We start from the raw sequence: 121,896 nt of genomic DNA on the forward strand, positions 1-121,896 counted from the left end.
CGGTGACAAAAATACAAAATCGGTTAAAACCGGAAAACACCGGTGGTTGGATATTTTCGCCCCGGTTAAAACCGAAAAACACCGGTCGTTGCACGTTTCCGACCTAGCGAAACCCTTTCCCCGTAGAGGTTCGTCAAACGTGTTATCTCGTGGATCCTGCATTCTTCCAGTGTCTATACATGGCTTGCACGTGGCGTCAGTCCGCCCTCCTTTCTGGGGGTAAATGAAAAGCGTCTAGTTAACGCAGTGAAAGCTAAGCTCTCACACGCCTTTCCCCCATTGTGTCGCCCATGGCCCCTTTTTGTGGAAAAATTAAAGCAGCGGAGGGTATGCTCTCACGTGCCTTTTCCCCATTGTGTCTGGCCAAGAAATGTCGGTGCAAGCCATGTATTCAGAGGTTGCTGTGGTTCCTGGAAGACACTACCAACATCCGTGTCGTACAGGGCTACTGAGCTTTCAGAACTGAGATGCGTTCCTTGTTATCTGTTTAGTTTCCATGAACTTTTGGGGAAACGGAAAGAGGGTTTTGTTGGCGGGGGAGTTTTTCGCTGTGTGTAAAAGAACCGTTCTCTAAAAAAAATTGCAGACGTGTTTGAGAAGGCGCGTCCGTCCCGCGTCTGCGGGTTTTCTCAACCTGAGACTTGCTTCCCTTCGCCGTCACGCGGAGTAGAAGGTCACCAGGATGGGAAGTAAGCGGAAAGCCCAGGATGACTACGCTACAGATTTCATGGATGAATCGTCGTTCTGGTTCCGCGTGCCAATTGTTAATCCGTGCATAAACGTGGAGCTGCCAGAGGGATTTGTGCCTCATGAAAGTATCTATCGTCTGGTCCTCCGAGACGAGAGCTAGCTGAGTGACCTAGAATCAGAGAAAATCAGAGTTTCTTTGTTACCGCGAGTATGCTGTGACTAGCACCGTTGATCCAGTGTTATTTTGGAAACTTCCTTTACCTGACTGGCCAGTACTGTCCCAAGCCTGGCTGGACATTTTGGGATTTCCTGTGTCCAGCGCAAATGTGGAGCGTGTGTTTTCAAAATTGCGGGTTGTGAACCGCAAGGAACGTGCTGCCATGACGGATGCAAGCTTCTCGAAGTATGCTTGCATCCACTATAATAACCAAGTGTGAGAAATATATGCTTCCCCGAGAAGTGTACGAAATATGTGAATAAAATTAGAACTCTCTATCTGTGATCAATCGCATTTTTTCCACCGATAATCACCGATTTTAGCCTCGTCGTGAGACGTTCCACCGAAATACACCGGTATTTCGAAAATAAATAAACACCGAAAAACATCCGCCGATTTTTCTCACAAATAAACACCGGAAAGTACACACCCTACATATGTAGTATATCGCCATGGTGTTCGTCGCTGTGTGTCAATGTCAATCACGGTACCGTGCAAGCGTAGCCGTGTATTCCTCGCCGGTACCACGGCACATGCGCCGGCGAACACAAAGCTGAATAACAAAATGCTTGTGCCAGCTGCGAAGTTGTGGGGGTAGAACCCAGGCCCCTGTGCTTCTGAAGCAGTAATTCACTCGGCCACGAGTCTTTTCTTTTTAATACATGGAAATAAAGCCTGCGACTGCAGAATATCACGTCAAACGCTCATTAACAAGACAACTAAGGATCATGGCCCTGGGAGGGGGGGCTCTGCCCCCCCCCCCCCGATTTTATTAGGGGGGGGGGAAGGCACGAGCCCCGATGCCCCCCCCCCCCCCCCCCCCCCCGTAGTCTACCCAATATATGGTGCACGGATTGGGACACGATCGGTGAGCCACCGCTTCGAGTCGGACTTGGTCTATGCTCCTTTTATTCCTAAACTGATAGCGCGATGGAAGCTGAGTCCTCACTGATTAGTCATACGTCTACCACCCCGAGATCATGTTCCCATCCTTACGCGCACACAGCGGAGTCAGGTGATGTAAGCGGGGCGACTACTCACAGGGAAACATGAAACTGCTTTCCGCTGTAATATTGAAATCAGCGTATTAATTTACGCGGCAATTAATTCATTTACTAAGGCAATTTGTCACTGTAGAATTCTAATTTAAAATAAGCCACTTTACTACTACAGCGTGAATACAACGGATCTAACCCGCAGTTGCCAAACTTTTTGTGTATTTCTGAGTTTTTACTGTGTGGCATAAAAAAAGAAAAGAAGTGCGTGTGCACAAGTTTAATTTGTGCTCTTGGTGCACGAGAGCGAGCGCTTCCCTAACAAGTGAAGAGTGCGCCTGCACCTTTGGTCGGCGCTCAATTAAAGTGCACAAGCCTGCGGGCACCCATAGACTTGGGTGCATTGCCTCAGAAAGCTGTCTCAGAAAGTCATCCCGAAACAGCTATTTCGACAGTAGAGTTGCCTTAGTAAATGCATCGTAACAGCAATAAAAAGGAAAAGAAGACGTGAGCATATAAAACAAAAATTAGACCGCGTCCGGCGCAATGAATTAAAAAAGCCATGTTTTGGGCGGACATCCTTTATCGAGTGTTGGTAAAAGAGGTGCCAGAGACACTGGTATACCTCCGCCCGAAACTTTAGTTTGATTTCCGTCGCCGTTTCTTTCGACGTGGCATGTGTACTTCAGAACGGGACTTAACAGCCCTTCGTGCATGAAGCACCTCACGTTCATGTGTAATGCCACGTTTACCGTAGAATACAGTAAACATATAAAGGTCCATAGGCTATGGCGATTACACTTGTGGTCACCATACCAAATTGCTTAAAATGCGATTTGTTCTCCGCCTGGCATCGAACCCTACGCTCCCCCCATTGCACCACCGGAGCTGCTTTGCTCAGTGTTGTGGCAGACGCTATTGGTACTCGTGTTGCCACAAACATGTACGCAAGCTCGATCACGCTCACAAAGTCCGGGGAGAACAAAATGTGTGAACGCAATCCATACGATTCAAATGAGGCCGATATGAGTGGGGCAGGCCTAGCGCAAACTACATGTTTTGCACTCAACACATCCCGTGCTGCCCGCTCTCTGTCAGCATCATCAAGCTCGTGTAAATTCTTTCCCATTTGTACACCCATTTATAGACACAAATACACTAAAACAACGCCGTTTTTGTTATTTTTTTTTACGTCTGATATATATATATATATTTTTTTTTATTACGTGCCGCATTTTGCAGCAGTTTTATTTGCCTGCGCACCACTGTCCCATGCGTGTACTGTTCGGCTGGTAGAAATAATGTTAGCCAAAAGCCCTGGGTGATGACTGGGACAATTTCAAAGGTTAATATGTTACTTCTGAGTATAGTGTTTTATATGCCCGTATGCTCAGACAAAATGCCCCCCCTCTCCTCTTTGCGAATTGTTACATACATTGAAGCCATGGCTCGTGCAACCCAAAACGCGTGCACAGAAAGCGGTAATCAAAAGCGCGTTGCTGTTTCCACTTGCAGGGATACGGAACGTACAGGATCAATGCCTACTACCGACGTCTCTACATCGAGGAGGGGAAAATTACAACGGTAGATATTGCAGCTTTACCTACCATTTTCAGTGTGTCTAGTACGTAGACACTGTGACCCTTGCCACCACATTTCAAGCAGTAGTGCAGGCTACTTCTCGATGTGGTCATTTTTACATGCCTTATCTGAATCCGGGAAGACAACTCAAAGTGCCGCACTACACACACCTGCGTATCTTGCAATATAACTTTTTAGGCTTTAAATATGTTTTAAAAAAGGCCGAGAAAACAACAGTATTGCTGTTTGTGCAGGTGTTGCATGGACAGGGGTACATTGGGGGGGGGGGGGGGCTATCTTTGGCGATATCACAGTAAAACTTTATAAAAAATTACCCACGTAGCACGAGAACGTTCTGAAAACATTTTGGGAATGTTAATTCAAAAGAACATAGACAACATTCTTGGAACATTCTATCAACGTTGTCAGAATGTGATGCAGGCACTTATCGCTACATTCGGGGAATGTTTTCTCATAAACATTCTTAGAAAGTCCTGAAAATGACATAAAACAATGCCAGGGCATTCAGTCAACATTCAAATATTCTAACAAGGTTCTAAGAGCGTTCTCAGAATATCCAAATAACTTCTGTAACTTTCATGAAATGTTGCAAATTTATGCAGGGGCATTTTTCAATCTCCTCAAAACGTGGCGTGAGTATATCGCTACATTCAGGGAACATTCCCTGAGGTCTATTTACAAAGATTCCACGATCACGGCTTGCTTAGGCTACAGCCCCAATGAGGCGCACTAGATATATGGATGTGATAAAGCTCCCCACAGGGCGATATTAATCGAAACAGATTTTTAGAAGGTAGCCGCTTTCCCAGCGCAACAGCCTGAGCACGTACTAATGAAAGTTCACTCCTACCTGTCACTTGACTTCTTTCATTCAAAATGTGCTGTATACATAACGGATTACTCATTCCGAGCTTAAACACAGATACACATGGCAATCCACATTCAACTGGGAAACCCCTTTTACAAACTTTCGGACCCCAGATACAAAAAAAAAAAAAATAATAAATATCTGGTCCATTCAAAACTGCCCCTCTACATACGTAGTGAGCGCCAAGTTCTCCTACACAATATATCACATTCCTCGGTAGATTCATATAAGATAAAACTGATCCCTTATATGCTAAGTTTACAGAAACTCAATTTGCATATTTTTGGCACAAAGTGGCATATAATGGATGGTGTTTCGAACCACAGGTTCCGTGAGACCTCCGTAAGGTTGGCTTCACCTGCGAAAATTTTAAGAATGTTCGCTAACGAACATTCCAAGAATGTTGCGCATATGAATGTTCGGAGCGGAACGTTCTGAGGATATTGCGCATATACGAATGTTCGCCAACGAACGTTCCTAGAATGTTGAGCAGCTTACCTTGTAGGGAATGTAGCATACGAACGTTCCTAGAACGTTCCGAATGGGGTTTTAACGGCCCAGAACATACAGGGAATGTTCGCACGACATTGGGCGCTACCTGGGTAGTGAGTGATAAACACCGGGCACACATACAAACCACGTGACGCGAGAAATGACTCCAGATCGCGGACACCGCAAATTCGCGTTTCACGATGCGATAAACACACGGGAATTCGCTACGAGCTCCCGTGTCACGGGAAAGGATTCCGCAAGTCGCGGACGCAGCCGACCGTTAGTTTTCGTAGACCGCGCTGCCCCCTCCGCTAAGCGTTCCGCAACGAAGAAGTTGCTACTGCGCCTGCGCGCCGATAGCCTTGACTGTGGAGTTCCCACTATCGTAGCGGAGGGCCTTGCGGGACGGCGAAAACGATCTACGAAAACCCTGCGGAGACCCGCCGAGAACTCGGATTTTACTGGAACGAATACCGAAAGTCGCGGACGCAGCAGAATCAAGTTCTACGGTGCAATAAAGACGCGGGAACCAACTACATACTTGACTGTGACGGGAACCGATATCCCGCGCGCAGGTCGCGGACATAAACGCAGGAATCCGCTACAAACTCTCGTGTCACGGGAACGGATGCCGCAGATCGCGGACGCAGCAGATTCGCATTAGACGATGCATAAACACGCGGGAACTCTTGTTACGGGAGCCGATATCGCGCGCGCAGATCGCGGACAAAAACGCGGGAACCAGCTATGAACTCGCTTATCAGACGTACCGGTACAGCAGATCGCGCGGCGGATACGATTCCCGTCGGACTCGGACATCGCGTGACCATGTTTGTTCAATATTCAGCCAGAAAAGCAGGATGGGCGATCTCTCGTAACTTTACGGTACTCATTTCCTGTTCCCCACCAGCATCGCAAGAAGGCTCACAAGGTGATTATTTTGACCACTGATTCCGAAATAAAGACTTTTGTTTTGAGCTAGCACGAAGGCACTCGAGTTCTAGCTCAAAAAGTGTCTTGAGGCATACTTATTGCAATATTTATTAATTGTTTCCTCGGTGTGAGTGCATCTAAAATCACTGGGCCCTGGGGAATAGCACCAAGGTCTCCGTATGATTGCCATTTCGGTCCATGGGATGAGCAGTTGGTGAGCCAATCCAAATTCGTGGCGATTGCTTGTGTACAGAGATTTTGTTAATCAACACACCGGCCAAAGAAATGCACATTCGCACCACTTCCACATGCAGCGTCGACGCTTCACGGCACTAGATAGTAATTTTTCTGCCATGAAATACACGCAAAGAACATCAATGTAAGGAATGTCTGGAGATAAGCAATATTTGCAAGTTGACTACATATGGAGTGCCAAAGAAACTTATATTGGTGAGGAACGTTTATGGTACCATCCCAGCTAAAAATTCCCATTGAATCCAATTGGAATACCAATTGGTTTTAGTGGGTTCCAACTGGAAGCACACTGGCCAATGGATCTCATCAATTGGAATTATTTTCCCAGTTGGAACCTGAATGGATTCCAAATGGTTCCCATTGGCAGTGACCAATTGGTTGTCCAAAAACCCTATTGGTACCAATAAGAAAATTCCAATTGGAACTTAAAGGGCAACTCCGCTTAATTTCAAAAATTTTGAGGTAGTGGCCGATTTTGCTTTTTGAACCACTCAAAAACAATCCCCAATCCTTTGTTTCGCGAAAAATAAAATATTTTTCGTGTAATTTTACTCTAGCCATGATCACAAACCGAAACCGAAACGGTGGCAAAGCAGGACAACATTGTATATTCGGCATTACTAATAGCGAGTTCGTTTCACACGCACTGGCACCGTTCGAGTTCTCTCCCAGAATGCATCGCACTCACAGTGTGTTGCACGGAAAACTGGACTCAAACGAACTCGCCAAATGCACCGAGTGCAGAAGACTGTTGCTGCCGCCATCTATGTTGTAGAAAAGGTACCGACTTCAAACCGAAGCTAGCGCCTTTCTGATCGGAGTGATGCGTGGGAATGCGAGAATGCAGTCGCTACCAACGTTTATCTACAAACGTTGGTCGCTGCAACCTGTAGTTTATATTTGCGATGACTTCAAGCAGCTCGGCTGCCGTAGAAATAGTTACAGACGGCGTAAATTTCCGCAACCAGCTGTCTACAAAGCAGCTGGTTGCGATCTTTCAATTCTTATAACCGTTTACACTGAAGAAAACTGTGATGCTGTCCGAGCAGAAACATGATCTGTTTGAGCATGGTATTATGCGTGAACCACTGAAAGGGTGCGGCTTAAAACTAGCCTGTTGGAATATCCAGCAAAACTGGGACTTTCGATTTGGATCGTCATTATAGGTGGATCAGATATTAGAATTGGTGAGGGCGTCAAGAACGAGAGCATTCTCGAACAAAATACGACGGGGCAAGTTAGCTGACGTAGGTAAATGTTAAACATGATGATGTTGCCCAATCCTCGGATAAAGTTACCATCTTTAGCTTTCTCTGGTGCTTATTGGGCAGTCAGAGGTTTCTGCTGGGGGAATTTTGTCGACAAATGTTAAATTTTTCACCCGCACAGGGATGGTGATAGATATCTCGGGGGCAGCTGTTACGTTTGTTCTGAGCATTCCTTTACACACTGGTATATTTCAGCGTTTGTACGGCAACAGAGCGATTTCAAACCTGCAAATAAATCACGGGTTGTCAATTGCTTCCTTGGGGAAATAGCAGACGCTCACAATTTAAGCTCGCGTTTGATTTCGTTGCATGCGAAACGCGATTTCTATCAGAAAATCCTTTTTTTTTTCTTCTTTTTTTTCCTTTCCGTTCCGCGACACATCGTAGCAGACGAACCCTCGTCGTCTGCTCCCGCTCCTCACCGGCCCCGCCGGAGCGAGGCATGACGGGATTGCATTTTGGCGCACTCCCGATTTTCTCGGTGCAGCGAGTGCATGCACGCGTGGGGTGACAGCGCTGAAACGAACTCGGAGAGTGCAACCGCCGTGGAGTGCCGGCCGAAACGAACCCGTTCCACGCTGCGAGTGGGTACGCGTGGGCACGAGTGCCGTGAAACGAACTCGCCATAAGCATGTACACCCACGTGATATACAAGGGGAAGAAGGAGCTCCCCTCTTATCAGGATCCTCCTTTGTGCCTCCCGGATAAGCACAGACGTCGCTGTTCTCCTCCCAGAAGATTATAGGAGATTAACCTGTCACTCAAAATTCTTACAAAACAGCTTCCCTCTCCTCTTTTTACTTGGTGTTCAAAAGTATGCGATGTAACACAAGCCGCGCTCAACGAGGCGATCGGCTTATCAGTAGTATCAGTAGTCGAGCGCCGGGCCGGCCGAGCGCGTCACTCACGTCTTTCACGGCGCTGGCGCCACCCGTGCTCTCCCCAAAAAAAAAAAAAAAATTAAAAAAAAAAAAAAAAAAGAAGCTGTACATGCTTGATGACGTCGCGGACGTGCCGGGAGAAGGAATTTGGAGGAAGCGGAAATGCAGCCGGGCAGTGTTGTCTGGCCCGCACGTCTCGTCCAAAACCAGCGGATTCGTGCTTGTCAAACTTTGACAGCGATTTTAATGAACTTCTAGGCGGAATTCCGTCGTAATATTTGCCATGGGGGTTTTGTAGATGATGATAAAGAGAACTGTATAGTTTTGCACTACTGGAAAAGAAGCGGAGTTGCCCTTTAATGGGAATTTTCAACTCGGATGACGCTCAATCGCAATCTTGGCGCAGCTGGTATAGAACGCCTCCTTCGAAACTTCGAAGATTTGAAAGGATCAAATTGGCGATTGCCATGGCAGCAGATACTGTTGAGCCAATTGCTTCCTGAGGTTTTTGTCATCTGTACTGTTTGTCTCCTGCTAGCAGGCAGGGAAGGAAGTGACACGACTTCCTCAGAATTTAGTGACACTATCCAAGCATTTGAAAAGAGGTCTTTTGGGAGTTTGGCTTGACTCGTATATTCAAGCTAACAAAGGACCATAAATGAAGTGCTTGTTGTACCTCAACATGTTTATAAACACGCAATTGCACTTTTACTGCCATAGCTGCGTCTCGCAAGAAACTGAAGCGTTGAATACGGCCAAACGTCTTTATAATGAACTCTGCGGGACTGGCAAAAGCTTTTCTCGTACAAGTTCCTGTGGTGCGAGGGTCGAGCGCGAAAGATCACAACACGTGAGGTTGACTCCGAACCGCCAAGTAGCTCCGCTCCTGCGTGACCTAGGGGCCGTTTTTGTGTGGTACCTTTCCTCTCGCTTAGCTCGCGGCATCCCGGGAGGGAAGCTGTCAGCTCAGCCAAAACACGCCCATCATACTGCCGACTGCGCATCTAGACCCACATGGAAGCGGGCAGATAAAGCAAGACACGGATAGTACCTCTGTTTGATCCTGGGAAAGATATGTGCCTTTGTCAAACAGTTGCCCAGACAGCAAAGAGCGGTTCTATAGTCAGTCTAGCCGCAACCGACGAGCCAATCAGTGTGTCAAAGGGATACTACACGTGACTCTGTCCGACTAGTTCCCAAAGAGTGCTGCCGAAGCCATGGGAGGAAGAGGAAAGGCACTTACGGGCGAATTTCGAGTGTAACTAGGGTAACAAAGCGAGGTCTGGGACCCACAAAAGAGGGGATTTTCGTCATTCGTGTCCAGCTCGTTTGCACCGTTGCATTTAATTGCATTATAATAGGAGTTCTTTTCCCTTTTCTCCAGCTGCTCGCTCTAGCCCCTGTAACTTTGGCCGACTAGATCCAAGGGGTGTTTGCTCTTTGCAAAGTTACAGCGTAGATCTGGTTAGAGCAAACATTTGGTTATAACACTGATTTGTGAAGCTTGGTTGGTCTTCCTATCTATGCCATTGGACCGGCACATTTGGCATGCCTTGGAAAATTCGAATTCCAAACGTACATACCTGAAACTGGTCATGTGAATGTCGTCCAATTTTTCGAAGCTCAACTAGGAGGTGGTGAAATATTAAAAATAAAACAAAACCAGCGGCCGCGTATTTTCAATGTCCTACACCAGCTTGCTCGTCGCCTGCTCACTGGTTTGCAAGCTTGCTGCCGGATTGGTTCCTGGACGCAAACGCTGACAATGCCTAGCAAAGACTGGCAAACAGGATAATTGCGATCAGTAATATATTTTATTGAAATATGAACGATGGCCACCTGGGAGCAAGCTTGCAAACCAGTGTGCAATATGTTACATATTGGAACAGGTAGTTCAAATATGCACATAGGCAAACAATGGCTGCTGGAGCCAGGGGCGGATCCAGACCTCCATTTTAGGGGGGGCGGTTCCTCGGTGTAAAACGGCGGGGGGGGGGGGGGGGGGGGGGAGGAGAGAGAGGGGGAGTGTTTATACTTTTTGTGGAGTTATAGTTTTTACTAAACTCTGATAACATAATATAGATCTTGAGAGCTTTTGTATCGGTTTACCTGTCGGGGATAAACTCTTTGAATTAAAACCTTTCGGGTGACCACGCTAGAGGTAAGTATCTCGAAAATTGTGGTGACACTATCCTTTCTGAAACTTGGGTCTCAGACCGACACTACGTGAGCAGTCGATTTAGGGCAGCATAAAGACATTGCCTTGGCAGACATTCTGGTTGGAGCTAGTGCTCAACTGCGGCGGCAACGGGAAGAGCGGCTTAAATCAGCGGAGCGAGTATGTTGCAAACAAGCGACAAAAATGGCCCGGCGGCTTCGACGCTGCTCGCGGCGTCAAACACTGTTGACGCAGCGAGCGAAACGAACGCTGCCAGGCAAGTTCGTTGGTTGTTCGCCGTATATTTGGAATGTCCAGAGCGCAGCACATGCGGCATTGCCAATACGAACTCGTGTTTTTACGTGTTCTGGATGTAACTCGAGAGAACGAAAGCAAATAATTGTTGAATATTTTTGAAAGCATGTTGCAGTTCGGCAACTATAACTTTTAAACTTAGACAAGACCTTAAACCACCAATGGATCCTTCCAAATTATATTCAATTGCACTTTGTCTGGATAATTTCTGTGTGAAAGGAACACTTACTTGTTTCTGGGTATTTAGCTCATTCGGCACGGTCGAGAGGACAGGTGCAGAGATATGATAGGGCAGAGCAGTTGTATGATCGGCGAATCTCAACTGGGCAAAAGGCCGATCACGACTGCAGCATGGATGTTTGGGAGTCGGTGTTCACTGGAACGGGCACAGGCACTGTCTATTTAATTTATGTATAGCTGCATCTTTGAAAGGGCTCGTTTTCCCCAAGTCCGTTCTGCACACACATATTCGCTCCTGCAAAGCCGCGCGAAAGCTCTGCCGTCAATCCACAGAAGCCGCGTTTAACTGGAAAAGACAGCGCCAAGGGGAGACAAGGGGTAGCGGGCGCCTTTCCTAAGATATGTCCCGCCACCCTAAGTTGAAACGGCATTGTATACAAATAAATGCCTACGGCGTCGGCTTGAGGACCCCGTGTAAGCAGCCTCCAGCCTTTAAAGTGCTCGTACCGTTTATCTTTCTTTTATTAGCTTCCCGCCACGAGAAGTCGTACCGCAGGCTGTATGAAGCACATTAGAGGAAACATCTCCCCCTTCTGGCGCTCGTCGGCTTCTTTCTGTATTCCGCGCTGCGGCGCTGATCCTCAGTGAGGGATGGAGGCGAGGACGCGGGCTTATGTTTAAGCCAAGGTCGTGGGGAAGTCCGGAGCGTCTTCAGGAGAAGCTCAGACCCAGACTACACTGTACCCAAAGTATTTGCTTCCTCACTCAGTTGAGAAGAAAAGCAATTTGACACTTGGTTGTACAAGCTGCATCCCCCCCCTGGAACGTCTCCTCCCGGTACGTCCCCTCCGCACTTCCCTCGGCAATGAGCACACCGTGCCAATAAGATACCTTTAGTGAGCCCGTGGGTGACAGCATCTCAAAGCAAGCCAAAAAAGACATGCCAAAAGACAAGCCCAGAACCACGAAGAAACCATCAAACGAAAAGTGATGAAAAGGCGGCCGCTAGAGAGGAAGGATAATCCGCTACCCTTGAGGAAGGCTGCTTGTCGTCTGCGTTTGAGAGCTTTCAGGGCACAAATTTTTCGCTGACAACCTCCAAAGAGAGAGAGGGAGACAGAGAGAGAGGGAGAAAGGGGACTAGATATGTTGAAGGTATTTTCCCCTCGTGCTCGACGTGCTGGCCTTGTTTGGAAGTGTGCCTGCAGTCGAGGACCATGATATTTGGTGCGCCTCCCCACTGTCTCTCCACTTCGAAACTCCTGGCGCCGTTCCTGTCGGGAAGACGTACCGTGACCTTGACGGAGATAAACCCCACTTTGGAAGCGCCCAGCAGGCGCGTCCACCCACCGCTGTTTTAATCTTTTGTTTCTCGCGTCGATTGCTTACGTTTTTTCTTCGAGCTGACAAAGAACCCCGGGGGGGGGGGGGGGGGGGGTTGCCTGGCGAGGCGTTTGAGGGGGGCGATCGCCCCCACCGCCCCCCCCTTGGATCCGCCACTGGCTGGAGCGCGAGGTAGAGTCTAAGCTCATTACAACAGACCTGGTTACAGCAGGACATTTGGATATAACATACCGATTTGTGAAGTTCAAACGACTCTCCCCTATGTACCATTGACTCAACTTCATATCTGCACACAACATACTCCTTTTACAACAGACCGAAATCTTGGTCAAAATCAAGGTTTCTTATAACGAGCTTAGACTGTATACTCGACACTGCTGCCAGAAAAGCGTGCAAAGTTTGCACGCTCTCGGCTGAGCGAACAAAATTCTTCTAGACGCGTCACCGCGACTACTCGAGAACGCAACTTTGCAATGGTCCAGCCGGCAAAGAAAGCCTTGCCACAGAAACAGCACGAAGACGAATCCTAAGGACTAGAACACTGTGCACACGACAAACATCCGGTGTAGGACATAGAAAATGTGTGGCCGTTGTTTTTGCACTATATTTCGCAAACTCCTAGTTGAGCCCTAAAAAAAATTGAGTGCCCTTCTACCCCGACAAGATAAAAGTCCAGCGAAGCTGGCGCTCTGGTGGGATTTGGTGTGTCGGGCTGAGAGCAGCGGCGGTTTCACATTGGCGGCGTGCCAATTCTGGCTTCTGGGCGCGCCCACGCTCCCCGTACTCCCGCTGCTCCTCTTCGGAACGTACAACACGGGTGCGACTCTTGTGAAGTCTGAAGTCCAACTGATAAGGACAATGGTGCGATCTTTGGCAGGTGGCCGTCGAAGAGCGCGCGGCATTGCCTAATGTTAAGGGGGAGAGAAACGCCGCGGGTGGGGAAGGTACGCGCATGCAGCACCGCCGTCTGCAGCATTAACTGTACAAAACTGTTGATCTACGTTCAGTCTGACCAAGGAGACGATCAGCCAAAACCTAGCCATAGACAGCTTCGCTGTAAAGAACAGACCTAAAGCTTTTTGTGAAACGGTGTTTCCGTGTTCCAGGTATGTAGTACTAGAATATAAAAGTTCCAAGGTGCGCAAATGTGCCGGTCCTTACCATCTCCCCCATACACGTGAATATAATGGACTACAGTAGGGCGAGTTTGTAAGTATACCTAGTTTACCATTCCATTATAGTGGACACTTCGACAGTCATTATTTCGGACATTATGTGGCTTTGGTTCAGTAGCGGCGACATCCACTTTGCAAAGCCTCCCATGACCCAAAGAACACAGCGATGACGATCGTCGATATAGCTTAATAAAAAAATTACTAACTTTCAATGTTTTCAAGTTTCAATAAACCTGTCCTTTTCTAATATCCATTCAAATCTCAACAGCCTTACTGGTTAAAACAGACTCGTCATAACCCATGTCAGTCTGTAGTAAAAGTATTTGCGTTCTGCATACTCCTTTTACAACAGACCAAAATCTTCATCACTATCAAGGTCTGTGACGAGTTTACACCATATAAAGCTGCTAGCAAAAACAAAATATTGTAAAACAAAACGACTAGTTTTACATGAGTCTAGGTACTCCAAGACCACTTGCGTGAACGAAATAACATGCGCAGCGGTTTCTTCTCGCTACATCTCTTTGCTCCCACAGTGCACAATCAGGCTTATGTTTACTCAGATCCTACTTTTTCTTGTTTCTTCACAATTTGTCACAAAATTGTAGTAACTGGGTTCTAGTAAGACTGCTTTCAGCAGGATGCACAAACCACAGGAGGCCACAGTCCTTCGGAGGAAGGACTCAAGATCAGCAAACTCTTTAGCCACGTTTCTTATAAAAAGTTTAATATAATAGGGCTGGTTTCACAACTCCCCTGTAAAGACAAACAACTTCATTTGACACGTTGTCTGGGCACACACGTTTGTTAATCACACTTTTTGTTTGCCTTTCAGATTCTAACAACAGAGACAAAGTCGCTTAAATAAACATTTATTTCGCGTCATCGTCCAAAGGGGCTGGTCTCACTCTTTCGCAAGCTGGGGAATGCACCAGAAGGATATCAATGCTCCGCATACGCAACTGAGGCGTGCACACAAGGTCTGTCAGGGCGAACAAAGTGACTAGGGCCAATCTTGGGAGCACCACAGCCCCGCCCCACGTCTGCGTTTTCAGGCACATTTCAGCAGCAAGGTCCGAGGCCTCCTGCCGTCAAACCTTGCCACGATCGGGTACGCGTGCGAGGGTTATGCAGACACGAGACACCTTATTGCAACCGCACGCAGTGCGTTTTGATTCTAGGCGAACGGCAACGTGTGCAAAAGCCCAATGTCAAATTGAGTACAGTTTAAGCAACTAAGCCTAGCTTATTGACGAGCACAATATGTATATTTCCTCTTCAGATTGCAAAGATTGACCTAGCCAAACAATAGACTATATTCGTATTTACACATATCGCCAGAGAAGCAGGCAGAAGCCACTCGGCATATATTAGAAGGATCTGCCATGGATAAAAACATTGTCACTCGAGCACACAGCTGGACCTCAATCCAACATGTCGTCGTAACACGCGCTTCGCAATACTGGAAAGCGGGTGTCCGTGCAACGAACTTGCAGTGGCACGCAAACGGTGCATTTAAAATGAGGTGTTGTAATATCCATTTCCAGCTCGCTTTTCGTACAGAGCACGCCAAAACAGAAAAGTATGACTTATGCAAAGATCATTACTCCAAAGTCCGCCACCATTCCATTTCTCTAAAACATACATCGGGGCTACGGACGAGTGGCTATCGCAAGGTAACACGCTCGTTAAGAAACATTCTCTCTTGCGAAACGGCGACAAGCCTCCGCTTCCCCTCATTATCGCAACAATGTTCACATCGCAAAACAACAAGATGGATATCTACAATAGCTCAAGTGTCCACGAGTCATCCGTACAAAAAGATTCGTCACAGACCGTGCCCAGAGGTCACGGGCACACGACGACAGTTTCCGCCTGGACGTAGCTACGTTTTGTAAGGTGTAATTGACCTCGATCACCGGCAGTCGAAATATCCGTAATTGTCGGACACTTTGCTCCGAACTGGACTGGCGAAAACCGTCGCTCGATCTTAACTCTAATGTCGACCAGGGTCCATACACGTTGATTTCTAGCAGCTCCAGGCGACAACTCGCCCGTCGTCACTGTTGCGAGGCTTCCGCGGCCCTTTTCAACGTTAATGAAAGCTGCAACAAGCAGGCGTCTTCTGCAGTTTTGAGGCCGTCGGCGAGCATACAGCCTTTGTTAGCCTCGCCTTCGTTGTACCCTTTCGTCTCATATGAGAGACGACGACAGGCAACAACGGAGTCCGGGGCAGTGGCTCGGTTTGGATGAGCAGTCCGGCAAGCCGACTGGCTCGCTGTACGTGGCACGCGAGGAGTCAAACGCCAAAAGGCCGGCCCGACGCCGGAACCCGTCCCTTGACGTGCCGGAACCCGTCCCTTGACTCGCCGGAACCCGTCCTGCGGCAGGACAGCACGTTCCAAGCGTCCTAGGAGAGCACGCTGTGGAGGCCAGGGTCGTAGGAGGAGCTCGGCCGGGCGGGCCTCACGGCCACCTCCTCCTCGACGCTGCTGCCGCCGCTCTCCGTGTCGCGGTTCAGCGAGTGGGCCGTGCTCACGTGCGTCGGTAATGAGTGGCTCGCCCCGTCCTCGCAGTGGAAGGTGGCGGTCGCCACCGTTATCTGGCCGGTGGGCGGGGGGGCCTGCCGCGGGAGCTCCCGGGGCGGGGGGCTGTCGAAGGTGCCCCCGCCACCGCCCCCGCCCCCTCCGGACAGCAGCGGGGTGCGTTCGGAGTGGGGGGCGTCGGCCTCCGACTCGGAGTCAGAGTCTGGGTCCATCCCGGGCAGGACCACCTTGCGCTTGCAGATGGGGCACGTCCGCCGGTTCTCCAGCAGCCACGGCTCTATGCACTTGCAGTGGTAAGCTGCGGAAAGCAGAGAGCAGAGAGGTGCATCAGGGGACTGCCGTGGAAGCACGAAAACCGAAATTCAAAGGAGGGGTCGTAGGAGGAGCTTGCTTCGTTTTACCGTATAATAGAGTACGATGGATGCTACGAGTCAGCGGAGCCGATCTAAATCAAATTTGGCGGTTCTACGTGCCAAACCAACGAAGGGCATCTGCATACCTCTCAGGTTCAGAGAAACCAAATCCGGGAGAATTTCTAAGCACGGGGGAACTAATTTGCAGGAAGACAACTTCATTACATTTATACTGCACTGTTCATGCTAGCTACATATAGCCGGGCCTCGCTATCAATGAAAGGCGTCTTTTGCGACGCCGAAAACTCCTCGTTTAAGTGTGGGAGGGAGTAAAGGGGGGGGGGTGTAATTAGCATTTTCTGGAAGATTTTTCAGTCGATTGTACAACTGTACTAACTGATCGAAATTCGGGAGTCTCCCGCGTAATACGGGACACTTGGCAGGTATGCATCTGGCACACCCCGGCGGATGACTGAGGATTAATTTGGACCACCTGGGGATCTTTTGACATGCAATCAAAATCTCAGTTACTCCCTTCTCCGCAATGAAGGCTTGTTCACACAGACCAGTTTTCTTACGTTATGTTACGAAAAGCCACCGGGAAATCTATGCTTCGCATTAAGCGTGGCTACCAATTCAAGACACAAATGTTTTGGTGCCTTAGACATAACCCAAGAAAATGATGCTGTGTGAAAAGTTGAACCGAGCTCAACTCCTTGAGCTATCTTACGATCAGCCTTGTGCCCTTGGTTGCCACGCTAACTCACCATCCTAGCTCGTCGTCACCAACACATTCGTGTCTCGAATGTCGTGTGCCAGGCTATCTTTTTGAATTGGTAGCCACGCTTAATGTGAAGCACAGATTTCCTGGCGACTTTTCGCAACGTAACGTAAGAAAACGGGTCTGTGTGAATGAGCCTTAGGCCACCCTCAGATTGCGCGTATCTCGGCCGGAATTCGAACCCGCCACCCGGGGCCGGGATTCGAACCCACCGCCTGGTGCCGGGATTTGGACCCACCACCTGGGGCCGGGAATCGAACCCGCCACCTGGGGCCGGGATTCGGACCCAACACCTGGGGATTCGTAGGCCGGCGCTTTGCCCAGGAGCCACGGAGGCGGTTGGCATAGCCTATCCGATGCCGCGCAAATGTAACGCAACCTTCAGTAGGGGCGCGGCAATGTACGGGGAGCGTGGTCATGCCCTACTTTCACGGCACTGGATTGGCAGAAATGGCTCGTAGCAACTCCTGCGGTCACTCGTAGGGTGATACAGAGGGCAGTTTGATAGTTCATATCCATTCTACGGAAAAAAAAATGCAGGGCCCGGGATGGCCAAAAAAAACTTTTCGTGTAAGGCTTGTCAGATTACGAGGCGCTGGGCATAGCCAGCCTTCTGAGTTACGCCCTCATTTTTGTTCGCGTTCCACCCATCGAAAAGCGTGCGGGAAGCGCCTCAGCATGCACCTCGTATCGCTGCACTGCGGTGTTCTTCCACAACGAAAAGACCGTCTGCTTTCATCGCCGTCACCATGGCAATGAACGCTGAATTACCTTTTTGGACGGCGCATTCCCCGCCAGCGTTCACGCTGGTTTGCGGCGACAGTCTGCGGCTGCTCATTACAGAACTATTAAACTCCGACTAGCAGACGGCGTTCAGAAAATTTGTGTTCGTTGCCGACAGCTATGAAAGCAGACGGCCTTTATGCTGCGGAAGAACACTGCGGCACAGCGATACGAGGTGTGTGCTGAGGCCCTTCTTACATGCTTTTCAATGGGCGGAAGGCAAATAAAAAGAGTGAAATAAGAACTTAACGCAAAAGGCTGGTTTTCTCCAGTGCCTCATAATTGGAGAAGCCTTACATGAAAAGCATGTTTTTAGACCAGAGTTTGATGTTTTTGTTTTACAACATGGGTCTTAAAGGGGCAATGCAACAATATTAACCTCAAAAGAATTTGCAGTTTTAAATTTTTACATTGTTTCTCTTGCCAAAAGCAATGGAGAAACAACCTCATTCTTTTGAAATATTGTGATTCCGTTGCGTAATAGCAAATAATAGAACGGGAGCTTTCGGCGTGCACGGTTTGGCTTATATAGCTTTGTAAAACAGCTACCGTAAAATCCCGAGATGCCCCGCTCCCGAAAGATGGCCCACCCCTACGTTTTGTTTGATTTTATATATTTTTTTAAACACCGAAAGATAGCCCACTTCTAGTAATAGCAGTGCTGGGATCCATAATGGCCTCGGCGTGTAAATGCGGCTAGTTAGCTGCGGCGGGATATACCCGATCATTGATGACTGGGAAGCAGTCATCTTTACTTCGTTGCCCCTCGCCACGATAACAAGCTTAAAAGGGAAGCATGACCTAAAAATATAATGGTTTCAACTTTTCTTGATTGTACATTGAAAGTTAGCCCACCACATATTTTCTCCCGATTTTTTCTTGATTTTAGGTGGGCTATCCTCGGGATTTTACAGCAGTATAAATAAAAAAAAAAAAGAAAAAAAAAAAGCCGTTTACAATTCCTCGTAATGCCGGATTAGAGCACAGCTCTGGAGGAGGAGGATAGAAGCTGAATAGAAACTGAGGGATAGGTGACTCCTAGAGGTCACGTGATCTCGGGGGTCGTGTGACCTCAGGGGGGGGTCTATACCTCAGGGGGGTTACGGGGGTTACGTGACCTTGGGGGGGTCACGTGACCTCAGGGGGGACACGTGACCTCAGGGGGGCCTCGTGACTTCAGAGGGGTCACATGACCTGGGGGGAGGGGGGGTCATGTGACCTCGTGGTTATGCCGACGGCGACGCCGCCCACGCCGGGAACGGGCCCCTAAGAGCTGCGCTCTAAAAGGTCAATCGGCTTGCACGGTTTCGTCTACCGTATTTACTGGCATAATGAATGCACCCACCACAACGGGTACCAATATTTGGATTTTTTTTCCCCCTTGTGTAATGGACACACCACCAATATTTGACTCCACGAGTCTCGAATTGCGTTCAATTTAGCTAGTCACCAAGCCAATTTTCTTTTGCCGCCAAACGGTCAAGCCAAGCCACTCTCGTAATGGCTGCAAGTGCGTAGTTGCGGAAGTGATCAACCGTGAAACCGAGCGGTGCACACACTTGACGAAGCTTGGGTTGAGGAATTGCCCAGCCCCGGACATACTTCGCCTATCGGATGCATTGATGTCAACAAACACGCCGTTGTCTGTGGTCCGCTTCCAGAGAGTTAAATCGTGGAAGTGGTTAGGACTATGAACGGTTGCGGGGCTCTATGCGCCGAGCTAGCGTCATGGGGCAACTTTTCTTTAGCAAAAGGCATGCCGAAAGAGCCTTAAAAAGGTTTGCAATTTATAAAGCATGGATACTGTGGCGAGCCCATGACCAGCCGTGGGGGCACACCCGCCAGTGGAGATGTGCCACAGTATCGAGCCGTGTCACATTGGAAGCCAAAATGACATTTGAGCAAGGTGTGCAAGTGCAAAAATTTTACCCCACGTAATGAACGCACTCCCCAAATACAGTCGCCGACCGATTATTCGGACTTCACTGGGACCGGAAAAACGTCCGAATAATAGAGCAGTCCGAAAAATCAGCAGATTGAAAAACTTGCCTTTATTACTTCCAAGTGGGCTTAAAAAAGCCGTAAATAGTGCCTTGGTTCAGGTTACGCCTGGCGTGCCTTGTTTTAGGTTACGCCTCCGTTTCCGCTCGGCAACTTTCTGTTAGCTTGAGAATCGCTGCCTTCTTTTCTAGCATTAAGGTCGAGTACTTTCTGCGCTTCTTAACTACAGATCGCGGCGGCAGAACAACATATGGGGCCATGACGTCCAAGCCAGCGTTTTTCGAACGAGATCAGAGGCGCAAATCCACGAGCGCAAAACGGCGACTGGCGACGCGAAGGAACGAAAAACAAGGAAAACAAAGCAAAATGATGATGATGATGACGTGCAGCTAAATGGGAAAAAAAGGGCTAGCATAGCGTCACCTAGCGGCAAGACTGAGGAGTGCTCAAGTAGCGCTGCCAAACCAAGCCAATCCATTTGCAGCCAACATAAAATTCAAAATGGCCGCTTCTCTATGGTGTTTTCCGCTGATCGCTTGCGACGGTTTTGTCCGAATAATCGAACTTTCGGACTTAAGCTGTCCGAAACATTGGTCGTGAATATACACCATTTCTATGGGGTAAGTCACGGTTCCGCCTTTAGGTCCGAAATATCAAACAAGTCCGAAATATCGGAGTCCGAAAAAACGGTCGGCGACTGTGTCTGATAATTTTTCGGGGAAAAAAGTGCTCTCATTATCCCAGTAAATATGGTAGCTTAGGTTCTGAGAAAAAGAAACAAAATTCTGGCACAACGTTCAAGGAAAATTGTCACATTTCAGCAAAATCTAGCAGAAAGCAGCGGGACGAGCCCCTTGGCACTAATGGCACAACAATTGCATCATGTAGATTAAAATGCGGATGTCAAGATCGTCGTCCACATTTTCGCACTGCTCGCCTTGTGCCTGCAGTACAAGCGGTAACTTTAGCGCATCAACTCCGCTTCCCACATGCTTCAAGAATGTTCCCCTAGCCTTATCACTCAGCCGCAGAGACCGCATCGTGTAGCTTGCGCAGACTTTCAGAAAACAACCTGTAGACTTAAAAAACGTAGCCAAGATGGTCGAGCGTGTTTAACGAACCTGCCGCTTTTCTCGGAGAAAACGGCTGATAAAACACATTCTGCGTTAAAACTCAATTCATGATTGGCCGCCGCCATAGGGTTAGTACAATAATTTAGAGGGAAAGGTTTAGTGCCTTTCGGCCGCTTCCGAATGGCGGGGCATAACGCGACGGCATTCCCGACGGGACCATATGGCCGGTGTGCTTCGATATACACAAAGCGGGAAAACAAAGCTTCTAAGCTCCCTACCTAGCGTTTTCCTAGCCTTACCTCGCCCTAAAACGCCGGTGCCATACATGGTACGGCAATAAATAAATTTGACGAGCACTCGAACGAATTCAACTCGTAGCGGCAAAAGGACCTCGCCTAACCTTTTGTCCACTTTCCTTTCCTGCACTTCCATCACCCTCGTCCTATCGAGATCGCCGACGTCGGCGCCCGCAGTTTACCGCACTCTGCTCCCGATTTTACCCCCCCTCCGGCCGCTGTGCGTGCGAGCCCCCGCTCACCGTGCGAGCAGGGCAGCGTGCGCAGCTTGTCCCCCTCCACAAAGTCCTCGATGCAGATGGCGCACGTCTCGTAGGGGGCGCCCTTCTTGAACTTGGTCACGGGCAGCTTCCTCAGGTGCCTGCGGGAGAGGCGGGAGCGCCTCTTCCTGCGCCAGTCCCGGAAGTAGCGCCACATCTGCAACAAGAAGAGCTACCTGGGTTTGGCGGCTGACCCGCGGCACACCTTGCCCAAAGTCACCACGCACGGCGGCTCTGGCCACTGGAGTAAAGACGCTTCGGTGCTGTCGCCCACTACGACTGGTCGGAAAGGATTGTGCGCGAGACGACCGACTGCGCCGAGGATTCCCAAACGCATTCGGACCTGCCTCCTCCGTGCACTTCTGATGCATGAAGTGTGCGGCAGACTTTGTGCCCTTTCGAAGCATAAACTCCACGGTGGACTTTGTGAATTCCCTTACTTAAAGTTTGCGGTGGGCTCCCGCCTTTCCAACGCATTAAGGGGAGACTTGGGTCTTTGGAGCAAAAAAATTTATAAAACAAATGGTGGTCTCGAAATCTACAGCTGTTTCTCTCTTGATCTGCCAAGTTTCTTATTTTGAAGATTAATATTTGAGCCATAATATCGCTTTATAATATCTATATAGGCTGAAATTGCATTGAAGCTGATGCTAATATAACGCTTCCTCAAAACATATATTCTGAACTCCTAACAAATTTTCAGGAGGGATATCTCAGAATTTAGGGCAGACAGAAGATAACTTTTTTAGCACCATGTAGCTACATGTGCAAAGCATGCAATGTTGGAAGAAGAATTTTCATATAGATGTAGGAAAATTTTTAACCGAAATAATGTTGTATTGCTTGGTAGCCACACACAAAGCACTGAACTTCAATGCGTTGTAAGGTAACTAATAATGGTTCAATCTAACAAGTGCTTCCAACATTGCATTCTGCATAATTTGTGGTATCTCAAAACATGTTAAAACATTATTTAAAAAAAAGTTATTTTTCTCTATTGTTCTTGGAAACAAAGTCTGGTTAATTATAATTAGCCTAAGAAGTAACCTATTAATTAAAAGGCTCGACATACACCTAAGCACATCTTACGAGTTGTGAATCCGAAAGTATTAATGTCTTCCTTTGCGCCGCGGCCGCCTATGATGCTCTCCGCACTGAGGCCACTTGTGATCCTCTTCGCGCCACGGCCGCTTCGGATTCTCTAGGCGCTGCATGCCCGCGCCGGAGCAGAAACAGCTGAGGCGCTGAGGGGATCAATGGGTGCCTCGGGCGTTTCTGCTCTGGCGCAGGCACATACCGCCATGGGGTAGCGCTGATTGAAACTGTTGTGCAGCGGCTTTGTATCACTGCCATTTTGGGTGGCTTTCTGCGTGGTTTCAAAGCTGGGATGCCTCAGATCGGGGCTTCGAGAATTTATCTGCCGTTTGGCGCGGCTGAAGACATCGGCTCGCTCCATGGGACAGTTAATGCTTTTGCATTAAAAATAACATATATTTGAAATCAGCTCAAAACTCTGAAGAAGCTTGTGCTGCTTCCCTGGGCTTGGCCAAAAAAATAAGAAACAAATGCCCCAAGACCAGCGTTCCCTGTTAATGCAACAGTTGGCCACCCGCGGCCTGTGGAGATGCTTCAAAAGGCTCGCCGCAGCCTACGAGTGACGTGACTGATGGTAGAGACCTGTTGGTTGCTAATGACTGCGACTGGGATAGGTTTAAAATGGAAGCTTGGGCACGTGGGTAAGGAACGATTAAAACAAACTGCGCGCAAAAGACGGGACAGAAGAAAGAGGATACACAATCGCTGACCTTACCACTGAAGTTTAGTCGTCAAGGCTAAACGACCTTATGCAGCCCTATGCGGTACATCTGCCTTGAAGCCTTATGCGGTACACACTATGCCAGTGAGCATTTGCATTGGTAGGCACTCTTACAGCTAAATGTTCATTCGAGCATGCCCGATGCCCACTTCCTTCTTCACACCTACTAAGAATTTCTCAAAGAGATACTAGACAACTTTATCATCTCGAGGACGCTACAGCAGTACTTCTAAGGGGGGATTGGTGGTCGAGCGTGGCAAAGCGCCGCAGTATGGAGGAGCAAAAAGTCGCGCTGCAGAACCTGGGGATCCTGGGCGCAATCCCCACCCCTGCCTTCTTCGATCTGGACGAGCGTCGTACCGGCGTGAGGTCGTGTATCACCACTTCGTGGTGCACGTTCAAGACGCTACGCTAGCGGTCGTACTGCATGAGCAAAATTTCTCACCTAAGGCAGAGAGACGAGAGCGCCATTGGAGCTGACTATCTTCCTGCTGCCTAAATAAGGACTGACCTCACTAACTGTTTTACGTGTGCGTGACAGCAACAGCCAACAAGACAGCTTCTGCACAATTGTCACCTGCCTACATAGCCCTGCAGCAGGGTTGTCGTGCGTGCAGAAAAACTACAGTTCCCATGATTCGTGGCAGCAGCGGCGGAGTAACACAAATGAGGCGATGGAAGCGGCATTTGACTTATTGTAGCGAGCAAAATGTTGGTTTAAAGCAGCCATTGACCCTTTTGGAGCAGATCTCGACACGTGCTAGCGCATCGCTCGAAAATTTAATGAAGATTGCATTGCTAAATAAGTAAATCATTGATAATAACTGAAGGTTCGTCTTCGGTATTGAAGTGCATTACTTGTTACCTTTGGTAATAATACTACGCAGAAATAATAAAAAAGAACATGACGCACAACTGTTGTTTTTTAAAGATGGCTTGGGTCAGAGTAGGTTTTGTTTATGATGGCGATTAAGAAAAAGATATTGTTGAAAACTGAATCGCAGCAAGATACCTCAGTTGAGACAGTCTCTCTCCCACTCCCTCTTTCACGCTCATACTGAATGCAGCCCGTAAATATCATTTATGTAAAATTCTGGAAAACTAACATATCCGCTAAAATGTTGATCAATAAAAATATGTTCCACCAATATTGATAAACTCAAATATCTAATATTATAAACCCCCCCCCCCCCCCCCCACAAATGATATACAAAATTAGAGTAGGGCACTAAAAGTGCCACTACAAATTCTGCAAGAGTTAGCAGCATTGGCACCAGAGTCCAGTGAGAATTCATGGTCCTTTCGCTCAACTGTTGCGAAGGAACTAACTCGACTAGTTGTGACGTGGGGACGCCAGCACTGGTTGCTATGGGTATTGCAGCGCGGTATCCATTTTCATTGCTTTTGTGCCCCCGGCTTAACAAACCGATAAAAAGCAGTGAAACTCGAAGCACGCGCGACAGTGCGAGGCTGTGAAGATTAGGGAGTTCCTAGGAGGTCGTTCTCGCTTTATGCTCCGTTCCCAGCCTGCCAAACTGCGCACACGCAACCGACGCTCAAACTCGGAGCGCCCGCTCATGTGCTGTGGCAACAGACTACTTCCATAAATCCCTGCATGCAACACTGTGCGCGTTGCACTCTGGGAGTTGGTTGGCCAGAGAGGAGAGTGGCGTGGTTTCGGTTGGCACGTCGGCAAAAGATCACACACAGATCATGGACTATTTAACAGCCGTTATCTCATGCTTTCTGGTCCCGAGAGAGTCATTTTTGGTTTCTAAACTAACCTAAAGGGCCAGACCTCGAAGCGTTAGCACAAGCCCGCAGCACACTTGTTGCATTTTTGTACTCGAGCCTTTCTGTTAGCGTTTCTAGGTATGTGAACGAGCCAGTGCTGGGAATCTCGACCCTGCGAAGCTCGGGGATCTTGCTTGTGTACGAGTTAACACGCTGTAACAACCAATAGGTGCACTTACATCGAGCTGGCACCTTTACACTAGTGTTGTTGATCAGCTTGCATTCCATGAATTCAATATCGCGTATGTGCATAAAGTGATCCTGCAATCATATAGGCACATTTGAACATACAAACTTGTGCGACGAATGTCGCACCGTTCGACGGACGTGCGCCGGACAGGCGTGAACCCTTATGCGGTGCGCTAAACGAATGAGATTATTCAAGGCGCATTTGACGCTTGCTAATGGTGATAATATTTGTTATGCGTTTGCTTTCTTCCTTACTGAGTATGCCGAGACAATTTCAGACACACCGTTCAGCCAGATATCTTGGGCGTCAGTAAAAGCTCGTCCAAAAAGGCTTAGCGAGGAGTAAAGGACGCTTGTTAGGGCCTCCGTCGTAGCTAGCCGATTTCGGCGTTTCAGAAAACTTAATCTTCTAACAGCATAAAATTTGAGAGGGATATATACGACACAAGGAAGATATCATAGTAATTTTTGTGCAGCAATGAGGTCGAATTTATTGCGTTTCCTTAAAAGTTCATGCGTCAACGCTGGGCAAAACTTTGATACACCTGTGAGGATGCGGCTTGCTTGTCGCCCAATGAAGTAAAAAGAAGCGGACGCTTGGCAAACAAAATACGTGTAATGCTCAAGGTGACCAAATTTCTGTTGTAGTTCACTGGTACTAGACGGGATTATCGAAATTGAGCTCAAAGATGCACTCGTGGGGTGATGTGACTAAGCCACGTCTTACAACGTTTGCATACGCACGCATAATATCCGGAGTTTCGGGAAGCAAGGAAAGTGAACCGGTTTTAGTTTTATATCGCCTGAGAATGAGTGTATTGTACATTTGTGAAAAGACAGATAATCGAAAACGCAAGACGCATTCGGTCACGGCGTGATGGCATGAAATGAAGCTGCCCAATCGAAACTGAAACTGAGTGGCCAACTGGTTCCCAGAGTGCACTGCGTGGTATTTTGCCGCGATGGGGCGCTTCGGTTTTGGAAGAAGTCCATTCCTCCGCTCCGTACAGCGGAGCGGGCTCACGAAAGCAGTCTACCAAAACTCGTTATTGATGTTAGCGGCAATAGTGCCACGCCACGGAGGTATGCAGCTGAGATGAAAAGCAAGCGATCTCATTGGGAGTACGGGACCAAGGTTCTGTCTTGTCGCAGCAATCACCATACCAATATTTTTTTAATTTTTTATAAATTTTTTTTCTCGTGACTTCTAGCTCCGTGACGTCGCCGACATTGTGGCCAGTGTGGCAGACACATGTTTAGCTACGGCAAGTAGAGACACTCCGAAATACGTGTTCTTACCACTTTACTTCGCTTCTACTTCTTTCAATATTAGTGTCGAACAATAGTAAATAATTGTTTTGCTTCGTTTAACCTCATCCTGGCACAGGTGTTGCACAATTTTGAGCAAATATGGTATTTTGGTGTCGCTGCAAGTGGAGGGCAAGATTGGTCTACAGTGCAACCCACTTATAACGATACTGAGAAAACCTGAGATTTCAATCGTTACAACCGATTATCATTGTCCTTGGGCTAGAAACTGATCATTTCCAGTGTAGAAACTCTAACAACTGATCGTTATAAGCGGTACATCGTTATATGTGGTATCGTTATAAGTGGGTTGCACCGTGTTACTTTTTTTACTTCTTAAAGTAGTCCCTGCACGCCCCACCATCACCTTTTGGCAAGCTGCCAGCATGCCTTTAGCAGTCCCGTTCACTAACAATCAAGTTTATTTACCTCCAAGTAAGAGCACAAGAGGCCTGGGTCTCGTACAATTAAATATTAGATATGGCAATGCACATTATAGTCTGTAACGTAAGACGACAGTTGTTACATGAATCACATGGAACTAAATTGAGGTGGGAAGAAGTTGGGACAAGGCAGGACAGGCTAGGTCAGGTAAAGGCTACAAGTCAGGCTGCATTACTCTGAGTGTTAGGCTATGTTAATCTTGAGCCAGGTGTATCCGAAGGCTCGCGGCACGACAGCAACAAGACCATTCGGAAGATACGCAGCGCCACCCATCACCTTTTCGACGCACTACAGCGATTCGACGTACAGCACGTGCCACGTCTGTTTAGCATTTGGCGATTTCAGAATGCAAAGGAAACAGGACGACAACTGTGTTCTTTGCGTATCGCCGGCTATAGGCACTGTTGCCAACGACGCCCTCAGGTGAGATGCTGCCAATGGTGTGCGCCCTACCATGAAGCAGAGCAAGCAGCCGATGCAGAGTCCAATGACCACCAGGAACGGCACCAGGTAGTTGAAGAGGCTCTGGTACGTCTCGGGGTACAGCTTCACCTCGTAGCTGGCGGTGCAGGGAAGAGGGGAGGAAAATGGAAGGAACTTCGATTGGCACGCAGTTGCGTAGCACGATTGGAAAACTGGCAACGTAACCCGTCTTTAAATCTGGCGGCTGCCACCTAATTACAAACGATTGTCTCACCTCCCTAACTAGATTATTGTCTATGCTCATGGAACACATACTTTAGTCCGGTATAATTAATTACTTAAAAGATACCGTATTTACACGAATGTAGGTCGACACCCATTTTTTAATTTTTGAAAATCTGAAGTGGGGGGGTTGACTTATAATCGAATCGAAGCACACCACCGCCAACAAAAATGAAGCAATCGCGATATCAAAAACACCTCCGCTTGTTGCGAGTTCAGCCAGCTGTGCCTGCAGCATTGTGCTATTCTAAGAGCTCAATTTACAATTTTTTTTTTTTTTAATTTGCGCGAAGGAGTATTATTGATAGCGATTCGTAAATTAACCCGAATTTATGGCGGTGAACAGCGTACCGCGTGCCCGTCTTCCGGGGGTGGCGGCATTTCTTGTAAGAGCCACTTTGGATGCTGCTGAAACAGCCTCACGGCTCACTCCCCGCGGTGTCTTTTAGCAGTTTTTCGCGCGATTCACGGTCGCACGTTGTCGATCGAGTGTCGAGATCATGCTGAAATGCTAAATACGTTTTTTTTTTTTTTTTATTGACACGTGTGATCTGGTCAGTTTAGGTTTTTGGTGATAGTTTATGGCCATTCTTCACCCAGAAAAAACCAACTGCGCTGTTGGACACAAGTTCGACCAATCGGAGCGGGTGATGCTCCGGTGAAGTCTGCAATGGCGCGGGATCTTAAAGTGTGACGGCAAATGAAGAGGCTTCCGTGGGCCAAAGGCTTGCAACGTACGCTGCAAAAGTGCGCAATCAGTCCCTACCCGTGACGTGCAACGCGATCGCCGAGCAAGCACGGAAGATGCAGTCATTGGCAAAGTGGGAGATTTCTTAGAACGACGCCGACGACGTGCTTCGAGAATGTAGCAGTGATGACGACGGGACTGACATCACCAGAGCGGATGAGTCGCAGTCTAGTCGCAGATGGAGTGAGAACAGGGAGCAGCTTCGGTTTTCCCGCCTCCAGCGTGAAATTCCTAGTTTCGATGACGCCTGGCCATCTCATGCACCTCTCGCGTGCATGCACAGCCAAAGCACACCAGAAGGCATCGATCACGTGTTGGAGGCTGGACTTTCGAAACAGATACCTTGCCATTCTCACGTGTTCGCACTAAAATGCGCATCTAAATATTTTTTTTTTTTTGCTGATGTGCAACATGGGGGGGTTAACTTATAATTGAGTAGACTTACAATTGTGTAAATACGGTAACAACCTCCTTTTTAATCTCCAACGTGGATTACGGAAACCATACTCTCGTGAAACCCAACTAATGGCATTTCTTTGCGACATTCACACCCACCTTACCACAAACGTTCAGACAGACGCCATTTTTCTCAACTTTTCCAAAGCATTTGATAGGGTCCCTTATCAATGTCTTATATTAAAACATAAAGGGGCGATGCAACAATTTTTGTACTTTGCGCAAATACCGCTCAGAACGGATCCCTGACGTTAATGACCTATGAAACATGCGTTCGTTTTTCACCCCACGCAATAGAAGTCCCAGAAAAAAATGAAAGAAAAAACGAGAAGCGTTCACCCCCTCAACTCGCAGCCAGAACGAGCGGCCACGTGATCTGGAGCCGATTATATGCCGCCAATGTTGATCACAGCCAAGCGCTGGGGTTGGCAAAGCACAGGACACGCGCTGAGTTCCAGACATTGTTATGGCTCGGCTATTTTTATCGTTGCAGCGATTGGACACGGTCCACTACTTGAATGCTTTTCGAACTAGTAATTATCACGAGCCCAAATCGAGTGCCCATGCAATGCTCAGGTCCAATCTATAACTACATTCAAATATCATCATTGGGGTCTACTGCGATCCCCGCGTTACGTCATCAAATTTTGCAAACGAGAGATTGAATGAAAATGATCGCTTTTGTCCTTGAAATTACACCGCAACAAAAGAGTTTCTTGGCCAGTGGTGTTTCGTGCGAGTATCCTTGAGTCCCTCTAGTGCCAGTAAGCTTGTGTAAAGTGAAATACATTCCAATTGAATATTGTTGCACCGCTCCTTTACTGACATTCACGAGCACATCGTGACCAGATAGTTTACGGGCCCATTCTCTCGCCCGACAATCAGCATACCTTGCAAACAGATACTAAACAAATTAATCAATGGTGCAGTAATTGGCAGATGGCCCTAAATTTCGACGATTCCAAATTCCTTTCGTTTTCTCATTGTGCTCTTCTTCAACTTTTTTTTTTGCCATCTCGATGCTTCCCCTGTCACCGTTTGCATTCATTTAGATATTTCGATATTCATTTAACATCCGACCTTTCATGGACATCTCACATCAATAATATGGTAGCTCACGCAAACCACTTCCTAGGCCTTTTTCGCCGAAACCCGAAACCCGCAACGCCACAGATATGACTACTAGCGTACTTAACTTTATTTCGGTCCAAATTTGAATTCGCTTCTTTTGTACAGTGCCCTGTACAATTTTACCTAGTTATAAAACTTTAATCCATCCAAGAGAAAGCTGCAAGCACTCTTTTTTCTGATGAATTCACAAGCATATCTGGATTACGCAAAACTGCTAACCTCCACACACTTTCATTAAGGCGCCTTCACTATGTCTTTCACCATGACATGCCCCTTCGTGAAACGGCGCTTTTACCCCCTTGGCAGATTTTCCCCCCACTTTCACCACTCTTGTAAGTTGGGGCTTATTTTTTCATCAACTATTCCATACAGCAGGTCAACTTTACCTTTGGCCATCACCGATTGGGACATACAACCAAACAACATTGTTACCATAACTGACACACATAAACTTGCTGCCTCTGTAACCACTTTCATTTCTGCTTTATCCGACCAATTCCTTCTTTTACTAAGGTGAGACTGCATGCAAAATTGTTCGGTTGAAAAAAAAAATGTACCGCTCCCTTGCATAATGCTTGTCAGGGCCTTCTAGGATAATAGATGACAATGATGATTAAGGATTAGGGACACAAAAAACGTTGGCAGTATAGAGCGGAGGTCCTCAAACTATCTCGAGGAACCCCTAGCTGGCTAGAGTGGCAGAAGAGGAACCCAGCATCCTGAACTCAGCATCGATGCGGTAAAGCGGGGACGTAGACTGGAGACCTTGCAAACTAGGAAGCTTTTGCCTTACAGTTACGCATCAATGGGTCCCTCCGATCCGCAAAATGATGCTAAAACTGGAAAAACCAACCGCTTAGGGGAGGGATGGTCAAGGAATTTCGGGAGGTTGGGGAACGCCTGAGTTCCTGGGAATCCGGTTCGAGAAGTATAGAGTAACAAATAAATAAATGAACTCCGTACGTCGTGAAACTCGGGGGGGGCGAGGCATTGCAGCGTTTGAGCGCAGTTCGGAGGGGCTTACTCGTCCTTGTAGGTGTACCGCTTGAGCCGTATGCCGCTCTCCTCGCTCACGATGACTGCGTAGATGTTGAGGTCGTTCTCGTCCCTGCCTGCAACCCCAACGGCGACTCGTTTCGAACTGCTCTTGCTCCTCGCTTCACCCGAATTGTGGAAGAAGGCAAAACAAAAAGAATGTGATGGAAAAAACGCAAAAGAGCTTTGGGCTGGTTTGCCGATCGCTGCAGCAAACGGTCCGGCAGGTAGAACAGCCGCAAGAGAGATTTTTAGCTCCAGGCCGGTATAACAGCTGCAAGAGGAATTTTTATCTCTGGGCCAGTTTGCCGATCGCTGCAGCAAACCAGCCCGGTGAGTATAACGGCCGCGAGAGACTTTCATTTCCGGGCCAGTTTGCCGATCACTGTGGCAAACTAGGCCCAGCGGGTACAACAGCTGTCAGAGGAATTTTTATTTCCCGGCGGGTTCGCCTATCGCTGCGGCAAACGGTCCCGGTGGGTAGAACAGCCGCAAGAAAAATTCTCAGATTGCCTCTTTAGCTTTATGCTATATGGGGTGAAAGTACAGCCTTCACCAATACGGAAAACCTAGTGGATGAGGCAATTTCGAGGAGGTGTGCAGGACTCGTCCCAGCTAGACCTCCCCCTTGCCCGGGGTGAGATGAACAAACCTTCGTTCTGTTCTCTATCTAAAGATAAAGTGCCTGTGGCCATTGTGAGCTTGACATCGCTATACAAACTGCCTCACCAAATGGGTCTTTAATATTGTGGAAGACAGTACTTGGCATTCTGTCAGTTCCACTCTGCAGAACTTGCCTGTCATTTTCTTTAATGCTCCCTTAAAGGGATACTGACCTTTCTCAAAATTTGCTTTCATTTTTTTGCTAGGCGATTCATTATGGTGTCGAAAGACTACCCAACCAATATTTTGCTACATCGTCACATATATTTTTAATAAAGTAAAAAAACGCAACTGCTGGAAACTAAAACTGGACTGGGGAGGAAGAAACATAGAGGAGGAGAAAGTTACCGAAAGTCACATGGCTGCGATACTTATTTTTTTTCTTCCAATCAACGTATTTGCAGCTTTTTAGAAGCCACAAAAAATGGGTACCATATTTCTTTTCTATTTTTAATATTGTGCACATTCCTTCCATGACCCGTTACTGATAATTTTTGGAGGTTCTGTTTAAACCTTAGAAAACTGCACATGACCACGGAGAAGAGAGTGAGTGCTACTCAAACCGGCCAGTTCTCGATCGTCAGTTTTCGGGCGGAAAGAAAACGAATTTCAAGTTGCGAATGGTTTTCTGGGTGGTTGGGCTCTCGTACGTCAAGTACAAATAAAATCCTTGGCGAGCATAAATACCCTCTCAGTGTCCCCTTTACGACACCTTCCCCAGATACAGCTTTACATGCTGTTCCTAAAGTCCACGAATGCAGTTCCTTTTCCTTAGATTTAGAGACCTTTCACCTCTCTTTTTTTCACACGGAACTGGACTTAAACAATTGAAGCGAGAACAAAATGGAATGAATGCTGGGCACACTCAGTAAACCGTCCCTGGCTAGCCACTAAGCATCCAGCCTGTAAAGGCTGATAACCCGCAGTCGGCTACGGCTCACAAACACTCGGCCCTCTCTACTCTCCAATTACGCTCGAGTCCCACTAGAGCGACAAACAGAGATGACCGACACCAACAAGAATCAAACACCTTTCGGCAAGCCTGCCGGAGGTGTACCTTCGCGTGCATGCTGCACAAGCTTGAGGCTTGTTGGTTGTTTTTGCTTGTCGCTATAGTGGGACTTGAAACTTCCAAACAAACCATTTCTTTTTTGGTTAACCAGGACAGGACAAAAATTAAAACTTTTCCCTCAAACAAGACTAAATAAAAAATAAATTAGTGCGATATTTACACTGTGGGACTTCCTTTGAGCTAGGAGCAATTGTGAGACATGATTCTATTTCGAGACGTCGACCCCGAAATAGAAGCGCCTTTCATAATCGTTCAAATGAATCCGTGACAAAAATATTGCGCTAATATTGTTCTTCCCAGGGAACGCTCGTTTAGTTACACGTGCCCTGTCCGGGCACTTAAAAAACAAAAATACTTTAAAAACTAAAAAAAAAACTTTTAAAAACATTTCTTTTGGGGAGCTCAGCGTGTTCTTGGATTTTTTAGAGTTTCTTTACGAGCACTAAAGCTAGGCTAATAAAATAAAAGAAATAAAAAAGAGCATGAAGTCCTAATTTCTGCATAACTTAAGAGACTTTTAATGCCACTGGTTTGAACGAGCTTCTCGGATCGCATACTGCTCCAACATGAAACTCGATGTCACACACCCAAAGGCAGGCCTTTGGGGCCTGTTTTCTTAATGTGGCGTTATCTTTAACCGTGGGTTAGGGGTCGACGGCGGCACATGGTAGCTAAAATCACCTGGCTTGCTACAACGAACGAAAGGATACACGGGACCCCCAGGCTTTACTATTGGTAACCTGCGCCACCTAGCACCGACATAGAAACATCATATTTATATGCAGAATTACACACCAGATCTTTTTAATTTATCTGTTTCGAGTTTGGAAAAGATTTAACGCATTCAGAAAAGGGTAAGCAGTTGTAAAGACATCATTGTGAATTGTAAAACCGAAGTGGTTATGAAAATTAGAAAATATTTTATTATATAATAGACAGGACCACTAATATTTGAGGCCACACTTAAATATTGCATCTTATTAGGGAGTCGCAAAACGTCAGAAAGCAAAAGAAATAGGGAGGGGTTTTATTTGAAATATTTTGCCCAGAGATCGTACTTCGGTACTACGAAAAAGAAGCACAGACGACACAATAAGAAAATGAAAATGCAAAAAAAAAACAATATTATACATACCTTTGGCAGGGTAATACTTGGGTTCTGGAGTGATGTGAGTCTCAAAGGGACCATTGTTGTGAGCCTTGCGGTCATAGATCACAGCTACATCGTAGCCAGCATCCTGCGCAAAACGTGCCTGCCGCACCAACGAGACCCCTAAGAAACCTGATCGCAGGACCGAAGCCGGCAATACAACACCTAAACTTTTCTCCTGAAGCCCCATTTGTAAAAATGATAAAAAATTACTTCACACGGTTGGCTCGTGAGACCTCGCGAACCGCCCGAAAGACGCACCCGTGCGTTGTTTATGAAATTTCTCCGGTCATCTCGAGCAACATCGAGCGACATTAAAGAACTCGGGTTAAGGGGCGACACCTTTTTAACCGTTCCCTCAAATTGATTGAAACTTTCAGGGGGATTTCAACCCCATCAGGAATGATGACATCTAAAGTGTCAGTGACTGAAAAGTGACTGAAAATTGGGCAACGCTGCCTGGGACGTGCCTGGAACCCAGTTCAATCTCCAAAAAAAATATCCGAAATTGCCTTCGTTGTCTCTTTAAGTAAGGAACCCTGAACTTCACAATAGAAACACCATATTTTCTGGTGTATAAGTCATGGCTTCTTTCAAACATTTTTCTGGGTGCATCTTACACAACAATGCGACTTATATGTTTGTTTGTTTTTTGTCAAGGTGCGAAGCCACGTTTCTATGCTCCGCACGCCATGTTTCAAGGAGCACCGTAGCTATGTAGCCATTGGTAGTGCTGCGCCTTCCAGGAGGCACTGCTGTTGCCACGCTTTTCTACACTTTTCATAACTGACTCGGAAAGCGAGAAATTTTACGGTTTCCTCAAAGAGGCTCAATCCGGATAGGCAAGACAGTGAGAATAATGCTTTTACAGCATGTGATTGACATTGCCTAATTCAACTATGGTTCCGTACTCTTCTGCTTCACTTAAGTAACACTTAAAGGTAAAAGGGCTGGTATACATGCATTGCACAACTTTTTCGCGTCTTTCTTAATCTCCGTTTCATGAGCATACTCCAGCCATGTTGCTACATGTAAAAGGAAGGATTGCAGCTAGCCGATCTTAGAGGTACACAAAGAAGTTTGTCAAGATTTATCTATCCACCAGTGCGTCGATGCTCGTGTCGGTCTCAGTGGCTGTGGTGGTCCAAAGCTTCGTTCACACGTTAAACTTTCATTCGCTCAGCACATGTACACTAGAATAAAGTCGATTATCTTCTCATTCTGTGCGGTTTACGTCCTTTGGCAGTGAAACACTCGATTGCCATTGCCAGACAGTGCTGTGCTTCTAACATTTTTCGTGAGTCGAGATGTTGAAGTAGTTGCGCTTAAAACGGTATGTGTGAACTAGCCGATTGTGCGAAACTCCGACTTCGCAATACCGATGCACGGAAATAGAAAAAATTCTTAGTGTAAACCAAGGATGGGCAGTATTTCAAATACAAGTATTTGAAATATGTATTTCAAATACTTTGTGTATTTTGCATTTGTATTTAATTACAAATTGGGTAATGTATTTGACGTGTGTATTTAAATACTAAAACGGGGGTATTTCAAATACAATTGTAATTAAATACAATTTTGTGGGCGAAAATACATCCCTGAAATTTATTGTCACGACTCATTTTGCTCAACCTAAGACGCGTCCCTGGTGTGAAGTGTGAGTTTCTAAGGTACAATACGAACTTATGTTCGCCTGCCCCCGTTGAGCGCCTATTTTCCCTTGGCAGCCTTATTCTGTGCCCCAACAGGGGTCGACACGTTGTTCGAAAAGCTTCTGCTGCTGAAGTCGTATTAGTCGAAACTTCACAGATTAGCACGCACCAAAATTACACTGTACTGAGAAGGTCTTCTCTTTAATGTTGCACTTGCCTCTATTACGTTAAATAAATGTTATTGCCAAAGTTACAATTTTTGTTTTTATGCATGTGGTTGGAAGATATAGTCGACATTTTTTATTCGGCCATGGGGCTTTTTTCTTTTTCTCCTCAGTTTTATTTTAAAGGCACTGTCCAGAGCAGTAAGAAAACTACGTTCTGCACCGAATGCAGTGTCTCTCAATCAAGCACAAGCGTTTATGACTTTGTGATTACGGTGTTAGTCCAGGGCAAGAATAGTGACGAAATCGACGTTCACAGGCAGACTGGCTAAATAAGTGCCTGTGACAACTTGTGATGCTTTCCAGCCTGATTTCCATCCATATTTTTGCCTGGAACATTCTAAAGGCGCGGGTCGTCCAGATTTTCGTCACTGGTGCGAATTGCAACAATAAAAAATTCTCTAGCTAGTGCTGCACGTCTTGGTCTCTCGGTTCTTTGTTGGTCTATACCAAAATGTAATCGACAAAAAGCTGCTTGAAGCTCTGTACTTTTTTCACCTATTACGTTCAAGGTGATTACATTTTTTTGTGATTATATTTCTATTACGTTACTAGAGCCTCACACACTAACTCCCGGTGGTGCGATGCAAAATTATAATGAGATACCCAGAAACCCGTTGCAGGTGCCCTGAAGTCGCTGACGCAAATTTTGAAGAATGTATTTGGAAAAGTATTTGGAGGAGACCAAATACATTTGGTTGTATTTGTATTTTGTACTTAAATACTTTTTTGGGAATGTAATTAGATTTGTAATTAAATACATTTTTGACGAAGTATTTTGTATTTGTATTTCGACACATATTTTAATGTATTTTGCCCATAACTGGTGTAAACTATGCAAAAAGGAGCGACCTATAAACCAACTTTTCCGCGAAAACAGCTCAATATATATATGGAGGGGCCACAAATAAAAGGGTGCAACTTATACTCCAGGAAATACGGTAGTACATATTCGCAACCAATTTTTCGGACGGCCTGAAGTCTAAAACTTTGACTCTTTGGACAAAATATTTGCGAGCAAGCAGCAGAGACAACATGCAGAAACCGCCATTCTGAATTCTACCTTGGCTGCAAATGGATTGGCTTGGTTTGGCAGCACAATACGGTAGTGACGTCGCCTAGCGGGGCAACGTCACTACCGTGGCGTCGCCCCGCTAGGCGACGCCACGGCAATGACGCTACGTTGCGACTTTTTCTGCATGTTAACGTCATCACCGTTATTGCCCTCATTTTGCCATTTTGCAATCTCGATCACCGCATGGCCGAGGACCTTGAAACAGTGGCCAATGTCGACGAGTGCCCAGTCACTGATCTGCGCAGCAATGGGATGGATATTCCTACCAGTACGGCAGGTTCCCACACAGCCTGAAAGGACTCTGGCGACGACCTCGCTGACTGCCCGCAACCGTGGACGTTATGAAGGTGTTAACGCTACTATTACATGTCTACGGTGAAAGCATGATGCTCGCGAAGGTGCAAGCTGATGTTATTGCGGGGAGGCGACACATGAAGCAATGCAACTTCGGTGACTTTTTCTCACCCAGTTTAAACGAAATAAAGTTTGTTCTTGTGATCTGTGGAATTTATAACTGTTCCATTCCGACTTTTTTCTCATCCAAACAAAATCCGAAAAAAAAAAAAAAAAAAAGTTGGCGATTGTAATTGTTTTACTCTGCAGCACCATCTGTGCGTTTTTTTGCTAGGTTCACCCGACTGAGTAGATTCTCGTGAATTCAAACTGTAGATTCTCATAAATTCAAACTCCAGGAAACCACAAATTTTGTTTGAATTATAGGAAGTTTTAATTACCAGAAATTCATCTAAATATTATGCAAGATAAAATTATGGCTAGTTATACGGATGACTACACATACAAAGCATATATTTGATGGTGACCTCTACACAGGACTACTACTCATGAGCTAACATTCCAGACATGAAACATTGTTGAGACGTATAAGTTTGTTCATCCCTCTAAAATGCTGTGTATTGTGGACTGCTTTGACAGCACGTGACACCCCAAAACAAAATCAAGCTTGTTCATCCAGTAAAAAATTTGTCTATTGTGAACTACTGGCACCGTTGAGCGCACTTCTTACCGAGCATCAGCGCAATGTGGAAAGGCAACACCCGCAGAAGCGAGAACAAAAAGTGTGATTCACCCGAAAATGCTGTTTAAATTAAGAGGCTTATATATAAATACATCAAAATTTAAACTTGTTTAAATGAACTCGAAGTGTGAGATATTCGAGCTCGCATTATCGCAAGCCTGCTGTAGGCCATTTCGAAGTATTTGACGGTCGAATGCAGCGTGCAGAAAGCATGGAAGTGGGAGACGGACTGCAGCCTGGACCCCGTGGGCAGGCGAAGGAGGCTCACCTTTTCGGCCAAGCCGCACTCAAACCTGGCAATGAGCACGAACCAGGCAAAGCTGTCGTTGGACGGGAAGGGAGGGGGCCTGATCGCCGAGCACGCAGTCAGTGGCGACGCAATCTCTAGCCGGCCCTGACGATGAGACGTACATCGCAAACATAAATTACGCTTTACTCCCATGCAGGGTAAGCACGCAGCCAGACAGTGCAGCCGGAAAACCACCAATCCGATCCATGCGCTGCTTAAAGGCTACCATGTCTGAACTTGTCGCAGAGTTGGGTGGGACCGGCCGAACATAAAAATGGAGGACAAAGGAAATAGAGGAAAGGACAAACTGTCACTAGACTACCAACCATTTTAATGAAAATCCTCATCTTCGTGTTTTACTAGATGTTCTTCATTAATATAGTTAGTAGTCCAGAGGTAGTTTGCCTCTTCCTCTATCTTCTTTATTCTTCCTTTTAATGTTCAGGTGCTCCTAACCAATACGTTAAACTAATTAGCTGAACTCATTTCCGTCTTAAGTTGCCACAGAGACTAAAAGTAGACATATGAACTGACCGGCTTCAGACGTCTGTGCCACCGGTGCTTCAAACCTATGTATTACCATGCTTTGGCACGACACAGAAGCTTACCGATATGTTCACACTCATATTCAGGCCAACTGCTTTCGGTAAACGTGGGTGAATCAAAATTGATAGTCCTATTTCTAAAACTAAGTGCCGAAAGGAGGTACTTTCCTGTTCTTTAGCCAAGAGGGCCATTTCTTCATTAGTCTACATATCGGAGAAGCTTTTATCCCTCTCCTAGAAGACTTATAGTGGTGAGATTGCTTGTCTGTCATTAAAAAGTCACACACACACACCAAATGTGAAATTGTTGGTCAGTGAGCGGTGCTGTGCAATCACGTGTAGAACCTAAAAATATTATGCTGTAACCAAGAGGGTTTGACGACTTCTTGTTTATTTTTTTGGCAGTTTCACATTTGTGACATAAAACTGTAAAAACAGTCACAGCAACTGCGTATTTGATTGAAAAGCAAACCCTACAGCAAAAGGTGGAGAGAAAAATGAGGCCAGTGCAGAACTAGCACTAGTGAAGATGGATCTTCTAATATCGACTACTTAAGGAAAAGAGCAGAAAGAAAGCAAAAAGGTGCTGCATGCTCACCGGAACCCCTTCATCGGGTATCATTGCCGAGAAGCTGAGTTCCTGGTCAAAGATGTGCTTTAGCTCTGGCGTCGAATTGGTGTGAAGAGGTATCTGGAAAGCAATTTAAAAAAAAATATATTCAAGCAGCAACTGAGCAACCGGTACTGTGCTAGACGATGTGATTACAAAGCCAAATATCCACTTCCGTACCGTACAACCCAGAAAACTGCGGAAAAAATGACTGAGCGAGGCAGCTCGAAAGTTGTTCTACGCAAGGCAGATATTTGGTGCGAGGGCTGCACCACCCCATGTGGCGTCGCAAACGCAGTTTTGCGAACACTGCCTCCTGCAAAACAAACATGCAGTCTTGCACCCTTAAAAACTAGCGCAATGAATGGACAATTTCATTTGAAGCCTGGAATAGATTTCCTTTAGTAATACTCTAGTAAGGGTGGAACTGTTACAAAATTTGATTCCTCTGTCAATTATTTTCACTCGGTGAAATTATTCAACATCTAGAAGGATTTTTTGTTGTAGTCCGCTTACATTTTTCCATATGAGTAACTTTCACGCATGTCCGAATGATTCAGACTAGGTATTGAGATACTGATATAATTTTGGTGGCATTTATCTATCGTCTGGAAAAGCGAGCTTAAAACTCCCCGCAGCGTGCACCACCACCTCAAAGGAATATGTCGCATAAAGAGAGATAACGAAACTTGACCGCACGAAAGGCTAGTCTTTTCAATTCAAACAAAGCCATCCGCAATGCCTCCTCAATAATTGCGAGGCAATATGCTGGCTTGCTGGCACTAAGCTGGAATGTGTAATACGGCTTTCATCAGCAAACGTGCAGAGCTCACTATACGACGAAAGATAAAACTTCCTACCAACACCCAAGTGGAAAATATTCACCAATGGAAACCACTAGACAAATGGCAACAGATGCGTTTTACGACACTACGACTATACTAGTTGTATTTACCCTAAGAACTGTAGAAGAAAAAGTCCGGCTCCTTGCAAAGCATTACTATTTGCTTTGTCACCACAGTTTATGTGGTGACTTAAAAGGACACTGACACCCCTAAAAATATTTCTTTTTAATTTTTGCCAGGCGATTCATTATGGTGTCGGAATACTACCCAATTACTATTTTGCTACAGAGTCACATATTTTTTTAATAAAGCCAGAAAACGCAACAGCTCGAAGCCGAAACTGAAACTCCCGCACCGAACGGAGAAGTGGAGAGGAGAGAGTGAGTGGCGGAAGTCACGTAACTACAACCAACAGTGCGATTTTTTTTTTTTTTTTTTTTTCCAATGGCAGCAGACGAAATGCGTTGCGGGATTTGTTCGCCGTGCGACTCCTTTGCAGTTATGTTTGTTCCGCTCGCTGTTCTGTACCTCAAGATGGGTTGTTTTGCACATTGAAGTGTTGGCAATTAGTAGTGAGTGCCCGTGGTGAATTCCCGTGATCGGCTCCGAAAAGAATACTTCCAAGATGTTGTGTGAAGAGCTGCCTCACATGTCCTGCATCTGAAAGTGGCATTGTGCGGCAGAGGTGTCAAAAATTTAATCCCATACCATTTAGTTCAGCGACGTATCGTCTACAACAATTGTTTTTGTCAGTAATAATTGTAAAAAAAAAAAGAAATGTAAACGTCGAAAAATGTTTGGAAAAAAAAAAAATGGTATGCCCACACTAGGGATTGAACCCATGCCCGCTGTGTGTGAATCGGACGTCTTCCACTGAGCTACTGAAGGAGCTCTATCGTTCATAGTAATGCAGCCGGTCGACTGTATGTCGGAAAGTGTGCTGCCGATTTCCCCCCAGTACATGCGCTCCCGGCTTGAAGTCAGGCAGAACCACGCATTGGCCACATTCACACCTAATAAAGAAACCGTAAACGTGTGTATTCGACTTGAAGTTCGCACTTCGTGCTTGACGTTTGCGAGTGAGATATCTTCAGCCACGATTGCACGAAGACGGCTCAGCGACGTCTTCGTGCAATCGGCTTGCTGGCCGGGCGTGTCGTACGGGATGAATATCAATTCTTTTGATCGGTCCAAAGTTTCTCTTTCGAAGGAAGACAAAATTTGTCGGTACCCTGAACGACAGTTCTGAAGTAGAGGTCCCACGCCCGTCGTCCGCTGCCACCCACGAGTCCCACGATACGCGAAACGACGCCATGGTAAGAATTATGCAGTGAACGCACAGAATGCTTCCGGTTGTCAGAGCAACCTTTTTCAATCAACATATTTGCCGCTTTTTGGAAGCCACAAAAAATGGGTTTCATATTTTTTTTTCTATTTTTAGTATTGACTCTGCCGTCAATGACCAACGACTTTGATGAAATTTGGTGGTCGTGTCTGAACTTTAGAAAACGGCCCGTGACCACAGAAAAGAGAGTGAGCGCGACTCAATCCGGCCAGTTCTCGATCGGCGGTTTTTAGGCAGAAAGAAACCGAATTTCGAGCCGCAAATTCTGTTCTGGGTAGTTGGGCTCTCGTATGTCACGTACAACGAAATACCTCAGCGAGCATAAATACCCTGTCAGTGTCCCTTTAAGCTATATGCAAGTGCATTCTGGATTAGCCACATTTCTTTTATTGAGATCGAAGGCCAAAAGCATGGTTTCTTGCACAAACAGCCAAAGCTTGTAAAAACGACTCCATGCAATGTAGGAAGAATGCGCCAAACTTACTTCTTTCTTCACGTGTCGAGTGTAGGCGATTTAGCTTTTCAGCCTGTCTCGGTACACAAACCTAACAGTAGTGGACGTTATATCACTCACTTCATTTAACTGTGAATGTTACTCTCACAGTTTCTGACGCTCGCACGGAGTTTGCAAAGCAACGGCCCAAGGCACACAAGCACAGCAGCCAAGCGGCGCAAAATCCCCTAGCAAACTACTCGCTCCAACAGGTGAGGAGCACATACCTCGGGTCACAAAGTAGAGTGATTATGATTGTGTCAATGGTACAGATAACACTAAATGGCATCATAGGGCAAATGGAAACTATAAGCACTCAGATATGTCTAAGAAGTGAGTAGAAGTGCTCTTTAGAAGCGTGAGCTTCTAAAGAGCCCAACTCACACATGCGCGGCTCCCCACCTCCCACTAGGCAAGCAGCGATCGAAAACATAACGAGCAACGGGTGTAGTATTGGCGCAATGAGAGCATGCGACAATGTGACAACGCCGCAGGTGCCACGCTGTCGTTTCACAACACCTGCAGTGTCGCCTATAGAAGGACATGGCGAAATAAAACTGGGGTTCCTTTTCCCGGACTAGAAGCGACGAGCTGTTCCTCGCAATCGTGCACCACGCAATGCGGCGGCGCGACAATGGCGGGGCTGGAAACCTGAGTCCACGGGCAGGATTGACGTGTGCGGGAGGTTCCCAGAAAAGGATTCATTCCCACTGCAGTCGGCTTTGACACGGATGGCCTTTGTACCGGCAGATGTCCGTTAGATGCACTGCACCAGCTACATTGTCCGTAGCCAGAACGTCGAAATTACATCTCAGATATGCCCTCCGTTCCACACGAGGACGAAAAAAACTCGACCCCCGCTTTATTCTTTTCGGTTTCCGGCGCCGTTTCTATGGGCCCGACGGAGACTAACACGCCGCTTCGAAATGCAACGGGCGGGCGAGCCGAACAAACGGGGGGCGACAGGACTCACCACAACAATCTCGGCTGCCACCAGCGTCGCATGGAAGAGCGCGGCGAGGCTGACAATGCTGTGGACGTAGAGGATGGTGATGTGGCAAGGCATCCTGCGATGGGGGAACATCACACCGTCAGCGGTCTAGAGCCCGGCCGCCGCCCTGTAGTCGCATCGACGTCCCTGCGCAGAGGGGCGCGCACTGTCACGGAGTGCAAGCGGCTCGACGCCGCGTGGAGCGTCTGCCACCGGAACCGCCATACATTTTCTGGCAAACAAAGTACCCTGCACTCTTGATTTATAGTCTGCACCCTGCGTATAATCCGCAGGGGCAGATTTTGGTTAAGAAACTAAGGTTTTCCTATTGTACAAAAAGTATTCGTACAATCTGTCACGTCTCGTCTCATAACAAACAATCTCGAGAAACAAATGTTAGTATGGTCTGCACCTGCAGGTTATCCGCGCCAAAATAAGTTTCCACTTCTAAAGGTGTTCAGTCCTCAAACTTTAGCACGGAAAATATAGTAGACACAAGTGCAAATGGTTTATGCCTCTTTTCGAAGTATTCTCAGAGCACACAGATAAAAAAATACCACGGTTGACCTCCAAATTGGATCAACACACCAATAGACACAGATGAACTAGCAACTCAAATATTATACTACCAACATTTGTTTTTGTGAAGTTATTCAGTTTCCAATTTAGGTTCTCAATATTTTTTTAATTGAATGTTTTTATTGGCAGCCCACTAGTGGCAGGCTTGGGTGGACTGTTTGAGCAGTAGAACTTGTTCACCACTAATTACAAGTTTGATGGTGTAAAATGAAAGCTGTGAAAGCTCACTTCACCCCATCGTAAGTGGCACAAAACAAATGCGCGACACACTGTTTCCTGGCCTGCATAGAAGACCTGCAAGCTTCCAGCCCGTGACGTCACACTGCTAGAAAGGGGGGACAACATTTGAATGTTAATTTTGGAATCACCTTTATTTGCCATTTTGTACTTAGCTATTCTGAATTTAGAGATACTATGTAGCATGCCAGGAGTAAAACCCAAGTATTTAGAAGATGTAGTTAGTTTGATTAGCTAAAACAAATCTCCAGAGTCCCTTTTAAGGCACACATGCAGACGATCCCAAGGTATTTTTTTAAGTAGCCTTTTTGCTTTCTGAAGCGGAGGGTATGATTTGGTGCTGTTACCCAGAGGTGGCCCACCGTGATGCAATTGGGAAACACCGGGATAAATCATACGCAAGGGATAAGAGGTAATGCATTTTAAATTTTTAGTCAATGTGGTTGCATAAACTGTCTTGTGTGTGTTTTTTCTTTCTTTCTTTGCAATGTCAGATTATATTTTCTTTATGTTCGATATTCATGTCTGTGGATGTTTTAGTTTGATTGTTCTCATGTACTACTTTCTTTTCTCAAATAGTTTTGTGTTACACCTACCGTGCATGCTTTGTGTTCTACATTTATGTTGCGATGCATGTACCTGTCAAGAGGTGCACCCTTCTGTAGGCCCAAGGGCAGCTAGGGGTACTGCAAAAGTTAAATAAACATATAAAGACACGAGCATGCTGCACTTGCACTACTCAGCTGCGCTGTGTCCTTCATCTGCACTTAGATTACAGCGAGTTTCCGACTGCTCGATCGAGGTCGCGTGGCTTATGGGCTGCATTTGCAACATGAGCTGCGAGGAGGCAACGAAGGCATTGATCGTCTGCCAGAGTCTCAGCTTTTCCGCCAGCCTTCCTCCTTGCCACCCGACAACGCGGCACATGCGCACTTGCGACCAATCTCCATAGGAGGCGTCCACCATTAAATTGCAAATGCTCCTCACGGTTTCAGATGGACCCTCTCTACAGACTATTTGCTTTCAATGACCTGAGGTCCCACCTATCAACTGGAGCGCTAAACCAAACTCTGTTTGACCAACATCTGTGTTGGTCACAGATGTTGGTTGTCATTCAAATTCTCAAGAACGTTGGTCTCATTTTTTGCAGGAGCAAGGCTGTGCCCCAATGCTCTACAACAGAAGTTTTTAACCATTGATGTGATGCGGACCCCTTAAAGATGATGGAAGACCCCGTTCAAGGTGAGGGGAATAGAAAGGTATATGTTCATCATGATAATGATTTAATATATGAATATAATTAATCGCTAGTGTGAAGTAAACTTTTCTCATTGACGTTCACACAAGAGAACTCACCCAAAAATTGGAATGTTTCTTCTCAATGTGAAAAAAAAAATTGCGGTGGCTTAGCTCGGCTATGCCAGGATATAAGTAGTGTGAGCTTATGCGCACAGAATGAGAGGCGCTATCAAGCGGCTCCGGTGCAGCGTCAGACTTGGCTACTGCGCAACGGAGGCGGACAGCTGGGCACGCGGCAGCGCCAGTGCGTCTGCCGCAGCTATGACGTCACTCCTCTGAAATGCGCAGACCGGAGAGGCGCGCGCGGCGGCAGCGGCTCCGGCGCGCCAGCTGTGCGCTGTGTGACGTTACTGCTCCTCGCATATGCGCAGACCGGCGAGGCACGCGCGGCGGCGGCGGCGGCTTTGGCGCACCAGCTATGCGCTGCGTGACGTCACTGCTCCTCGCGCATGCGCAGACCGGCAAGGCATGCGCGGCGACAGTGGCTCCGGCGCGCCAACTGTGCGCCGTGTGACGTCATTGCTCCTCGCGCATACGCAGACCGGCGAGGCGCGCGCTTAGCCCCATAACACAGACTGAGGCTATGATTTCAACCACAAATAAACGCCCGCACATCTACTCGGCTTTAAAGGGATACTTCAATGAAATATGAAATATTCCCGTCGTGTTCAAAAATAGGTTGAATATGACCCACAATATCCGTAAATGACAATCGCACGTTTGTATTTTGAGCCTGGTGGCTGTATTTTTCGTTATAAACGGCCCACTCTGGCAAGCGCTCAGAGAAGGCCCAGCGGAGACCACGTGACATCCAACGCAATCGTGACGTAGGTCGTCTCAGAACGAGCAAAGCTACAACGAGGCTAACGTCGAGAGGATGGCCTTGTCGTTCCAGCCACCGAAGTGGCTGCTTTTGTACGAATATTGAGTGATGGGTTAATCCTCTATAATCTTGTAGAGGGACAATAGGGACTTTTGCACCACAGAAAAGGCATTCTCGGGAAGAGGGGAGTTCCTCCTTCCCCTCTTCTCTCATCGTGGCCGGAGGCGAGACACTCAACATCACTAACTGTCAAGGTTCCTAGACGGGCACTACAAGCGAGGCGTTAGCGACACCCACCAGGTGCTCTTTGCTAATCGTTTGATTCGTTTTAAAATCCCTTTTCGAGACTTTTTTAAGAAGATATTGGTATGTTCGATGTGATACTGCTCCATTGAACACATATAAACAAAAAAATGAGCGCCGAAATTTCGTTGTAGTGTCCCTTTAATTGGCCAAAGCTGTCATGGTCTTGTGCTGAGGTAATCGTTCCTCGATTGTACAGAAGCCGTGGAGAGTCTGGAACGACTGCCGCGGTGACTCTGGCATCTCCAGTTTTCTGGAGCTGCAATGAGCAATGAGAAGCCAGTGACTTCATCCCATAAGATAAGGAAGCAGGGCACAGACAGGACGGTGCGAGAGGAAAGAGTGCGTCTTCGCAAAGTCTGCCCCGCAAACAAGATCTGGAGAGCTGCCCCGAGTATCAAGTCGACGCTTACATACGGGCAATCTTTTTCCTCGCAGACTGTACGGTGCGCCAACGCGAAGGGAGCGATAAGAGCGCGCGTGCGGGAGGGGACACTGTAAGTGATAACGTGAACGAGCGCCGATTGCCGGTGGAGATTGGAGAGACAACGAGGTGGATTACCCCACGTGGCGACGAAGACGAGGATCTCAAGATTGATCTTTCTCCAGTGAGCCTCTGTGCCATGTTTCCACCCCTGCCCCAAACTCCGTCTCCATCTCGTTACGGGAGCGGCCGGCATTGTCGGCACACCTATATTTACTACTCTTTTTCGAGGATTCTCTTTTTGGCAGGGAATCTACAGTCACTGATGGGATAAGAACGACAGAGAGGAGTTTTAGTCGTGTTGTCTCCAGCGTGAGCTTTTCGCCTTTGGTTATGCTTCTCTATCTCGTGGGCCTTGAGCATGTGTGCTGTCAAAGCATGGCGAGAGGCACGGGCGTTAGAAAGACATGCCCTGCCGTTATCATTCTGCAAGTGACTATAGAAGGATTTTCATCGAGCTTTGATATAAACCATAGTATGACCGCTACAGGGCAGCAACGTGCAAAGTGCGTGCGGGTATGCCTGCTGTATGGCTCGCGCTTTTTGCTCATCACTTGCAGCCATCTGCTTCTGTGTCCTCATTATCCGCGAAATTTGAACCAACGGTGCCACAAGCACCTGTACGGCGACTACATCCCATATGCGTACTCCGCTTCTGTACATCCAGCTTCGCTAAAATGCACCTCGCTTACACGTCGGTTGAGCCGTTTTAAAAATCATTAAGATGGAGGCATGGGCGCATCGGATGTATGCAGGCAGCTTTAACTATTACTTCATAAACAATGAGGAAACATTGAAAGCGGCACAACTACCAGCTGCCGAAAAATTAACGGAAGCTGATGACACAATGTGCGCTACAACTTGATGCGCGTGACAGGAAAAATAATAAAACTCCTCCTTTATAGTTCAATTGCCTGTAAACAGATGGTGCAGTTGAATCTACCTGCTCGTTAGACCAACAGTGATGCGATTTGTCCAAGCAATTTTGGAGCATTCTTTGGAGCAGCAATAGAAAAGTTTGGCGCCCAAGCGCACACTTCATTTTCATTCGTACCTCTGCAAATATGTTAAGATGCATGTGTTGGCCTGTCCAACTACTAGGCAATGTCTACAATGGCTTCTCACTTATGTGCAACCCGTTGCAGCTTCCCTTTAAAGGTGCAACTGCAACTCGGGTTTCGGCCGCAAAAACATCCCCAGCTGGTTCAAATTAATCCTCCGACCAGGCGTGCCGGACGATCTACGTTGGTTTCACACGTAAACACAAAATCAACCTTCACTGCCGTGCGTCACTGCCGAGAGAACAGGTGCAAAGCTAGAAGTAATTTTTCCCAGCCCCTACAGCCTGTACTCGGCACAGAAAAAACAACCTCATGACAGATGCATTCCTAGATGCGCATCTATTTGGAGTCGTAGCTTAGGATGAGACACGTTGCCGAAGGCGTGCATTCATAGCCTCCACCATCCTAAAAGAATTAAAACTTGTTGGATCATTCCGATAAACCTGGAGAGCACACAATGTGTCGTGTATGCATTATGCAAGTAGTATGATTTGTCACGCTTGTTTACGGAATACTTTGGGTGGTTTCAGCAGCATTGTACATGCAACGATCATGTACTCCCCGGTTTTATCAGAACAACTAAGAAAAGCTTTAATTTATTCGGGACCCATTACGTCGTGCAATCGCATGGGAACTTGCACTTCGTCATTCAGAAGCCAGCTGCGTGCGCCGACATTCGTCTACTACTCCGGGTTCCCGTGATTCATACTTGGTCCGGCTGTTGTGCCGAGTTGCAGATTGTACACTCCTAGGGATTCCCACTGCACGGCTTCTTAAGTCTCGCTGATTATGATTAAGTATCATCAAGTGTGCTTCTACATCCTTCATGTACATACAGATTGCCTGCTACGGGTAATGTATGCTTTATGTTGCCTTGGTCAGCGTGTTACAATTTCGCATTACACTTTTTGGCGTAAAATCCAGCCCAGAAACAGTTTTAAAACACTGCCTCCTTATAAGGCAATTAAATGTGAAGGTACAAGCGGGCTGGAAAAGAATGACGAAAATAATCCCTGGAAAGGGGAACAAGAGGGACAAAGGACAAACACAAATCTCCAAACACAGCTAGGACCAGGCGAATTTTTTCGGTCGCGCACCAGTCACCTAGCTGTGTTTGGAGATTTGTGTTTGTCCTTTGTCCCTCATGTACGTCTTCTCCAGGGATTATTTTCGCCACTGCCTCATCTCTGCAAAAAGCCCAAAACCAAAACAGTGACTTGCATAAAGTGTACGCTCAGATGAGCCTCTATAGTGACGCAAAGATATGGCAACTCTGATCCGCTGTCCCGAACAGACGATGGTGACGAGATGAAGTTCCCTTTGTCATTCATCTCCGTGTGTTGAAGACAGTCTTCGGCAGTAACTAGTCACTAGTAATGCATTACCGGTAACTAGTTACTTCTTTTCAGTAACTTGTAACAGGTTTACCATTTTTCGAAAGTAACTGTAAAGAGTAATGTCATTAGTTACTTCTCAGATTTATGTGCAAAGACATTGCAAACACGACCACTAAATCGTCTCGCAACTCATGAGAGAGTCTCAAGTCCTAATACGGGAAGGGCGCAGCAAAAACTGCTACAAAAACCGCCTGAAGCACGAAAAAAAAAAAAAAAAAAGAAGCTTTGGATGACTTTGCTTGGCCAAGCTCAACCCGCCAACTGGGAGGATGGGGATATGTGTCCTTAACCACTGTGTATGGTGCATCACCCACAGCGCACGCAGATGTAACTAAGCACAGCGCCTCTAAAGCGTTTCTCATCTCTTCGTCCAGCGGAGGGAGCGCGCTTTTCACAGAAGACCGTTTTTAGGTTTTGCCGCCCCAAACACCTGATTTTCCCAGCCTCGTCATTTTGCCACCAAGCATACATTTCCTTGTCCTCCAATTCGAATCGTTCAACTCCTAGATGCACTCTTGTGGGTTCTTGAGCTTTGACTTTAGGCCAATTTATTCGCTCTGCTGTTGGGTCTCGTTCCTTGAGAAAGAGTATTCGCTAGAAACGTGTGTCGTCCTGCTTGTTTGTGTAGTTTCTTGAAATTGAAAGATCACCCTTAGTTGGGACCAGGGACGCTTGGCACCTGTTGATTTATAGATATTCACGTGGTGGGCCTTCAGGGTGGTCTCTCTTTTAATTGGGCTGAGGTGGAGGAGCACAAACGTGTTCGACCTGGTTGGGAAGTGGTGGAGAAAAGATGTGTACCTTATGGTGGTCGTGCTTACTACAAAATTCTTCGTGAATCATCGGAGGTATCTGCTAGCTTAACATTTCGAACAACTAAAGTTGCCTGTAATTTTGGCCAAGAGGAACTATAAATGCTTTATCATATGGTGGATTTACCCCAATACTGCCCTAAATTATGGTCGTGTTCAGGAATTATTCCTGGTAAAAATTTAAATACAAAGAGGCAAACATGTTAATATTGATTATTGGGAAAATTTTAGTTTCTCACAAAATATGATTCGCTACTGTAAACAGCGCAATGTCTTACCAAAAAAAAGAAAATCTATGCTAATTTAAAGGCACATTAAGGAAGGTTCTTTTTGAATGTTTTCTAAAATGTTTTCTAATAGTAATGGCATGACTTTAACAAAGTAACTGTAATAAGTTACTCTCATTTTTGGAACTAACTCTGAGTAACTAATTGTAACACTGTTACCTATTTGCAGTAACGTGCCCATGGCTGGTTGAAGAAGAGACTGAAGTGGCTTCTCACTAGGATAGCAGGCCTTGCACGGCACCAAGATTAATGCAAAGTATGTTTTTTTCTTCATTATAATTTTCAATATTTCAATCTCTAAAATAAATTTGAATTGACGAAAATCTTAGTAGCAAGTGTATTTTTCAGGGCTTACATCAAAGAAAACAGGATACACAGGGACTCCCCAACCCCCAGGAAACCTGCGTACAACCTAAATACTTGGAAGACGTATCTCAACGGATGAGACCAGCAAGAGAGATAAGGGGTGCAATTCCCAGAGAAAGTCGCAGTTCAATGTGAGGTGTATTCTGGGTCAACACATAGTAGAGCTGTAATAAGAGGTTTCTTTGAGTAAAACTTGGGCACTTCTTATTCAAAGTTTTTCGCTTTTCCCCAAAATCTGCCCAGGGAGTTTGTCGGTGTACATGTGAAAAAAACAAGGACCCAAAGTTAATTCCAAGCAAACTTCAAACATTACTGACAGTTAGCAACTTCGGTTTCACCAGAGTAGTTAAGATGTGGCGCCACTCGTGTTGAAATGTCCCTTAAACACCTTCTTTCAGTCCTGGACAAGACTGCTGGTGGAGGGTAGGCCAGGGACAGCTGGTACACAGCCCCGGCTAGCCTGTTGCCAAACTGAGGGTGAATACCTAGTTGCCTAAGGCCGCTGGCAACGAGAACTTTCTCAGGGCGACGCGCCACGGAACACCCGTATTGGCAAAAAATATGTTGACCGGAGCGTCAGGCGGCTGTGAATGCCACCTACAACGATGGGAACTGTCTCCCAACTTAATCTGAACCATGTCGCATCGGCACCTATTATCTCATGATGTACTACAAACCTCACCCTTCCCTGTTTTGACCCACTATTTTTGCCACGATGTAGCTACCATCAAATACCGACCATCCGCCTGTTCAACAATAAGCGGCCCACCCCTCGATTCTGTAGCATTCGGAAAATACACGAAGGACATATCTTTAGATATTCGGCATAAAGAGCGCTCATTCCCCACTGTTAAACAATTATCTCCAAATTTTTAGCAGCTTGCTTAGCCTATTTGGGGCATGTGAAACATATAAGCTTGAAACTGCCCTAAATATTATGACATCATACATCGAGAGTTTCTGGTAGAGCACTATACCTGTACCTATGCCATCCTTATTTCGAGTGTAATGATTTTACTTTTACAGATTTCCTTCACACTGGCAGTAAAGCTAGAGCGTTTTTCGCACAGGCAAGTAAGTGAAACACGCTTGTGTACTGTTTTATAAGCAATGAGTACAGAGGAAAGCTATGAAACACCTACATAGCTAAGCAGCACAACGTCTCGGAGCTTTATAAATAGCTTGTACTGGCGTCATATCAGCGGCCATTGTGAAGGGCCTTGATGCTGCGCGTGTACCTTCTACAGCGTACATTCCGCATCACCCTATTTGCTTCTTTCGGCAAAAAAAAAAGTAGGCATGACCATTGGTACGATGATATCACACGCGAGCCGTGTTTGTGTGACAAATGGCAGGAGGCCAGCATTTGAGAACAGTGAACCTCAGGGCAGAGTTTTCGCAAGCAATATTCATATGTAAAACCCGAGACAGGACAAAAAAAAAAGCAAAAAAAGGGGACAAACCTGTGTCTGTGTTGTCCCCTTTTTTCTTCTTCTTTTTTTGCCCCAAGTCTTGGATTTTACGATGTTGAAAGTTCACCAGCTTGCTTGCATCTTCTCTGTAATTTCTATAAAGGACTTGCTCGGTACAGCCGTGCTGGACAACAATCTGAAGATCCATGCCCAAGCTCCCAATACCAAAGACTTTAAGAGCATCCGTGTTCACCCATGCGAAATGAAAGGTAGATCTACATTAAGACGACAGGCTGGGCTAGTTGGTTACTCATCACTGCATAATAAACTAAAAAAAACAGAAAACAAAGAAAGACCTGGAGAGAACATAAGGCAGCTTTCAACTTAATGATTTATTTTGGAAAAAAAAAGATATATGTATATATATATATATATATAAACAGATAAAAACAGACACGTGCTGGCAGAACATCGCAAGATAAGCTCTAAACACACTCCCTCAGAAACCAGCGCCACTGGCTCTGTCGACAGTGGCATTCATTGTCAGGCAATGGCAATGGGGGTGTGCTCACACAAGAGTATTTACCATGGGATTTTATCAAGGCCGAGTGAATTTCACTAGCCATTTTCGTTTGTTCAGCACCAAACAAACTTTCTACACTGTGCAAAAAGATAAGAGGAGGAACCGGCTGTCCCGCGAAGGACCTGCAAAAAAAAACCACATGTGGTCGCGCGGCTAGCATCGCATACAAAGTCCCGTCAAGTGGAAATGTGTACGTGGGCCAGACGGGGAAGTGCATCCATGACAGGGTCAGAGAGCATGCGTTAATAAATATGCAGGCCCAGTCTGGGGTTCACTGCGACCGTTCTGCATGCAAGCCAACTTTGAAAAGGCCAATGTCATGTTGATAGAATTGCACGATAACAACCCTTGTGTGAGTGCACCCTTATTGTTATTGTCCGACAAAGAATTTCACTATTACAGAGCCAGTGACGCTGGTTTCTGAGAGTGTATTTAGACCTTACCTTACAGAGTTCTGCCAGAACGTGCAAAACAAACCATTCAGTTGAAAGTTACAGCTTGTCCAGTTCAACTCTTCCTTCGTTTTGTCGACTTTTTTGTTTGTACTTTTTGCGTATTATCTGGTGTCAGTTGAAAGTTAGTTACAGAAATTTATCCGGTGAAAGACAGATCACCTGTTTGCGCAAACAGCTGCACAATGCCGCGAAAAAACAAATAAAAAAAACATGCATATCTTGATTATAAGCAATAAACGGCTCGACCCTGCGGTCGGCGTTATCCACAAGCGAGTCGATAACACGAGAGGTAGATTCGTTCGTCGTGACAATTACACACGGCTGCCTCAATGCCACGATGGTGCCGAAAACACGTCGTTATTATTTTTGTTTTTCAATCTGAAATGTAGCCTTGGTTCCGAACGCTCAACGCGTAGTAGCTACGGTGGCGGGGGATTTCCTCTCTGTGCAATGGTTACACTTTCCAACCGTGTATACACCTACACTGAACCGCTGGTGATTCAGCAAGCGGTAGTCACGTCGGGCCGAAAAGCGTCGTCCTGGCAGCTAGCCCTTCGACAACGAACGTAACGTACCTTCCTGCAGAGTACGTCCAAAGTAGCGTTTCAAGGAAACGCGTGACGACGATGCGTACTTGGAACGACGGTCCGGAACTCCGAAAGGCCACCGCAGATCACGATGGAGAACGATGGAGAAATCGCATACGTGCCCAACCAATTGTCGCAAAAACGTCGCGGGTTGTGGTAGGCGAACTTCAGCGGTTCGATTAAAGAAGAGTGCTGAAGTAATCAACGGGCACTGCGAAGCGCACCGCTGTTTGTTGTGGCCACAAGCCAAGGCCACCCGCGAAGTTAGGCTTAAAATTGTCGGGATTTCGCATCTTTTTCGCTCACTTGATTTTGGATTCTTGGGTTCTCAGAGGAATTAACGTCCCAGCGATGATGCTTCCATGAGCTGTCGATTTCTAGGGGCTTGCGTCTGGCGAACCGACCTCTTTTGTGCCTGAACACGCTTCCTCAAAGCCACAATAACACGGACCATCACACAACTTCCAGCCGCACAAAACACTCGCAAAGTCTCATAACAACCACGTGATATCATGTGACAGCCGCTCCATGCTCCATCGGCCTCGTTTTAGCAGTTTCGCATAAAAAAAAATATTTTAGATATAATAATAATTTATTTTTACCCAGGTGGGTGGCATCTTTACTTAATTTGATTTTATTTGATGCTTGAATTAATCTAACAATACAGTTCTACAAAAAAAAATTATATCGTATTTGTTGTGTAGGGGGCGGCAGGTACGCGACTGACGTCTGATGGGATGGAAAAAAATCGCCAACTACGCCAACTACGATTTACTATCGTTGCATCATTGATTGTAACGGTAGGATTTACTTCGTCGTGTTGTTTCGCTTGTGTTGGGTTCTGCGGTTAGTGTGAGCATTGATGTGCAGCTTCCGCGAGAACTACAGTGTGCCTTTTGTATTGTGTGTACTACCTTCATGCACTCGGATATCCTCGTTGACGAAGTGTGCGCGTGAACGTCGGTGGTCGTGCGTCGTTTGAGGGCTACGGACGAGGGCACGAGGGTCGGTGAGAGCTCGGCACGCTTTCGGAAAGTTATGTCAATGCCATTCTCTACCTCTCACCTCGTTCCTCCGTCAGAAATTTCCGCGAATGACAGTTATTTCTTGCCCAAAACCTAACTCTCGCGACAAACCGTCGCATCCCATTCACTATCGTTCGATTATTTTTGTTTTTCCTTTGGGTAATTGGGCGGTTTGGGCTGTACGCAATTTCGTCATCGGAGTATCTTGTCTCGAAGGGCATCCGACGACTGATCTTTGCCGTCCGTCGAGCGAACCAAAAACACGGACCGAACAACGGCAAACATGTCAGCGGACGCTAAGAACGTGGTCGGAGCCGACGACGACGAGAGCATGGAGTCCGTCGAGCGCAACTTGGTCGTCGACCACGAGTTCGCCACCGAGTCCAGCGCGGAGACTGTCGTCGAAAACCCGCTCGAAACCCAACCGGAGACCTCGTGGAACCAGCTCTACTACGGCGACGATACCGTCGACGGCACGCCGCTCGACGATTGTACTCCGACCAGAAAGCGCGGCGGCGGCGTCGACGGGAGTCGAAGCGCCGACGACACCGCTGCGGCGGGGGATCGGAGCGCGTCGGAGGACCACGGCTCGACGTCGGACGCCTCCAAGCGCGGCGGGGCGAACGCGCCGGCCGAAAACTCTCAACACGGGGACGAGGATTCGGCGGGTGCGAGGCGGTGGTGTAGCGAGACATCCAACGACAAATCGGACGCGGACAGCTCCGGCACTGGCAGCACCAGCCGTCGGAGGCGTTCCCGTCTCGCTCCCGTGTACGCGCCTGGCACGCGAGTCGAAGCGAGGGACTTCCAGCAGCTGCAGTGGTGAGTGGTGCTCCCAAAAAGAGCCTCGTTGACGCGAGCTCCGCTGCCCAAAGTGCTCCCTGCTTCGTGGATCTCGCGTGCGAGCTCCAGCGCCCCGCACTGCAGCATCGCTGGCTCGCCGCGTTATTTCGGCGAGTTCGCTAACACTAAATCGCGACAAAGAAGAGGGGCTGCAAATCGTCGGAGGACGCCCCGACTTTTTCCCATTCGAAGTGGGTAAGAAGTCCGAACCCGTGTTAGCGTAGTTAAATCTGGGCGGCGAGAGTTTCTTCGGTATTGTAGAGTTACGGCTCTGCAGCGTCTTGGGAGGGGAAGTTTCAGCTCTTCGTTCGCGTGCTACGTGGGCGCCCGTCTTTCTCGATTGTGCCAGATTTATTTTGAGCTTAATAGTAGTCTAGGTTAGGGTAGGAAGGAGTTCTCTTTGACCCCAGCGGTGCTTCGCGTTAATGTTTTCGTCAAAGGGAGCGCAGTTTGGAGTTGTGTCGTTCTCGGAGCTTCTCTTTTCACCAAGTTCTCTCTAAAACCCCCTCAGCTACGACCCCGAGTTGGCTCTGGTCTAAATTAAGATACGGGAGAGATCGCTAGTCCGAAAGCGCTACATGTCTACTGACCGTGCATAGACGAACAGCGGGATCGACGCCCTCGGTGCGAGGTGACCTTTGGCACCTCGCTACGTTCGGTTTTTGCGGTTGAGGATGCTGATCAGGCAGGCAGGCTAGGCAGGAAACAAAACCACAATCAGTGTTGCATCCCACTGCTTAATAGTTTAAAATCAAGCACTGGCCTTACCCCAAACTGCCAGCGTGCTCCAGAACTTTTGTGCACCTATACGACTTTGTGTATAACGCTTGAATGTAAAATTGCCCAGTCCCGAATTGTTCGGAATGGAGTGGGGTTACCTTTTAAGCGATATGTCGTTTGTCATCCAGAGTTGACGTTGTGTGCGACACCCTCGAAGTGCAACTTACGATGGTCAAGTCTTACCTTGTGTTACAACGTTCAGTATTACGTCTGTGCGAGAGACGTTGATAAAAAAAAGTTATATTAGTTGTTCGAAACACTGCGGTAACACGAAGACGACAGCGGGTAGCTCCATGCATGGGTGGAAGCACTGTGCCATTGTGCACCAATCCACTTTCGCTGTGCCACCCTGCTCCCAAGTCCAAATGCTGCACCAGAACTTGCAGAAAAAGATTTTTTTTAGTCGCTAAATTTATTGGAGTACTCTTGTTTGCTGGCCACTGTGGTTTGCAGAGTTGCATTTGTTTAAATAATTCTAAACCAATGTTTTAGAACCACCATACCGATGGGATCATGTCAGTATCAAAGCAGGCGACTCTCGTTTGATAAAAACGGGTGCCAAACACCCATTTCCTTCTAAGGAGAACAACCACGATTTATTCCGTCCCATATAAATAGACATGGCGTTGCGTTTTATTTTGTGGTGTTGTGTTGAGCCGTCAAGCGCCAGCAGCATGAGGGGGCAAGTAGATCCCTTATTTGTTGTTTGGAAATATACTGTATTTGGACGAACATGAGCAACACGCAATAAGAGCATTTATTTCCATTGCCTGTACCAGTGCCTTTGAAGCACTTGTTTGGGCGCTTTGCTTTGTGCCGTCAGTGCCGCAGCACGGCCAACAACGGTTTTGTCTGATCTCCGAAAATGGGACATGCACACGTAGCTTTGTTAGCAGTACTTGGGCATCAGTTCGTCTTTTAGTTGTAAATTCTTGCGGAGTGCCGCTGAATGTGGCCGCGTGCATTTGAAATACGGCACTCATTAAATCGCATATACAATGATGTGATTGCTGCTCCAAACTGCGCCAAGGGGCTAACCCTGCTAACTACATCCTGCTACATTTCGCCAAAATATGGGTAATCTGGTGAGACGGCTTTCCCGCCGTCTCACGTTTCGTGCTCTCGTCGCCTCGTAGGTCTCGTCTCGCGTCTTTTTTAAAAATATTTTCAACGATAGACGCGGGTGTGTGCGGACGCTTCGACTCTAGCGTGCCGGGTACCAGCCATGCGGTCATGTTGTGGACGAAACCATGTTTTTGCGCGGCGGGAGTTACGTTGTGAGCTAAAGCACTCGCTCCTTAAAGCAATGGCCGCGGGAAAACTACATTTGATCCCTGCCTTCCAGTCCCCGTGGTCGTGCAACGTCGGGTGTTGCCGTCCCCACGTCGATGCAGATATGGCGCTTTCTAAAATGAAACTAAGTACCGCAGCATGTTCATCAACATTCCATGTTCTTGTTTAAATGATACATTACTATAAAAATCCCTCTTTAACTCAAAGACTGCTGTGTCGAAGTATTGATTACATAGGTTTCTCTCGGTGGGCTTTCTTTCGAGTGGGACCCCGGTACGTGCAAAACTCTGCTGCGAAAGAAATTTGGTGAAGAGAAGTGAGCTAAAACAAAGAAGGCAATGTATGCACAATGAACCAGCACAGCGCGTTTGTTTTTCTCGAGTTCAGTCGCTGCACAAAGTGCTCCAATAACGTTTTGACCCTGACTCGCAATGTCTTGCATCGATGCGCTCAGGCTCTTCTTTTTTCTTTTTTTTGTATGGGTTCACCTTGTACCTTGTTTGCTGGCCTGGCAAGCATGAGCCGCTGGAGTGTTTATGCCGTATACTCGACAGTTACATTTTGCATATAATTTTGGGAATCAGCTGGCGACGGAGCGCTGTGGCATGGTTTTGGTTTTGATCGAACAGCCGTTGTCTCCGCTCGCGCGACAAAGCACGCGCAACAGCAAGCCTGCCGAAGTTGCCGTCACATGCATGCGAACATGATTGCACGACAGAGGCACAAGCCGGGACCCTTGCAATCCATTGTTCCACGTTTGTTTACTTCTGACAAAAATCTGGCTCGTCGGGAAACAGTAAAACAGTGGCAAGTGATTTTTCGGAATTGCTCGGCAATGCCTACAGCACTGTACACTTGTGGGTTGTCTCAGCAGTAAAACGACAAGCAGCGAGTTTCGTCACAACAAGTCACATCAGAACAGAACACAACATAAAGTGTCCTTCGTTTGTGCTGCACTCAAAACGCATCTTTTTTCTAAGAATACCTGCTCCAAAAGCCGCTTTTGCTACTCCGAAGCATTGTTTTGGCTGCTCCAAAAACCACTTGTGCTGCTCCAAAACACTGATTCGTTGCTCCAAAGGCCACATTTGCTGCTCCAAAACACTGTTTTGGCTGCTCCAAAAGGTGCTCCAAAATGACTTAGGCCAATCACATCAGTGCGTATATATAAACATAACTAGGAGCATGCTGACGCACGCTTACCAATAATCTATCTCCGGAAAGCGATAATTACTCAATAAGGTTAAACAAATTTTTGCTTGTTTAGGGTGTCTGCCTTTGCCGAGGCCTTTTCCGTGCTCTTCATTCTTGTCGTAAACTTGCCGATAAAAGTGATAATTGGTTGCGTCATCTGTATAGTTCCTGTCTTGTAAATGATGTAGAGGCAAATACACGCTCTGGCCATTGAACAGCAAGCCAGCAGGAGGACAAGGTGAACAGTGGGAATGCCCTGCTGAGCGACGCAAACTCTAACTGTTGTGCTAGAATGCACCCAAGCAATTGTCTTCTGAGAAAATCATTCCGTTTTGTGGTCTTACTTGCTAATTTTGTTAGTCACATTTTTTTTATCAAACCCCTAAGCAAGCTTTTGTTTGTTTTAGTAGGGCTTCAGCAATGTATGTATGAGCAGGAATGATATTATAAAGTTTTTAATATTTTCTGTTTGTACTGTTATCAGATAGAGTAGAATCATACTCTGTTAACTTGAGTACTGGAATTTATTTGTTTGCTAAGCAGACCTTGAACATTTGTATTTTCTGTTGATGAAAAGTAGTCAGTAAGGTCTGGGCTTTATTTCAAACCAAACTGTTGCATCTTGAACTGGTTTTGTTTTCAGTAGACCTATAAAAATTGCGATATGGGTTGTTAAAGAGGCACAATGTATTGTTTTTATGAGGGACTATGCCTTTCATCGGAAATCCATAAAAGAAACCAACTGCTACCAGGACAGTTCTCAGTAGCTGCCATTCATATAAATTGCAATCATGCTGCTTGCTTTTGGTGCTGTGGGCTGGATTGTATTTAAGGGGGCACTGACAGGGTATTTATACTTGCCAACGTTTTTATCTGTACATGACATTTGTGAGCCCAACTTACCAAAACACAATTTGTGGCTCGAAATTCGTTTTCTTTCTGCCCGAAAACTGCCGATCGAGAACTGGCTGGTTTGAGTCGCGCTCACTCTCTTCTCCGTGGTCACGTGCCGTTTTTTAAGGTTTAGACATAACCATTAAATATAATCATAGTCATGGCTCATTGAACGCAGACCCTCAATGCTAAAAATAGATAAAAAATATTATATTCATTTTTGTGGCCTGTACGTTGCAAATACCTTAAAGGGATGCTGAACCAAAATTTGTATTCTACAAAACTCGCGGTAAAAAGCTTGCAACGGGATGCTACGAACACCAAAACATCACTCGTACAGCGAAATCTCGAACGGATGACCGTATTTTTCTAAAAAAGGAGGCCCATTTGACAGAAATGTTCACATCATGTTTCTCAAAGAAGGAGAGGGAACGGCCTCGCGTCTTTTCCGCCTCGCCGCCTTGAGGAGGCGAAGTGAAGAGAAGAGGAAACTAGGTATCTTCACGTCACGCGTCTCGTCGGCCTGGTTCAATCTCGACCTCTTTTTCCCAAAATATGGCCGCCCATTCGAGATATTGCCTTACAAGTAGTGTTGTAGGGATTGTAGCATCCCGCCTACATCTCCTGCACTGTTTTTTCTGAAATCCAGATTTCGGTTCACCATCCCTTTAATAAAAAAAAAAAAAAAAGTTCACTGCCATTTGGTTTTTGGTAACTTTCTCCTCCTCTATATTTCTTCTTCCTCCCCAGTCCGGTTTCGGTATCGAGCAGTTGCATTTTTTTACTTTATTAAAAATATATGTGACGCTGTATAGTCAGCTGCAACTCAAGAAGGTGGGGCGAGTGTAAGACGGGCCGGGGAGGAGGAAGCAGACGAAACGCTAAAAAGAGGAGGAGGTTTCCCCCCTTCTTCTCCAGCATTCCGTCTGCTTCCTGCTCCCTGGCCCTTCTTAGCCTCGCCCTACCTTCTTGAGTTGCAACGAACTATACACCAACTCAACTCTGTGACGTCACGGCGCGGTGGTGGCGCGTCGGTCGCACTTCCGGTCTGGGGCTGTGGGCAGAAGTCCCCATGCCAGACGTGTATTCCTGGGTTGTTTTGAAAGGAGCCAGACAAAAACCTGCCTTCTCGTCAAAACGCCGCGACTGGGGCCGTACCAAAAGTGTCGAGAAAGGTTTGAAGGTCAGTTTTCACGTGCTCGGTTTGTCCGAGAATCTGGATGTGTGCCGTGAAAAGGGAAAAGCAGACGCCGTCGGACAACAATTGCTTGGGCGGGAAGCACTTTGGGTTGAATTCACGGATACTTGTGTTCATCAGATTTATTTGTTTTGTTCCAACATGAACGCCAGAAAACCGTCAAGTTGTGTGGACCCCCTGTGGACTACGTTCAGTGCGTCTTCTAGTTCAAACGGCCGCCTGATTGTTCGAATTGTCGTCTGCTCTTTCAAACGTTTCTGCTTGTAGTCTGCTCTCTTAGACGACGCCGGTCCGTAGACCAAATGTTGGCCCGATACTTGTGATAAGAAGTGAGTGAAGGCCTCAAAAGACTTAAATTTGAAGGTTGGTAAGCAGGCTCGATGTAAACAGTAGATACAAGGAGATGTTGGTCATTGTTACCAGTGACCAACACCGACTTGTTATGCCTAATTCCCTTGGTCCGATTCTGTTTCCGATTTTCAGTATCATCGTCGACCATCTCAGCTGCGGTTCACGCTTTTGCAGCCCGAGCGGCGTCGCGACTGAAAATTTTGAGCGAAATCTCATCATGCGAATCAGGCTTTAGCGTACAATCTGCGGCGTCCACGCGGAATGAATCGCCACATGTCACATTATTCATGCGAAGTTTTACGGTGTAACGAGCCTCGGTAATTTCGCTGACGCCGCTCAAGATAGTCAGACATCGCCAGGAAGACGTACAACCAACAATTCGAACGCAAAAAAGGGCAGGGGGACTCACACCGACGCTGACGACATCGCATTTCAATGGTTTGTTTATGGGCGACGGCGAGCTTTTTGCCCACACCCCCATCGCGCATGCGCGGCGCCGGTGGCGTCCGCTAGGGGCGCTCCGGGCGCTCCGGTTTGTTTGTAAACATGAGTTGGTGTATAGACCGACACCCTGTTTACAAACAAGCCCGCGTTTGCCCACACCAGGTGTGGGCACTGCGCGTGCGCAGAAACATAATTCGGGAGGAGTGAATCGTTTGCGCATGCGCAGTGCCGTCGGCAGCGCCACCGCAGCTTCGTGACGTCAGGGCCGCGTGTTGGTCTATAGCAAAATATTGATAGGGTAGTCTTCTGACACCATAATAGATTGCCTGGGAAAAATTAAAAATATATTTTGATGGGTGTCATTGTCCCTTTAAACAGACGCTGAAAAGCAAAACATTGTTCTTTTTTTAGCAGTCTGGTTGAAACATACGTGTAAAAAAATCGATTTTACGTAAGAAAAGATCTTTTGGAGCAAAATTGATGGCGCAAGACGCAATTTGGTTGGCAGTCACCTCTTTTCCACTTGTTTTCTCTTGGCATTTCGAGTGCGTGCAGAAGGGGTGGATCGGCTTGGCCATCACGGTAAGGTGGAGGGAGTGTATGACCATATGTTGAGGTGGAAAGAGTTTATGACCATTTTGTGGCGTCGTGGACTTAGCGCGCAGAATTTGAAATAAATCTTGCAACCAGACTGTTTAAAAAAAAGACATACTTTTCTTTTCAGTGGCCCTTTAAAGGGTAAATGCAAAGAAAAAAAAGTTTTTTTAAACAGCCTCATTAAGACAAGCATGTGATGAAACAAATTTTCCGCGAAAAAAAAATTTTTTCTAGCAATATTTACGCCACAGGACGTAATTTAGTCGGGGTCACAACTTCTTTACATTTAAAACTCCCACTCTTTCTATGCGCGCGGAGTGGCTGTTATACGTCTCTGCTTGACGTATAACAGCCACTATGTGACGTATAATACCAACTTTGTGGCGCACTATTTAAAACGGACGAAATAGCCTCAAACTAAAATCAGTCTCGCGCAATCAATATTGCTGTAAAAAATTTTGTTTTTGGCAGAAAAATTGTTTTGTGACATGCTTGTCCCAATTAGGCTGTTTAAAAATACACTTTTTTTTTTTTGCAGTTACCCTTTAAGGGAGAGGTACGTTTGGAAATACTGCCGAGACCGGTTATCACGAAGTCAACGGGAATTGGAAATCCCTTCGCTATATCCGCTATTTTTTTATAACCGACTTCGGTTAACAATGTGCAAAAGGGAATGAGAAATCGTGATCGCTTCGTTGTAGCCGCTATTTTATTATAACTGACTTTGTTTTAACTCAGCTGTAGTTCTGGACCGTCACATGGAGATACTTTTTTGTTGCGCTATTTTTCTATTTAGAAAAGTATGTCTGCACTTGGAGCCACATGTTTGACCTAGGTGTCCAGCTTCAACATTTACTAGTAGTGGTACAAAACCCAACTCTGGCAGCTCCTGAGCTGCTACAAACAGAATTTTCACTGCTCCAAAGCTGCTTCAGGAGGGCACTTTTGCTGCTCCCCAGACTTGCTACAAAAGGCTGAAGCTCGCTTCCGTCCCTGCTTATTAGTCACTTAACTCCATGCATAAATGAATGGTGAGTTGACCAACAGGCATGAAACCTGAACGCGTGCAAGATGCACAAATTGGAAAGAAAAACATTTGCAGCGCTTTAAAGAAGTTGTGCTATTATAAAACATCCAGAAACAACACTTTTTTTTTTTTTTTAAAGGTCACTGACAACCCTTGAAATATATTTTTTGTTAGGCGATCCATTATGGTATCAGAAGACTACCCAATCAATATTTTGCTACAGCGTCATATTTTTAAGAAAATAAAAAAAAGTGCAACTGCTCAAAACGGAAACTGAAACTAGACTGGGGAGGAAGAAGAAATATAGAGGAGGAGAGTGTTGCCGGAAGTCACGTGACTGTGCTACTTTTTTTTTCAAACAACATATTTGCACCTTTTTAGACACCACAAAAGATGGGTACCATATTTTGTTTCTATTTTTAATATTGAGGGTGTGCCTTCAATGAACCACGACTTTGATTACTTTTGGTGTTTGTGTCTAAACCATAGAAAACGGCATGCGACTACAGAGACGAGAGAGTGCGACTCAAACCGATTAGATCTTGAAAAACAATTTTCATGTGGACAGAAAATTAATTTCGAGCCGCAAATTGTTTTCTGGGTAGTTGGGCTCTCCTATGTCATGTGCAAATGAAAACCTTGGCAAGCATAAATAACTTGTCAGTGTCCCTTTATTGTCTTAACATTGCCTCGAACGTACTCTAAAACCCTCAGATTTTTGTCTTCAAAGCTCGTACGAACCCCGTAAACACAGCGGTCAGACTCATTCTAAGCACCATACTCATACTGCGGAGCGGTTCGCAGCGCCCTCGGTAACGGTCTCCCCCCCCTGCAGGTACCCGGCCAAGGTGGTGACCTTGGACGAGGGTGAGGAGGAGGTGCTGGTGCACTTTGAGGGCTGGAGCTCCCGGTATGACGAGTGGCTCCCCCTGGACAGCCCCCGGCTGCGGCCGGCCACGCACCCCCACACCCGCAAGGAGCAGCTCAAGAAGCAGGCGCCCAGGAAGCCCGTGGGTTGCACGTCCTACATCCCTTCTCACTCTCTCTGTCAGGGAGGGTAGTGCATCCTACACTCACTGGTAGGATGAGGACAGCAGGGAGGTGCCTAAGGTGTCCTGCCTTCGGTGTGAGCCTTCCATCCGATGGCACTTTGGCGTCTTGTGAACCATGGCAGAATGCAGCGAGCACGTGCCTGAGGCAAGGAGCTCAAAATACACGCCCTGCTGTTTTTACCTTGTCAGTGATTGTAGGTACGGTCATGTCTCGTTAACTCCTTAAGTACCATATTTTTATTTTCCTCTAGTATTACACATAAAATTTGAAAAGTTTATTACGCGAAAATCAGCGTAGACGAAAAAAATATTTGCCAACTAACACGAGTGCTGCCATCTATGATCAGCGCCGCAAAACTACTCCGACGAGCCTAGCTCGTCCGTGGAATTAAGGGTAAAACCACTGGACAAGCTGAGCTCGTCCACGGCACTTTTAGCCAGAAAGTGGCCGACGAGCTTGGCTCGTCCAAGGCTGTTAAGGGGTTAATGTGGTTGCCTCCGTTGACCCCCAAAAATCGTCCGTAATACGAGTTGTTCATGAAAACGAATTGAGGTCAAGGTCGCAAATAATGAACTCTAATCACGGCCACAAATACATGAATGTGACTCGAGCGCATAGACTCCAGTCGTCCTAAGAACGAAGCCGATACACTGAAGCGTTTACGTGGATGCTTATCGAATCCTGTGCGAAGGTGTTGCCACGCCGCATATCTCAAAGTTAACGCCGTGTTTCTGGCACCATTCGCATCACTTGACTACGTTTCAAGGTGTTTCATGCGCAGAGGTCCTCTCGATGACAGTAATGGTATTGACCACTGCGTTCGATGCTGTGCAAGAAGTTACGAGACGCAAGAAACTTCAAAACCTGAGCATTTTGGACTCCGGTCCGGTGCACCCTGGAACATGAGACTACGTAGGTGTGCACGCCCCCGGTGTGTGGCAGTCTCCAAGCTCTCTCGGGACAGCGCCGCGCTCGCCTTGCCGGACCACGGCAACCACGGCTGGACCGAGAGGTCGAGGGGCTTTGGCACAATCGGGATAGGCACCAAGGTGGGGGGCCGCTCGTTCTGCGGTACAAATGCTCGGAGATCTCGGCGCCATTGCTGCTTGCAATGTGCAAGATGTGAATCCCAAGTCCTAGACAGGGGCTAACCTCACCGAACAGTTTGGGTACATTCTATTTGCAGATTTGGAGCGCTTTAAAAGCGCCCCTTTTGGAGCGTGCATCTTCCGCTGGCAGTTCCGACTTAAGTTGGCCATCTTCCGTTCGTAGGTTCGTGGCAGTGTCCACCCCGCAGAGCGCCTCCAACCCCGCCGAACTTGATCGCGGGATTTCACGGAGCTTGGCGGAAGTTGACAGAAGCATGCTACGTCATTTCCTTCGATTCTGCTGTGCACATGTGCAATGAGGTTGCCACACCGGCCAAGTCGTCGAGTTGGATCTGTTCGGATGCGTCGGTTGTTTACACGGGATTGGGATGGTTCGAACGCTTCTACCTCGTGCAGATCAGGGGTACAAAGCTGGGACTGTAGCGTGGCAAATCGTAAGCGCTGACACCTGTGATCCTGAGGAGAAGAACGAGAAAAATAACGACGAAAACTTTGAAGGAGGCTGACGGCAAGTTTAGGCCTGTTCAGTTTGTGGCCAATGATTGTTTACCTTTTTACATTGCATGCTGTGGGCATTTTCTCACGTAATAAAGCAAGAACAGATGAGGCAACGACCGTGCAAGTGATGCTTTGTTACCTCTTTGCGTTTATTAAAGACTTACCAGCAATCTGAGCTCCACTGATGGCGATTGCCGTGTTTGCGGCTCCGCTTCAGGACTGCTGAAAGGTATGTGACAATGGCGAACGCTGACGTCTTGCTCGTTATTTGTGACACGGGCTTTGTGGTACGGAGAGTGCGCCCGGCCCGTATTGCCTGTTGTTTCTGCAGCTAAGCGGCGACAGTAGTGACTGGTCGTCGCAAAGCTCAGTTGACTAAGGCATTGGTCGGCTCGTCAAGTTTGAGCAGCGGCCGTTTTGACCGGCAGCCTGTCTCGAGCGGGTTGCTCCAAAATTGCGAGTCCATCTTCCGCTCGTCAATTGGGAGCGGGTCTCTCGGAGCGGATTTTCGCCTCCCTCGCGAATTTTTGAAAGCGCTTCGGACCTACCAAGGGAGCTCCCCATTGCAGTGGCAAGAAAATCCTCGTTTCTCATCAGGACAGAATCGGGACCGTATCCGGTAACCACCCCACGCCGCCGCCTGCGAGATGGAGCGCCGCCGTGCTCCCTGCTGTTCACCCACTCTCGCAGCGGGTGCCTTCCTATAATCCCTCCCGTTTCGGAATTCGAAGCCACCTCTATTTACGCTGGCAGTACGAATGCACACTCGCTGTCTCAATCGTACTCAGTCTAGCGACTTTACGCGATGCTTTTCCACACAGAAGCATTTCTGCTTTCGTGGGCCTGTATGCTATCTTATGTGTTTTTTCTTTTCAGTAAATAAGCTATTATTATTATTATTACTTCCCTAGTGCATCGTGCCGTTTGCATGACCGCATTGAATGCGATAACTGGAGTCTATGTGCTCAAGTCACCTTCGTGTAAACGTGGCTTGTGAAGCTTTTGCTTCTGGCCTGCTGTGGACTTACTTCCTCAGTGGTGAGAGAAGTGCCCTACCTTTACTTTTATGCACAAGGGGTACGCTTGACCTATAAAGAAAATTTTGTGTTTTTGAAGTTCCTTCTTTTGCTGGAAATTCGAGGTTTATCGAAGGCAAACCCTTTTTGTCAGTAGTTCGAGACTTCAAAGAAAACTGAAGTTGCATCTCCTCTAGACTACCGACCCTGCGCTTTTATAAAACTAACTAAAAAAAAGTTTTTATTTTTTATTTTGTTGTAACCTCAAAATTTGGATAAATCCAAATCGACAAAAAAGTTATTGGTGAGTGTTTTTCGGATTGATCCGCAAACACAGAGCCCTACCTATAAATGGACTCAAGGTTTGTTTTATGCGGCCATAACACACATAGCGAGAGTAAGGTGGGAGCTTAGTTCCGCCGGAGAGCGCCAAAAAATTGAACCGTTTTTTGGTGCCCAAGTTTTATATCCTTCATAAAAAGGGCAACGAGATTGGTTATAACGGAATAGCAGCTGCAGCGAGGCGATTACGATTTCGTATTCCCTTTTGCATTTTGTTAACCGAAGTCGGTTATAACGAAATAGCGGATATAGCGAAGTGATTTCCGATAACCGTTGACTTCGTTATAACCGGTCTTGACAGTATTGAAGCTCTGAGCGTGTTCTATGACACGAGGGCTTCACTAGTTCTTTTTCTTTGTGCTGGTAGGATGTCTCTAGAAAGCTGCGTTTCCAATCCTTACCTCCTAAGCAGAGCTTGTTTAGTGCTTGGGATCATTACAACTTGGTCGACCGCTGATTTCGTCTTAGACATTCAACCTTCAAAAGGGGCAGTAGCACTTCTCAGAACAATGACGGAGAGTAAGCATACGCTTTCGTGCTCAGAAACATTGATTGGTTCTTCATTCTTAACCCTTTGCGGTCAGACACCTTGACCAAACTCACGGTGTTTCCGGTGTGAGAAATGTTTTTTTAAAAATAGATCGGAGGAAATATAAATTGCCCCCGCACACAAAAGCAACATGAAAGATTTATTTTTGCAGTGTTTCTGCTTTCTTACTATCTTCTAGTAAAACTTCTGCAAGGTGCGATGCTTTGCAAAGCATTCTCCAGGGGCCACAGTCCTGTGCACTCCCTTCATCTTTGTCACTAACATTGCTGCACTCTGCAGGGGATGTGCCCTCGTCATAAGGAGGAGGCACATAATTGTCGTTACCACCGAGATTGCCCCCATATTCAACGAAATCCCGCAACAAGTTTCTATGAAATGTGTGTGGCAAAAACAAAGCCATTCTTTGTCGTGCCATTGAAATTCAAAGTGCTCTTGAGTCTTCCGCTCGCAAACAGTTTTGCTTTCTATGGGAGAAACTCGAACAACAAGAATGAAGTGTTAAAGAAACTTTCCGAGAAATAGCGTCACCAATCCAATGTGTCGTCTTGGACGACGCCCGAAGTTCAACACAGAACACGCTTCTCTGACGTCGACCCAAGCCCGACTCGTGACCGCAAAGTTTAATGCCGTAATCTGAATTTGGTGCGATTCAATCATTCAATTATTTCAACTGATAGGCACAAACCAGTGACATCCTGTCTCACCGTTTCACTGCTACAATAACCAGCAGGTGGCAGAGTTCAAGAACAACTAAAGTAGTAGACGTTCGACTCGAGAGACGACTAGCACACTGACGATCACACTCTGACAGTTATTACGTCGGCATTTGGGTAACTGCAAGGCCTTTCACGCAGGAGTACAAGAAAGGTGAAGAGGTCCTGGCTCGTTGGGGAGACCGGAAGACATATCCAGCCAAGGTGCTAGAAGTCAACGAAGAAGGTAACGGTGGCCTTGTCCCAGGCTTTGCTCTGTCTTACGTTGAGTGAAGGCGCGATCGCACTTGCGAGTCGCAACAGGCATGCTATAGCTTTTCGTAAACTGGGTGACGGTCGGGAAAGAGACCAGATAATAAGATTATCATCCGTGTTTTTGCGTCGCCAGCCTGCTCCACAAGGTGTAGCCTTAGCTCAACCCTCCCACGTGCTTCGGGTCTTTCTAGAATCTACCGATTTAGTGGTTTTCGGTGACGCTGAGCAAGTTTCAGATTGAAACCACATGTTTATTTTCACTAATTAAAAAGTTAATTAACAAATTGTAGTTAATTCGACGTATCGTGATGATTCGCCCCTTACATTATGTCCCCCTGGTTGTATAACGTGCCTGCATAGATTGCATTAATGTAGCGTTGCAGCTTTTTTTTAATTCTGGATTGTTTAACAGAATTTTACTGTGTACTATACCACGCGAGCTCAAGTTGGTGCACGTTGATGTAGCAATTGTGCATTCACTGGAGGGTTGAGAAAAACCCAGGCCACACCGCAAGTTTTAGCAGACCGCTTTCGTGTGCCGGCACAATCGCCACTTTCCGTGCGTGGCTGCTCAGAGTTTGAGCGTAGCCGACTCAAAGCGAAACGGAAAGTGAAAACAATCTACCAGAACACCCCTATTTTCTCGGTGAGAAAGCGACAAAACTGTAGCTGTACGACAACGAAAACAGTAATGCAGTGAAAGGCGAGCCCACGCTGCGGCAGAAGGGATGGAGATGACGGCGGCTTCCGAGAGCTTCCAAGAACTGACCCTGCAATCGCTACTCGCCTTTTGCATGCGGTGCTAAAGTTGGTGGTCTCTAGTCGCATGTTGCTATCCGGTCACGCGACCGCTCCAAGTCACAAGTGCGAATGCGCTCTACAGTGCATGATACAACTAGCACAAACACGACATCGGCACTTATCAGCATTTTACTCCAAGGACTATTTACAAGCATGAAACTTTACCGTTTGGGTTACTGCCCCGATTGAGGACTTTTTTTTGCCAAACATCGAACATTTTATGGCAGCTGTTCAATTTTAAAATAAAAGGAGGAAAGGCTGCCATTTTTTTTGTTAGCGCTAACTCTGTTGCCCTGCGTACCTTTGCACTCGAAAACCTACCTGCGTGTAGTGTTTTCTGCCTGTGCTGTCGCATGTTTAACCTGCGACAGCACAGCACAGACATGTTTAACCTTAACGGCTGCGTTCGGCGTTAAACATGCTGTCGCATGTTTAACTCCGAACGCAGCTGTTGTTTTCCGGTGCGGCGTCTCTTCTTTCTCTTGAAAAGGCCACCCGAAATGGAGGCTCAGCTTTTCTGATGATTGTGCCTCTTTTTTCTTGGAATCCCTCAGGCACATACTGCGTGCTGTTCTTTGACGGCATTGTGAAGACGCTCAAGGCCATCAACGTGGAGAAGATGCCGCAGGAGCAAAAGGGCAGCGTGGTGAGTTGAGATCACAAAAACGGGATTCTGCATCTTTGACATTTTTGTTTTATAAATTTGGCGGCGGCGGCTGGGAGCAATCGTGCCGCTGATGACGTGGGTGGACGTCGCCGAGAGTTCTTTCGAAAAACGACCATGGCTATTCCCTAAAGTTCTCACTGACAGCTGTCACTATACAAAGCTTTTCCATGGTGCATATCCATTTTTTTATGGGTCCTAAGGTTTTGTGACAGAGTAGATGCATGCGGTTGCTTTCTTTATGGTGGCTTGTTAGAACCAGCGTTCATCGGTTAGGCTCTCTCAGCGATCCCATCAGTTGACTCCTAGCATCGGTAGCGTGCCGCTGGTGTTTCAATTGGTCCCCAGAACTACCGTAGTTACTCGCATAATGAACACGCTTTTTTCGTGAAAAATTGACACATATTTGGGAGGGAGCAATCTTTACGTGGTGTAAAAGTTTTGCATTTACACACTTCGTGCAAATGTCATGATATTGGGTGCCAATATGACACGGCAAAGTACTGTGGCAAGTTTCCACTCATGAAGCCGCACCCACGGCTGGTCGGAGGTGCGCCACAGTAACCATGGTTTATGAATGCGAACCTTTTTAAGGCGCTTTCGGCGTGCCTTTTGCCGAAGGAAAAGCACTCCACAAAGCTCACTCAACACTGAGAGTGACGCGACCGTTCTTAGGCCTAACCACTTTCACGATTTTACTGTACGAAAGCGGATCGCGGACGATGGCGTGTTCGTTGACATCAATGCAAATTGGAAATGCGATCAGTGCGCGAGTGGAAAAAAAAAGTGTAAATATTGGTACCCGTTGTCGTGGGTGCATTTGTTATGCGAGTGCGTTCATTATGCGATTAAATACGGAATCTTCCCATAGTGTGACGAAAAGATTCCAGACCAGGGGTCTGATTTTGGTCGAGGTGAGAGCATTCTCTGCTGCTGATTGGACGTGGCGTCGCAGCTTCCTGCCGGGTGTGTGTAATCAACCAATGAGAAATTTTTGACCCATTCAATCTGGCAATGTTTTGGTGAAAACGTCTTGCCAACTCACAAATACTGAGAAGGTCTCGTGGCCTCTGATGGGCTTGCCCTTGGTACTCCTTCGTCCACCGGTCGATTGCGGCTTGTGCGTGTTCACAGAACAACTTGAGGTATGTGTCTTCCAACGTGAAATTGCGGACGATTAGAATTTCAGCTTGTCTGATTTCAATTCACCACAACCCTCAACTTGTAACAAACAATAAATTTTTTTTTTTTGGTGTGTTAGCAGACGACATACATGGTTTTGTTGTTTTATTTCCGTCCGCAAGTGATGCACCAGTCGATGTCGGCTTGTGCATGTCCACAGAACAACTTGAGATATGTGTCTTGAAACGTGAAATAGCGGACGATCATAATTTCAGCTTGCAGGATTTCGCTTCACCACAACCCTCAGTTTGTAGCAGACAATAATTTTTTTTTTCTTTTTTCGGTCTGTTAGCAGACGACATAGATGGTTTAGTTGTTCTATTTCCCATCCGCAAGCGATGCGTCATAGCAGACAAACTGTGTTCTGTGCACATGTTAGCACATGAACCGTTTGTGAATGCTATCTTCACTCGCTACACGGGAGTTAAACAAGATCTAAGGACCGCGGTGGGACGTCGGCATGCAGGTCTTCCCGAAGGTGACGCGCCGCGACTCAGAAAGTCGGAGGAACCGGGACGGAGGGTCGCAGGGCAAGTCCAGGAGGTCCTCGCAGGAGTCGAGGAAGCCGGCGTCGCAGCACGAGACCCGGAAGGGGGCCGCATCCCCCTCGACCCCCGACCCCAGGAGGCCCCACCCGGAGAGGGCCCACAAGCAGAGGGCAGAGGGCAGGAAGGCCGACAGGAGAGGTGCGTCCCTCCCGTGCCCGGGGCTTCGTGCAACGGGGTCACGCAGAGGTGTAGTCGGCAGTTCCCGGGCAGTTTTAGAAAGCGCCGTCCCCATTGATTTAGTGTAACGTACACTAGGGTGGGGATTCTCAAGAGTTCTCAATCTTGAGGTAGCCCTATTTGACTTGAACAGGAGCCAAGGAATCTTTCATGGTCTTGGCATTGGCAAAGTAAAGCGGTGCAAGTGACTGCAGGCATTGTTTGTTTGTTTGTTTATTTATTTATTTGCCAATACCCCGAGGCCACTAGCGGCATTACAGAGAGAACTGGTTGGTTGGTGCGAGGCAAAAATCTGTGTTACCTGCGATGGGGACAGTGTCATCTGGGAGGTCATTCCAGTCTGGGATAGATTCGGGTAGAAGGAAATGCTGATAGGCTGTTGATTTGGTCTTTGATTGGGCAATCTCGCACGAGCGGTCCACTCTCAAAGAACGATAATGCACATGCTGGGGAGTGCTTGGTTTATACAGTTGGGTCTCGGCGAGTGGCTCAGATCCACCGAAATAGAGCTCAAACTGGAAGAACACTTTACTTAACGGCGTTGCGCGTTGGCTGTTGCACACGTTGCCGATCAAGCAGACCGCATCGCGGCTTGGACGGGACCTGGGCAGGGGTCCAAGCGGAGACTGAGAGTCGGCATCAAAATAAAATGCGCCGTTTAATCCATCCTGCAGCAGAGAGATAGCAAACCCCAACCTCCCCAGTTGGGTTCTAGTATAATCGAACGGTGTTTGTTCCCCGCAGCATAAATTTGCGGGCTTTGTCGATTTCCGTTTTCTTTCTTCGAAAATTTTGGAAAGGGACTCGTAGCTTTAAAACAAGATACGGCAAGGTCCGAACGGGATACGACGTGGACCACTAACACTACGGTGCGGGTGCATATAGCGTCCCGCTCCCCTCGTACAATGAGAGTGGTCCCAAAGTTGCAACAGACGTTGTAAAAGCTGGAGCGTTGCGCCGCCGAACGTCGCAGTTTCAGCGGTCGGCCGTAGAAGTTCTGGAAAGAAGCAGGGGCGAACGCGATCGTTGCCGTCATCACGGCGTCCAGACCCCGGCCGCGGAAGCTTGACCGTCGAGCCGGGGAGCGACCTGCGGCAGGACGGGCGTTTGCCCCATCCGGCGCCGCTGCTGCGACACCTCTGACGTCATCAAGCAGAAATTGAGGGACCGCTTTTTAGGACTCGGTAAACGCAGTAGTTGGCGATATGTTGCTGGCACCGCACTAGTGCCACACTTGGCCGGAGACTTGAGCGTTCGCCGACGCGCACTTAATTTTTGCGGCAAGGAAAAGAGTCTTCTTTTCTCCGAAACCCTCGGTATATCCATCTGCGTCGAGGCACCCGTACAAGCCCTCATTCCTGCGCAGATGCAAGTACCTCTCCGGCCCCAAGCAGCTCGAGCTCGTCGTCCCAGTCGAGGAAGAGGATCCTCCTGATTGGGGGCAAGTTCATGGCCAAGAAGGCCCGCCAGACCGACGCACGGGGAGGCTCCGGGCGCAGCACCGACAAGAAGGTGGGCCCGGTTTGTCAGCTCTCTCCCACCCACGAGAAAAGTGCCTGTGACTTTTTGTTACCGTATTTACCTGATTCTAAGCACCCCCTTTCTTTCACACATGCGATGTTCAAAGAGGGGGGGGTGCTTAGATTAGATTCGGAACCTGCCCCGAAAATACGAAATTTGCACAAGAAATATGAATTTATTTTAATCAAAATGAAACAATAAATGTTTTAAAGGAAATAAATAAAGTAAAGACTGGAGAGTAGCTCGCTTGCCATCAGTTTGCACCACGGTCGACTAGTCGCTCGCGCAAATAGTCTTTTGAGGATGATGTAAGGCGCAAATTTCTGACGGTCGGCTTTGATGCACAGCATTACGATCACCCTTTGCTTCTCATAGCCAGTCGTGCGCACTTTTACTTCTCGGGCGCCTACTTCGTTCACGGTGCACGTCCTTGGCACATCGATGTACACAGGGGTCTCATCATCATTGCCGATCTGCCCGAGTCCGTAGCGAGATTCGCGACGCAGCTTCACCACATAACGTTGAAGTTGACGAGCTTGTCCTCGAAGTCCACTGGTAGCTTCTGGCAGATAGTGGTGCGGCGTCTCAAAGAGAAACTGTTCCTCTTCATCATACGCTCCACCCAGCCTCGGCTTGCGCGGTACGCCGCACTCCGAACTGTTCAGCAGCGCCGTGATTTCTGTTGTCTTCCGCGTAAGAAACAACCGTTCTCTTGAACTTCATTGTGTATGAAGTTCTCTTTGCACTCATGATGGACAACTTCCGCAAACCACGTGCACACAGTGAACGGAATACAATCGCGAGGCCAATGCAGCCGAATAGGCTTAACAGACTAAACAACCGACTGCAACAAGCGCAAGGAGACCAAATAGACAAAACATCTTCGATGGAGGGTACGGCAACGCACCCCCTTTCGCAACCTGCATGGATGTAAAAGTGGAAAATGGCGGTATGTGCTGCCATCCATTAACTGACGTTGAAGCCCAAGCCCCAGCGGCCGTTCGCAACTCCGGCGCTCGGCAATACCGACGTCTCCGATCTCAAATTTCTTGTTGGGAGGGGGGTGCTTACATTCGCATGCAAACTTTTTTCAGGTGTTTATGTTTGAAAGTGTGGGGGGGGGTGCTTAGAATTGCTAAAATACGGTACTTTTTTTTTTAAAGTGAATGTTTTTTACGGGTATGTTTTATGTGTGTTTTACGGGTATGAATGTGTTTTATGACTATATCTGAAGCTTACGAAGGCCCGCATTAAATGAACGTAAGAGGCCTGGGTTGGTGCGGTGGCAATGGTATACTGTACCCACTGAGCTATACTGGCACAGCTGCTCTGCGAGGGTTCATGATTTTATTAAGGCGAAAGCCTTGTATGTCTCGTCGTTCATTCAACCTTCAGAAAACATGTTGGCGACACGAAATGTACCAGCGAAACGGCGCCAAAAGTGTGTCGTCGGAGAGCGTGCTGTCTTCGGAGGTTCGCTATCATGTTTACGTGACCACTCAGGCGAATTAGAGGCAATGAAATTAAGAAGGCTGACAAAGCGAATTAAGAGGAATCAATGTGAATTAAGTAAATCATGTGTCTGTCCTTAATGCATCGGCGCTTGGGCTTTCGCCTTCAAGTCGTCTTTGGGATAACATAAGAGACCCTGTGTTTTTTGGTTTAAAATGTTCAGGCAAAAACCATGTGTTTTGAATCAATACACAATATATAATGACAAATGAAATCCATAAAAATGAACTAGAGTACAATATATTAAAATAAAATGAGCGTTAACAAAATAAGAATGCATTAGAATAAATAAATAGAATAGATAACAAAAATGAAAAATCTAGCTCTAAACCACACATGGAATACTATTTGTGTGGGACAAATTCTGAGCTCCCTGGTCTTTGTCAACATGGTCAAGCCTATATAATTTTTCTTGAGGAAAATATTAGGTTTACGATATAATATATACCATATTTACGCGCATAATGAACGCACCCCCCCCAACAAGTACAAATATTTAACTTTTTTTTTTTTCCTCGCGTAATGAACACACCCCCGATTTCCGACTCCGCGAGTCTCGAATTGCGTCCAACTTAGCTAGGCACCAAGTCCACCAAGCCAATTTTCTTTTGCTGCCAAGCGATCGGGTCAAGTCAAGCCAAGCCAAGCCAAGCCACTCTCTTAATGGCTGCAAGTGCGTAGTTGCAGAAGTGATCAAACGTGAAACCGAGCGCAGCGCATACCTAACAAAGCTGGGGTTAGAGGAATTGCCCAGCCCTGGATAGTCTCCGCTCATCAGATGCATTGATGTCAACAAACACGTCGTTGTCTGTGGTCAGCTTTCGTACTGTGAAATTGTGAAAGTGGTTAGGCCTAAGAACGGTCACGTTGCTTTCTGTGCTAATTGAGGTTCGTAGGGTGCTTTTCCTTCGGCAAAAGGCACGCCGAAAGCGTCATAAAAAGGTTCGCAATTGATAAAGCATGGTTGCTTTGGTGCACCCCCGGCCAGCCGTGGGTGCACCTCCGTCAGTGGAGACATGCCGGCCGTGTCACGTTTGCAGCTAATATGACATTTGCACGAAATGTGTGCATGCAGAAATGTTACCCCACTTAATGAGTGGACCCCTCAAATATGTGTCAATTTTTCAGAAAAAAAGGTGCGTTCATTTTGTGAGTAAATCCGGTATTCCTGTTACAAAAGGTAATGAGTAATATGCTCCAGGATCAAAGAGGAATTCTTAGTCATTCTCTAAGACGAACTCATTTGACGACGCAATCACTTTTTCATTTTCAAGTTACACACTAAGAGACGTTGTCACCTGCTCCAAAAGGATCAGCCAGTGCTCCGAACCAACGTTTTGCCTGCCACAGAACCCGCTACAAAAGGTCGAATGCCGCCTCTATCGCCGTGCGTGTCCTCCGAATTGCAGGCCAAGCGGAGAGCAAGCTCGAGCACCGAAGAGTCTCCGGCAAAAAGGGAGAGGAAGACGTCCGCAACTTTCAAAGGTCAGGTCCACTTCTTTCCGTTCGGCTCCTAGGTGTCTCGGCAGGTACCGCTGTTGCGTTTTGCTCTGCAAAGGCGGAAGATTGCCGACCTCACCATCTCGTCCTGGCTGTCGTTTCAGACGGTGCGGAGGGATCATCGCCTGCCCCGTCCGTACCTGCGTCCGCGGCTTCTCCCCAGGATGCACCTCTGTCGTACGGTACTGCTCTTCCTTTGCTTGTCCTAGTTATCTCTCGCATCCTTCCCACTCCTCGCATGACTGGGCCGACTTTCCCGAGGTTACTTTGCGCGCCCCAACGCAAGCGCTACCGTTGTGAGAGTAAATGTGGTATATTTTGTTATTCAATGACTACCGTAGAATACCGTGCATCCGCCCATACCGCATTAAGCGCCCGTTCCCAAATTTGTAAAACCTGAGAAAATATGCACAGTACATTGATATGTAGAATTGATGACCGGACTAGCGCCCATCCCCCATTTTCTCATGATTATCTCAAAATTTTGAGTGGGCGCTTGCCCGGTATTTTACGGTATAACTAGCGGCACTGTAGCACTAGGTTGCGAGTGTGCGAAAAGTCATGTTGAAAAGAAGCCGCGATTCTGGGTGCGATGGGCAATGCTCCATGGCTGCGAGGGATTATATTCCCCAAATGTTCGAGTTCCATCTTCCGCTGGCTGTTAATTCGCATTATAATTGCTCGCCTCTAAGGCTCGTGCTAATAGTTTCCACTGTCTGTTTCATCGTTCGGTTTCCTCGACTGTTTGCAGCAGCACCTACGCATATGCTTTTGGAGGAACTGCTCTTGCCCCAAAACGTTTAAGCGCGTGCGAGGGATTGCAGGTGGCAAACAATCTGCCATCAGTAAATGGACAATTTGGCAGGGTTAGATGGACAAAAATCGATAGCCATTTTCCTACCGTAAATAGCGGATCTAGTGGCGCTACTTTTGGGTTCTTTTTTAATGTGAAAGCGAGGAACAATGTTTTTTTGTTTTTTTTTATTGATGCTTTTGAGTGGAAATATTCAAATACCGTAAAATCCCGTAAGGGCGCCCTCCCCCGAGAGATCGCCCATCCCGTTTACCTGGCTAAACATCTGTAACATAAAAATTCCGAAACATCGCCCACCCTCCGATTTCCGGTGGACGTCAAGCGATGTCCGACGGGAATCGCGCATCAAAGGCGCGATCGGTGGTACCGGTGTGTCGACAAGCGAGTTCATAGCGGGTTCCCGCGTTTTTGTCTGCGATCTGCGCGCGATATCGGCTCGCGTAACACGCTAGTTGTTGCCGCGTGTATATTGCATCGTGAAATGCGAATCTGCTGCGCTTACGATTTGCGGCATCCGTTCCCGAGTTCGTAGCGGATTCCCGTGTTTTCGTCCGCGATCTGCGCGCGCGATATCGATTCTAAGCAGTAATTACACGCGCGAGTTGTTCCTGCGTGTATATTGCATCGTGAAATGCGATTCTGTTGCGTCCGCGATCTGCGCTATTTGTTTCAGTGACATGCGAGTTCGTAGCGTATTCCCGTGCTTTTGTCCGCGATCTGCGCGCGCGATATCGGTTTCCGTGACAGGCAAGATTGTAGCGGGTTCCCGCGTCTTTATTGCATCATGAAACTTGAATCTGCTGCGTATGCGATCTGCGGTATCCCTTCCCGTAAGATGCGAGTTCTCGGCGGGTTCCCGCGACTCCTCCGCACCGTGAAACGCGAATCTGCTGCGTCGGCCACTTGCGGTATCCTTTCCCGTGACACAGGAGTTTGTAGCAAACTCCCGCGTGTTTATCGCATTGTGAAACGCGAATTTGCCATGTCCGCGATTTGCGGTATCAGTCCCCGCGTCACTTGGTTTGTAGCGGGTGCCCCGGCGCTTATCATTAATTTTTGATACAGTTTTGCTGTGGCATCCGTAAAGATAGCCCACCCCATGTTTTTCACCATTTATCTCTTCATTTTGGGTGGGCGTTTTTACGGGATTTTACGGTATTCCTATAAGCTCTACTTGGACAAGATTAGAATTCACTTCCATGCACATTTAACTAAAATGTTTTAGTCATCAGTTATTCAGGTGTCATTAAGCTTATTGTGAATCATTCCATCTTTTTCTTTGGCATTGTTCATTCATTTACTGACTTTTTTTTCTTCTTTCTTTTCTTCGTAACTCAAAGGTCTTGAACTGTCAACGTCTCCCCAGTTTACACCTGACGGCAGACGAAGTAAGATTCTTCTTATTTTCCTTTAACAAATTTTTTTTTTTTAAGTAAACTTACTATGACGAATTTCCACTGATGTTGTTGAATGCAGTAGTATCATTAACAACTGCTCGTTGTTAGTGTTGGACAACTCTTCGCATTATTTCCCATTAACAACTGAACGGTAGCTTTTTAAAAAGACTAAATTGTACCTGTTTCATCTAGGTGGACTTTTCCACGGAACTCGTATAGAAACATAAATGTACCACCGAAACCAATAGAGTTGAGGCAGTCGAAATTTCTTGCCAAGGGCTTCTCATTGTACGATAAAATCTCGTTAATTTGAACCCGAGGGGGACCAGAACATTGTTCAAATAATGAAAATTTTGAATTACAGGGAGTGTTCTGCCTAGAAACACGTAGATGGGACCTGCATGTTAGTTTGAATTATCCGCGAGTTTGAATTAACGAGATTCCACCCTAGTTATTAGCTCGTAGTGTCAAGCTTCTCCGTCCTTGAGTTGCTATCTGAAAGGAATACAGTCAGTGGCGTAGTCCATAAACCTAACTTGTAAAACCGCGAGTGGTTATATAATTGCGGTTATATAACCAATCGAAGGAAACCTCGAAGGTGGCACGGTGCCGTCTGGTGAGGGGCGTAGAACAGCGTTGCAGCCCCGTTCTTCGGTCGCAGTCGCCCGCAAGGAGTTCATCATCGAGGAGGACCACAACCACTTCAAGTGCACCCACGAGGGCTGCGGCAAGAGCTTCCGCAAGGAGCCTCTGCTGCAGTCGCACCTGAAGCACTACCACGGCCGGAGCCCCCCTTCCCGGCCGTCGGAAACCGAGACTCCGCCTGCCGCGGCGGCTCCTTCGGCGCCTGTTATCCCCACGGCAATTCCTCCGGCGGTCCGCCCGTTCGACCTGGGCGAGCCCCCCCGGGTGCCCTTCGTCAAGCTGGAGCCGCCTTCCGAGAACCCCCTGCTTCAGGCGGCCCTGCAGGTGGCAAGGGGGGCTCGGGAAAATGCACCAGAAGGCTCCTCCGTGGCCGGACACTGTTCTTTGGGCGGGCTGTCCGAGGCCGTGCCTGCAGTCGTGCCTGCGACTGCGCCTGCAACTGTGCCTGCGACCATGCCTGCAGCCGCACCTGCACCTGCGCCCGCAGCCACACCTGCGCCCGCACCTGCGCCTGCGGCGGTCGAGGAGAAGCATCCAGAAGCACCCGCTCCGGCGCTTTTGGCCATCGGGGGTAAGTTCCGAGAGTCGAACTCGTTCTGGCCTGACCTGCCTCCTCTTAAGATATTTAGTGTTTCTCGGGCCGCCTACCACAGTTGACATTCTTTATAAGACCTTTCCGGAAAATTCCGGAATGCTTTGCGGCGAGGGGAGTTGTGGGGCCGCTCCAACGTGCGCTCGTGCCGAATCGCACGCTCCGTATGTCCTGGAAGCGGCACGATTCGTTTTCTCTTATCCAGTCTTGTACATGTTACTCAAAAAACATGCTCAATAACAATTACCCGGTGTCTGAAATAGCGGCCAGGCTGTTTAAATCGACTGTGAAATTTGGTTTCTTAACCTATCACGCTACGATTTTGTGCAGCGTTGCCCACAGGTGGTGCATTTTTTCTATAAAATTTGCAACAATCGAACTGCAGCTGCAGTCGCGGGAGAGTCAGATGTTCAGAGAAACAAGAAAAGAGTGGCCGCTCTTGTGAAAGAACTATAGTCTGTAACAGGTCAAGAACAAAGTGGAAGCTCCCCCCACCCCTTTCCACTTCAGTGAAGCGAACACTGGAGAGGGGCCGACCTCCTGTCCACCGTTCGCTCTGCTGAAGTGGAAAGGGGTGGGAGGAGCTTCCACTTCGTTCTTGACCTGTCACCAACTATAAAAGAAAAGCAAAGGCTGCTCAGTGAATCACTAATGGAGGCCGGTCTCCGGCAAGAAAAAAAATCGACTCCCTTAAAGGGGCGGTGCAACGATTTTATGATTAACAGAATTTGCATCTCGTCATTTTTACGTTGTTTATCGTGTCCCGGAGGATAAAGAAATCACCTCCTTCATTAAAAATATCGCGATTCCGCTGCATAATCGCAAAGACAAAGTCGAGCTTTTTCCACCCCCTGCAGCCCCAAGTGGCAGCTGAAGGAACTACGGCGAAAAGATTACGTGACCTCGCTCAGCTCTAAGCTGCAGCATAGCACCCGCTAATGTCAGCAGAGAGAGAAAGAGGAAGCGTCCTCCGAGATAGCACACAGGAACCTACACGGCACTCCGAATGACGTCACTGGGAGGGGGACCAGGTGTGACCCTGAAGGCTGGGAGTGAGTTGAGGGGTGCTCGAAATGCCAATGGGTGATTTCAGATAAGATCGACCAAAGGGTGGCTGGTCGACATTTTTAAATCAACTGATGTTTTTATATGACATTGTCTAGTGTCTGGTATAAACGAATCCACACTTAGTTTTGACCAGAAAAAAAAATTTGGAGACAAGAAAAATCGTAAGGCAGGGAGAGGTGGACAGTTGCAATAACGCGCACTGATGGAGGGGGCAAGTTTGAAAGTGAATAATTAAAACAATAAAATTAGGAGAATTTTAAAACTTTTTACAAACAAACTATTGGTACAACTTTCTTGTAATATAAAGTAATAATATTTATTAAAAATTTATTTAGTTTTCTAAAAATTGCCAAACATGCCTGCTCGAACGACAAATGGCAAACTTTGGAAATCTGTATCTCATGAAATAATTTAATCATTATTACATAACTTGCAGACATTATTTTACTAATATATGGCTATTATTCAAAAAATAAATAAGGTATCTGAGTGACACAATAGTTACAATATATTTAGGCAAACATGGGAAAAAAATCTAACAGAAAAATTCCAATGCAAATAAAAAAAAAAACACCACCTTCGATTTTTTTTAAATTTGGGTACCCTGTTATACTCTATTTCGGCATTTATTTCTATTAAAAACATGTTGCATCATTGCACTGTGAAAGAAGAAACAACTCCCCAAAGTAGGGTCCTTTTTCAAAGCCTACACTTAGCAGTGTCCTATACAAGAAGTGACTCTGAGTTCCGGTTTCATGAAACTTGCACAAATCTTTTATATACATTTATTCAGATGAGGTCATTGATAAAAAGAGTGATCGGTCACACAGTAAAAGGGAGGAGAAACTATATACAGCATTTTACATAAGCGTACAAAGTGGTATCATATTAGAGACTAATGATTTGAGAAAAGATGATGCAGTGTGAAGTTGTACCTTCCGGTATATTTTACATCTAGAGTAAAATAAATAACTTTACTTCCACACACAAAAACAAAGATATAATAGTAAGATATTTAGGTTGGCTGTGTATTTACGATTACAAACAATTTCAGGTGACGGATGCCATAGTGCCGAACTGGAGCAGCTTCGATGCTCTCGGTGTATGAATGAATCGTGGCAAGCCGATATATTTTATCCTGCTCGAGGATAACATTTTGGGATTTTTTTTATAGTGATCAGATAAAAATTATTAGTAACCACCAACAAAAACAGTAGGTTAAATACCCCGTGAAGAAAAATGTGATAAATAAGATGTCCCTGCATTCAAAATGAGCAGTCCTTGAAAAATCAAATTCGGCACTTTACGCTAAGGTTTTCCTCGCTGTACCCATTTAATAAAGTTGCTTCCAAGCAGATCCGACTGTCCGTGCTACATATACGTCACAGGTCCCTTCTGTTGATGACTTGCTGAGCCGCCACGCGTGCCAAGACTGAATGCCAGGGAAGGCGCGCACCGTCAGCCACTCTTCTTTTTTTTGTTCACGATACCGAACAACCTCATTTTCGTCCAGATATGCGAGATGCACGCCTTTCAGTTTCTTTGATAGAACGCTCACCATTGTCCTGGCCGTCTGAATTGCGCTTACTGAACGTCCTCTCAGGTTGTTCAGCGTGGCCTGGTGCTTCACGAGTTCGCCAACTCCATCACATGCATTTTTCCCATGTCCAGATGCAGAAAATAACCACTGGGCTTGTGGGCAATCGTCCTTTGCAAATTGGTGAAGCTGGTAGCGATTCTTGAAATGACTGGCGGCGCCGTCACTTACGTACGTCACGTACGAGTATACCGCAACGTTGTCTTCAACCCACTCCTTCACTTTTTCTAGAGCCAAGCAAGCGTGAGCGGCGTCGTGACACAGGTCCTCACTGATGGTGGCAAAGCTGTTTGTAGATTTTCTTGTCGTCACTACACATGTAAATATCGAAACTTGTTTTTTTTTTCAGTGATATGCTTGCACTTCGTCAGGAAGCACGATGGTCCAGTTTTCAGCAAAGTCAAAATGAAAGACAATGCTCCCGCGTTGCATGCACTGTTTTTCATCGTAGATCGCTTTACCTTGCGTTTGCCGGATATGGTTGTGAAGTACCCAACTTCCAACCGTCACTTGGATGACTTTTAGGAAAGTCTCAGGTTCCAAAGTCTTTTTCACAAGGTCGCCGGACTCCCATGTTGCAAGCACAATCTCTTCATCCTCCGGGATATCAAGTTCCTGGAGTGTAAGAAACTGGCCTTTTGGGCAGTGATCACAGTCTCCTTGAAGGCACAGTTCTGTTGCTGGGTCGCACAGAAATGCCGAGTTCATTTCACCAGTGTTGAATGTTGAGCCTGTAACATTCTCTAGAGCGGCAATACAAAGATAATAATTGGCGCAGCGCACACAAACGCACACTTCCTGGTGTGGAATACATTGGACCCATCTAGGGCGCAACGAATAAAATTTCGTTAGCCCAACGCCGGAATCGGGATGCTTGTCTTTATATATACGGAAGGCCTCTCGTATTGAGCGTGTCATGAAGCGCTTTGGCACGAACGTTTTCTCTCCGTTGAGCATGACAGAGATGACGTCCTTCTGGTTGGGACTTTGGCGCGAACATTGTAGCTCGTCTTTCGTGAAGTACTCTAGGGCAGCAGACAGGTTCTCAGGGCTCACCTTGCACCTCGTGTAAGGATCCGGCTCATACCAACGCCATGCTTTTCCTTGAGTTTTCGGGATTTACTGATGAGGTACATTGAGGCCTGTGGAATCATCTTTTGAACCTCATTCTTCGTCAGTGTTGACGGCAGGAGTGTAAGCAGTTGACAACGTTCCCGGAGAGAGGTGGCGGTTTCAAAGGCCTGCCGAAAGTTGTCCACCCACTCAGTGCATGTGGAGCATGTTGGTTCGGACGACCCCGATGGTGCGTTCCTGTCGTACGCAATACGTAGCCTTGAGCGTATATTCTTGACAGCAACCTGCTCCAGTTCTGTCTGCTTTCTCTTGACATAGGCAGGCCTGTCCCGACTTCTTACGACGCTTGGTTGTCTCAGCGGCGACACATCTGTAGGTAGTATGCTGCGATTTAGATCTTCAATTGCTTCTTCAGCTGGCACAAATATGTCAGGGCACTGCTCTGAGCTTCGCATCGAGATCTCCTTAGTGATGTGCATGAAGCAATGGTAGCACAAGTAGTCCGTCGCACTCACTTTGGTGGAACAGTCAGGCGGAAGAATTTGCTTCAACGAGGTTAGGTCCAACTTGCCAACACTTCGAAAATTCCGCTGCTTTGGTATAGTCTTTTTGTGTTTGCAAAAGTAATCTGCACAAAACACTCGTTCGGAGCTCCAGGACGTCTTCATAATGTATACATAAATAATAGAAATTAAACCCCAACTGATGGCATAATTGCCAAGTGAAAGAACTACTGGGTGCACAAGTGACAAGTCCGAGGCTGAGGAGCTCACTCACTGCAAACGTACATTTGAAAAGAGAGGTCACAACTGAGGCTGTCGGCAAAGCTTGATCCACGTCAAAGGAAGAAAGAGGGAAAGTCTCCAGACAAAAAATTGTCGTCAGCGGCCTTCGAAAAAGACTTTCCGGAATCGCACTGTCGTCCCTCCACGCGCTGATATGAAAGCACCCGAGCTTCTACCACGTGGTTCATGACACAGCCTGAGCCATGTCGGCGACCGGTTCGCGAGGGGTTGGCTGTGGGGTTACGTTGATGGTCACTCGGATTAGCCCTTGCTGTACTGAGCTACCACCGCCTGCAGTGCCTTATCGCCGGCTGGTGTCAACAACGAGAACACACACACCCTGTCTACACCAAAACTACAAGCGTTCACCGCACACGCGTCGCCGCCGCTTTTAAGCTTTTGTGAAATTGCTTTCTTTTGCCGCGGAGAACCGCCTTATCTTAACTACGCGCCTGAAATCCTTCCAGGCGGGCGTACACAATATCAAACGTTTTGAGAAATGCCCGTGGAGTAGAACTATGGGAAAATTCGGAGCCCGCGATGTCGATATCGTCGCCGTTGTGTTAGTACGCCGTCGCGTACTGCAGTCCCCCGTTGGGGGAGGGGGGGGGGGGGGGCGGTCTTACTACGATAACATGGCGACAGCGTTTACACTCTATGTATTTACGCGAGGCTCGAGTATTTGGGGATAATGCTGCCGGTTGGTGTGCCCCTTTGTGCCTGATATTATCGCCCGTGACGCCAGCGAGTGAGATGGCGACAGGCATGACTGCTCAGTAAACAGGCGTCGGCGGCCATGTTTTGCTGGTTGAAGCGAACCCCCTTGTCCTTGGCAGCGAGCGGGGAAATGCGAAAAAAAGATTGTATCGGCCGTTTTGCCAGAACTAGCGACGAGTGTCGTCTGCGGTTTCCGGCAACTATTTTGCCATAGTCGTGAGCTTAGCGAGGAAATGATTTTTGCTAGCCACAGAACACTACCACGCAGAAAGGGAATGCTTGAACATGTTTTTGTTCTGGATATATATCAGGGATATATATGAGAGAGAGAGAGAGAGATGAAGGTAGAGCGGAAGAGGGAATAGCATATAGTGTCGCAGGAGAATAAAGTAAACAAAGTTCCTAGTGGCCGATGGCTGCATGATCTTTTCTCAAATCACTAGTCCGTAATATGATACCTCTTTGTACACAGCAGTTTCTCCTTAATTTAAGTGTGCGAACGATTTCTTTAGTTATCATTGGCCTCATCTGAATAAAAATATATAAAAGATGTGTGTTGGTTTCATGAAACTGGAACTCAGAGTCAGTTCTTGTATAAAACACTGCTAAGTGTTGGCTTTGAAAAAGGACCCTACTTTGGGGAGTTGTATCTTCTTTCTCAATAAAATGATGCAACATGTTTTTAATGGAAATGAATGCCGAAATAGAGTATAACAGGTTACCTAAATTTAAAAAAAATCGAGGGTGGTGTTTTTTTTTTATTTGCATCGGAATTTTTCTTTGTTTGATTTTTTTTCCATGTTTGACTAAATATATCCTAACTATTGTATCACACAGATACCTTAGTTATTTTTTAAATATTAGCTATATATTAGTAGAATAATATCTGCAAATTATATCATAATGATTAAATTATTTCATGAGATACAGACCTCCAAAGTTTGCCATTTGTCGTTCGAGCAGGCATGTTTGTCAATTTTTAGAAAAATAAATAAATTTTAAATAAATATGATTACTTTATATTACAAGCAAGCTATACCCATAGTTTGCGCCTAAAACGTATTAGAGTTCTCCTAATGTTATCGCTTTAGTTATTCACTCTCAAACGGGCCCCCTCCATCAGTGCGCGTTAATGCAACTGTCCACCACCTCATGCCTTACGATTTTTCCTGTCCCCAAGTATTTTTTCTAGTCAAAACTAAGTTTGGATTCGTTCATACCAGACACTAGACAATAACATATAAAAACATCAGTTGATTTGAAAACTGTCGACTAGCCATCCTTTGGTCGATCTTATCTGAAATCACCCCAATATTCATCTTTTTTTTACGCAACAACTAGGACGCGCAGGCAAAATCGGTTTTCTGTTCTTTACTTCAGAAGTGTCAGAGGGCAACTTCCAGAAATCTTTGACCGAAGTCCGGAAATCGTTGCACCCCCCTTTAAGAAGTAAGAGATCCGTGCTTGGACAACCCTTATGCAATGGCTGACACTCTTAAGGGGTGACACCACCTTCAAGTGTCGACTTTTAAACCAGTTACTCAATATTGATGAAATTTGAAGCGTCTGTTCATCTCGTTGCCTAAATGCACTTTATGAACTTTCATCTCTGTAAGACTATTTTCCGATAAGCTACAGGGGGACGCACGCAAATATTGATGTAAGTCGCCTCACTTGGCAAGGAAATCTATCGTTTAAGATTGCTGGAGAATATTGAGCATTTCTAAGCTTTAGCCTTAACTAGAACATATGGTGGGTGGAGCTGTCTATTTTTCACCTTAAAATTCATGTTTTGTCGATGCAAAATGTCAATTTGAAAAACGTTCCACATAATGGGGCATTTTCTCCTGATCAAAACTACTTTTTGGCAATAAGAACTTTATTTAAATATAAAAATAAATATCTAGCCCCCTTCCTCATTAAATTTCATTTCAGAAACATCCACAGCAAAGAATACATTCAGCGATTCATTGAAATGATAGATTTCCTAAAACGAAAGTTGCTGCAAAAAAGTGAAACTGAGAAAAACCTGTTCGAAGTTTCCACACCACTACATTTGCTTTTACTGGTGGTGGTGGCAACTGAAAGGTACCAAAAGTGTAGATGGTGCCTTCTGCTTACACCCAATCTCCAACATGGCTTTGCTGAGTGAGTCCGAGCTTATTCTTTGAGTGTCATTTTGTTGTCGGCATGTGGACATTGATTGTGAAACGAGTGAGGAATTGGGTATGCTTGCAATACACAAACCAACATCAGCAAGTATGGGCGAGGCAAGCATCATTGAAATAAAAAGCAGACAAACCCACGTGACGTTCTATAAATGAATGCTGGTTTTAGTCAGTTTTGTGTTCAATCAGGGTGGGCTTTTCAATTCTTGGCCATATGCAGAGCCTCTTCCACGTGAAAGGTGGACTTCTGTGGTGTTCTCGCCCAAATAGTTTGCTCTCAAACAAATATATTTAATGTACTGAAACTGTGAAGAAATGCTCTCTCCAATGAGAATATGATCATCATTCTAGGACACACCAGTGCAAAGCTACAGCAGTCAGAAAATAGGAAACAGAAGTCTCACATTTCAAAAACATGTGATTTGTTTTTGCATCGTTGGCTTACCGAAAATGTTCTATTTCTCTGTAAATACTTCAGATATTGCAATAAAAATTTGCAGGAGTATACACTATTAGTTGTGGAACCACATTACATAAAAATAGGAAAATTAGTTTTTTTCTCAAAAATTGCAGTCTTAAGGTGGTGTCCCCCCTTAAGCAGAAAAAGCAGATTGTGATTGCATAAATTTTTTGCAATATTAGACACTCTAGTCAGATACCCTAATTTGTGCTGATTATAATTGTGCTCTATAGTAATAAATGCCTCGTGTAGTAATGGTCTTATATACCGTGTTTTTGGGACTATAAGTCGCACCCTTGTATAAGTCTCACTTCCGTATATTGAGCCGTTTTCGGAGAAAAGTTTTTTAGTTTGCATGATCGCACAGTATATTCGATGAGTTTTTTCGTTGTACGCTCATCGGTATCGCGAAATCGGAGTTTCGCACAATCGCCTAGTTCACACGTACCGTTTGATGTGCAACAAGTTTGACGTTTCGCACAGTGCTGTCTGGCGATGGCGATCGAGTGTTTCGCTGTTAAAGGGCTTAAACACGCAAACTGTGAAGGTAGTTGGCTTTATTTGAGCGTACACATGCCACTAGGCCTTGTCTTGGCCAAGTCACGGTGATGACGTGAGCTTCAATGCGCAGGCAGATAGATAAAATCTTAAATCTTGACACACTTCTTTGTGTGTACTGCTAAAACATCAGCTAGCCGCAACCTTTCCTTTTACATGTAGCAACACAACTGGAGCATGGCATATGAAAACTGCTCATCAATAGAAAACTAGGAAAGACACGAGAAAATTTTCTGCAATGCGTGTATACCATCCCACTTAACTTTCAGTGTTAGTGAACGGAATCAAGAGAGTACAAAACTACGGTTGAATTAGGCAATGTCGATCACATGCTGTAAAAGCTTTATTTTCACTGTCTTGCCTATCCACATTGAGCCGCTTCGAGGAAACCATAAAATTTTTCGCTTTCCAAGTCGGTTATGAAAAGTGTAGAAGAGTGCGGCGACAGCAGTGCCTGTTGGAAGGGGCAACACCACCTATGGCTTCATAGTTATGGTTCTCCAAGAAAAATGGGGTGCAAGACATAAATAAAGTGACGTCTTACCGTGAATTAGGAAAAAACTTATAAGTCTCATCGTTGTATAAGACGGACCTAGAGAAATGTTTGAAAAGAACTGCGACTTACACACCGGAAAGGACGGTATTTAACCGGCTCTGTAAAGTGGTAAGGGAATTTCACTTGGAAGTGTCGGGGAAAAGCTGGAAAAGTCGGGGAATTTCAAAATAATAATTTGCTAGACACCCTGAATGTACGACCTGCCACATTGGCTCCCAGCTTTTATTTTGATATTATAGTGCAGTGTCACTGACTGAAGTCTGTACATTTACCTTTAATTGGCAGATCGAAGGAATTGTTGATCTTGCATCTAGTGTAATTTTTGATGATAGGTTTTGGTATTTATTTTGGTTTGTATCTGTCACGGAATAAGAATTAAACTGGGGGAAAAAATGCTAGGCTCACTGTTTCTTACATTGCTAGTTAGAGGTTTAAGAAAGGCAGGGTATAGTTTGTTACATTATCACTCCTTGTTTCGTAATTCCTTTTGGCTTGCGTTGCCATTTCTCCGACTAAGGAATGATAATAAAATACTTGGGACGCGCCACACCCCGTGCTCCTTCACCTGTTGGTGAGGGTAGGCATTCCCTTCGACGCGGTTGTCTCATTCCAAGTAGCACTCCAGAGGAACGCCGAACTTGGCGCAAGCTTGGCAATCTTAGGGACCTAACTTGGGTCTAATGCTGTTTTTCTCCGAGGCGTTAGTGCCAAAAGTGTATCTTTGGCAATTCTACGACTTTTGTCCGGCTTGCCTCATAATTGTCCAAGTGCCAAACATAGCAAAAGATGCCGCGTACGAACGAAGGGAAAATTAGGGCCGAGATACCCAGACTCTGACCAAAGAAAGTGGAGTTTGGCTCTACCTTGGCTTCCTAGGTCTTTTAAGGTCCCAATTTTCCGAACAAAAACAAAATTTTTGCCCAAAGAGAACTGCGCCCTTTTGCCCCGCCGCTCTCTTCGCACGCTCAGGTCCCGAGCAGCCGCAGGGGCAACTGTCCCCTCAGCCTCCGTCGACCGGTGCCCTCCTGGGCGTGCCGGGGGCGAGCGGGCCCGGCCCTACGCCCGGTGTGCCAACTGACGTAGGTGGCGCGGCTGCCGTTGGCGGTGCGGCTCCCCCCAAGCCCCGGCGGATGCGCTTCGTGCCCCACTTCAAGACGCTGGTGGAGGGCCGGGAGAAGCGCAAGATCGCCAAGACGGAGAAGGCCCTGATCGCAGACATGGAGGCGGCCGCCCACAAACGGGGCGCGGGGGCCTCTGACCGCAAGCGCAAGAGGACCTCCAGCACCCGCAGCGACAAGTCGGACGAGGGAGGCAGCAGGCGCCCCAAGGACGAGGCGCGCAGGGCCAGGGTCTCCGAGACAGGTAAGACCCCGCAGACGTTGCTCTAACATTCTGAAAGGGGACACTACCCAAGAGGGTGAACCTTTGAGCCTATGGCCTAATATGAATGAAATTTACAGTATGTACTGGCTGTTGTGAGGCAGAATGCAGTGCAAAGTTTCTTCCGTGTACATGAATTGTAAAATAAATTATAGTTGTTTTTTTTCGCAAACACACTGACTTTGTTTAGGAAGACCATCTTTAGGAAACTACCCTAATGTAATACCCAACATTTTTCTACTCTAGATTTGAAGCAGGATGCCTGGAGAGTGCAACTGTGAAAACAAAATTTCCAGAGAAAGTACTAGTTTATTTTATGCTAACGTCACAGCACAAATCAAATAAAATTTTTGCCTTTCATGTTGTTGAAAAAATCTTAACATCTTTTATAAAAGACATCCACAAAGTCGAAAAAGGATTCCACAGTTGCATTGCCCATAAAATTCCAGTTTGGAAAAACAATGAGTGAGCTTTTCCTCTTGTTCCATTAACCCCTTGCCTACTAATAACGAGTGTCACTCGTGCCGCCATTTACGGACCATAAAACCCGACCACGAGTGTGACTCGTGTTTCGGTTTCAGAGCTTGTTTTGTGAGCTCTGCGGCAGATGGCAGCACCACCCCTGTTGCTCCTGTTTACCTTGGGTTCTTTTTTTGTTTGCTTTGTCTTTTGACAGGGAGAGGGCGCTCCATTGACAAAAAATAAGCGCGCTATTGTAAGCAAGCGCGCCAAAAACATGTCTTCGGCGCGGAGGTCTGCTTTGGCGGACGAAGATATACAAAGACTTCTTTTTGAAAGTGATGAATGCGCCAGTATTTCTGACGACGAATCCTGCTGCCTTTCCGATTACTCGGAATCCGATGAGAGTTCAACGGACAGTGAGAAAAGTGTTGAAAACGATGCGAATCCTGGAAGCATTTCATCGACTTCGGCGTCTGCACGTCAGTGGAACTGGGAGAAGAGGGACAACCAGCCTGCTCAGTTCACCTTTGTAGAAACCCCAGGTGTGTCAGCAAAAGTTCAACGCAGTCTTGGTGAGAAGACAAGCGCCTTGTCAACCTTTTCCGTGTTTGCAAGTCATGATTTTTGGGGGTCTGTCTCTGCTGAGACAAATCGCTACGCCGAACAAGAGATGGGCGACGAGGATCGTCCCAAGAAATGCTATGAGGAGCAATGGTTTGACACCACTCCGGATGAGATAAAGGCATACTTTGCCTTGTGCATCATTATGACACAAGTGAAAAAACACACAGTCAAAATGAACTGGTCCAAGAGGTCCATAGTGGAGACCCCAATTTTCGGCAAAACGATGTCCTATGTGAGGTTTCTGCTAATCTCTCGATTTCTATCATACTGTGAAGAACTACTGAAGAAGAGGAGACGACCAGAAGTCCTGGTATAGAGCACGAGACTACGCCTGAAAGCCAAGGAAACGTTTTTCTTTATTTTGACGCAAATTGCTTGATTTAATTAAAGCTTTCTGTGCGATCTTTAAAGAAAAAAAATGAGTAGGCAAGGGGTTAACAAACGATAGTTTTCCTAAAATGGAATTTATGCTAGAAAGTGTAATGAAAAAAAAATGCATCCAAAGTGCTCCAACCCCTACCTTTTCTTTAGGATCGGTGGACAGGAAAATATTGATAAAAAGTTAACTACGCACTGTAAACTAATGAAACTTTCTGCGGATACCCTCTAAACGTTGATAGATGTAAATATGGCATTTTTCAAAATCAACTTTTTAGGGGCGAAGCTCCTTAGGGTCTAGCCTTGTCTGTCCGGCATCCGTGCTCACATTGATTGCCATCCCATCTTTCTTCTTAAAAAAAGAACAAATGTTTGCACAGTCGACTGGATTCGAACCTGTGCGGGGAGACACCAATGGCTTTCTAGTCCTTTGCCTTAACCACTCGGCCACGACTGCGGGACGAGTAGGGGGCTCTGAGATGTGGTAGTAACTCAAGAGCTGGGGATGTCATGGATGAAACGTTGCATGTAGCCGCTCAACGTCTATACAGGAGAGGGCGCTGCGGCCAAATGCTCAAATGCGTATTTAACCACGTTCCATAGCACTCATTCTCTTTCTGACATGAATGAAAACGAACGAAAAACACCATCAACACTACCTATGAACAAAATCAGTATCATCAGCACCACCAAAGCTTTGCCCCAATCAACATCATTCACCACGTGAAGATGCGGTCATTTTGTTTTTTGGAAAATGTTTTTTTTTTATGGGTAGTGTCCTTCTTTTACTTGCGGGAAAGTGGCAAAGTTGTAAATGTACACAAATACTATGCCCAGATATCTAGACACAAACCCACGTAATACTTGCTCGAGTCCAATTGTTGCAACCCTAACGCTCGTCCCATGGGGGTCCGGGCCTAGATGCCGGCTTGGGCCAGAGCATGGACGGCCTGGACGGGTTCCCTGCGCCCAGCAAGAGCAAGAAGAAGCGCCACTCCATCACGACCCCCTTCGACCCTTCCCTGTCGCCCTTTTTCGACGGTATGGGTTTCCCCTCTCACTCACGTCGCGACGTCGTTGGTTGACTATTCATTTTGGTATATACTCCGTTTCACCTTACGTCCGGATGCAGCGTACGCTACGAGTTATCCTAGCCAATCCTGTTCTTGTAGACGTGGCCCGTGATACACCTTCTGCACGTCGCTGTGCCCTCTCTCCAAGGTCACATGACACTCGCAAGGCCTTGGATTGGCTCTGATGGCTCGTAACATCCGCTGCGTTTGGACGTAAAATGAAACTGAGTAGTGTCATCAAACTATCAAACATTTTGGTAGTCATCAAAGTCATCTTCAAAACGCTTGCCCATTTTGTTAGTGTAGCTGTAATCGGTGTGTTTTGCCCATTCATATCTTACTGACTGTAGTACTGCTGGTGAGCAGGAACGAAGAAATTTTGGCAGAAAAATGACGTAGCAGCGTTGCCAACGGCGCCACGCGGCGTTGCCCCCTTAGTAGGCGACCCGGTCACGTGACCGCCGCCCTTGAAATGTGGAGGGCGAGGCATCTCGCGCCAGATGTAGCGAATTCGCCGAGTCGGTACTTTCGAACTTTGGCGGTCGTTACCGTAGCGCCACCGGCGCAGTAGGGCTCCCTGTGGGTGGCGCCTCACATTCATTGGCTCGCGTACGCGATCGTGCCACAGCAGCAACCAAGTGTTCTCGTGGCAGTCGCCGTATGCATCTCGATTTTAATTGATTTCACTTGGATTTACCAACCTTAAACATATTATATGCGTATCGATCTCATCAGGTACGACCAAAGATGCAGAGAAAACATTTTTTCACGAAGAATGCATGTACGAGTTGTTTTCTATGAGAAAATAGTCGGGGACGAGCGTAAGAAACGAGCGTCGGGATTGGACATCATGAGCGAGTGTCACAAACGAGCATCATGAACTAGCAACACGCAGAGAGCCTCGCGCAACTTTAGGCTTAGGAAGTGCTAAGTGTAGAATAATCGTGAGAGAGACACCTCAACGGGGCTCAAATCTGGGTTAGTGGGCGGTCGGGCACTATAGCCAGTGAGCCGGGACTTGTAGTTGGGCTATTTAGTGCACATGCTCCGAAAAGTCGTAAGCACAAGCGGAGACCAACACAAAAAAGTCGCGCTCGTTCGTGCGCCACTTCTTCTTCTCCGTCTTTGTCTACGCTTCTCCGTCTCTGCCTGTGCCCCCACTCGGTGTTCATGCAGTTTAAATATATATCTGTTGGGTTGATGTTTGTAACAAAAGTGGTGCTCTGCGTTTTTTTTTTCTTGGGGTAGTGTGTATTGCTTTTTTTTTGAGGAGCGTGGAAGCTGAGTGTGGCGTCACCCCATTGCAGCGGCCAGGGACGCCTTTGGCCAGGGATCCGACGGTCTGACGGCCAGCGAGGGAGACGTGTCGGTGGAAGTCAAGAGTGACGAGGTGGTCCAGTGCGCCTGCAACTGCGTCGAGGAGAGCGGCCTCATGATTCAGGTCGGCCACCGCATGCCTCCGCGTGGCGGTCCCAAGAATATAGGTTTTTTTTTATTTTCACGTCCGATATGAATGTTTACTTTTACAGCGGAGCTGTTAAGGGCTAGTTTCCCCAGGATTGTGCCCCCCGCAAAGAAATGTCGACACAAAACTCTGGACATCTACCGCCATCTGTGAGCGACGGCGGCAACCAGACAATCGGCTTGCCGGCCTTGCTCGTAGGTGGCGACAACCTCTCCAGCCTTTCCACTCTGGTTTTCACCAGAGGGGAAAGGCTGAATTTCTCTAGGCGTCGTCCTCGAGGTTGTTCTAGAAGTCGTCCTCGAGGTCATCTTAGAAGTTGTCCTCGAGGCCGTCCTAAATGTTGTCCGAAAAGTTGTCCTCGAGGTCGTCCTAGAAGTTGTTTCTGAGGTCGTCCGTCCTTGATGTCACCCGAGAGGTTCTCCTCGAGGTCGTCCTAGAAGTCATTCTTGAGGTTGTCCTAGACGTTGTCCTCGAGGTCGTCCCAGAAGCCGTCCTTGAGGTCGTCATGGACGTTGTCTTCAAAATCGTCCTAAAAGTTGTCCTAGACGTCGTCCCTGAGGTTGTCTAGATGTCGTCCCTGAGGCCGTCCTCTAGGTGTCGTCCTAGAAGTCATTCTTGAGGTCTTCCTAGACGTCCTCCTCGAGGTCGTCCCAAAAGTCGTCCTTGAGGTCGTCCTAGACGTTGTCTTCGAAATCATCCTAGAAGTCGCCCTTGAGGTCGTCCTAGACATTGTCTTTGACGTCGTCCTTAGGCGTCGTCCTTGAGGTCGTCTGACCATAGTACAGCTTCGCTGGTCTTCCTTCTTCACCAGAGTGGAAAGGCTGAAAGTTTTTACTGATATTTGTTTCGAGACAGGCTCGTCGAAGAGGAATACCTAAGTGGCGTGTTTTCCTAGCTATTAGGATATGAGGGTAAACGAAGGAGGCGCGAGCTAGCAATGGGCCGACCGAAGAGTGTTGCGACTCCGCTGCTGGGCGGTCGCTTTGTGTTGGGCGGATGCGTCTCGGCCCGATGCACGGAGATGATGTATTTCCCTAGAGTCAAAGGTGCCGCGCGCGCATTTAAGCCGCTTCAGATCGGCGAGGCATGGACGCAGACGTGGGAGTTCCGTTGGGACCGTACTGCTGGCGACGCTTTGATATACACGTAGAAGCGGAAAAGTATCACTCGCAAAGTCTGCATCTATGCGGTAGAACCTCGTGGATACGTTTTTCTTGGGACCGGTTTAACTAAATGTATGATTCGTTAAAATGTAAGGAACGAGAACACCATTCGCAGGTGTGAACTTGCGTTGGCTCAGAAAGCGTTTGTAAACATTCGTAGGTATAAACTGAAATAAGCATGCAGTAAAAGTTTGTAGGCGTGACCTGCAATACATTCAGCGAAAGTTTCTAAACATTTGTCTGTGTGAACTCGAATACCTTCAGAAAAAGCTCGCAATTTTTTCACCCGGCGCTTTGGGTGACTGAAACGCATGCGAGCGACGCAGTGCCGTGCATGCGGTCTGTCTGCGCGCAGTCGTGCGCAACACTTCGGTACACCAAAGCCTTAAAAGAAGTCGCTAGAAGAGTTTGGACTTGAGGTTCTTTACACGGACCCAGAGGAGTACTGGGAATTGCAGCATATCAGCCGGGCGAAGTTCCTGTAACTTTTCTCAGTGTGTGGAAGTATGAACCCACCAACAACTTGGACCAGCAAACGAACGAAAAGAGACCAGAGCACAATGACGCACCGTCTTTGTGTAGCTTGTTCAAAGGAAAAGATGTGTACCGTAATATCCCGAGTCATCGCCCACCTACCGAGTTATCGCCCACCCCCGTTTTGGGCGATTTCGTAAAAAGCACCGAGCCAACGCCCACCCGTTTCCCAATCGATCTCATAAAAAAAGCACCGAGTCATCGCCCAGACCTGAAAAAGTCAATTCCGAGCCCCACAAATGGCAAGCAAAAAAAACAAAAAAAAAAAAAAGAAAGGGCGCCCTCCTGCATTTTCACGACTCCAAAATCGGAGGATGCGTGTGCAGAAGAAACACAATAAAGATAAGAAAGCGAACCTATATTTATCTGGCTAACAAAAGCAGACAGGTTTCCGATCCTTTCTCACCTGCCCGCACCCCCCTCCCCCCCCCCGAAAAAGAAACAAACATAAAAGGAGGGTCAAAAAAGATCATAGGAGGGAGAGAAAGAGATAACAGAATGCCGCTTTATGTTCTTTTTTCTGTTCATAACTGAAAGTCCGTTTTCACTGAAAAGATAAGTCCGGCCGCGAAACCTCAACTTAAATAGGACGCGGATCGGATGACTAACTCAATACTGCGAATACAAGTGGTTCAGAACAAAAAGCCTCGTTTGGATTCGATTTTCTTTGTCCAAAACCTACTCCGGCCGACTTGGCATTCTTGAGAACGTCGCGACCACTCCGCGCGAAGTCGGAGTACGTTTATAGAACGCCGCTTCCTTTTGTTCCTAACTGAAAGTCCGTGTTCGCCCAAAAGATAAAAAACGCCCATCGGTAAACCGCAAAGGGGGCAAACACAGAGGCATTCTTTGCGAATGCCGCGACCGCCGTGTGCCTACCGGTAGTATAAGCCTGGAAACAAAGCGTCATTTTCCTTTCCTGAAGCATCACCCCCCCCTCCACAAGCCGATGGGGCGCCGGTGCAGAGCGTAACCGGTGGCTGCGTTCTGAGAATAACCAATGGCTGCGCTCCTTGTCGGTGCCCAATTGGCCTTGGCCGCCCGCAGCTCCGGTTGTACTGCCACAGAAAGTTGTCTCGAAGCCGCGCTTGCGCACGCACAAACTCGAAGGTCATTGAGTCTGTGCGTGCACGCGCTTTCCGCGGCAACGGTCGCGCCCGCAGGGAGAGCCTTTTTATGGTTTTTGCTTTTGTCATCTTATTTTTGCTTTTGTACTGGGTTCGTTTTAGGCGTCGGTTAGCTTGGTTCCGAAGTCGAAAAGGAAGCGGGGACTCGCTTCCCTTTCGGCTTTCGTCACCTTTGCTCGGTCACTGTGGCTTCTTGCTATTTTTCTTTTCTTTTTATTTTTCGATGATTCTCTTCTTTTTTTTTTTCCCGTTCACGTTGGACCGAAGGCTGCAGCGGTCGTGGCTTCGAATTGCGCTTGCTCGGAGGAGGCGGAAACGAGCTACCCGCGAAGCAGTGGATTTTGCTCGACAGTAAAATGAGTCGCAAGTAAGATACCAACCCGAGATTTGAGTTCAGTTAATCTCCTGTCTAGCTTCACTATACACGGACAAAAAAATCGCATTTTTAATCTTTTTCGAAACTTTTTGAGCTCGGTACCCGAGTCATGGCCCACCCCACAGTTTTTGAGAATTTCAGGCGGTAAGGGGGGGTTGGCGTTGACTCAGGATATTACGGTATATTTTTGTCGCCGGACCAGACTTGTTTAAAGTAAGAAATCTGCGAGTGAAAAGACGCTTTGCTTTTTTAGGAGCGAAACTCCTTAGGGTCTAGCCTTGTCCGGCGTGCATGCTCACATCGATTGCCATTCCATCTGTCTTCTTAAAAAAAGAAAAAAATATTTGTGCAGTCGACAGGATTCGAACCTGTGCAGGAAGACCCCAATGGATTTCTAGTCCATCGCCTTAACCACTCGGCCACGACTGCGGGACGAGTAGGGGGCTCTGAGATGTGGTAGTAACCCAAGAACTGGGGATATCATGGATGGAACGTTGCATGTAGCCGCTCAACGTCTATACAGAAGAGGGCGCTGCGGTCAAATGCGTATATAATCGCGTTAAACTTTGCATGCATTGGCTCAGCGTTTATAGACAAGAGGGCTCTGCGGTCAAATGCTCAGATGCCTATATAACCACGTGCCATACCACACATTCTCTTTCTGACATAAGAAAAAAATCAGCACCATCAGCACTAGCTATGAACAAAATCAGTACCATCAGCACCACCAGAGCTTCGCCCCAACCAACATCATTCACCACGTGGAGATGCAGTAGTTTTTTTTTATGTTCACGCTTTTGATGTATGTGTGGCAGGGTTTGACTCGAAAAGCATTTTGTCTGGCTGCAACGCACCTTTCGTTTTTCTTCGAAAAACAAAACAAAGACGCCGCATTGTTCCCTTCCTTTCCTCTGTCTCGCCGAATCGCTGGTTTATTTTGTCACGCGAGTTTTGGTTCCACATGCAAAGAAAGCTGCAGGAATTTTTCCTGGCTAGATCACTGTAGGTTCCCGTAGTCCTCGGGGTCCATGTGAGAGGCTTAATGAGTCCAGACGAGGGGTCAAAGTAATGAAATGAGGTTTGCCGACGACAACGTACCGAAACACGGGAACGGCCAGGAGCGCGTGTGCTGGCGGGAGGCCAGCACACACGCTCCTGGCCGTTCCCGTGTTTCGGTACGTTGTCGTCGGCAAACCTCATTTCATTACTTCTCTGCGGTGCACGCGAGAACGTGTCGGGCACTCGTGAAGACAGGAGAGGATTACTGCGAGAATGTTGCCGGAATCGCGGAGGTTGCTCGTGCCGATGGGGCGCCCTCTTGGGACACGCGCCGCCGGCGACTGTGGGGATACGAGGAAGTAACCCGAAGTGGATACTCACGCGTGTCGAGAAGCTTCCGTCAAAACTCGTCTGGCACCCTGCGCTCCGTCCCGCACGTCCCTCCGGCCTCTTGTTCGGCGAGACCAAGATGCAACGAGGTCGGGCGAGACCTTTTCGCACCTGTGGTGTGTCGAAGTTTCCCGCATGTGGACGAGGACACAGGCAAACATATCTTCGTGCCCGGGACTCCGTCGTTTGTTCTCCGGCCCTCCTCTAGAAGGACCATACTTGCGTCGTGCATTGGGTTAGTTAAGGTAGTGGCACTTTGCGCTAAGCCTCTCGCGGTGTTATGTCTCTCGCGGCACGTAAGAGCGGCGTGGAACAATTCCTTTTCATATTAATGTGATAGCGCCGCGAGCGTAGCGATAAACTTGACGTTAGCTCTTGGACGACGGTGTTACCGTGCAGTCGCCAAGTGGTTTGGTCGATCCTCACTCCCGCTCGCGTCCCCCTCTGTGCGAACGTGCTCGGGAGGCAAACTGGGCGGATGGTTCACAGACGTTGCACCATCGATCCGTCCGTGAATCGATCCATCGTGCGAATCGGTTGGCATACCGTGTCGGCGGCTTTTTGGACGTAAGAGGCTGGAAAAGAAATGCACTTAGCAGGAAATTAATATGTGTTCCCCCGGTCTGCAGTGCGAGGCCTGCCTAACCTGGCAGCACGGCTCCTGCTTCGGCATCGAGGAGGAAAAGAGCGTGCCGGACAGGTACATCTGCCACCTCTGCCTCGGCCCCAGAGGTGAGGGAGGTGAGGGCACGCATAGGGGCCCACTCTGCACACACGCTTCGCCACTTTGCTCATCGCGGCAGGACCAACGTCGTTGCAACTGTGTGCGACTACCTACGACGAGATAACGCACTGGCACCGTCTGCCAGGTTGCCCCGGAACGCTTTGGTTTTGCGTACCTTCGGTTTCAAATGGGACGCATATTGAAAACGAGGTATTTTTACGTTGCTTACGCGGATGTAGGTAACGGCGACTTTGGTTTGTTTCTGTGCGGTGGGGATCGCGGCAGCCCCGATCTTCACTTGGAACGTCGCCGCCGTCTATGCGCGTCGCATTCTTTCTTGCGAAACGGGGAAAGGTGCAATTGTCGTTCGAGTGGCCCGCGAGATATCGGTCAGGAAAGCTGATTTGAATCTAATGGTAATTAACTAAGCCTAATTAATGCTTGGTTATTCCAACCAAGCCCTAATTAGGCCGTCAATTGTTGAGGAGCAGTATTTTAATTTTTTTTTTTCTAGCTGTATTTTTGTTTTGTTTTCTTTTTCCAAGCTTGCCCCAACCTTGCCCTAGTTTTGCCCCAATTGCACAGACAGCTGTCAAATGTGGACGTTCAAATCTTCAACATTGTATAGCTAGTGCAAATGTTTTGCGCTATTTGCGAGATCGAATATTTATGCCGTCTATGATCGCCTACGGCTAAGGATCTGTGTTTTCGGATAAATCTACCAAAAATTTGGAAACGCTCGCCACTAAAATTTTTGCGGATTCAGATTTATTAAAAAAACTCCCAACTTGGGAACTGCCATTTTTCCTGGTGCTCTATTTTCCTGGCACCTCAAAACAACTCTCACGAATCTTTTTTTTTTCTTTTTTCACCTTTGTGTAGAAGTTTTACAAAAAATGTCTCAACCTTTATCGCAAAAGGGGGCTAACATACGTGCAACAGTAGTCGGACGTGTCTGGCTTTTTGACCAGCTCACGTCTGGGCATTCTTGTCGGACGTGTTCTTTCACTAGCCGCTTCTTAGTCTCCTCTGGTTGAAGATTGAACTTGCACAGGCATCCCCTCGCCCCATCTGCGTTTGCGACTGGGCCTTGAGATTCGATCGGCCTTTCTCGGTACCTGCGCGCGACGGGCAGAAAGCGAACGCTCCCCGTCAATTAGGCGGGGCATTTGTTTCACTCGAGTCTCTCGCACGTATCTCTTGATACAGTTATCGCAGTCTTTATTGCCATCAAGTTTTTCCACCTGCAAGTTAACAAGAATAAACAAAAAGGCACCCTTCACATTGCTGAGTAGTTCCAGAATTCCAATCGGCAGATCCAGGTGAAGACACTTTGTCTCAAAGTCAGAGGGGCGTATTTAGTTAGCTGCACGCACTTATTTCCAACAATCAAAATTACAGTCGCCGACTGATTTTTCGGATTTCCCCGGGACCGAAGAAATGTCAGAATAATACAGTATAGACCACTTACAACGTAACCGCTTATAGTGCAGGACCGGGTATAACGCGGCTTTTTTAAACCACTGGTTTGCCTCCCATAGAACTCCATGTGATTACATACCGCTTAAAATGCAGGCGCGCGAAGGTAAATACCGGTTATAGTGCGGTTTCCGGAACAACCGGGGCAGCGAGCACGCTTCCCTGTGCGACACTAGATAACGGCGCGAGCCGCAAGCGGCACTCGCGGGGCAAGGAGGTTGCTCGAAGAAACGGGGAGCAGCGAAGAGAGGCTTCAATTGCCATAGCGATGGAGGGACGTACGCACGTGTCGTTCAAAACAACCGCAACGACGGACCAATCGCAGGTCGAGAAGTGTTCGCGCGCGTTGCATGCCGGTCGCGGGCCAGCTGCTTCTATCCGCAAACATGGTGTCGGTTGTGATCGTCGACGTAGACGGCGGTCTAGTTCACTTTAACGGCGTGGTGGATGCTCATCGTTCCGCGTAAAAGCGCTATCCTTGACTGAATTTTCGTTGTGTGTCGCTATGATAACCCAGCACGTACTAGAAGACAAGATCCACCTACTCGTGCGGCGATGTTGTGGCGGCACTCTCAAGACGGCAGAAACGCCCGTGTCGTTGTGTTTGTTTACTTCGACTACAGTGTTGCTTTCTAAGCATTTGTGTTTTCGAACATTGCCCGGATTTCTTATTTGGAGCATTTCATGCCTGTGCTCAAGTTGAAGGTATACTGGCGCGTACCGTATAAAGGATGCGAAGTTTCACGCGTTTTCATCACCGGAGAAAAGTGATTAGGGTTAGCAATCCTGAACGCTCGCAACGTCCGTCTGCAACCCGCGACGCCGTTAAAAGGCTGCGCCAGGCAAAAGTCGCTAATTTCTTTCAAAATGTGTGACACACTCGAGAAAGAAGTGTACTAGTCTGGTGGAATAAAGACTTCCCTCAAACTAACCTTTATTTTTCATCTAACATAAAATAAATTTTTTTTTACAAAGGTAAGTTGTCTCATGGCAGGTATTTTGGCCTGAAAAATTGATGTTTTGGTTATAGCGCGGTATCGCTTATAGTGCGGATTTTCGCGACTCCCGCGGCATACGTTATATGCGGTCTACACTGTAGAGCAGTCCGAAAAATAGGAAAAACTAATAAACTTACCTTTAATGCGTCTAAGCGGGTTTAAAGAAGCCGTACACAGTGCCTCGCTACAGGTTGCGCCTAAGCACCCTGTTTCAGATTACGCCTCCGTTTGCGTTCGGCAACTTCCTATTAGCTTGAGAATCGCCGCCTTCTTCTCTAGCGTTATGGTCGAGTACTTTCTGCACCACTTAGCTACACACCGCGGCGGTGGAAGAACAAATTTGGCAATGACGTCCAAGCCAGCGCAGTCCGAAAACACTATTCACCAAGATGAGATGAGAGGCGCAAGTTCACGACTGCAGTGGCGCATGAGCAAAGCAAAAGGGTAACAACGAGGATAATGATAATGATGTGCAGCTAGAGAATAAAAAGCCGTACAGCATCACCTAGCAGTAGGACTTGGCAGTACTCAAGTAGTGCTGCCTAACCAAGCCGATCCTTGCGCAGCCAACATAGTATCCAAGATGGCCACTTCTCAATGGTGTTTCTCGCTAATCGCTCACGACGATTTTGTCCGAAAAATCTAACTTCCGGAGTTCAAGCTGTCCAAAACATTGGTCGTGAATGTACAGTATTTCTATCGAGTAGGTCACGGTTCCTCCTTTAAGTCTGAAATATTGTAAAAGTCCAAATTATCGGCTTTCGAAAAACCGGTCGGCAACTGTATTGTGGATGGCCCACCTCTTATAGTGTTATCAGTGAAACTTGATGAATTAACTCACTGCCGTTCCGTACCTGGGCCAATAACACTGAACATCCAGAAAACTCATAATTTAGTGAACATCGAATGAAAGCCTAAAGGGCCACTAAAACGATATTTGCGATCCTCGTTTTAAGGTCATAACTCAATCTACGGTCACTAAGCATTCTAAAAGAATCCAAAATTTTGTTCATGCGCGGCCAGTTGTGTATTTAAAAAGTGAACAGAGTTCCCGACACTTACCTTTGGCGCAGAACGACAGATGGTGCCATCGAACCTTGCTTACTAGGATTGAACGACGGCCGACGTATGTTTTACGCGAGCGACGGGTTCCCGCGTGGACGAGCGGCCGACCATTCCCGCTCGTCCACGCAGGAACCCATCGCTCGCGAGTGGCTGACAAGCGCCGTCCGTTGTTCAACCATATTCAGCAAGGTTCGGTAGCGCCATCTGTCGTTCTGCGCCAACGGTAAGTGTCGGGAACTCTGTTCACTTTTTTAATACGAAATTGGCCAGGCATAAACTAAATTTCGTGTTTTTTTTGTTTTTTCTTCAGAATGATTACAGCCTGTAGATCGAGTTATGGCAATAAAACGGGGATCTCGAAAAGCACTTTAGTACCCCTTTAATGAAACTCTGAATTTGAGGTAGAAACTAAACTCGATAAAACACCCTGCGATTTTGCTCAGAAATAAACTCGGAAAATGCGGAACTTCGCCGATAATGTGGTCAGACCTCACCGTTGTGAAAGCGGAGTAATGCACTTTCACGCGTACCTCACATTCTTTTCTGTATACCACGTCGTCCCGTGCTTTACGTGATCAGTGTAACTTTGCAACGCAGTATACCGCACAATGCGAAACCAACTAGACCAAATCCAAGCATTGTGGGCCTACCCGTTAGGTGGCACTGGCGTATTGTCTCGTTGTAAGCAGTCGCAAGCGGTGGCAGAAATCTCTGAACCAGCCTTCCCCCGCCTGTTGCTTTGCTCAAAGGCATAATGCTGTAGCTGCGCTTGTACGCCACAAATGGCTTTGTTTGCTCTTTTGCATCTCTCACCAATGCTGTAAATCTGCGGAGTGTTTTGTTTTGTGTTTTGCGTGACTGAAAAGGTGCTCTTAATAGGAGGGTGCTTGAAATAACGGCGCTGTCTTTTGGGCATAATGTTGCCGGCTGCGGCCGACAGAAGGGGAGCTTTGAGTTAGCTTAGTGGGCGTGCAAAGTTTGCTCATTCATATAGCGCGTTTTTCAGTTACTATTAAGATTGACCCCTAATTTTTACAGCGGTGCTGTTAGGGCAGGGTTCCCCAGGATCGTGTTTGGTAGCAAACAAATGTTGACACAAAATTCTGGACAGCTACTGCCATCTATGAGCGACAGCGTCAACCAGACAATCGGTTTGCTGGCCTCGCTCATAGATGGCGGCAACCTATCCAGCCTTTCCACTCTGGTTTTCGCCAGAGTGGAAAGGCTGAATTTCTCTAGTCGTTGTCCTCAAGGTCGTCCTTGAGGTTGTCCGAGAGGTTGTCCTCAAGGTCGTCCTAGAAGTTGTCTTTGAGGTCGCCTTAGACGTCGTCCTTGATGTCGTCCGAGAGGTTGTCCTCGAGGTCGTCCTAGAAGTCATTCTTGAAGTCGTCCTTGAGGTCGTCCTAGACGTTGTCTTTGAAATTGTCCTAGAAGTTTTCCTTGAGGCCGTTTTAGACGTCGTTCTTGAGGTCGTCCTAGACGTCGTCCCTGAGGTCGTCCTTGAGGTCGTCCTTGAGGTCGTCTAGATGTCGTCCTAGGCGTTGTCCTCTAGACTTCGTCCTCGAGATCGTCTTAGATGTCATCCTTGAGGTCGTCCGATTATAGTACAGCTTCGCTGGTCTTCCTTCTTCACCAGAGTGGAAAGGCTGAAGGCTTTTTTAATCTGAATTAAAAAAAAAAAGGTTTATTAGTATTTATACGAATATGATAGTTTCCCACGGCCATCAACGTTTGCGTGAAACAAGTTGCTCGAAGGGGCTGGCATTTCCACCTCGTCTTACGTTCTTCTATCGCGGCATCCCCAAGGATAGACTGGCAATTGCCACAAAATTTGATCGGCCTGGAAGCGTTTGGGAATCGGCAGAAGCATTGGGAGATACAAAGAGATTTCAATAGCACACTCGGTTCCTGCGTTTGCAGTTCCGTTCCTAATTTTAAATCGATAGCCGTAGAAGTACCAAAATATTTTTCTCAAGTTCCCAGGTGGTTGCGCCCTTGGACAGAACAATGTCGTCATCATTGCCTTGTTTCGAGCCCTTCATCTTTCCATGTCAGTTAAGGTGCTCCGGCAAGATGGTCAGGGACAACCCGGAAAGGTCGTAGGAACTATAAAGTTATGCAGGCTCGACCGTGCTGGCAAAGACCGGGGGGCCTGCGCTGCACAGTGGGACCAAGGGACCGGGACAACGCCGTCTGCTGCTATTGGTCGGCAGCACGGCGCCGACCGATCGCAGCAGGCAAAGTTGTCTCGGTCCCTTTGGGCCGCTTGGTTCCGCCGTGTAGCACAGGGCCCCAGGGAGCGCACAACATGAGTAATTTGTGCTTGATTTTCAATTATTTTTTTACCTTTCCTTTTTGTCTATTGTGTTGTTTATGTTTATGTTTGTTATTTATATTTACTTTATTTAATTAGTTCATTCCTTTTTATTTATTATATTTTATTTGGTTTTTATCTTTACTCATTTTTTTAATTATTTTATTCTATTATTTTCATCCGAAACCTGTCACCCTTGTTGGCACGTTTGCATTCAGATAAAGTCATTTACCTTTTCGGTCCAGCTGTGCTATTAGCTCGGTGGCTGTAATAGCTGACTGCCACTGTACTGACCTGGAAGCCTCACCGGCTTCCAGGTTCAAACCTCACCGGGGCTCGAACTTCATATCTAACCTTAACGTCCGCAATGCTCCCAGCACGTCATTCGTTCCTGATGCTCGTTACGACAGTCGTTTGGGACAATTTCCTAGTAGAAAACGACTCGTTAAACACGTTCTGCATGAAAACCATAACAACAGTGCGAGACAGCAACAGACACACAGCACTGTGTGCTGCGTGTATGTTGTTGTTACATGCTCTTGTTACTGTGCTTTACCAACTCATCGGAGCTGCCACCCTCGCATGGCTTCATTCGTGTTAAGACGTAATTACGGTGGACGTAGGAAGGCCGAAGCACCACCTCCAAGCCGGTACAGACACGCGCGTCGGCTGCGACCCTCGCAACGGGGGGCCTCGTAAGCAGCGCGCTTGGGGAGCGGATGCACCGGCCGTATTTCCTATGGCCAACCAATCGCAGATTGAGGAGAGCAGAGACACCCGTGGTTGGTTACTGCAGCTGCGGCTTGCATCGACGTTCGATGTAACTGCGCACCCTAAAGACCGTCGCTCTAAGGACGCAAACGCACTTGCGTCGGTTGACGCACATTGGGCTTACAGCAGTGGTTGTTTCGATAGTGGCGAACGCTACTGACAAGCATGCCTAAACTGGCTTAGACGCTTTTATCTTTTTTTTGCACCCAAACTAAAGCTAGCAAAGAGGGAAGGGAGAAAAGTAAGAGATTTGTCCATGCATTTTTCATGGAGGTAAGTGAACCAAATTTCAGGAGACGTAGAAAGAAAGATTAAGAGAATTATTGATGCAATGGCGACGAGCGCGCGTCGGCCTCAATGTCCAGAGTTACCCGACGGCTGGCACTTTTGAACCCTTGTTTTAAAATTAACGAAATTTACAGGGTAGGCTGGTCGTCATGCTAGAGGGTGTATGACAAAATTTCAGGTCTGTCGGTTAAATGAAAAGGAAATAAGAGTAGCTTCTATCAGCAACACGCCTACGTTGTTTAGTTAATCTATCGTCAGAAAACTATTGCGATATTAAAGATTTTTATTTGCTAGATATGTAGCAGAATGCCTAGAGGGTGCGGCTATGGAACATTTTTTCTAAAAAGTAATTCATTTCTATAAATTTTCTCTTCTGCAAAATTGGTCAACTTTTTGGTCTTCTGTGCCTTCGCCAAAATGTCAACATTTTTTACAAAAGACATCCGTAAAGTGACAAAAAAGTTCCATAGCCGCACTCCTTATTAAATTTCAGTCAGGATAAGGGAAGAATGCGCTTTCCCTGTTTTGCCATTATCAAACGATAGATTGACTAAAATGGAATTTATACCAAAAAGTGGAACGGAGAAAAATGTGTTCAAAGTGCTCCAAACCCTACCTTTTCTATAGCTTTGGTGGACGAAAAATAATTTATAAAAAATTAACTATACAGTGAAAATTAATGAAACCTTTTGGGAATACTCTCTAGATGTTGGTGGATGTAAAGATGTCATGTTTCAAAATCAACTTTTTTTGCAGAAATTTTTTTTTCTGGGCAGTGTCTCCCCTTAACATCCGGACGCAGAGAATATGGTCCGGCACACTTCTAAAACGCCCATTGTTTAGCCTTCGTCGGAAATGGTGTGAAACGGCGCGAGCGTGCAATAAAATGTTTCCACGAGCTATCGAGCCCTGTCTAGCCGTGTCGTTTCTGGCCCCTCGTTTCCCATGTGTCAGGCATGTATGTGGGGATCTGTAAACTTCCATATTTTAAGGTAGCGTGGAACCTTCGCCAAATTTTCATTCGTTGGGCAGGATACCCCCTTTTTTTTTTTTTGCTTTGTTCTCAGAGTGAAGTGCAGTAGCACGTTTGTCTACTAATGTGAGCTGCATTTTGTGAATACCGATAGGAAGGTGCTGTGCTGCTTCCCGACGCAGATGTTTCGAATACATTCGAATGCCCCTAACACGCTAGTATACTGGTGCCTTGTTGCTTCTGCACTGCTTTAACGCCCTGACACGCCTAGTATATTGTATTTTCTGCTGTTGTTTTTTGTCATTTATAAATTTAACCATTGTGCAATGTTTTCTTATAGATGTATTCTCAGCCTTAATGTGCCGAATAATGTTGTGCTTTCTTGCGCTTCCACACTGTTCAAACGTGCCACTTCCCCCTTTTAGCGAACGCGGACTCTCAGGCCAAGGCGGGATGCAGCGAGGGGCTTTGCACAGGTCTTTATTCTTTTCATGTTTTTTTTTTTCTTGCTTTTTTTTGAGCTCGCGTCTTTATTGCGTCTTGCAAGTTTTGACGAGCTTTTTTCTTTTGGCTCTCGGCGCTCTTTATTTCGAGTTGGTCGAGTTGCGTCTCGTATCGCCCGCCCAGCCTGCTCCGTTCCGTGTGCCTTTCCTGCGGTCGCTTTGTGCACGAGCGCACGTGCACGGGTGTGGTCCTTCCTGCTTGCCCTTTTCCCCCTTTGGCACGGCAGACTTTGCTCCGGGTCACGTGGCGCAGCTTTCCCTCCGAGAGAAACGCGGGCGTGCGTCGGAAGAGTGAACCTGCAGTTGGCAACGGAACTGCAATTGTCGTCCTGTCAATATGACCAAAGAAGAGAAGAGACTACACCACTTTTCTCTTTAACTTCTTTTTTTTTTTTTTCGAGCTGCACGTAATGGCGAAAATTGAGGAAGAATGTTTGTTCTGGCGTAATTCGGTCCTCGCTGAGCTTGGCGACATTTTGTCCTGGCTCAAGTTTGGGAAATGCGGGTTCCAACAAGTTGCTTACGATGCAACAAAAAAAGGCATCCATCTGTCGTTTCTCTCGGAGGGAAAAATAGCCATTCGCTGCCTTGCACCAACAGGTTTTGCATTTTGATTTAGGAGCCTGGAAGATTTTGGGTTCTAACGCACGTCGTTTCAAAACATGTGCGACGTACTAGCCTTTTGTGAGGTAGCAAATCTTTGTTACAAAGAAATGTTGTGGGTGTCTGATGTTCTGTTTCCAAATGTTAGGTTTGTAAACATTGGAGTGCAGCATTCTAGTTAGGACATGCTTTGCTTCGAAGCCTTGGCAAGATAAACTTTTTTTTAACAATTGGGCTAGCTGTTTGCTTTTCAATTAAAGCAAAATATAAAATAAACTGTTATAGGGAATGGAGTATCTTTTGAGTCGGGCGTAAGCTTGGCTCGAAATGCATCGGATGATGACGTTCATTGCAAGTAGGGGAAGCAAATATCGGATTTTGGACTGCAGTTTGAATTTCGAGTCCAAGTAAAATATAGATAGCTTAAATAAAATAGCCGATAATATGAATAGAAGTGAATATGAATAGTATTCCAATTGGATATGAGCAAACAATGAAGTGCAGGTTCTTGAACTGTAGTCTTTCTGAACCACATCTCGTCACATTATGAATAGGGTCGCACGTTTTTTCGATAAATCTCAACAACACCAGTAAATGCGTTCCAGTCTCTTATTTTGAAACATATTACTAGTCTTTCGTGTTATGGGGACTCGAGAGTCCTCAGTTGTTTACGGTTCTTTATGTAGTATTTTTATACCTCGCGATCATTCGAAGCAGGCACATACTATAAGGTCATCTCAAACGCGCTCCGAATGCGTAGCATTTATAGGTCCTTCGCTGCGTCACGTCATTATGTGACGCCACATGCCACCGTGACGTTGCGCGTTACTGCGACACTGCGCGACCCCAAAACCCCGCATCATTGCGTCGCACGACACTTTCATTACGTGGCGCGTCGCGTGGCACCGCTATATTGTGTCAGGCGACGCCTTGGCAGGTTTTTTTAACCGAGAAACTCTCACAGCACGGCCTTTGACAGCCTTCTTACGGTGCTCGCAAAAGGAAGGGCATCTAAAGCCCTATAAATGCTACTCATTTAGAGCACTTTCGTGAAAAGTTTCCGTTGCGGGCCGTTTCGGAAACTCTTCTTAGAGCGTCTTCCCCCCAACACGCGTCGTCCACCTCCTCCGTCCTCTGGAACGGCGCAGGGGTGCGCGACAGCTTCCGCTACAAGCACGACCAGGACTGGTTCGTGCGTGGCAAGATGGCGTCCTTCGGCTTCCTGCGGGAGCGCCCCGCGGGCCTGCCGGACCCGGAACCCATCCGGGCGACCCACGACCTCATGTGCTCCATGCACAACGTGCACGCCGTGCTGCGCAGCGTGACCCACAAGCTCAACGTGGCCGGGTGAGTCACTTTCGGGCTTCAGGGAAGCACGCCGGACTCCCGGAATGCTCCTACTTCCACGGTCCCTGCGCGCATGCAGCGCAGCGGTTGCACCCCCCAACGTTCTTATCGAAACGCGACACCGCGCTCGCCCGGGGAGATTATTATTCATTTATTTTTATGTACCGCAGCCCCGGCGGCTCTGTGGCAGGAGTGGGGATTATATATGGACAGTCGCGGCAACGCAGTCGACAAGTGTCGACGGCACGCAGAAATCTGTCCGGTTGTAGTGATCGGACTGGGTAACGAGTTCCGACGTTCAATGGTGCGCCGTTGTCTCTTATTGTATTCAGAGGCGACGTCGCGAAACATTATATTTGCACCCTGTTTTATCTTGGCAGTGCTATTTAGCATTCGGAAATTAGAAGCTGGAGGCGCAGGATACGCGCGAAGCGGTCGCTTTGCGTGTTTGCTGCTCTCGCGGTAGCGGCAGTCGGAACGCCAGCTCTTCGGTCGAACTTCGAATGCTTCTCGGAATTAAATTTCGAGGACGAGAGCTCGTCGTCCGATGGAGAGGCTTTATAAAATATGGTAGGCTCTCGTTAATTCAAACTCCAGAAAACCATGAATTTTGTTTGAATTATCGAAAATTTGTCTAAATATGAGGCGAGATAAAATTGTGACGTCCCATATGGGTGGCTGCACGTACAAAGCAGGTATTTGACGATTTCGTCTGCACAGGCCTACTAATACGGGGTATGTGTCACGCATGAAACATGGGTGAAACGTAAGAGATCTATTTATTTATCCCTCAAAAGCCTCGTCTATCGTGGACTGTTTAGACATCACATGACAGCTCAAAACAAAATTAAGTTTGTCTATCCAACAAAAACGTTGTCTATTCCAGTCTATTGGCCTCGTTGAGGGCACGTCTTGCCGAGCACCGACGCGCTGCGGAGAAGCAACATCTGTGGAAGCGAGCTCTGTGGGTGTTGCTCCTCCGCAGTGGCGCTCCGAAAAAAGCGCGCTCATTGGAGCCGGGAGAACAAAACTTGAATTGCACGAAAACACCGTTTGAATGGAGCGGCTCAAAATGCATTAAAATTTTAGCGGGACAACCAAAAATTTGATACTTGTTCGAATTGGCTGGAAGTGCGAAATATCCGTGTTAGAATTATCGCGAGCCTACCGTACCTCCAGTTCGAGCTCGAGACTGCCAAGTATCGCGGAGGCGGATGCGCCAAAATGGAACCGGATGAAAGAAGGGTGCCGATTTTGCATCCTCAGTATTTCCTTTCGACGCTGGATCATTTAGAAAACTCCGCGCATCGACTCTTTGTGCTATCTCTTTAAAAACAACCTCAGCAGCTGAAACATGCACCTGGGAAAATAAAACGACTGCAAAAGGGTCGAACGAGACCAGCAATTTCTGCCACGCAGTTCGGAGGACCACCCGGACCTGAGGCACTTTGCCAAGCCGTGGGCGTCTGCGCTGGACTTCCCTCCGCCCCGCGGCCCCGGCGAGGGTCCCGCAAGGCCGGGCCTTGCGGGGTCTGCGTACGACCACGCCTACTTTGCGGCCGAGCGGGAGCCCCCCGACGACCTCGCACGGGGCGCCCCGGACGTCATTGTCAGCGCGGGGGTGGACGGCGGCGCAGGAGACCTCCTCATGCAGGTACGCGGTGGATCACTACCTTTCAAAGGGGGAAAAGTCAACTTCTGTACCGCTTGCTTGATCTCAATCAAATTCGCGGTGGAAGTTGATACGAGCGGCAAAACCATCAATCCTGCCAGATTTCATTGTCCCATGTCAATTCTGAAACTTGATGTGAATGTTACATTATGGAAGTCATTTTGTTCACTTAGAAAAACTATTGTTTTAAGATGAAATAGGAATTTGGGATTTTTATGTGGAATATAGTTGTAGGAAATACCCATAGCATATATCCAGCTAGTTATTTCGCTATATTTTATTGTTTTTCGTAAGTATAACGTCATGTCTGCACAGTATAATGTAATGTCATGTCTGCGCTTTGTACAGATGTATTTTTTTTAGCATAAAACAATGTTAAGTAGAAAAACTAACCAGCCAGGTATGTTCCTCACAAAATTCTATCCCAGAAAACCACCTAAGAATAATTCTCTATTGTGTTTAGGAAAACGTTAGTTTTTCGAAAGTGAAATTAATGCCGAAAAGTGGAACGGAGAAAAATGCATTCAAAGTGCTCCAACCCCTACATTCTCTTTAGCATTGGTGGACAAAAATGACATAAAAAATTAACTATGCAAGGTAAACTCGTGAAACTTTCTGATAAATACTCTCTAGATGTTGGTGGATCTAATTATGTATCACATTATTTCAAAATCAACATTTTTTGCAGACATTGTTTTTCCTGGGTAGCATGCCCCTTAAGATTAGCTCTACTTCTCAAATGAAGTCACCCGGACATCAGAAAAGCAATACGAAGCTAACCTTTCACGCGGGGAAAAGTTCCTAGGTCCATAGAACCTGTCTCATGGCTCACGAACACGTGCGGACCCGCATAAAGGTCAAGTCCGCGTATAGGTTGAAGCCTCTAATTTGAGATGCCAATTTTAAAAAAAAAAAAAGCTTGCCTTATACGCGGCAATATACGGTAGTTCCACAAACCGTTTTTGATGACTAATTCCACCGGTCATTTTAAAGCGGTGACAAGATCCAAGATAGTGCACACGGTCCAAACTGAGCCGCTCCACCTTTGGATCCCCAGTGGAACATGAACACTCCTCCTGGATCAGCGCATGCCTTCCCGTCAATCACCTTCCCGGGAATTTCCTTCCCACAGTCCCGGATCCCGAGTCGCATGTTTTTGCAATCACGGCGCTGACAACACGTGTTCAACGCACCAGCGAAGTTAATCATGATGTGAAAGATGCGTTTCGATAAGCGATGTGCATCAGCGTAGCCCACTTGCCTCTTCATTGGTATACTCGTGAACCATGCACGAGTATGTCTCGAGTTTCAACCTCATTGCTGAGGTCCGACAAGGCAGTCAAATTCACGCGGGACATACAAGCAATCCTCGTCGCCGCTGCTACTCGAGCCGTTGCTGCTGCTGAAGGAGCTGCTCGAGCAACCCTAAGACAAGCTGTCATTGAGCCGTAGCAGCAGTAAAGCGGGCGGCACTTAGCAAGTGGCCATTACGAATTCTTCAGAGGCGAAGTGCCCGGCAAGAAAGAAACTCACGTGTATGCACCGAGGGTTGACCTGGCTGGCTTCCGGTCGAATTCACCGAAATCGTCGGAGTGACTTTTCTTGGATCCAAATCGAGATCTGGAGTGGGAGCTGATTTAGAACAACGAGTAAAACATGTCCATCTCGATCCTGATCACCCAGTGAAATGGGCCCGCTCTAGAAACGTTGATCCTGTTGCGCTCCAAAATGACCAATGGAATTTGCCACGAGACCCAGCTAGGCGGACAGCAATTGCCAGCGATTCTTGCTTCAGACGCTTTTTGGTTAAGGTCAGTGTGGGACCGCCCTTGCAAAGGTGATGTGAGCAGAGACGAGTGGCTGGTAAAGCAAGTCATATTATCGTATTTAAACAATTCTAAAACATTACTTAAAATGAAAAGAAAATATTTTTAGGGGAGAAGCTCCTTAGGGTCTAGCCTTGTTTGTCCGGCGTCTGTGCTCACATCGATTGCCATCCCATCTGTCTTCTTAAAAAAAGAAAAAATGTTTGCGCAGTCGACAGGATTCGAACCTGTGCGGGGAGACGCCAATGGATTTCTAGTCCATCGCCTTAACCACTCGGCCACGACTGCAGGACGAGTAGGGGGCTCTGAGATGTGGTAGTAACTCAAGAGCTGGGGATGTCATGGATGAAATGTTGCATGTAGCCACTCAACGTCTATACAGGAGAGGGTGCTGCGGTCAAATGCGTATATAATCGCATTAAACTTGGCACCATCAAAATCAGCACCATGAACACTACCTATGAACAATATCAGTATCATCAGCACCTCCAGAGCTTCGCCCCAATCAACATCATTCACCACGTGGAGATGCGGTCATTTTTTTTTTTTAATTTGGAGTTTTTTTGCGGATGCAATAAAAGCTGCTACTGTACTTCCCACGGCTGTGTTTCTCTATCTAGCTCCAGAGTAGTAATTATTTGGCGCCTCGACATTCTAAACCTACGTCCGTCCGGCATTGCTCCGCGTTTTTCGTCATTCGACCCGCAGGGGTTGCTCGGAGGTTGGGTTCGGTCGTGCTTCCAGCAGTTGCGAGCGGCAATGACAGGCTACATACTTTGTGGTTTTTCATTTATCTGCTCCGGAAGATGCCCCTACGAAGCGTTTGTGTGTTCGATGCTTCCGAAATCACTACGAGACGACATTCGCCGGTACCGGTACTTGATCGAACCTACACAGCGAGACTCGTCGTTCCTTTTACGATCGGATCGCTCTTCGCTCACTGCCAGATTGAATAGGCGCACCGAGATCAAGATGATCGCGGCACTTTCCGCTGGCACATGGAAGGGACCTGTGTTCTCAATTTCTGGGTCTGGCATAAAAAAAGGTTAGCGCCGAGTGTGACCCCCAGCGTTTTTTATAGCGACGTGCTCTGGTAAGTTGACATTAATCACAAACTCTGGTCGACCGCTACGCCAAATGTCTATGCCAGTAAGGCCACGGTCCGTGCGAAATGCTTCGTCTAGGCGCCTCGCTGTGGTGCTACCATCCAGTCGCGTGCTTCCGATAGCATTTTGTGGCGGGCTGTCGGGAGGCCGGCCTGGAAAGAGCCCTGCCCAAAAGTGCCGCGGGGAACGCAGGACCTGTCTCTGGGTGCCCTGGACGTGGGCTGCATCGAGGAAGTGGTCAACCGGGGAGAGGAGTTGCCCTCCTTGGACGCCGGAGAGGGGCAGTCTGGCGCCGCCCAGGAGGCTGGCGACGCCAGGACGGGGAGCGCGGGCAAAGGGGAGGAGGAGGAGGACAGGGAGGCCTGCAGGCGCAACCTGCTCGGACACATCTTCGGCATGCAGGACCAGCTGGAGCACCGGCTCAGCTGCATGGAGGAGCAGCTGCAGAGTGAGCGTGGGGCTTAGCTCTAAAATTACCGTATTTACTCGAATGTAACGCGAGTTTTTTTTCAAATTTCCCTTACCTAATTTGGGGGTTCGCGTTATAATCAAGACGCCTCAAAATTTGCCTTGGCGGTGTCGAAGCACAGGCTCTTTAAAATGGCTACGACAAATCTCGCGATCTTTCAATCTTGTGCTGGCAACATATACACGCTGGAAACAGCCAATCCAATCCTATTCTTGTTTGCGACTCGTTGCGCCCATGTTAGGGTTACGGGTTACCTTCACAACGCTTTCTCTTTCTTTTAGGGTTACCTTACCCATGTGCCCGTGTTGTCCGCGTTTTGTGAGCTGCTGCTACGTGCTTCCACGACGACTCGAGCAAATGGTGACGCGACAAACTCAGTACGACGCCCGCTTTAAAAGGAGTGCAATTATGATGGCTGAGGAAATCGGAAACTCTGCCGTGGCTCGACGGGTAGATGTGACAGAATCGACTATCCGTGGGGGGAGGCTCCAGCGTGAAGTGCTTTTCAAGTGTGAACCTGGCCAAAATGGCTTCCGCGGACCACGTTGTAGTACTTTTTAAGGTACTTTTTTCTCCTCACTTAACTCTCGCTACATTCGTGTTCTTTTTTTTTTTTCTTGCGCTGTGAAAAGTCGCCCCTCGCGTTACAATTGTGGTCGCGTTACATTTGAGTAAATACGATATTGTTTTTCTTTGTAAATTTGTTTTATGACGTTATTTTTCGATCTAGGCTGTTTAAAAAAAAAAAAGTCTTTCTCCTTTCTATGTGTCCTTTAAAGGGGTACTCCACCGATTTTTTGAGCTGCCTCAACTAACTATATTTTCTGACTCCCCGGCCTTTACTCTCTTCGGTATGCTATTCAGAATCTCGAAATTCATAATAGTTATTGCGAAATCGGCAAATGAAAATGATGCAAAAACCAACATTCAAATATAAGCGCGCTTTTCAGGGCCGTGACGTCAGTGGCAGGCAGGCTTGCCAGTCGAGCAAGCAGCCAAAAAATAGAATATGCCGATCATTTGCTCCGTGCTGGAGCGCGGGTACTGCAGCGAGCTTCCCAAGCATTCATTTGACACCATGAAACTGCTTCGAATCAGTTTAAAACAAAATCTACAGCCCAAAGAGTGAACCCCTGCCTTCCACTGAAGTCACTTTTTCACTGTTGCCAGTAGAGACTTCGAGCTTGAAAAACACGGTGAGGACCAAAACTGTAAATTCAATAACTTCGCGAAAAAACAATATTTTGACCTAATATTTGGGATACTATTTTCGCGATGTTTGTTGGTTAGTTTAGCAAAATTTCAAGCAAATCGGAGACAATGAAAAAATCGGTGGAGTAGCCCTTTGAAGGATGACCACAGCACATACTTTTGAACCGCTTGCCCCAGCTTTATGAAATTTGCAGGGTATATTCCTGACACTGCAAGACGATGCCATGCGCATTTTGAGTTTCTTATATTCGTCCTATGACGAATTGCATCAGAATACGTAAGACAAAAAGACCACCCACTGAGAAAACTTGTTGTTGCAAAACGGTGGGGAAAATGATCAGTTCATTTGGTGAAACATGAAGTAAAACACCTATGTCACGTGGCTGTGTAAAAAAATCTATAAAATTATAAATTTCTAGTAACAAAAAAAAGGTGAGGAAAAATTATTTTCTTCTTCTCTGCATTATGCCCGAAAATCTGAACTTATCATAGCAACTGAGCACAAAATCCACCGAAACAAGTTTGTAGCTGCGTTCCTTACAAAATTTCAATTAAGAAACTCCAAAAACTGACTACAGATGTGATTCCATTGTGAAATTATTTTCTGAATTGGGATTGGACGCGAAAAAAAGAAATCCAGAAAAATATGTCTAAAATTTCAAGGTGACTTTTTTTAATGACAAAAATAATCCCTGGAGAAGGGGAACAATCAAACGCTTACATCTTTGCATTTAATTGCTCTATAATGACGTTTTTTTATTTTATTTTTCTTCCTTTGCACTTTTTAAGGCAAGACACTGGTTCTAAAATCGACTTTTTTGTTTATGAATGGATTATAATGAAAATCAGTGTGTATATGTGTTTTAGCTTCATCTTTTCAAATATTCAATTAGTTCTGCAATATCTCAATTACTTTTTGAGTTACGAAGAAAATAATGAAGCCTAATTAGGTCATTTCTTACGACTCATTAAGGAACTTTCTAATACTAATTTTTTTGCAAAAGTGATATGGATTTGTAGCTAAAGACCTGCCATGCAAGATGATGCTATTTATATTTTTGTAAAGATAGATCATTGTATAAAACTAGTCTAATTAGGTCAAGTACACTATTTACAGAGCTTAACGAGGTCACATTATCACTAATAATAAAATTTCGGGCCCAAACTGTCATACAATAATAGCATCACCCTGCAGTTCACTTCTTTCTGAATTCAAGGGTATAAAGTTTATAGAAATCCTTGAAGAATAATCTCATGAAAACAACCGTAAGGCTAGGCATGTAGACGAAAAATGCGAAGCTGAGAAAATTGCAGTTGAAGTTTTGACACTCATTGCATAAGATTGAGTAAGGGATCCCATGCAATAATGTTCAGCAATATGAAGCATAGTTCTATCTGAACAAATTGAGATGAAAAATTCTGCAATCCGTTCACAAGAACCTTTAAAAAATAATATAAAACTGAGAAATAATGTCTGAAAGTAAAATAAAGTTATAAAAGAATGAGTAGACTCTATAAGGGACAACGGGAGGAGGCACCAAGGGTTGCACGTTCCGAAAGCAGATCTTGTTTGGCCCTGAAAAGGGCCTTTGTTCGTGTAGCACTTGAAAGGGGAGACCCCTCACAGCTGTCCAGGACTGTAGTCCCCAGCTTTTCCAGTTTCCGCAGCTTCCGCACTTCGCCTGCGCGAAGAGGTCGTTGAGAGCTTTCATGTACGTCCACTACATTGAACTGTGTCCCAGCGTCACGCGTCTGGCCTCCTGTGGTGACGCCGAGAAGGTCGAATTTGCGCTGGGTCGCCGACTTTTCCGATAGCGCACGCTTGCATTCGTCCGATCGTGCGACTCGTTGCGCCTGCTCGGCCGTGGAGTAGTATGCGGTGTCGACACGAATCGCGCTCGCAAAGCTCGACAAACCGCCGCTGCTGCATGGAGTCGCGATGTCTCCGGCTGATGTTTCCGGAAGATCCAAGGCATCCGGCGGTGCCGATCGCGGTGGCGCACTTGCAGCAGACAGCTTCGGCTTCTTGTTCCACGGTCGCTTCCTCTTCCTTCGAAACGCTTGCCGCGTGCTCGATTTCAACCGAGCGTCGTCCGGCATCTCGACGACTCGAAGTGAAACAAAACAAAACACGCACGACTTCGTAGGAAAACGAACCAACAATGTTCAACGCAAGCGCGCAAACGGGAACTAAAACATGCGCTCGACCACGGAAGAAACAAAGCAGACAGGCCTAAGGAGACGGGCGGAGACGGGCCCAGGAGCAGACGACGCACCTCTCGCCAGCGCGGGAACGGAAAGGAGGAAAGGAGAAAAAGAGCGGAGGGGCGCGTTTAGGCCAATAGCAGGGGCGCTAGGCGCCGCGCGTGCTCTGACGTACGGGCACCTTGCTAGCCGGCCAATGAGCGATCGCAATTGGGGCCTTCGAAACCCGCGGAATGCGGACGTTTCCCGATATTGTCGCGATAATGAATGGCATGGGGACGTGGGGAAAATAAGCGGCTTTCCAACAAGACCAAGATGGCCGCGATCCGACGAGCGATCGCGAAACGTGCGGGGCGCGAAGTTTCACTTGTTTTCATTGAACTCGCTGTGTTAGGGCTCTGCGGGGACATCGTAAATATAATTTTTTTCATGCTTAGACATTGAATTCGACATTGAAACTTTGCAGGCAGGTACCTTAGACTACAATTAATCCAAATATGTGAATTTTGAAAAACGTGAAATTTCGCGTTTTTTGACCATTTTAAGACCCGCGTCTCCCCTTAAGAAGCCAGCAGCAGCGTATGCAACCCCTTCAGCGTGAATCCTCTTCTGCTCCTTTGCAATTCCTTCCACCTCTTTGTTTGTGGACGACCTTGGAGGAGTCGAGTGTCTTTGCCTTGGTCCTTGTGATCTTCAGCTCGGTTGCTTTCCTGGTGTGCTCCACACGGTGGCTTTTAGGCTCTATGCCCATCTTGTCAAGCACCCTCTCGAAGCCCCGTGGACCTAGCTTAAATTCAAGGACTGCCATTGCAACGGCGGTTTTCACAGTTTCTACAGTAGCGAGGAAACTTTCTGAGACGACGAAGTGAGCCGAGATGCTCCGACACGTCAACCATTTCTCCTAGTGCCCCAGCGCAAGAGTCGAGCAGTGTGCTGGTACAAAGCGGCGGAACTTGACGCCAGAACACCAACGCGAAGTGGCGAAGTTTTACATGAGAAGTTGGGGAAATTTTGAGACAACATTTATATTTCTTGAAAGTTCGAAGAACTCCAGTTTTTCCAATGTTACAAATGTGCTACGAATCGAATCGAACGCCGAACACGATTCGCCAATAATTTCGAAGTTTCGAATATCCACGCACATCTGCTCGTCTGTCGCTTGGGTTGCCGTCTTTATTTATGCTGCACGCATTTCTCCCTGACTTTTGGTGCGTTGTTCCTCTCTGCCCTGGGAGAGTTCGAAGTGGTAACGCCGCCTCTCCGGGCTTTCTCACAGTTCTGGAGCAGGACAGCTCCATCAATGCTCCGGACCCCACCATCACCGAGGAGGAGGACATGCTCCGGCTGAAGCTGTCCCTCAAGGGGCTCATGAAGGACCTCAACGCTGTGCACAAGCTTGCACTGTTTCGGTGACCGGAGTCTTCACTGCAAGGGCAGCTGATCTGAAATCCGTGGTGATAGTTTGGAGTGTCTTCCACTACGAGGACGGCCGAGCTGAACTCCGTGGTGATTGTTTCGAGTATCTGAGTTTTCGCTGCAAGTACAGTTGATCTGAACCCTGTGATTCTTTGGAGTGTCTTCTACATGGAGGCCGTGTCCACCACATACTGCATTGCGTGCCGTTATCACCGGTAACAGTTGGTTTGTTTGACGACTAGTACTGGGGGCAAGTGCTTTGGCATTGCGTGGGCTAGACGGTATGTGAACTTCAGCCTGTATTTGAGATCATTGTGCCGTGCTTTACAGTAAACTAGTAGTGTGATGCATGATTTTGACTGAAATGTGGCTGTGAATTAGTCCATTTATGGCCCTCTTTGGACGTTGGAGTTAATTACTTTCGTGGGTATCAATTCTCTGTTCAGGTTGTTTCATGAAGTGGGCTTAGTAAAGGTTAGTAGAATGAGCAACACTGGCACATACACATTAGAGGAACATGGCTTTTGTTTATGCTTTACCTGGGAACTCCTATATTTTCAGTTAAATCATGCACCACTTAAGACAGTTCCAAAGCCACTTAATGTAATGGACCGAGAAATGCATTCATGCAGTTCATTTAGAGGGGTGCAGTGATCCTTTGCGCCTGTGCTGTAGCTGACGGTTTTTTTCCTCTAGGAATGAGAATGCATGACTCGCACTTACCAAAGAGCTTTTAGGGGCGTGTCGAAGTTTCATGAGACTTTTTTTTGTTGCTGTTTGTGTCCTCAGAAAGAAAAGATTTAAAACCGAGAGATTTTGGTAAAACTTGTGTTTGGAGTCATACTTGCCAACGTGTGCAGATGGTGGTTGGCGTGATACGAGCCCTCTACTGTTTGCAGTAGCTTTGGTTACATAATGAGTGGTTTTGGGAGCACTGCAGAGGAAGTAGTACATTCATTTTGGGTTGGGTGTAAAATATTGCCTATTATGTTGATGTATGTCTCAAATTCCACAGAGCTACTATTGTATATAGTATGTATTCTAGCTTGTAATATTTACTTTGTAGTGTGTGAGGCTTGTATGTTTTTACTACCTGCCACGTTGCTGGTCTAATAGTTTCTGTTAACATAACCCTTTCATTGTCTAGGTACAAAATTATTTTTGTTCTATTGTCTTGTTTCACATTATATGACAGCTCTGCTTTTACTTAATGGCTGGGCTCAAGAAATACCTTATTCTAGCAATGTTTGCTTCATTAAAATACCCAGTTGAGTTTTATTTTGAAACCTTGTAAACCAAGTTGGCATCATCCCTAAATCATGTCATTGCAACCTTCATCTCCTGTAATAAAAGCTATCTTTTTGTTTTTTAATGGAGTAACTTGCATGTTCATTTTACTAGAGAGAACTTGTTGTTTATGTTAGTCTTTCGACAAACAATGGCCAAAATTTTCCTGCCATAGCTATACATCGCATGAGTCGGCTTTCCAAAGGAGGTGTGGACAAGATGGAGATAACCAGCGATAACAACTTCTGGAAGTTGCAGAAAAAAAAAATAACAAAATTGTTCGGTCCTGCTGAACAGGTTATAACTGGGCAGACTTTTAGTGACCAATGTGGCCACATTCATTTACAATGGAAGACAAATGGAAGACAATATACAGGAGAAG

The 121,896-nt window shown here is 46.9% G+C and overlaps 2 protein-coding genes and 1 non-coding gene across 15 annotated transcripts; 1 reads left to right on the top strand and 2 right to left on the bottom strand.

Annotated features, from left to right (window-relative positions):
- Positions 1-14,079: 14,079 nt before the first annotated feature.
- Positions 14,080-54,316, bottom strand: LOC115320370 (E3 ubiquitin-protein ligase RNF13). Of its 10 annotated transcripts, none has more exons than XM_040502701.1 (9): positions 54,074-54,316; positions 43,065-43,229; positions 39,397-39,489; positions 38,233-38,358; positions 33,963-34,080; positions 31,082-31,169; positions 27,471-27,576; positions 21,449-21,623; positions 14,080-16,217 (listed from the first exon to the last, which is right to left on the bottom strand). In XM_040502701.1, the coding sequence occupies exons 2-9, from the start codon at positions 43,173-43,175 to the stop codon at positions 15,784-15,786; spliced, it is 1,251 nt and encodes a 416-aa protein (XP_040358635.1). In that variant the 5' UTR covers positions 43,176-43,229; positions 54,074-54,316; the 3' UTR covers positions 14,080-15,783. The 10 variants fall into 10 exon arrangements, with proteins under 10 accessions (XP_040358635.1, XP_040358636.1, XP_042150308.1 ...); XM_040502702.1 differs by having other exon boundaries at positions 43,065-43,158; positions 54,074-54,283; XM_042294374.1 differs by having other exon boundaries at positions 21,449-21,638; positions 31,082-31,214; positions 54,074-54,283.
- Positions 54,317-54,501: 185 nt separating this feature from the next.
- Positions 54,502-121,599, top strand: LOC120843738 (PHD finger protein 20-like protein 1). 4 transcript variants are annotated; one of them, XM_042293785.1, is made up of 19 exons: positions 54,502-55,614; positions 64,249-64,423; positions 68,836-68,920; positions 70,305-70,396; positions 72,063-72,282; positions 73,688-73,833; positions 76,764-76,839; positions 76,959-77,036; positions 79,009-79,056; positions 79,727-80,281; positions 90,255-90,647; positions 93,051-93,170; positions 94,510-94,643; positions 99,886-99,997; positions 108,294-108,344; positions 110,123-110,321; positions 111,741-111,975; positions 115,118-115,373; positions 120,088-121,599. In XM_042293785.1, the coding sequence occupies exons 1-19, from the start codon at positions 55,076-55,078 to the stop codon at positions 120,222-120,224; spliced, it is 3,651 nt and encodes a 1,216-aa protein (XP_042149719.1). In that variant the 5' UTR covers positions 54,502-55,075; the 3' UTR covers positions 120,225-121,599. The 4 variants fall into 4 exon arrangements, with proteins under 4 accessions (XP_042149719.1, XP_042149721.1, XP_042149722.1 ...); XM_042293786.1 differs by having other exon boundaries at positions 54,561-55,614; positions 99,886-99,988; XM_042293787.1 differs by lacking the exon at positions 108,294-108,344.
- On the bottom strand, positions 114,026-114,107 carry Trnas-aga. Its single transcript has one exon. It is a non-coding gene; the product is annotated as a tRNA-Ser (tRNA).
- Positions 121,600-121,896: the final 297 nt, after the last annotated feature.

The sequence above is a fragment of the Ixodes scapularis genome, unplaced genomic scaffold (genome assembly GCF_016920785.2).
Source record: "Ixodes scapularis isolate PalLabHiFi unplaced genomic scaffold, ASM1692078v2 PGA_scaffold5__190_contigs__length_132052651, whole genome shotgun sequence".
Taxonomy (NCBI): Eukaryota; Metazoa; Arthropoda; class Arachnida; order Ixodida; family Ixodidae; genus Ixodes; species Ixodes scapularis.

What these genes read in the sequence shown, in the direction of transcription:
- LOC120843738 (XM_042293785.1), top strand. Translation starts at nt 55,076, where the DNA reads ATGTCAGCGGACGCTAAGAACGTGGTCGGAGCCGACGACGACGAGAGC. An exon ending in GGCGCTTTTGGCCATCGGGG is followed by an intron (nt 80,282 to 90,254) that starts GTAAGTTCCGAG and finishes TCGCACGCTCAG; the next exon opens with GTCCCGAGCAGCCGCAGGGG. An exon ending in CCTGTCGCCCTTTTTCGACG is followed by an intron (nt 93,171 to 94,509) that starts GTATGGGTTTCC and finishes ACCCCATTGCAG; the next exon opens with CGGCCAGGGACGCCTTTGGC.
- LOC115320370 (XM_042294374.1), bottom strand. Translation starts at nt 43,175, where the DNA reads ATGTTCCCCCATCGCAGGATGCCTTGCCACATCACCATCCTCTACGTC. An exon ending in AGTGCGGCTTGGCCGAAAAG is followed by an intron (nt 34,081 to 38,232) that starts GTGAGCCTCCTT and finishes TTGGTGCGGCAG; the next exon opens with GCACGTTTTGCGCAGGATGC. An exon ending in CGGTACACCTACAAGGACGA is followed by an intron (nt 27,577 to 31,081) that starts GTAAGCCCCTCC and finishes CTGCACCGCCAG; the next exon opens with CTACGAGGTGAAGCTGTACC.